Below are 144,179 nucleotides of genomic sequence, written 5' to 3'. Positions count from 1 at the left end.
TGAATAGAAATCTGTTCCGGGAACAGAAGGTTACAAGCTTGAATTAACTCTTATGTATATATAGTATAAGTATTTTAGAAGTATTAAGATTATCTGTCTGTGTGAGATGTTGACCGGGTGGTAAGTGTACGGTCACATCCCACTGTGAAATCATTCTGTTTCCATCACTGCCAACATGTAAACTTTATGTTGCACGGTCTAGTCCCACAAATTACTTCCTAGTTAACACATGGGTAGACAATTTGGCAGGATGTGAGAATTGACAGTTAAAATGTGAAACAGAATGTTATGCCCGGCTGGCAACAGGGATGAAAAGCTGTAATAATCTGTGAAGTTAGCTTACAGACAGTGTACATCAGAACTCCTGTGAAGGGGGGCTATGGTGAGGGAGAAAACACAGCAGTGTCAGGAAGTTAATTCATGGCAAGGGAAAAAGTGTTTCAGCGTCTGCAAACAGAAAGGGCTTGTGTTAAACGTTCAGAAATGAACTGGTTAAGTTTTGTTGCCCTAATGATCTGTGTGTGTTTAAATAGTGACGATTTATAGCCCTGGAATTAGAGATTACCGCACTAAAAGATGGACAGTTAATGCATAAGTGTATTGATAATTGAAGTTAGAGAAATGAAATGAGCAGCATTTCTTATTACAAGATGGAGGATTTGGGTGTGGTAGGGAACAAAGAACAGGAAAAGGTTGCCATGTGGCATCCCTTCCCCCACCACATCTGCTGTAAATTCCAAAATGTCACTTGTAGTTCCACAAGAACTTTTCCTGTTTTCTCTGAAATGTGCTCTCAGAGAGAACTCCCTCCCATCTCACCCCCCCCCCCTTCCTCCTGTGCTCAGGAATTCAACTAACCTACATATGGGGGTTGGGGGGGAGGGGGGCTGGTAATTGGTAAATGCATCAGCAGAATGTGAAGATACTAACCTGTGTTATCTATAAGATCTTCCAGACAGGGCTCCAGTATTGGATTAGATCTTTCCAAATTGTATGTTCCAATGGTTTAAAATGTGCCTGCAGTGATGATGCTAATTGGAAGTGTCCACTCCTATCAATCTAAGGTTGCACCCATTCTAAGTCCTTATTCAGATATGAGTAAAAGTTTGAGGAACATTTGGGACAGCTGAACATCCTTTGATGTATTGCTTTACTTCGCCTGTTTGAACACTCCTGAAATAAGAGACGCAAGGCAAAGGAAATGGGGGAAGGGTTAGTTATATAGAATAAGTGGCGATGTGTGTAACACTAAACCAAAAACCACATGGCATATAAGATGATTTGAATTTTAACAAAATGACTGTATAATTATAACATGTATATTGTTTTACAGTGACAGACCATCAGCAATTCTGGGTGTGGTGTGGCTATCTGTTTCCAGGAAAGCTGTGTTTGTCTGTGCTGCAAATTTTGGAATGTAACAAAGAGATTGTGTAATTGGGTGAAAGATACATGATTCAGTGTAATGTGAATGGGTGTGGCTCTGAGTTGTATATGGAATTGTAAAAGTACGAAGACTGAGATGTACATAGCAGAGCTGTGAATGCAATTCATATTTTATGTGTAAGGGCGTGGTTATGAGTTGTTAATGGAAAAAGAGTACATGAAAAAAAATGTATATGAATGCGTATGGAGTACGGTATTTGTTTTTAAATATGCGCATTGAGAAGTTTATTTTATTTTTCTTGGAAGTTTTTGGTTTTTATTGGTACCAACAGCATTGATCAAGCTGTACATTTTTATTTCAATGAAAAGTTTTTATGGGCCCTTTGTGTGTTCATGTCTGTATTGTCAAATCTGTTTGTTTCAATGTTTGCAGTTACATGTTACATGTTAAGTGTTGTGCTTAACATCAGAGCTCTGTTCTTCTGGACAGCTAGGATACTAATGGCAGACAGAGGACGGACCAAAGCGTCCGACTAAAAGGGGTGGACTTAGGTGACTCAGAGTGGGAGGAAGGAAATGTGAGCCTTCTATGTGAATTAATGGGGTTTTAAAAAAAAAAATTAAAAACTGACTCACTACTACTCGAGACCATGGACAGGGAATACATCACAGATCATGTCTTCAGCATTATACTAGATTGCCCAGTCAGCCTATTAAGGAGAGATTTGTTCATTAAGCTTGACTTGCAGGTATCAGCAAAGACTCAGGGCATAAGAGTACACTCAGATCTCATTCCAGTCTCTACACCAGTGCCACTGATTCTTGCAAACATACAGGACCACCCAGAGCTTAATAACATTAACCCTGCATTATGGTCCTCAAATGAATATGACACAGGATTCATAGATTGCACACATTACAAAGCTACTGTGAAACCAGGTGTCATCTCAGTGTTCCAGAAACAATACCCGCTGTAAAAAGAGAAACTTGATGGACTTAGGCCAATGATAGAAGAATTCCTACAAAAGGGAATCCTGGCAGAGGTGATTTCACCCTACAGCACGCCCGTGAATCCAGTGACAAAGGCAGATGGTACTACCCGCTTTGTACAGGATTTAAGGGCCATCAACAACATCATTGTGCCTATAGCCCCTGTTGTACCTGATGTCACTTAATTATTATCTGCCATTCCAGCAGACGCTGTTTGGTTCAGTGTAATAGATCTGAAAAATGCATTATTTTCTATCCAAGTTGATAAGATAACCAGACTACTTTTTGCTTTTTCCTTTGACAGACGTCAACTGACCTGGTGCAGAAATGCCCCAGGGATATGCTGATTCACCTGTAGTGTACAGCATAGTCCTCCAAGCGATGTTAGAACCATGGTACACCCCCCCAAGGTTCTGTGCTGCTGCAATATGTTGATGATTTATTACTGTGTAGCATGTCAGCGGAGGCCAGCATTCAGGATGGTTTACAATGGTTGTCAGGATGTGGTCACAAAGTGACACTTAAGAAAATGCAATGGTGTAAAATGCAGGTTGAATACTTGGGCTTTGTCCTCAGAAAAGGTGAACGGAGAATCAGCGCAGAAAGAGTCCAGTCTATTGTGGGTTTGGTCGCCCCGCACACCAAGAAAGAAATGTTATCTTTCCTTGGTATGATAAATTACTGTAGACAATGGATTCCTGATTGCTCCCACTATTGACAATGTTTTGAGGCAAGCCACTCTGGATGGAAATCCAGATTTGATTAAATGGTCTTCTGAAATGTACAATGCATTTGATTATCTGAAATGTTCACTCATGTCGAGTCCAGGGCTGGGCCTCCCTGACTATAATATGCCCTTCCACATGTTTGCACGCCAAAATTGTAAAACCATGGCGGGTGTACTGACACAAGAAAATGGAGGCAAGTTGCATCCTTGTGTGTTTTTCTCAAAGGTAATGCCCACCCCTGTCCAGGGGATGTCGGCATGTCTGTGTTCTCTTGCAGCCTGTGCTATGATGGTAAGAGTTGACAAATTCTTTCACAATGTGACATTACACCATTTTGCACATCACTCATGATGTTGTAGGCCTACTCAAGGACATCCGCACTCAACACAGCAGGCAGCTGAGCTCATTGCACTCACTAGGACATGTATTCTACATACTGATAGACCTGTCACCATCTATACTGATAGTAGGTACACACATGGGGTAGTGTGGGACCATGGTATGATCTGGCAGAGGAGAGGATTCACGGCAGCAGATGGTAAGGATCATGTCTCACAGGGCAATGCGCTGGCAGTTAAGGTGGCGAAATGAGTGGCCAAATGCAACCTCACAGGTTTGTATAACCATTGGGAGATGCCATGTTTGGCACCTCCAACCCCTGAGATGTTGCAAATGCTTACTGATCTTCAGTGGTATGCCACTGAACAGGAACAGCAAGACTGGTGTTATCCAGTATTGCAGAACAATCCTGAGATAGGATTAGTCTGCAAAGAGGGGAAGTTATGTATTCCCCAACACAGTGCTTCCATCTTAATAGCACATTTACACAGAGTAGGACATAAACAGCATTGAGATACTCATGGGTAGGCCTTTCCCCACACCATGGGCAAGACGCCCCCTGGTAGTGCAGGAAGGGGACTTGGACCTGATCAGAGAGGAGTAATAATCTGATCAAGGTCCTCAGTAAAACTGAAAAAAAAATAAGTTGCTTGTAAGTCTCCTTCTCTTTCACAGGACTCAACCCGTCCATTCCGGATAGGCGACCAGGTGATGATCAAGATCTTAAAGAAGGGAAAGGAACCAGGAAGCTTCACCTACGGACAACCCACCGAGGTAGTCGCGATCACCAGAACAGCAGTCCTCACTGAACAGTCGCCCACGTGGATCCAAGTCACAAGGATTAAGTTGGTGAAGAAAAGAGAGGTACTAACGGGGGCAGATAGCCCTGACCTCCAACGAGGCCCAGAGGTACTAACGGAGGCAGACAGCCTTGACCTCGAAGAAGATACAGAAGGGGTACTAACGGAGGCAGACAGCCTTGACCCCCAACGAGATGACGCAGTCGGGAAATTCCTCGAGATGGCTGAGATGCAGTGCCTTAATAATTGCAGTTTTGTGTCTCCTACTTACTGTCCCATGGCTGTGGAACAGACAGATATACCTGAAAACAGAATGCAGAGGGGAAGACAGTCTATGGAAGACAAAGGAGAACTTATGGCTGTACCTGGCCAAAACTCTGAACTTAACTGACTTTTGTCTCCGAACCACTTTATCGGCATCTAACATTTTGGAGACATGTCTGGTAGCAGTCCCCACCCCAGTAGATGTATGGACGGAGCTACTACATTCCCAATGGAATGACACAGATTTGGAGGATCATGATGTTAAATATGGATATGTAAATCCTTATCATGCTTGTTATGACTGTCCTACATATGAGACTCTGCAAAGTAATATGATAAAAATAATTACAGGTCTTGTCACAGCAGCAGGAATATGTTATAACTTCACCTGTGATGAGACACTATTGCCTCCCTGCATACAAGCAAAAATGCAGAATACGACTAAGCCAAATATTTGTGATAGAGATTTAGGTAGTTGTAAAAAGATAATATCAGGAAAGAATATGCAATGTAATATTACAAAAACAGTACCATCCCTAGACAAATATGTACCTCTACTAACAGGTTGGGTATTGGCCTGTGGGAATACTAGTTACACATACATACCGGCCAATATTACAGAGGGGCCCTGTACAATAGCTAGGTTGACATTAGCAATGATACCACTATTCCCAGCAATGCAGACACGACACACAAGAGACACTTCCCTACAGTTACCAGAAAATTGTGATTATAATGTGAATCTCCTCTCTAGATCAGAATATATGAGTTTAGGGGTATCTTTGATAGGAGTACCAGGTTTGGCCATATATAACCACAGGACAATATCAAAACTTGCCTGTTATATGGTAAAACAGATAAATGTCACTGGTGCAGTTCTGCAAGATATGCTGCTGGATATACAATCGTATGAAAAGGCTATCTTGCAGAATAGGGCAACTATTGACTATTTATTGCTCCAACATGGTGTAGGATGCTCAGCGTTCGCAGGGATGTGTTGTTTCAATCTATCAGATCACTCCCGAGGAATAAAAGATAAAATAGGCCAATTAGAAGAGATGATAAAACATATAAAACAGGATGTTGACCAAGGTTGGGGGGACTGGCTTTTTGGCTGAATGCCTGACTTTGGTCAAATAAGATATGTTTTAGGAGTGGTACTCACCGTGGTCGCTGCAATAGTGTGTCTCTGCTGTTGTCTACAGTGTGTGCCCTCCCTTCTAGCCATATGTGAAAAGGTGGCCGAAAGAGGGGTACACTCGACATTCCTCTATACACCGGTAGAGGTAGAAGAGGTAAACACAACCTCAACAAAGCCTGAGGATTATACTCCTGAAGGGTATATGGAATACCTAAAGGCTTACAAGCAAACAAAGGAAGAGCAGAGAAAGAACCATATAGTATAAGGTATATATATAAGGTTCTTAGAGGGGATTGAAGGGATATATGAGACATTTTGTCTTATTCAGCCACGTGTATTACATTTGGCCAGTACACTACAAAATCTCCCTTCTCCTTCCCCCTTTGGAATGTGAGAAACTTCCTGTGCGGTTTCAGATACCCATACATTCCTTAGTCCTACCATATAAGGTCATCTGGCTCAAGTGTATGCTGGCCTATGTGTCTATAGCTGATTGGTCAAATGCTGTTACTATGAGTCATCTATTATGTTAATGCAGAGCTCATGTGTGATCGATACCATAGGTCGAATACTAATGCTAACATATGATTGGATGTCAAGGAAGCTCAACCCCCTCTATTATAACTGTTTGCCAACTGTGGAATAAACCAGAATGGATTAGAACTACACACGTCTTCAGTGTTATCTTGTTCATTCTCCCGGTACCGGAATAGACTTAATTCAAGCTGATCACCAAAATCATGTGTCAGGGACACCGTTAGGCAAGAGAGTATATTGCCCAACAAACACCTCCAATCTCATCTCATTGATTGGACTCCAGTTGGCTGACACCTCACTCAAATTAGCTCTTGGAGATGTCATTAGTCTAGGGGTTCACATACTTTTTCCACCTGCACTGTGAATGTTTACATGGTGTGTTCAATAAAAACATGGTAACATTTAATTCTTTGTGTGTTATTAGTTTAGGCAGACTGTGATTGTCTATTGTTGTGACTTAGATGAAGATCAGATCACATTTTATGACCAATTTGTGCAGAAATCCATATAATTCCAAAGGGTTCACATACTTTTTCTTGCAACTGTATTTATCCTGTGACCGCCTAATGTACCTTCAGCCACAGAATCCTACAAAGTTGTTTGCTGTCAGGTGAATGCCTATTGGCTAATTATTGGGGCCTGTACTAGCCGACAGTTAAATTTTTATCCTGTGACCGCCTTATGCCCCTCCAGCCACAGAATCCTACAAAGTTGTGTGCTGTCAGGTGAATGCCTATTGGCTCATTTTTGGGGCCTGTACTGGCTGACAGTTACATTTTTATCCTGTGGCCGCCTAATGCCCCTACAGCCACAGAATCCTACAAAGTTCTTTGCTGTCAGGGGAATGCCTATTGGCTCATTTTTGAGGCCTGTACTGCCAAGTAATAAGAACAATACTTAGTGCACCAATCACTAATATATCATGAAACGTTATAAAATGTGAAGTTGTGTGTACCGTGAAAAAAAAAATCGCAACTTTAGCGATTTTCGCAATGGCGCTTTTTTTAAACACTCAATCTGCATATACAGCGATTGTTAGAACATGCATGTGAAATGTAATCAAATACTGTACACTGCTTTAATGTCAAATTACTTACAGTGAGAAATTCTTCCACAACGTTGCGAAAAATTGTTGCCAACCATCTATTCTGATCGCATCCAACTTCGGTCTGGTGAAAATCAGTTGCTGTAGTAGGCCTCGCCTATTTTGTGCATGCACATACTCGAAAATTACATTGCCGATATTATGCATTGAAAAAAATAATGAATGGAGATTGCAAATTCGAATAATACATCTGGTATGTCACTGTCCATGTTGTGGGACTATTTGTGCACTTCTAGTAATTATTTGGTTGCTGCAAATATGACCTGAAGGTTTTTCAGGTTCGCCTGACATTCAAGTCTATGGGGCCCGCTGCGAACACACGGTTCGCGAACATTTAAGCACGAATGCGCATTCGCTAACCATCCCGGCCAATGTTCGTCCATCACTAATGTCTAGTACTAGGTTAATATAGATAGTAATACACAAGAGGGTCTATATACCTTTAATGTAACATCATCTAGTTTGTACAAAGAGGAGGAGGAAGGACGATACGTATTCGGATAAACATCAGATACAAAGATCAAAGTGACGATTGAGGCCCAATAGAGACATGGTCTTGAGTTAATTTATCTAGTAGGCCTCACACCTTTTCAGGATCAATTTACGATTGCCGCCCCTTTGTGAAGTTGGAACCTGCTCAAGGATTTTGAATTTGAGTTAAGGTGTTGACTCCTATATCCCTTAATTCAATCTCACGCTCGCCAAAAGAGGCTCTAAAGAGAGCACAAACACAAGTGAAGACAGGGGGCACCCTTCCCCAGTTCCATTCTTTATAGATAATGGGGAAGAAACATAACCATTCACATTGACGGCTGCTAACGGATTAGTGTATAAAGCCATGATTTTAGTAATACATTCCTTTGGAAAACCAAATTTAATCTGTGTGGCCTCAAGAAATCTCCAACTAAGCCGGTCAAAGGCCTTTTCTGGAGACCAGGGACAATTGCTTATTCTTTCATTAACTTTGTTGTATAATATTCAAAATTTTCATAACATTGTCCCTGGCCTCCATGCCAGATACAAAATCAACTTGCTCAGGATAAATATTTACCAAAACCTCCCTCAACCGCATTGGCGTATATTTTAAAATCATTGTTTAACAATTATATAGGCCTGCAGTTCGCACATATTCTTATCCTCCTTGGGAATAACAGCAATTATGGCCTTCAATTATTCCATCGTGTAAGCTTCTGAACTACCCATATTATTAAATAATTTTGTCATATGTAGAGTTAGTATTTCCAGGAACTTTTTGTAATATTGAACAAAAAACACATCCGGGCCTGGACTCTTCCCAACCGGCATTGAGTTGATCTCCATTTTGATTGCTTCCTGTGTGAATGGTAATTTTAGTCTCTCTATTTGCTTCTTTGTGAGGGATGGTATGGTCACTGTCTAAATACTCTCTTATTTTTCTATCTAATGCCTCATTATCCCCCGTATTTATGTTTATATTATATAGTTTTAGATAAAATCTGGAAAATCTTTTAGCTAGTTCTTCGACCTTATACAAATCATTGTTCAGGTCAGGTTGTAAATATTAATTTTATGTCTTTGTTTTTTGGACTATTCTTGTTTGCCTCCATGTAGTTCCTGTATATACAGTGGAGATAAAAAGTCTACACACCCCTGTTAAAATGTCAGGTTTCTGTGATGTAAAAAAAATGAGACAAAGATAAATCATTTCAGAACTTTTTCCACCTTTAATGTGACCAATAAACTGTACCACTCAATTGAAAAACAAACTGAAATCTTTTAGGTGGGGGGAAGAAAAAAAATATAATAATAATGTGGTTGCATATAACTGGGGATGTAGCTGTGTTCAGAATTAAGCAATCACATTAAAAATCATGTTAAATAGGAGTCAGCATATACCTGCCATCATTTAATGTGCTTCTGATTAACCCCAAATAAAGCTAGCCATGGTCCACAGAGAGCTTCCAAAGCATCAGAGGGATCTCATTGTTAAAAGGTATCAGTCAGGAGAAGGGTACAAAAGAATTTCCAAGGCATTAGATATACCATGGAACACAGTGAAGACAGTTGTCATCAAGTGAAGAAAACATGGCACAACAGTGACATCACCAAGTACTGGACGTCCCTCCAAAATTCATGAAAAGACGAGAAGAAAACTGGTCTGGGAGGCTACCAAGAGGTCTACAGCAACATTAAAGGAGATGCAGGAGTATCTGGCAAGTACTGGCTGTGTGGTACATGTGACAACAATTTCCCGTATTCTTTATATGTCTGGGCTATGGGGTAGAGTGGCAAGACGAAAGAATTTTCTTACAAAGAAAAACATCCAAGCCAGGCTACATTTTGCAAAAACACATCTGAAGTCTCCCAAAAGCATGTGGGAAAAGGTGTTATGGTCTGATGAAACCAAGGTTGAACTTTTTGGCCATAATTTCAAAAGATATTTTTGGCGCAAAAACAACACTGCACATCACCAAAAGAACACCATACCCACAGTGAAGCATGGTGGTGGTAGCATAATGCTTTGGGGCTGTTTTTCTTCAGCTGGAACTGGGGCTTAGTTAAGCTAGAGGGAATAATGAACAGTTCCAAATACCAGTCAATATTGGCACAAAACCTTCAGGCTTCTGCTAGAAAGCTGAACATGAAGAGGAACTTCATCTTTCAGCATGACAACGACCCAAAGCATACATCCAAATCAACAAAGGAATGGCTTCACCAGAAGAAGATTAAGGCCTCTTTCACACGGGTGTCGCGTGTGAGGGGCGGACAAGATCCTGCTGCGTTGCAGGAAAATGCAAGATTTTTAATGCGTATTGCACGCGCGTGAGAAAAATCTGCATGTTTGGTACCCAGGTGTTGTGTAGATTTTATTATTTTCTGTTATAAGGGAAAATTATAGCATTCTTAATACAGAAATGTAAAATGTCCATTGAGGGGTTAAAAATAATAAACAAATTTAACTCACCCCATCCACTTGATCGCGTAGCGGATCCCCTCTTCTTTCTACTTTCTTCAGGACCTGGCTAAAGGACCTTTGATGACTTCACTTGCACTCATCACATGGTCCATGGCCATGGTGATGGACCATGTGATGAGCACAGTGACGTCACCACAGGTCCTTTTCATCAAAAAAGAAAGAAGACATGCCAGGCTGAGTGTTCAAGTGGATTAAGGTGAGTTTATTAATAGTTTTTTATTTTTTAACCCCTCCATCACTATTTTACTAAGCATTCTGTATTAAGAATGCTATTATTTTCCCTTATAACCATAGTATAAGGGAAAATAATAAAGATCAGGTCCCCATCCCGGTCGTCTCCTAGCCACCATGAGTGAAAATCGCACCGCATCCGCACTTGCTTGCGGATGCTTGCGATTTTCACGCAGCCCCATTCACTTCTATGGGGCCTGCGTTGCGTGAAAAATGCACAATATAGAGCTGGCTGCGATTCTCATGCAACGCACCAGTGATGCGTGAAAATCACCGCTCATGTACACAGCCCCATTGAAGTGAATGGGTCCGGATTCAGTGTGGGTGCAATGCGTTCACCTCACACATTGCACCTGCACGGAATTCTCGCCTGTGTGAAAGGGGCCTAAAGTTTTGGAATGGCCCAGCCAGAGCCCAGACCTGAATCTGATTGAAAATCTGTGGGGTGATCTGAAGAGGGCTGTGCACAGGAGATGCCCTCACAATCTGACAGATTTGGAGTGTTTTTCCAAAGAAGAGTGGGCAAATCGTGCCAAGTCAAAATGTAACATCATGCTGGTGGACTCATACCCAAAAAGTACTTGAGTGCTATAATAAAATCAAAAGGTGCTTCAACAAAGTATAAGTTTAAGGCCTCATGCACACGACCGTTGTGTGCATCCGTGTCCGTTCAGTAATTTTTCACAGTTTAGCGGAGGTCCCATTCATTTCTATGGAGGTGTGAAAAAAAACTGATCGTCCTCCGTTTTTTTCTCCGCGACCGTGATCCGTGATTCCAGTCCGTCAAAAAAATATAACCTGTCCTATTCTTGTCAGTGAAAAACGGAGGACGGACCCATTCAAGTCAATGGGTCCATCCAAAAAAATGGATGCACAACTGGTATGTCATCCGTGTCCGCGTCCGTGTCCGTTTTTTTCTACAAGACCTTGGTGCAATAAAATTACACTTTTCATTAACCTTCCTTTTTTTCCCCCTGTCAGACAAAAAAAAAGGAAGACACATCGGACATGGACCACTGAAGCCAAATCACTGACAGTGAAAAAACACTGTCGTGTGCATGAGGCCTAAGGGTGTGCACACTTATGCAGCCATATAATTTAATTTTTATATTTTTTCTTCCCTCTACCTAAAAGATTTCAGTTTGTTTTTCAATTGAGTTGTACAGTTTATAGGTCACATTAAAGGTGGAAAAAGTTCTGAAATGATTAATCTATGTCTCATTTTTAACATCACAGAAACCTGACATTTTAACAGGGGTGTGTAGACTTTTATATCCAATATAGGGGTGTGTAGACTTTTATATCCAATATATATATACAGGGAGTGCAGAATTATTAGGCAAGTTGTATTTTTGAGGATTAATTTTATTATTGAACAACAACCATGTTCTCAATGAACCCCAAAAACTCATTAATATCAAAGCTGAATATTTTTGGAAGTAGTTTTTAGTTTGTTTTTAGTTTTAGCTATTTTAGGCTACTTTCACACTAGCGTTCTGCTGTCCGCTCGTGAGCTCCGTTTGAAGGGGCTCACGAGCGGAGCAGAACGCTTCCGTCCAGCCCTGATGCAGTCTGAATGGATGCGGATCCGCTCAGACTGCATCAGTCTGGCGGCGTTCAGCCTCCGCTCCGCTCGCCTCCGCACGGCCAGGCGGACAGCTGAACGCTGCTTGCAGCGTTCGGGTGTCCGCCTGGCCGTGCGGAGGCGTGCGGATCCGTCCAGACTTACAATGTAAGTCAATGGGAACGGATCCGCTTGAAGATGACACCATATGGCTCAATCTTCAAGCGGATCCGTCCCCCATTGACTTTACATTGAAAGTCTGAACGGATCCGCTCAGGCTACTTTCGCACTTAGAAATTTTTCTAAGTTATTAATGCAGACGGATCCGTACTGAACGGAGCCTCCGTCTTCATTAATATGATTGGATCCGTTCAGAACGGATCCGATCAAGCGCTAGTGTGAAAGTAGCCTTAGGGGGATATCTGTGTATGCAGGTGACTATTACTGTGCATAATTATTAGGCAACTTAACAAAAAACAAATATATACCCATTTCAATTATTTATTTTTACCAGTGAAACCAATATAACATCTCAACATTCACAAATATACATTTCTGACATTCAAAAACAAAACAAAAACAAATCAGTGACCAATATAGCCACCTTTCTTTGCAAGGACACTCAAAAGCCTGCCATCCATGGATTCTGTCAGTGTTTTGATCTGTTCACCATCAACATTGCGTGCAGCAGCAACCACAGCCTCCCAGACACTGTTCAGAGAGGTGTACTGTTTTCCCTCCTTGTAAATCTCACATTTGATGATGGACCACAGGTTCTCAATGGGGTTCAGATCAGGTGAACAAGGAGGCCATGTCATTAGATTTTCTTCTTTTATACCCTTTCTTGCCAGCCACGCTGTGGAGTACTTGGACGCGTGTGATGGAGCATTGTCCTGCATGAAAATCATGTTTTTCTTGAAGGATGCAGACTTCTTCCTGTACCACCTGCTTGAAGAAGGTGACTTCCAGAAACTGGCAGTAGGACTGGGAGTTGAGCTTGACTCCATCCTCAACCCGAAAAGGCCCCACAAGCTCATCTTTGATGATACCAGCCCAAACCAGTACTCCACCTCCACCTTGCTGGCGTCTGAGTCGGACTGGAGCTCTCTGCCCTTTACCAATCCAGCCACGGGCCCATCCATCTGGCCCATCAAGACTCACTCTCATTTCATCAGTCCATAAAACCTTAGAAAAATCAGTCTTGAGATATTTCTTGGCCCAGTCTTGACGTTTCAGCTTGTGTGTCTTGTTCAGTGGTGGTCGTCTTTCAGCCTTTCTTACCTTGGCCATGTCTCTGAGTATTGCACACCTTGTGCTTTTGGGCACTCCAGTGATGTTGCAGCTCTGAAATATGGCCAAACTGGTGGCAAGTGGCATCTTGGCAGCTGCACGCTTGACTTTTCTCAGTTCATGGGCAGTTATTTTGCGCCTTGGTTTTTCCACACGCTTCTTGCGACCCTGTTGACTATTTTGAATGAAACGCTTGATTGTTCGATGATCACGCTTCAGAAGCTTTGCAATTTTAAGAGTGCTGCATCCCTCTGCCAGATATCTCACTATTTTTGACTTTTCTGAGCCTGTCAAGTCCTTCTTTTGACCCATTTTGCCAAAGGAAAGGAAGTTGCCTAATAATTATGCACACCTAATATAGGGTGTTGATGTCATTAGACCACACCCCTTCTCATTACAGAGATGCACATCACCTAATATGCTTAATTGGTAGTAGGCTTTTGAGCCTATACAGCTTGGAGTAAGACAACATGCATAAAGAGGATGATGTGGTCAAAATACTCATTTGCCTAATAATTCTGCACGCAGTGTATATATATATATATATATATATATACAGTGGATATAAAAAGTCTACACACCCCTGTTAAAATGTCATGTTTCTGTGATGCAAAAAAAAATATAAGACAAAGATAAATCATTTCAGAACTTTTTCCACCCCACAGATTTTCAATCGGATTCATGTCTGGGCTCTGGCTAAGCCATTCCAAAACTTTAATCTTCTTCTGGTGAAGCCATTCTTTTGTTGATTTGGATGTATGCTTTGGATCGTTGTCATGCTGAAAGATGAAGTTCCTCTTTCATGTTCAGCTTTCTAGCAGAAGCCTGAAAGTTTTGTGCCAATATTAACTGGTATTTGGAACTGTTCATAATTTTCTCTAGCTTAACTAAGGCCCCAGTTCCAGCTGAAGAAAAACAGCCTCAAAGCATGATGCTTCCACCACCATGCTTCACTGTGTGTACGGTGTTCTTTTGGTGATGTGCAGTGTTTTTGCACCAAACATATCTTTTGAAATTATGGCCAAAAAGTTCAACCTTGGTTTCATCAGACCATAACACCTATTCCCACATGCTTTTGGGAGACTTCAGATGTGTTTTTGCAAAATGTAGCCTGGCTTGGATGTTTTTCTTTGTAAGAAAAGGCTTTCGTCTTGCCACTCTACCCCATGGCCCAGACATATGAAGAATACGTAAAAGAAGGTCTCGTCTGCACTGGATTCGTGCGGCGAGCCGATGGACATAAGGCGCAAACGGGGCTGGTGCAAGGATTTTTGCCAACACAAGCGAAGCTACATTTTGCCTCCCCCCCCCCGGCCGGACGGCCCTGGCCCCATCCATGATCACATCATTACCCCCCTGCCCGGATGGCCCTGGCCCCATCCATGATCCCATCATTACCCCCTATTGTGTCACATTTTACCCCCCCATCCCCATGGCACTCATTCCCCCCCTTCCCCGTCGACCCTTCCTTGCGGCCTGGCCCCATTCCCATGTCACATACAGTGACATACTCAGAGTACAGACATTTATATTGTCCCCCCGGCCCTCCCTCCAGGCTCCATCATGTCAGTGTCACGGTCACACAAACTAGCGCCAGAGCAGAGGCGCTCAGGATTAGCATGGCATCACCCCCCATAAAAAAATGTAAACACATCATTGATGCTGTGCTAATCCTGAACACCTCTGCTCTGGCGCTAGTCAGTGTGTGCTCTTTGCGCTCATGGCCCTGGGCGCTCATCTCATCATTTTGAATGAATTTTAAATCAAATGATCATATTAATTATTATAAAATAACATTCAAAAATTCAATTGGGACCTACCCTAACAAGTCCTGACCTGTCCTGACCAAGTCTGCCGAGTGCCGCCTCCTGCGCTGCTGCTGCTGGCTGCCGCCTGCCAGAGTGCCAGTGTGCGTCTGAGTCAGACGGTCTGACTCTGCTGAATATATTATGACTGACTGAATAAATCATCTGATCTAATCTGATAATTCTGATTAAATTTCTTGGCGGGCGCGGGCCGCGGCTGCCTGTGTCTACTCATGTGGGTGGTATCTGTTGCCCTGACTACGACGAGCGCCGCGACCGCTGGCCGGCACACGCAGGGCGGACGGCAGGTTCAAGTTGGTGCAAAAAAAAAAAAAAGCATTCATTCATTCTTCCGCCCTGCGCAGGGCGCGCCCTAAGGCAACCGTTTGGTCTGCCTTATGGTAGCGCCGGCCCTGGGCGCAAATCACAACCTGAGCTTGGATACGAGATTTTTTATTTTGAATAGACGATGCGTTTCGGGGTACTCAGGACTTATCAAGTCTGAAAAAACATATAGTTGTTACAGTTGTCTGAGCAATGTAAATAATCAAAAGTTCATAGTAGTTGGAGGACAATAGCTAAAACAAATGTGTATACATATGTGCGTACATACACATATGCACACATACACGCATTTATATTTGTATATATAAAAAAATTGTTTGGATGCATGGGTAGATCAATGAATGAAAACAAAAAACATAAAATATATCCATAAATAATTGGTTGGTTCAATGTTTTGGCTAGATAGGTGATTAGACAAATGATTAAATAGAGGATAAAAGTAAAAAGTAGATAAAAAATGGCTGAAAGATGTAGATAAAATTGATTATAGATCTAAAAAGGGAAAAAACTAAAAAACCCTGTATGAAGAATACGGGAGATTGTTGTCACATGTACCACACAGCCAGATATTCCTGCAGCTCCTTTAATGTTGCTGTAGGCCTCTTGATAGCCTCCCAGACCAGTTTTCTTCTCGTCTTTTCATGAATTTTGGAGGGACATCCAGTACTTGGTAATGTCACTGTTGTGCCATATTTTCTCCACTTGATGATGACTGTCTTCACTGTGTTCCATGGTATATCTAATGCCTTGGAAATTATTTTGTACCCTTCTCCTGACTGATACCTTTTAACAATGAGATCCCTCTGATGTTTTGGAAGCTCTCTGCAGACCATGGCTTTTGCTGTGGGATGTGACAGAAAATTTCAGAAAAGACCAACTAAAGCAGCTGAACTTTATTTGGGGTTAATCAAAAGCACTTTAAATGATGGCAGGTGTATGCTGACTCCTATTTAAAGGGGTTGTCCAGGTTCAGAGCTGAACCCGGACACATCCCCATTTTCACCCAGGCAGCCCCCCTGACCTGAGCATCGGAGCAGTTCATGCTCCGATGCTCTCCTTTGCCCTACTCTAAATCTCCATGGGGCTGCCAGGAAGCCCAGTGACATCACCGGCATGGATGGGCGGGCTGTAGCACTGCCCTAGCCAGTAAAACGGCCAGTAAAGCCTACCCATCAGAGATGGTGACATCACCGAACACACTGCCGGGCGGAAGCCTCCACCCGGCAGTGTGTTATGATAATTTAAAGAGCTTGGAGCAAGGGAGCGCATCGGAGCAGGAGATGCTCCGATTCTAGCCTCAGGGGTGCTGCCTGGGTGAAAATAAGGGTATGTCCGGGAGTGCAGTTTCTAGGTAAAATTTCTCTCAGGGCGAGTGTCCAAAAAACTCCCCCCCTCCCTCAAAACTGCTCAATGAAATAAGTGTCTCCCCATTGTAAAAAATGTGCAACCACATTGCACGGACGGTCACAGTGACGCACCCAGTGACCCACAGACTCAGGCTCTCACTCACAGCAGGCTTCTTTCTCAGCACTGCTCCGGGCGGGCGGTAACAGGCAGGCAGTGCGGGTGGCGGTGCTCATCTCACTCACTGAGGCGGCGGCGCGTGACGTACAGTGAGTGAGCACCGCCGCCCGCAGAGCCTGCCTGTGGGGGGACATTATTTTTAATAAGGATCACTATGGACATTATTTAGAATGGAGGCTGCTGTGGGTGTCATTATAACTGTATAATGTCTGATAGGCCTAGTCCTGAGTTATATTACCCTGCCCTGTATAATAATGTACCCTGATACCCCTTAGTTATATTACCCCAGCGGGGTAATATAACTAAGGGGTATCAGGGATGGGTACATTATTATACAGGGCATGGGCAGGGTAATATAACTCAGCTCAGGACTAGGCCTATCAGACATTATAGTTATAATGAGTAATGACACCCACAGCAGCCTCCATTCTAAATAATGTCCATAGTGATCCTTATTAAACTTAATGTCCCCCACAGTGACAGCGGCCCCCATTTTCATGTCTCCCACAGACCATCACTCTCCTCACAGCAGGCTTCTTTTCAGCATCAGCACTGCTCAGGGGCTCAGGGCGGGCAGTAACAGGCAGGCAGTGCTGCGCTCACTCACTCACTGTATGTCACGCACCTGCGCCGCCTAGTGGGAGGAGCAGGCGCGTGACGTCAGTAAGTGCCGCCCGCACGTACCGGAGCTGAGTGACTGGACTCAGTACGTACGGGCACTGTCTGAAGAGTGAGAGGACTCGGCACTCGGGCGCAGGTCGCAGGGCAGGCGAGATCTCAGAGGGAGGGAGCCAGGGCGCACGGCAGAGAAATGACAAGAGGGCGCCCCTGCCGGCGCCCCCCTTCTGACAGCGCCCTGAAATGGCCCTGTGTCCGGGTTCAGCTCTGATCCCTTTAAAGGGTTTCTATCACTTGGTATGACATAATTAGCTCTCAGACACTAGCGATCCGCTAGTGTCTGCTCTGGCCAACCATCCTAATATAACTGTTTATTGGGCAGCCGTTTTGCTAAAAAAATAACTTTTATAAATATGCTAATGAGCCTCTAGGTGCTATGTGGGCGTCATTAGCACCTAGAGGCTCCGTCTACTTCATACACAGCCACCGCCCAGCGCGTCCCTCCAGCCCGCCCCCCATCTCCTGCTGAATGCGATCCTCCGTGTGACGCAACGGACGAATTCTCGCGCATGCGCCGTGCGCGGCTGTATTCGGCGCATGCGCAGTGAATGTCTGACCGCTTCCCTGCTCAGACATCTCCACTGCGCCTGTTCCTTGGAGCACTATGACGTCATCGGCGCAGGCGCAGTGGAGATGTCTGAGCAGGGAAGCGGTCAGACATTCACTGCGCATGCGCCGAATACAGCCGCGCACGGCGCATGCGCGAGGGACGCGCTGGGCGGTGGCTGTGTATGAAGGTAGACGGAGCCTCTAGTTGCTAATGACGCCCACATAGCACCTAGAGGCTCATTAGCATATTTATAAAAGTTATTTTTTTAGCAAAACGGCTGCCCAATAAACAGTTATATTAGGATGGTTGGCCAGAGCAGACACTAGCGGATCGCTAGTGTCTGAGAGCTAATTATGTCATACCAAGTGATAGAAACCCTTTAACAAGATTTTGAATGTGATTGCTTCATTCTGAACACAGCTACATCCCCAGTTATAAGAGGGTGTGCACTCTTATGCAACCACATTATTTTAGTTTTTTTTTTGTTTTATTCCCTCCACCTAAAAGATTTCAGTTTGTTTTTCAATTGAGTGGTGCAGTTTAGAGGTCACATTAAAGGTGAAAAAAGTTCTGAAATGATTTATCTTTGTCTCATTTTTTTTACAGCACAGAAACCTAACATTTTAACAGGGGTGTGTACTGTAGACTTTTTTATCCACTGTACATACATACATACACACATACGTCCTTTTTTTATATATATTGTGACGGTATGCGAGGCGAGGTGGTGGATGATAGGAATGTTTCACCTCGCATGCGCTCTGTTGTGAGGGACTGAACCGGAATCCGGCTTGGGTTTTTCCAGCCTCTAAGGCAGGCTTGGTTCCGGTCCAGAGATTGTGGTCCACTGGAGTTCACCTCCAGGTGGACTTTAAATAAACAGGAAGAGAGCACAACAGGTCTCTCATGTGCTGAGTCTCAGGATTGTAACCTGTGTGGCTGAAGGGAGAGCTATGTTTGGATGCAAGAGAAACAAAAGGTTTGCTTTACCATTTGTGTTGGCGGTGTCGGAGAGCAGCCCCACACCGTATAGTCAGGACATAACTGTATAGCTTAGCGCCAGACGGCAAGGATTTACTTTCTGTTTTGTTTGTTTTCTGCTGTGCAAACCTTTTGGGCTAAATAAACCTGGCAACCAGCCCGACTTTCAAAGAAACTGCCTGCATACAGTCTGTCTGTTTTCAGAAAAGGTGATCCCCACCAGCTAATCTCCCACAATATATATATATATATATATATATATATATATATATATATATATATATATCTCAAACGAATGATGAGGCAGCACTTCCAGTATAGCGTGAACGGGTGAGGACCCCAAATTTTATTAAAGCGACGTTTCGGCCTGCTCAATGAGGCCTTTCTCAAGCTACATAACAGTGCAAATAACAGGGTATATATACCCACAATCCAATACAAATCAATTAAAAACTGTGGTTAGGCGTGTCTCTAATCCGGTCACATGATCATTAACCATATCTTCACATGACATATGTGTATAATAAACATTCTCATATTGAGAGCATACAAAAGTGTACAAAAGTGATCATAATAGTATCAAAATAGTATATAGAAATTTACATTTCTGTGCCTCCATTACACTTAAGTGGGAATTACACATAGGAAACTCTGTGCATAAAGTGTCAAGTACATAAAGGGTTAAAAACATCACTTATTGGTACGGCTGTACCTTATCAAAAGTTTAAAAACAGCAGGACGGAGCTCACCACACTTAGACCCTTTAAAACCGGCAGACATTTGCGTCCCCTCGTCGACGATGCGCATGCGCCGAGTCAGACGTCACTGGCCACGCCCCCGACACTGCCGTGCTCCCACGTGACTGCTCCATGGACCGCAGCGTCATCCACTGGAGCGCACCGTAAGGGAGACAGCTGTGAGGGGAGGGAGGCCAGAACATGTGACTCAGCGTCAGGCGCGCCGCACACGGGGGTGTGTACAGGTAACCATAGTGATATAAACAATAAGGCGAAGTGCGGACATACGTTCTGACACCAGAAAGCATAACCGTGCACACAAAACAAATAACTGCGTGCCATTAGGTGCATAAGACTAGCCCAATGGGAAGGCACTGATACTATAATAGCAAGCACAAAGCGATTACTTAATCGACAGTGGCTATCACAAATACACCTTATGTGTATGTGATTACGTCTCCCATCTATCTACACCCATGGCACAGATGTGTGTGTAACGCCACCCGCTCACTATTGTGTGGCTGGTGAAGTGACACAAGTCATCCATAAAGTTAATACAATTTTCATGCATCTATAAACACAGTGTGCAACATGCCATCCATCCGGGTCGTCAGTCGCAGTCCTGCAAGTCTCCACATAAGGTCACTCTTATGCTCAAGTGTTTCAAGGTCAATAGGTGGCCCCATTCCAGTATATAGACAAAGGCTCATCAAGTTTATCCACAGTCATCTGGAATAAAGAAATACGCATCATTATACATTAATTGTCTTCTCAAAAACCATTAGCACTGTTAGGTGTCTCATACACCAGACAGAATGTATGGATCCCGGAATTATAAAGAGGGATCCGCATGGGATTATAATCATCCCATTAGCTTGGGTATAGTTGTGGCGGGAAATTTTCCCGCCTAAAAGTGTGTATAGGTGAGCTAAATATAGTAGTTGCTGAGGGGTTTGGGGCAGAGGTAAATTATTGGGTCATTAAATGACCTATGGGGTAGTGTTGCTGGGCAGGGTAGCCTGGGATGCCCAGCAACAGTTAGTTCATTGGTGGGACAGTTTCAGGGCCCCCCTTGGTTAGGGCTATATAGTAGCGGTAGCAGGCAGTGTTAGGCTGTCATCTCATCAGCGTCTGGAGGAGGTGCTGCCTGTCTGCGTACCTGGTGATGGAGGATTTCGTTGCTGAGCTGCGGAGGCGTGCGGGAGATGGAGAGACGGCGTCCTGGCTGGAATCCTGCTTAGCTGACTGGTCTTCATCTGCGGCTGTTCCGGCGGTGGTGTGCGATCCTGGCGATGTTCCCGGTACGGCGGTGTCGTAGCAGCTGACCTATCTGGAGATCTCCCTGTGGTGCTTGCGCTGCGCTCTTCAAGAAGAGAGAAGAGGCAGCGCACCCGTTTCTCTCCTTCACCCGGTAGGTCTGTTCCGGAGCAGAGAAGATCAGTGAGGAGAAGTGCTGCTGTAGAAGAAACCGGAAAGTGGCCGCTTGGGGATGACATCACAGGCGGAGGTCCGTCCTGAATCTGCGTCCCCAGGAAACTTTGGAGCAGCGTTTTGGTTCCGCTTCTGCCCTGCAGCATTTTGTTTCCCAGGAAGGTCCTGCTGTGAGAAGATTACCGCTTGAGCCCCCTGGAAATACTTCGCGGCAACTTGGACGCAGACGACGCAGAATTGAGCACAGCCTGTGCAGCACCAGTCTCTGCCGCTCCGCTCCGGCGTTTGAGCAGCGGGGACGGTGTGTGCTTAGAAAGCGTGACGCAGCAGAGACAAGAGGCATCCGCATCTTCTTCTGGTGTCCGGAGTGCTGCTCCAGCGGGTGGTGAGTTCCCCAGGGAACTGGGCACCGTTATTGCGTCTTGTCTTCTGTACTTTCTTCTTTACAGGGTTTGCTCCTCTTCCCCCCCCTGCTCCTGAACCGCTGGTACGGCAGGCGATTTTTCTGATCTTGGCGTTTTAGGGTCGGGCGGGACGGGAGGGGATTATGATAGTGATGACTCTCTCCTCTTCCAGCGGTGGCTAAACGTGGAGGAGTGTCAGAGTCATGTTATAAAGAAATGTTGCCATGTGATATTTCACCTTTGGGCTTTCATCTCTCCATGTCGGTCAAAGAGAAGATATGGAGAAATGAATTTGTGGATATTTTGCTCGTTGTTAACCTGCTTCAAAAGATTTTGTCGCTAAATTAGATGGAAGGGAGGATAAGTCTGAAGAGGATAGGAGACGCCCGATCCCTCGTACATTTAATAATTGGTTGCAGGCATACTGTATCTTTTGCAGCGTGATGGGTGAGAAATTTCTGCAAAATGTTTCAGGCCTTTTTCAACATTTAGATAATGTTTTGGAGGCGTATAAGAATTTTGGAGGGATAGGCCTGGTTTGTGTATGACGAAAATTTCAGACAGAGGCTGTCCGTATATCCTAGCATGCGGTGGGGCACAAGGATGTTGGGCTGTGGCTTAATTTATTGTTGCCACAACGTTCATCTTATTCTGCCCCCAAAACAAGCAGTCAGCCTCTGCAGTACCGCAGTCTCAATTGTTAAAAAAGGGCACCTGCTTTGCTTTCAATGAAGCGCAGTGTAGGGTGCCGGCATCATGTAAATATCGCCATGAATGTGCCTTTTGTGGGGGCAGCCACCCGATGGTTCGCTGTTATAAAAGAGCTAACATGCCTACCATGCCATCCACAAAAGAGTTTATTGCAAAGAGCATGGACGCCAGTAAATCTGGTGACCATGCGTCCCTTGGTTAGAACGTTACCCAAATTGCAAGATGGCGGAGCTGCTACTTGACGGTTTTGCTTTGGGTTTTCAGTTGCCATCGTTTTCTGGTGTAGGTTGTGAATGGGTGAATAATTTGTCTTCAGTTGACAATTTCCTGTGGTTGTGGGGGATAAAATTGGCAAAGGAGCTGGAGTTAGGCAGGATCGCTGGTCCTTTTTCCTCTCCGCCTTTTGCCAATTTTCGTCTTTCCCATTAGGAGTTGTCCCAAAGAAAGAACCCAATGCTTTTCGATTGATTCATCATTTGTCATTTCCTTATGGTACATCCTTAAATGATGAGATTGATAAAGCATTGTGTTTCGGTCAAGTATGCCACATTTGATTCAGCAATAGACCTGATACGTAGTTTTGGTAAAGGTGCTTTGATGGGAAAGGCGGACGTTCAGTCCGCCTTTCGCCTGTTACCTGTACATCCTTCTTGTTTTAACTCACTTGGTTTCATTTCAGGGTTTATTTTATTTTGATAAATGTATTCCAATGGGTTGTTCTTTGTCTTGTTTCTATTTTGAAGTTTTTTCCTCGTTTATTGAATGGGTAGTAGCAGTTAGGTGTATGCGGGGTGCGGTGACGCACTATTTGGATGATTTCCTGTTCATTGGTCCAGCGGAGTCTTCAGCATGCTTAGAAAAGTTTGGATCCTTTTTTGCAGTTTGTTCTGAGTTTGGTGTTCCGTTAGCCGAGGATAAGACAGTGTACCCTACTAATTGTTTGGAATATTTGGGGGATTGTCTTGATTCTGTGAAAGGCGAATTTTGTCTTCCGTCACAAAAAGTGTCAAAAATCTGTTTGGCATTATCTTCATTGCTTAGTAAGCGTACAGCTAAGGTGAAGGAGATTCAGTCGGTTTTGGGTTATGTTAGCTTTTGCAGTAGGATTATGCCGATGGGCCGGGTTGTTTTGTCGGCAATTGTCTGCAAAGATTTCTGGGGTGAGGAAACCGGGTTTTCATGTTAGTTTATCTAGGGAGGTTAAAGAAGATTTTATGATTGGTTGGAATTCTTTCAGCTATATAATGGCAGGGCGTATTGGCAGGAGATTTTGTTTTAGCTTCTTCTATGGATTTGTTTACGGATGCTGCTGGTTCTTGCGGTTTTGGTGCATATTGGAACGGACATTGGTGTGCAGAAAAATGGCATCCTGCTTGGATTTTGAATGGGGTGACTAAGAATATTGTTTTGTTAGAGCTGTTTCCTGTTGTGGTTTCGCTAGTTTTATGGGGGAGTTGTTTTTCAATAAAATAATTATTTTGCATACTGACAATAAGGGTGTTTTATTTGCAGTTAATTGTTTATCATAAAATGTCGTTAGTAGTTAAATTTGTTACGTCATCTGGTTCTTCTGTGTTTAAGATTAAATATTTGGTTGAAAGCTCGCCATATCCTGGAATAGATAATTCAATTGCTGATTCGCTTTCCCGTTTCAGTTTCAGACATTCCGACAGTTGGCAGGAGGGGCCGATCTGAAAGGGGAATCGTGCCCTGCGTACCTGTGGAATCTGATTTGGTCCTAGGTAAGTCTTACTTACAGTCTTCTGTGGCTCGGCGACCTGGTCGGATTATAGCCGTTCGTGGTTTAGGTGGTGCAGTTTTACAGCTGATAGAGGTTGGTCTTCTCATAGTAGTGGCCGAGGTTGCTGCTTTTAGCATTTTGTGTGGCATTGTTTAGGCAGGGTCTGGCTTACTCTACCGTTTTAAGGGTTTTGTCAGGTGTTTCCTTTTTTCTTCGGATTTTAGGTTCTCCTTCTTTGTTAGATTATTTCTTGATTAAGCAGATGTTAAAAGGTTACAAACGTGGTATTGTTCTCCTGACAATAGATGTCCTATTTCTCCCACGCTGTTAGGATCGTTATGTCATGCTACTTCTTTAGTTTGTTTTGATAGTTTTGAGGAGTTGCTATTTTCCACCGCGTTTTGTTTGTATGTTTTTTGGTGCTTTTAGAATTAGTGAGTTGTTTCAAGAAATAGTGAGGCAGGTTTGGGTTTGGCCTTGAACATGTCCATGTTCATGTTAATTATGTTTTTGTTCTTTCTTCCGACGTCAAAAGATGGATCAGTCAGGTAAGGGTACATGGATCCGTGTGAACAGAGTTGGGTCTGGTGGTATTTGTCCGGTGAGTATGATTTCTCAGTATGGTTCGTAGACCAAGGGGGTGGTAATGCTTTCTTTGTGCATGCAAACGCTTCTCCTTTAACGCATATCAATTTAGGTCCGTGCAAAAAAAAATGTTTAAAGGAATTGGGTTTAGATGGTGTCCGGATTAACGGTCGCATTCTTTCCGGATAGGAGCCGCCACTGCGGCGGCTCTGGTCGGGTTTGAGTGCGTCAGTGATTAAACGGATGGAAGATGGTCGTCTAATTGTTTAAAATGTATGTTCGTCCTGATATTTCTGTGATCTGATGATCTTTATATTATAGTTTTTCGCAGGTCTCACGTATGGATTGTTGGCCATTCTTTCGTATATTGGGCCCATCGCAGAGCTGAAAAAAGATCGTACGGTGATAACCTGTCTTGGTCCACAGATACGGTTCGAATATACTGGAATGGAGTCAGGGGTCTTCGTTGGGAAGGTTTGATGGATGTACTGTTGGAAATGTGTGATTTATACCCTGATCCTGATGTAATAATTTTTCATGCGGGGGCCAATGATGTGGGCAAATTTGGTACCATTGAGTTGGCCTTTTGTATGAAACGTACTATGGTAAGGGCTAGGCGATTGTTCCCTGATGCCCGTTTAGTTTTTTTCGGAGATGATTCCACGTTTATTGGTTATCCTGTTCAATTTTAAATATTTGGATAAGATTAGGATACGTTTGAATAGAATTATGGCTCGTTTTATGCCATTAATCTGGGGGTTTTCTTTTTCGACACGTGGACCTTTGAAGGTGTTTGCCCGGCCTTTATTTTTCAGACAAGATTCATTTGTCAGAGATCGGTTTGGACATTTTCAATTTGGACATGCAAGCTATAATTGAGATAGTTATGGGTGGGGTGGGGCCATGCCGCCTGGTTAGCCGGCATGGTCGGTGGTGTAAAGTCGCTCACTGAATTGGTGAGCGGACGAGTTAAGTCTGAAGTTTAGGCCGAGCTTATGGCTGGTCTAATTATTTGTTTATGAAGTTATTGGTTTATATTGATACAGTTGAATTTTGGATTAAGTTAATCTTTAATAAAGCCGGCCGTGGCCTAATTTATTCCACCAAAAATATTTGTGTCCACGTGTTTTATTTTTATTTATAAGAGTTGGAGATGTGTAAGTAATATTATGTACATACATATGATTTATAATCCCATGTATGGATCCGGAATTATAAAGAGGGATCCGCATGGGATTATAATTATCCCATTAGCTTGGGTATAGTTGTGGCGGGAAATTTTCCCGCCTAAAAGTGTGTATAGGTGAGCTAAATATAGTAGTTGCTGAGGGGTTTGGGGCAGAGGTAATTATTGGGTCATTAATGACCTATGGGGTAGTGTTGCTGGGCAGGGTAGCCTGGGATGCCCAGCAACAGTTAGTTCATTGGTGGGACAGTTTCAGGGCCCCCCTTGGTTAGGGCTATATAGTAGCGGTAGCAGGCAGTGTTAGGCTGTCATCTCATCAGCGTCTGGAGGAGGTGCTGCCCCCGCCCGCCCTTCCCTGTTGAAGGTTTGTTTTGTTTGTCACGGCTGCTTTATTAGAAGGAGGGTGTAAAGTCGCTCACTGAATTGGTGCGCGGGACGAGTTAAGTCTGAAGTTTAGGCCGAGCTTATGGCTGGTCTAATTATTTGTTTATGAGTTATTGGTTTATATTGATACAGTTGAATTTTGGATTAAGTTAATCTTTAATAAAGCCGGCCGTGGCCTAATTTATCACCAAAAATATTTGTGTCCACGTGTTTTATTTTTATTTATAAGAGTTGGAGATGTGTAAGTAATATTATGTACATACATATGATTTATAATCCCATGGTCAAAGACCCCCACGCCGGCGAACGCTGCACAAATCTATCATCCACATAGTTCCCATCTACATTCCGCATTGAGGCCATCAGGCTTCAATGTCTGTAGCCTGTGTATCCACATGATCTCACGCTGTTTAAGTAATCTCTCCCTGTTACCTCCCCGTTTAAGTGGGGGGATGTGATCTATTACCCTAAACTTGAGATCTTTCTCTCCGTGCCCCGCCTCAACAAAGTGCTTAGGCACCGGTAGATCTCTCCTTTTCTGACGAATCAAATACCTGTGATAGTTCATTCTAGTCTTGACCTCACACATGGTCTCCCCTACATACCAAAGATTGCAGGGGCAAGACAGAAGATAGATCACGAATGAACTATCACAGGTTAAATGATGTCGTATTTCAAATTGCATCTTCTGTGTCGGGTGTATGAATTTATCCCCTTTTAACATGTAACTGCAATTAACGCAACCTAAACATGGGTAGCATCCGTATTTCCTGCGGCCAATGTAGGTCTGGACTGGGGCCTTACCTCCAGCCACTTCAGCCTTAACTAACTTATCCCTCAGACTGGGAGCTCGCCTATAGGACATCAGGGGAGGTACGGCAAATTCTTTGACCTTTTTGAAGTTGCTATGTAAAATTGGCCAGTGTTTTTTAATGGCGTCTGCTACTTGGTAGCTGGTTTCAGTAAATGTGGAAATGAATGGCACCCTAGTCTGTTTGTTGGTGTCCCTAGTGGTCCTAGACTCCAGCTCATTCAATTGTCTATGAACCAATCTTCTAGGGTAACCCCTATTAACAAACTTGTCAGCCATCTGCGACAGTCTCATATCACATAACTTAGGGTCTTTGACTATTCGTTGCACACGGAGGAACTGACTCCGTGGCAAGATCTTGACCATGGACAGTGGATCCATCTTTATTGGTGGGTGTTTTTAAACTTTTGATAAGGTACAGCTGTACCAATAAGTGATGTTTTTAACCCTTTATGTACTTGACACTTTATGCACAGAGTTTCCTATGTGTAATCACTTATTGAATGGATAGATATATCCCACTTAAGTGTAATGGAGGCACAGAAATATAAATTTCTATATACTATTTTTAATACTATTATGATCACTTTTGTACACTTTTGTATGCTCTCAATATGAGAATGTTTATTATACACATATGTCATGTGAAGATATGGTTAATGATCATGTGACCGGATTAGAGACACGCCTAACCACAGTTTTTAATTGATTTGTATTGGATTGTGGGTATATATACCCTGTTATTTGCACTGTTATGTAGCTTGAGAAAGGCCTCATTGAGCAGGCCGAAACGTCGCTTTAATAAAATTTGGGGTCCTCACCCGTTCACGCTATACTGGAAGTGCTGCCTCATCATTCGTTTGATATATTTCGTGGAGGAAGAGCCGACCTCTGTGGGGATTTTGCACCCGGTACATCATATCTGACTGTGCTGCTGCATTATTTGTGTTTTTATATATATATATATATATATATATATATATATATATATATAGAGAGAGAGAGAGAGAGAGAGAGATATATAATCTAACTAACTAACTATCTAATGTAATGACACAGGAAAGCAGAGAGCACAGCAATAACACTGCTGTCTCAGATCTGCAAAATACTGCATACAATAGCTGCTGGGGAGTTTCTGATATACTAAAGGGGTAGGCAACTTTCCTATTGGTTGCTAGGGATGTTGCTAAGCTCAGACAAAGACATTGCAGCCTTCTCATTGGCCCACAAGCAAGAAGCAGGGAGGGATCATGGGTTCAGATGAAAAAAAATCTAGAATATTTGATAATTACAAATATATATCACTATATTCAAAATATTCGCAAATTCTCGAAGTGCCGATATTCGGGATTAAAATTCGCGATTTGAATACTTGCGCCCATCAATAGTGGCCATGGGACTTAGAGACACCGGCGCTGAGATGACTCTGGTACGGCCTGAATTGGTGGCACCCCACGATTTATTTCCTGCGAGATCTCCGGGATAGGGGAGTAGAATCAGTGCTGTCCGTCGCCAAGGTCTATTTGGACTGGGGTGCCGGTCGAGGAGTAAGGGAGGTGGGCGTATCCTCAAATATCCCTGCCAGTGTTTTGCAGGGGACGGACCTGGTACGGCTTGTGTCTAAGTACTTGGCCGCTGACACCTCAAGGTCCGATCACCCAGAATGTGATGCCATGTCCATCCCTGTTAGTACTGATAATGTACAGAATATGCCTGTTGATGGTGATAAGGGGGTGGAGGATGTAATGTGTTCCTCTTCCCTCAGTGGTGAGGGGGTCACACACCAGCTGTGCTGAGGCCCCAGGGTGTGGCCAGCAAGCATCCTGGAACCTGTTGTCCTCAGGTGTGGTTACTGAGGGGACAAGCAGGGGGCAGACAGCTGCGGAGAAGGAAAATGCAAATGAGGTCAGGGCTGTCCTAGGAGAAGTAGGGCTGTCCCAGGAGAAGTAGGGCTCCCAGGTAAAGCCCCAGTGCAGGGTTTCTCACAATCGGGATGTCAGAGGGCCAGGTTAGTCCGTCTGGACTGGCGACTTGGTTGGAAGCCGAAGGGAAGCAGGCACTACCAGCTGTGGCAGCGGCCATAGCTGCTGTAATGCGCAGTGGGAGTGCTGGGGGCCCCTCAGGGAACTTATGTCTGTCTCTCTCCCGACCAAGTGGCTGCCAAGTCAGACGGAAGCCAGGAGACAGGTCCCGGGGACCTGACAGAGGACATAGCAGTCTCGTCCATTCTGGCCACGTCTGAACAGGGGTTCCAGGCGGCGTTAGTGGCTGAAGCCAGCCTGGACGCTCTCAAGAAGCAGGTGGCACAGCCTCCCTCTGGCTCAGACCTCAAGCACGTGGTCTGGGACAAAGAATGGCTGGACTGGGTCACAGTCTGGGTAACGGCCAAAGGGTGAGAAAGGCACTCATAGGGTAAGTAAATCGAGGTACAACAGCTTCTTTCAGAGAGCTGGTGGATGCGATAGACTCACCTGTTATGGTTGCACCGAAGTTAAGTGCAACTGTATTGCAGGTGAGCTGTGAAGTATAAAAGGTGCAGGTCAGTGCTGCCAGATGCGTCAAGAAGCCCCTTTGGACGAAGGCAAAGTCGCCACTCGGGTATATATTGGAAAACGTATCTTAACTTGTCACACTGGAGTGATCAAGTTGGTAGACGATCATAAGGCGCATTACCACGACCCGGTATAGGATGCAATAAAGTTTATTTTGAGACAACGCATTTCGGGGTCTCGACGGCCCCTTTATCAAGTCTACATGGAACATAGATAATAGGAAAAGTACAGTAAAAAATAATAATAATAATAATAAATAAAAATCAGTACCAATGAGATCTACTCACCTAACCGAGTATTTGAATATTTTATCATCTATGTTTTATATATTTTTTATAATTAACCTATTTATTTATGAATGTATACAGAGAGATTTCTTACAGCCTTCTTTTTATATATTTTTATATACATTTATTTATATATTCATATAATTATTGATGCACCCGTCAACCCAATGGAGTGTGTTTTCCCCTGTTTTATCGATATCTATATGTTTTATCAATATCTATATATTCATCCATGCAAATATATAACTATATACTAAATTCCATATACGACTCTTAAACGTACATATACATGTACACATCTGTCTATACCAAATTCCATATACAACTTTGAAACGTACATATATATGTTTTTATTTATTATTATTATTTTTTACTGTACTTTTCCTATTATCTATGTTCCATGTAGACTTGATAAAGGGGCCGTCGAGACCCCGAAACGCGTTGTCTCAAAATAAACTTTATTGCATCCTGTACCGGGTCGTGGTAATGCGCTTATGATCATCTACCAGCTTGATCACTCCACAGTGACAAGCTAAGATACGTTTTCCAATATATACCCGTGTGGCGACTTGGCCATCGTCCAAAGGGGCTTCTTGACGCATCTGGCAGCACTGACCTGCCTTTTTTATACTTCACAGCTCACCTGCAATACGGTTGCACTTAACTTCGGTGCAACCATAACAGGTGAGTCTATCGCATCCACCAGCTCTCTGAAAGAAGCTGTTGTACCTCGATTTACTTACCCTATGATCGCCTTTCTCACCCTTTGGCCGTTACCTTACTGTATTGTCCCGAGTTATTCGGGTTAAGAGTGCTTAACTCACTCTGAGATACAGCGGCTCTAGGTCCCTCCAAGAAAATTACCTACAAAGAAACATGGATTATTGTGAACATCGACTACACGAGCGGAAGAAACTAACCAACGTATGGTCAACAACTACGGCTGATCCCCAAAAAGAACCAACAATAGACCCATCCTGCAAACAGACGATCGACTCCAAAGAACTGGCAGAATTGTTCTACAAACTGGAGTCCAGTTTGAAGGAAGAGATACAGCACCATCTGGACTGGATTCTTCTGGAAACCTACCAAAAAGAATCCCTCATCCCGCGCGGATTGAGGTTTAGACTGAATAGCCCTTTTTTGAATGATATAGACTTTACAAAAGACTGGAATAAATACCTATTTATGGTAAGAGGCCTTATTACACGCCTCATAAGCAAACGAGAATCTTTATGCCAAGATCTCAAACACCAAATCAAGACACACTCCGACCAGTTGTACAAACACAAAGAACATACGGACTACACCAAATATGACAGACAAATCACAATCAGGTTGTCACAATACGAACGTGAAACAATTGAAAAGAAAACATCAAAGCTTAACAGAGATAGAACTGATTTTAGGACTAAAAACATTCAATTTTGGCTGAGCAAAAACAAGGATAGAAACACTGGTAGAAATGACTTGAGAAATAAGAATGTTACTAATGGAAACCCTACTTTCTCCAGGCCCCCCACTACTAAACGCACCCTGAATGGGATGGAACCATATAGTCAAGCTAGACCCAATATGGGACCTCCCTTTACGCAACACCCTAAACCACAAATTGTACGTCCGAAAAATCATCAATACACTAGGTCCAAATCTCAATGTCCTACTTTCTCAACCCACCCCCATGGTCAAACAGACACTAATACAACCACATATTTCATCTTCTAAAATAGCTACTGATCCAACTCTGTCTAGACCAATAACCGATCCAGCTTCAACCCACACTCCGTCCAGCCCATCCAATAAGGCTGCCACAACAACACATTCACACTCATTTTCCATCCACCCGGAATCCAACACAGGTACCCCCATATTTTTCACCCCTCCATCCATACCACCCCGCAATCGCCAATTATCCCCTTAAACCTACCCCAAGGCTGCCCCCTTAAATTTCCCCCCACTTCCTTCTCCTCAGCCCTAACCACCTGTCATGAAGACACATCCACGTTTGATGACTCTCTGCTCACCATCCACAACATATGTAGCCCCGAGGATCTGCATGAACCCCTAGACCAGACCTACCCAACTTCTGTGTCTTTTTTACCGCTTCCGGGGACCCTGACCCCATACGCAATTTATGCCATAAAACAACCATCAGGGACCACCTCAATTATAACAGACTTCTTCAAACCAAAAGCAGAGCTACCCCAAAAAGACAAAAAAAGAAAAAATGCAGAAGAAGCCGGAGAGGAGGAACTAAAAATGGAAACAGGAATAGTAATAGAACAGACCACAAAAAGACCCCCTCAAGACCAACAGAGCCCCAAAAGGAACAAAACCTCACAAGAATGAAGATTTTCGACCTCTCTAATTCCAACTTGACCACTGCACAAATGTCGCTACTCGAAAGAGGGCTTTCCTTCTGTCCGGTCGAGAAGTTCAGTGAGTTCCAACTCTTTATTGACCTGAATAGTTTCATTAGAAGTATTACACTATAAAGGCATTTCGCCATTAAAGAGAAACAAGTCATCAAAAATAAAGAGAACGACGATCTAGGAACCCCAGACCCCATCGCTACAACACATACAGATCTAAAACCGAAATCTTCTTTTAACCCAACGTATCACAAAGAAAATCATATAGATACTTTTTTCTCTCTAGTCTCTGACGAGGTCAGGAATATTAACAGCAAGGTGAGGATCAAACCCAATCTCAGTCTAGAGGAGAAAAAAGCTTTAAAAGAACTTAGCAATGACAAACAACTGGTCATCAGAAGTGCGGACAAAGGAGGTGGAATAGTGATACAAAAAAGAGAAGACTATGTCTCGGAAGCATATAGGATCCTGGGAGACCGTATATACTACGAACCCCTCCCCCATAATCCCCTTAAAGAAGATGCAAAGGAATTGGAAATATTATTAAAACAAGCAGAAGACGACCATGTCCTTAACCAAAAGGAGAAAGAATTTATAACCATCGACTTTCCCACTATGGCGATCTTCTACCACCTCCCCAAAGTACATAAGGACATAAATAACCCTCCCGGAAGACCTATAATTTCAGGTATCAATTCATTAACCAGTAACCTCTCGCACTACGTAGACCTGTTTTTACAAAAACATGTCACCAACCTCTGTTCCTACCTAAGGGATTCCTCCCAACTCATTTCACTGCTCAAAGACACCAACTGGGACACCACTTACCGCTGGCTGACATTGGACGTTGCCTCCCTCTACTCAAACATCCCGCACGAGGCAGGCATTAATACATCCAACTATTATCTGGACACTGATGACCAATTGTCCCCCAAACATAAGATTTTCATAAGCGAAGCAATTAGGTTTATCCTGACACACAATGTGTTCATGTTTGAAGATAACATCTACAAACAGTGGAAAGAAATGGCAATGGGGACGCGTTTCACGCCAAGCTTCGCAAATTTGTATATGGGTCGCTTCGAGGAGGAATTCATCTATAACCAACACAAATGGAGAAACAAGATTGTGTTCTATAAACTCTACATCGACGACTTGATCATTATCTGGAAGGGAAATGATGAGGAAGCCGAGGCCTTCGTGTCATACCTGAACTCCAACGAGTGGAACCTTAATTTCACAGTTAACAGCTCAATAACCTCAATCGAATATTTGGACCTCCTTTTATACACTGATGATAAAACTATCCTTACCAAAACATTTTTTTAAATGGTGGATGGAAACAACTATTTAGACTTCAGAAGCGCACACTATAGTAATTGGAAAAAGAACATACCCTTCAGCCAATTCAAACGAATACGCCGGAACTGCTCAACCACAGCTGATTTCCCAACACAAAGCGAAATATTAAGATCTAGATTCCAAAATAAAAAATACCCAAACGGGATTATAAATGGGGCATATGAACGTGCAAAGAACCTCACACAAAACGAATGCCTCGAGACCAAAACAAAAGCAAAAGGAATAGAGGAATCGAAGAAGTACAGACCTTCGTTCATCACCACCTATAATTCAAATCATGCCAAACTTAGGAACATTCTAACAAAACATTGGCATATTCTGAAAAACGACCCATACCTCAGACATAATATTCCGCAAAAAACACGGATTACGTTCAGGAGAGCGAGGACCTTGAAGAATGCACTGGTCCCAACAAGCTGAAACAGAAAGAGCCCCCTATAAAAATCAATGTACATTCCGATACTGTAGGCAGTTACAAATGCAATCACACTTTGTGTAAGTGCTGTAATGGTATAACCCATCGTAGAAAAGAGTTTAGGAGCAACTTCACAAAAGAAGAGTTTCACATCAAAAGTTTTGTTAACTGCTCCTCATCATATATAATCTACCTCCTGGAATGTGAGTGTGGACTACAATATGTAGGTCGCACGATACAAACACTCAGAGAACGCTTAAACAAACATAGGTCAAACATCGTGAAGGGCTTCATGAAGCATAGCATGTCCCGACATTTTCTCAACGTCCACAATAAAGACCCTACAAAGCTGACGATTACTCCAATTGAACAGATTGATGCAAACTGCTCAGCGAGATATAAGACTCTCCAGAGGAGAGAAATGTTTTGGATCTTCAAATTGTATACATTAGAACCACATGGACTCAATGAAATCCTGGAAAGCAAATGTTTCTGATTCTGGGTCCCCCTTCCCCCCCCCGTAGTTTTTTTTATTTTTTTATTATTTATATTGTTTTTATCCCCCCCCCCTCTTCCTCCACTAACTCTTTGCTCCTTATATATACGCAAATGTGCATTCATTCTTTCGGCTGCAAACCTACAAACTCGGAACTCAATCCCAAAGTAACTCCATCGCATGTCCTGATAATAACTAATCATACATATTTATCTCATCATTACACCTGAGTAGTACTATCACCAAGGACATCAACATAGTTCACCATTTAATTATAGCACATTGCTTATATCACTACCTCCCTCCAATCTCATTCATACTCCCCCCCCCTTTGTCTTCCCCTCCAGTCACATCAATCATCCCTCCAATATTTCATATATCAATACACACACCCACTCTACTAATATCCTCCCACCAGGTCCTGTCACCCTTAATACCCAGCATGTCCCATTAATACTGCCACCCCCCTTTGGTTAAAGATCCTACAATACATCATTTATCTTCCCCAGACCAATTGCTTCTATAGAACTGCTCTGGCTAACAAGTACATCAGCCGTGCCGCTCAAAGAAGCGGCCGGCACTCCTGCATTTGCATAACCACGCCCCTTCATTTGCATAGCCATGCCCGGACCTCCTGATATCAATTCCCTCACAGCACGCGCAGACCTCTCTGCCTGCGCGCCCTTTCTACACGTGCCGCACATAGGACTGTAGTGGTGAACCGCTACACTCACTCAAAGTGTAACAAGAAAAAAATTAAGGTAACCAACCTAAAATAGATACATTTGTGTATACTTATTTGATAACCCATCTCCTTTTCTTTTATGTATATAAGGCATGAACATATAAAGGGAGAATAGAAAGATTAATATACATATATACAGTACAGACCAAAAGTTTGGACACACCTTCTGATTCAAAGAGTTTTCTTTATTTTCATGACTATGAAGGCATCAAAACTATGAATTAACACATGTGGAATTATATACATAACAAACAAGTGTGAAACAACTGAAAATATGTCATATTCTAGGTTCTTCAAAGTAGCCACCTTTTGCTTTGATTACTGCTTTGCACACTCTTGGCATTCTCTTGATGAGCTTCAAGAGGTAGTCCCCTGAAATGGTCTTCCAACAGTCTTAAAGGAGTTCCCAGAGATGCTTAGCACTTGTTGGCCCTTTTGCCTTCACTCTGCGGTCCAGCTCACCCCAAACCATCTCGATTGGGTTCAGGTCCGGTGACTGTGGAGGCCAGGTCATCTGGCGCAGCACCCCATCACTCTCCTTCATGGTCAAATAGCCCTTACTTTCAAAGTTTTCCCAATTTTTTGGCTGACTGACTGACCTTCATTTCTTAAAGTAATGATGGCCACTCGTTTTTCTTTACTTAGCTGCTTTTTTCTTGCCATAATACAAATTCTAACAATCTATTCAGTAGGACTATCAGCTGTGTATCCACCTGACTTCTCCTCAACACCACTGAGGGTCCCAACTCCATTTATAAGGCAAGAAATCCCACTTATTAAACCTGACAGGGCACACCTGTGAAGTGAAAACCATTTCAGGGGACTACCTCTTGAAGCTCATCAAGAGAATGCCAAGAGTGTGCAAAGCAGTAATCAAAGCAAAAGGTGGCTACTTTGAAGAACCTAGAATATGACATATTTTCAGTTGTTTCACACTTGTTTGTTATGTATATAATTCCACATGTGTTAATTCATAGTTTTGATGCCTTCAGTGTGAATCTACAATTTTCATAGTCATGAAAATAAAGAAAACTCTTTGAATCAGAAGGTGTGTCCAAACTTTTGGTCTGTACTGTATATATATATATATATATATATATATATACACACTCACCTAAAGAATTATTAGGAACACCATACTAATACGGTGTTGGACCCCCTTTTGCCTTCAGAACTGCCTTAATTCTACGTGGCATTGATTCAACAAGGTGCTGATAGCATTCTTTAGAAATGTTGGCCCATATTGATAGGATAGCATCTTGCAGTTGATGGAGATTTGAGGGATGCACATCCAGGGCACGAAGCTCCCGTTCCACCACATCCCAAAGATGCTCTATTGGGTTGAGATCTGGTGACTGTGGGGGCCATTTTAGTACAGTGAACTCATTGTCATGTTCAAGAAACCAATTTGAAATTATTCGAGCTTTGTGACATGGTGCATTATCCTGCTGGAAGTAGCCATCAGAGGATGGGTACATGGTGGTCATGAAGGGATGGACATGGTCAGAAACAATGCTCAGGTAGCCCGTGGCATTTAAATGATGCCCAATTGGCACTAAGGGGCCTAAAGTGTGCCCAGAAAACATCCCCTACACCATTACACCACCACCACCAGCCTGCACAGTGGTAACAAGGCATGATGATATATGTTCTCATTCTGTTTACGCCAAATTCGGACTCTACCATTTGAATGTCTCAACAGAAATTGAGACTCATCAGGCCAGGCAACATTTTTCCAGTCTTCAACAGTCCAATTTTGGTGAGCTCGTGCAAATTGTAGCCTCTTTTTCCTATTTGTAGTGGAGATGAGTGGTACCCGGCGGGGTCTTCTGCTGTTGTAGCCCATCCGCCTCAAGGTTGTGCGTGTTGTGGCTTCACAAATACTTTGCTGCATACCTCGGTTGTAACGAGTGGTTATTTCAGTCAACATTGCTCTTCTATCAGCTTGAATCAGTCGGCCCATTCTCCTCTGACCTCTAGCATCAACAAGGCATTTTTGCCCACAGGACTGCCGCATACTGGATGTTTTTCCCTTTTCACACCATTCTTTGTAAACCCTAGAAATGGTTGCGCATGAAAATCCCAGTAACTGAGCAGATTGTGAAATACTAAGACCGGCCCGTCTGGCACCAACAACCATGCCACGCTCAAAATTGCTTAAATCACCTTTCTTTCCCATTCTGACATTCAATTTGGAGTTCAGGAGATTGTCTTGATCAGGACCACACCCCTAAATGCATTGGAGCAACTGCCATGTGATTGGTTGACTAGATAATTGCATTAATGAAAAATAAAACAGGTGTTCCTAATAATTCTTTAGGTGAGTATATATATAGGATTGAGAAGAGAAAGATACGGGAGGAATGGAGGGAAAAGAAGAGGGGAAGAGAGAGAAAGTGAGGGAGGAGGAGAAAGGGAGATAAAGAAGGAGAAAGCAAGGAGAGAGAGGAGGGAAAGGAGAGAAAAGAAGAAAAATAGGGTCAGAGGGTCATAATGTATATATATTTACTGGTTGGTCCATTTTAGCCAAAGTCTTAAATGAACCCCCCCTCCCACCCCCCCTTCTTTTGTTTCACATGACCCCACAGGTACGGACATGCACCTTTTTTAGAAGAAACCAGGAAGTACACACCTAGCTGCACAAAAAACTAGGGTGACACAGGTATTTTTTAATACGCAAATATTTCCTGCCAAATATGTGCCAACATATGACAGTCTTACCAATAATATACGTCAACTAATTATATATATACGGTATTTTCACATGTACTAATGAATCAGTACCAATGAGATATCTACTCACCTAACCGAGTATTTGAATATTTTATCATCTATGTTTTATATATTTTTTATAATTAACCTATTTATTTATTTATGAATGTATACAGAGAGATTTCTTACAGCCTTCTTTTTATATATTTTTAGACAAAGGCCAGAGTAGCCCAGCATTTCTACTGGCCAAAGAAGTGGGCCGATGCGATGGTACGACCAGAGCGCTTGTGAGATGACCTACCAGGTGGGTCAAAAGTTATGGGTACTGGTTCCCGTACCTCAGGACAAGCTTCAGGTGGCCTGGAAAGGCCCGTACCTTGTGGACCAGGTCACCCTGGACCATGCCTGGGGAAGGCGGAAGGCCTTCCACATGAACATGATGAAGGCACATCATGAGAGGGAGGCATGTGCCCTCCCTGTATGCAACCTTCCAGAAGAGGGTGAGGAGGAGACCCTCCTGGACATGCTCGCCCAGGTTAAGGCGGGTGGGTCCATCGAGGATGTGGAGATGGGCCAACAGCTCTTGAAGGGCCAACGGTCCCAGCTGTGGGCCACCCTTCACCCCTTCCGGGAGTTGTTCAGTAACAAGCCCAGAAGGACAGAGTTGGCTGTCCATTACGTGGACACCGGGAATCCAGCGTTCAGCATATCGGATTTCCTTTGAGGTGCAGCAGCACATGCGCCAGGAGATTGACGAGATGCTGAAGCTGGGGGTCATCCAGGCATCCAACAGTGCTTGAGCCTCGCCTGTGGTCCTCGTCCCAAAGAAGGACCGGACCACCCGGTTCTGCGTGGACTACATGGGACTCAACGATGCCACGCATCCATGACATGCTCAATCAGTTGGCCGGAGCCAAGTACCTGACCATCATGGATCTGAGCCGGGGGTACTGGCAGATTCCCCTGACCCATGAGGCGCGGGAAAGCTCTGCCTTTATCACCCGCTGATTGTACGAGTCCACTGTGATGCCGTTTGGCATGAAGAATGCCCCTGCCACCTTTCAGCGGATGGTCAACACGCTGCTTAAGGGATTTGAAGGGTACGCGGCCGCGTACCTGGATGACATTGTCATCTTCAGTCCCACATGGGAGGATCAACTACAGCACCTGATCTGCCAGGCAGGCTTGACCGTAAAGCCAGAAAAGTGCCAGCTGGGCATGAGCAAGGTACACTACCTGGGGCACCGGGTAGGCGGGGGGCCATAAAGCCAGAGCCTGGGAAAGTGGATTCCATCGCATCCTGGCCCATCCCCAGGACCAAGAAACAGGTGATGTCCTTCCTGGGCACCGCAGGTTACTATAGGGGGTTCGTCCCCCACCATAGTAGCCTGGCTAAGCCCTTAACGGACCTCAACAAGAAGAAGGTGCCCACCGCAGTCGATTAGACAAACGACTGCAAGACAGCCTTCCGGCCGCTGAAGGCCGCCCTCTCGGGCTATCCTGTACCACAGGCAGCCGACGTCATGCGGCCGTTTATAGTACAGACCAACGCCAGTTTTTTCGGCCTCGGTGCCGTGCTCAGCCAGGTCGACATGACAGGCCAGGAACACCCCGTTTTGTACCTGAGTCGGAAGCTCCTGCCGAAGGAGGTGGCCTACTCCATGATGGAGAAGGAGTGCCTGGCAATTGTCTGGGCACTGCAACGGTTGCAGCCATACTTATACTTCACCGTGGAGACGGACCACAACCCCCTCAGCTGGTTGAACACAGTGTCAGGGATTAATGGGAGGTTGCTACCATCTGCAATGCGCATGCTGATATATGAACAGCCTATACACTCACCTACTGTGCTCTCTCCTTCCCTTATCGATGGTAAGCTCCTGTGGGCAGTGTCCTTTACACCTCTGTACCATTCTGTTAAAAGTTTCTTATTTATAGTATTTTATATTTGTGTAACCCCGGCTGGATGTACAGCACCATGGAATTAATGGCGCTTTAAAATAAATAATAATAATAGTGTTGATGAACCTTCAGTTGCGTCCAGTAATGGGTCTAGCGCTATATTAAAATCTCCTCCCAATACTAGCACTCCCTCTACCATTGAAACAATCTAGGTGAAAACATGTCTTCTAAATTTGGACTGGTCTACATTTGGTGCGTATAAATTAGCAAAAGTGTAAATGCTCTTTGATCTTTCCTTTAATGTATGTCTCTATTACACACAATAGAGACCCCCTTAAGCCGTTTGATTGATGTGTTTGCATTATATCACTGTGCGTATTTCACAGATTTGATCAATGGAGTAAACGTTTTCTTTAAGTGTGTCTCTTGAAGTGCTATGTCTATTTTGTTTTCTTTAAAAAAGTGTATTACCTTCATTCTTTTTCTTGGGACATTAAGCCCATTTACATTATATGAAATAACGTTTAAGTCATCCACGGTACAAAAGTATGGTCCTGTGCTTAGGTCTTATTTTCTTAGTTTCAGTCATCTGACCGAGTAATTGAATAACAAAGGTGTAGTAGTAAAGAATATAACAAAACTAAAACTTGTGCCGCACATTCTCAACTGAAATGAGAAAGTCTAACGGCAGTAAATCTCAGGACAGCTGACTCCAAGGGGATGAACCTTAAATCCCCTCTAGGGTCTGTTAACTTAACAGCCTTTTGGGGGACTATTCCAGGGGGGCGGAGATGTGTGGAAGGACCAAGTAAATATATTGTACAATAATGAGAAGTTAATGATAAAAATAATATGAACATATCACCCAGCACCTATTGAGGTGCTAAACATATTACCTGCGAGCAAAGTATGTGTTTTCCTTCATCTGCAGAGATAAGTCTGACAGAAACTTGCCAATAAAAATAGCACTCAATAAACTGCTGTCTACCTACAACATACAGTCCTGAAACTAGGGACTCCTCAAAACCTTCTCATTGTTCTCACTCTTCTCGAGTAGGCCTTCTGCCTTTTTGAGTAGTACTCGGAAATCTAGAGTCCTGCATCTTCTGCCTTGTGTTGTTGGTGGGCGTTTTCTGCATCCACTGGGTCTGTTTGGGTAATCCTGGTAGAGGAAGATTCCCGTCTGCTTGTTGAGTCCAATTCCTGATCTTCAGATCTTATAGGTTAAGTCTCTTCAGTACCTCTGGGATATCCTTTGGAGTCTTTATTGTGAAAGTTTTATTTTGAAATGAAAACAGCAATCCAAAGGGGTACAAGTACCTATATTTAATGTTTCTCTCTCGTAATTCCTTATTTAGAGGTTGCAGGTTATTACACAGGTTCAAAGTAAACTTGAGATATCTTGTTACACTGTTATCTCTGACCCCTCGTGTTCTATCTTTTTGGCCAGTCTGGCTTTGCAAAGTATTTCCTGTTTAGTTTTGTAGCTAAGCAAGTATCAAAGAATGTCTCTTGGCTGGCCCCTTTCAACTGATATAGGCCTATATACCCAATGGGCATGCTGTAAGCTGACATCATTTTGATGAGGTTGCCCAAGAAGTTCATAAAAAAATTGGAAGAAGATGATCAGTATATCCTGATCCACTAAAGACTCCGGTATACCTTTTATCCGAAGTTATTCCTCCTCGGCCTATTTTCTAGATCGTCAGTATGGCGTCTTAAACGATACAGCTCTCTTTTTTGATGAACAAACATGTTTTCAAGTTATTCTGCGCGCTGGACAATTTACATATTAGACTCTTCAAGGGTGTTGATGCGATTCTTCTTTCATAGAGGTTGTAAAGTCTTTAAAAAGACCTTCAATACAGGCCCCTGTAGAAAGTGTTTTCAGGTGCTCCTTTATTTCTGCAAAATCTTGAGGCTGCTCATCATTGTCACTTTCTAACCCGGATTGTTGAGCTTGTGCCATCTTGGCAGTTGTGTTGGAGCACTCTGAGTCCTTAGATTGCTTTATCTGTTCGGAAGCCTTTTTTAGTGTTTTAAAAGACTTGCTGGACTCCTCCAGAACTTGTTTAGGTTCTTCCATACTTTAATATATCTTTAGGTGCTGGGTAATACTATTAAGGGGTTGACTCACATTGGTGATTGATTCTTTTTTCACTGTATCTAAATACCATTCATTGTCTCATGTATATGCAGCAATGATATTCTTTATCCTTGTACTTAATGCGATAGTATGTAATTTCATAATTAGAAGCCAAAAAGCTAGTCAGGAGTTCTGCTGCGTTTAATACCAATACCAATTATCAGCAAAAAGTTCTTTATTTCATATACAGACAGCTCCAATAAAGGTAATTGTGTCACTGCTTTGCTTATCTGGTACTATAGGTAGTAGTGAATGTTTTGTAAAGGTCTAATGTATGACCTTGCAAGTCAATGCTGAGTGACTGCTAACTTAGGCCACGGCTTGCAGAGGCCCACTAGGCCTCAAGATTCAGCTCCCCTATAGGTAAGTAAAATGCTTGCTAAAGTGTTCTTCAGTGTTATGCCTTTTTCCGTCTGCAGGTGCCGTCAGAGGCTTTTTAGGACAGGTTTTCTGTGGAGCTCCGCCAGGCTTCACCCACAAATTTAGTCCCTGGCTTCCGGAAAAGCGATAAGCCACAACTTCCGGGTGGTAAAAATAGTGTCCGCTTGTTTTGCTCACTCTACTGAAACCGGCTCACTTGTCAGATAGACTCTATGACCGGTTAAACTAAGCTGAAAATTTGCCTAGAGCTACAAAACGGTGCGTCCTCAACAGTAGCGCTGTATTTTTTTAAGAGGGGTAAATAATTGAGAGAGAATATCTCAGAACTATTTATAGAAATCTCAACCCCCAGAAAAGTAAAGGAATGTTTTGCCTGTTTGAATAGACAGTTCCTCATTAAATCCTCCCAATGTTTTGTGTCAAAATGTATACTGTAAATCTCAAACTTACAGTACTAACATTAAAGGGAACCTGTCACCTGGATTTTGGGTATAGAGCTGAGGACAAGGGTTGTTAGATGGCTGCTAGCACTTCCACAATACCCAGTCCCCATAGCTCTGTGTGCTTTTATTGTGTATAAAAACCGATTTGATACATATGCAAATTAACCTGAGATGAGTCAGAGCTTGAAAACATGACTCTTCTCTGGTCACACAAGTAAGATATGACTCTTTTATGTTAATTTGCATATGTATCAAATCGGGTTTTTTACACAATAAAAGCACACAGAGCTATGGGGACTGGGTATTGCGGATGTGCTAGTGGCCATCTAGCAACCTATGTTCTCAGCTCTATACCAAAAATCCCGGTGACAGGTTCCCTTTAAAGAGGACCTTTCATCAGTTTTGACATAAGCTAATTATGGTATTACCTTGTAGGGTGACCCCCACTGATGCCATGGGTGTATATTTTTTTTTCAAACCCCTCCCCCCCGTTCGTCTGCTGTGGCCCCCCGATGATTCGGCGCGCTGTATTATAAGGAGCATTAAACTCGCCATGGGGAGGAGACGCAGTCTTCTGCTGTGGTTGTCTCCTTCTCCTTGGCTTTGAGCGCGATCCAATCAGAGCAGACCGCTCACAGCCAGGGAGAAGGGGCGAGATTTAAAAATAACTGATTGTGAAACCATCTGAGTCCACAATTTTATTAACCTCTTATGACGAGAAGGGGGCAATTAATTGTGTGATCTGTACATCAGAGAGTCATCATAAGCCTACTTTATCAAGATAGTTTTCGATATGGTAATTTAGAGAAGTCTGATTTAGGCTATGGGGGTTCAGGTTATCAAGCTTCTCATAGAAGCTATGAGAAGTTAGCAATGTCTCTAGGTTTCGAGACTTCTTTGATGTTTTCTACTCTGATTTTTTATACAAATGACTTGATTCTGGCGCCTCTTATTAAGCTCACTAGAGATTTACCACACTTATTGGCTTCAAGGCATAGTTTGTATCTAGGGATGAGCCAACCCGGACTGTACTCTTCAGGTTCGTACCGAACATTATGGTGTCCGGGCAGCCGAACACGGACATTGGCGCCAAAGTCTGTGTTCATTGTTCGTATTTTAAATAAAGCTTGTTGAAAGGCTGCCAATAAACAAGCGTTTAAGCTGTGGGCACTTAGAAGCCATCACAGTCATGCCTAGTATTGGCATGGCTGTGATTGGCCGGCACAGCACGTGACCGTGCATGCATAAATGCCGGATCATATGTTGTGCTGCCATTCTGCTTTGACTAGTGTAGGGACGAGACGCTGTTGCACTGAGGGACAGTGTTAGGGTTTTATTGTTTGTGATAACTCTGTGGGTGACCTATAGGCATTTCTATGGGTGCAGTACAACACCATTGCACCAGTGACACAGAAATACAGTACGCAATCCGGCTGCCCAGTCTGTTGGTGACCTGTAGGCATTTTCGATTGGTGCAATACAACTCCTTTGCACCAGTGACACAGAAATAGAATACTTAATGGGCCTGTTAAGTCTGTGGGTGACCTGTTGGCATTGTTGGTCAGTGCAATACTACTCCTTTGCACCAGTGACACAGAAATACAATACTTAAAGGGGTTTTCTCATCATGGACAATGGGGGCATATCGCTAAGATATTGTAACTGTCACGTACACACACACACACAGAGGTGAGGGAAGTGACCACTGCGTGCCACCCTTACCCCTGGCCCTGCCTACTTGCCTCGCGAGTCCTAATGACAGGGGACAACTGGACGGCAATCCCTAACTTCAAATAAGTGCAGGGATGACAGACAGACAAACAACAGGACGTGAACGGACCAGAAAAGCTACAAAGTACAAATGGAGCAAGCAGAGATTTGTCAGGAGAAGCCGGGGTCAGGGGCGGACTGACCGGTCAGGCACTTCTGGCATGGCAGAATAATATTATTTATTATCAGCAGCGCAGTGGAAGAGTCTCTCCCTCCCCCTGTGCTGCTGCTGCCACGGCCAATAAGAAGAGGGACAGGGGGAGGGGCTGTGGCCAATGAAGATAACTGAGCTGTTAATACAAATACAGGAGGCAGGTGCCGGAATCAAATAGCGGCACCCGACCTCTATGACAGGGAGCTGCGATCAGCGGCAGTTAACCCCTCCGGTGCAGCTCCCTGTCATAGAGGTCGGGTGCCGGCTATTTGATTCCGGCACCCGCCTCCTGTATTTGTATTAACAGCTCAGTTATCTTCATTGGTGGCACCCCCCCCAGTATAATAAACATTGAGTGCGGCGCCCCCCCCAGTATAATAAACATTGAGTGCGGCGCCCCCCCCCAGTATAATAAACATTGAGTGCGGCGCCCCCCCCCCAGTATAATAAACATTGAGTGCGCCCCCCCCAGTATAATAAACATTGAGTGCGGCGCCCCCCCCCCCAGTATAATAAACATTGAGTGCGCCCCCCCAGTATAATTAACATTGGTGGCGCAGTGGGAAGTGCCAATGAGGGTTAAAATAAATAAATAAAAATTAACTCACCTCCTCCAATTGATCGCGTAGCTGCCGGTCTCCTGTTTTCTTCAGGACCTGTGGTGACGTCACTGAGCTCCATCACATGGCCCATTACCATGGTGATGGATCATGTGATGAGCACAGTGATGTCACCACAGGTCCTGCGTCCTGAAGAAAGTACAGAAGACCGGCTGCTACGCGATCAATTGGTGGAGGTGAGTTAATTTTTATTTATTTTTTTAACCCTCATTGGCACTGCCCACCAATGTTTATATATTTATTATACTAGGGAGGGGGGGGGGGCGCACTGCCCACCAATGTTTATATATTTATTATACTAGGGAAGGGGGGGGGGCGCACTGCCCACCAATGTTTATATATTTATTATACTAGGGAGGGGGGGGGTGCACTGCCCACCAATGTTTATATGTTTATTATACTGGGGTGTTGGGGGGGGTGCACTGCGCCACCAATGTTTATATGTTTATTATACTAGGGAGGGGGGGCGCACTGCGCCACCAATGTTTATTATACTGGGGTGTTGGGGGGGCGCACTGCGCCACCAATGTTTATATGTTTATTATACTAGGGAGGGGGGGCGCACTGCGCCACCAATGTGTATTATGTTGGGGGGGGCCCCCCCATGCGCCACCAATGTTTATTATACTGGGGTGTTGGGGGGGGGAGCACTGCGCCACCAATGTTTATATGTTTATTATACTAGGGAGGGGGGCGCACTGCGCCACCAATGTGTATTATGTTGGGGGGGGGCCCCCCATGCGCCACCAATGTTTATTATACTGGGGTGTTGGGGGGGGCGCACTGCGCCACCAATGTTTATATGTTTATTATACTAGGGAGGGGGGGCGCACTGCGCCACCAATGTTTATTATATTGACCTTCTACTACGCATACTGCATTAAAGAATGCTATTATTTTCCCTTATAACCATGTTGTTATAAGGGAAAGTAATACAGTGAATAGACTTTCATCCTAGCAACCATGCGTGAAAATCGCACGGTTCAACCGGAAGGGTGGATCCGGCATTCAGGCAAATCTTCAGTTTTTTTCGCCAGAGATGAAACCGTAGCATGCTGCGGTTTTATCTTTTGCCTGATCAGTCAAAAAGACTGACCTGAAGACATCTTTTCCGGTATTGAGCCCCTGTGACGGAACTCTATGCCGGAAATGAAAAACGCTAATGTGAAAGTACCCTAAAATATTAAGTTTAAATCCCCCCTTTCCCAATTTTACATATAAAATATATAAACAATAAATAAACATATTACATAGCGCTGCGTCCGAAAAGTCCAAACTATTAAATTATTAAAAAATATCTCCTATGCGGTGAGCATTCGCCATTTTTAGTCACCTTGTCACCCCAAAAAATAGGATAGGACTGTTCTATTATGGGCCGAACGTTTCATAAAATGCGAAATGCACACGGCTTTTTTTGGTGTTTTTTTTTTGCACGGTATTGAGTATCGCAATACTTTTTTATGGTGACGAAAGCGAATCAAAACTTTGGTATCGAAACAACCCTACGCCAATCTGATCGGCGTAGCGTTGTCACGATACCAAAATTTTGATTCAGTTTTGATTTGGCGACTAAAAATGTAATTTGGCTCCTAAATTTTTCAGTTCAGGAGCCAATGGCTACTAGGTATTTTTTTTAGTCTGGAGCACTGTGCCCAGCACCCCGATTCCGAATGTTATGCTGGCCTGGTAATGGCAGCGGGGCCCGGTGCAGTCACTGTATTCTATTACACCGGGCCCCGCTCACTGTAATACTAATATTCATATGTGAACAACTTGAAATCCTCTGCGATCCTCTCCCTCTCTGTACTCACAAACTCAGTAGCAGGCCGGGCGGCAGCGCAACTCACTGATGTCACGCGCCTGCTCCTCCCACTTTATGAATGAAGCAGGAGGAGCAGGCGCGTGACGTCAGTGAGTTGCGCTGCCGCCCGGCCTGCTACTGAGTTTGTGAGTACAGAGAGGGAGAGGATCGCAGAGAATTTCAAGTTGCTCACATATGAATATTAGTATTACAGTGAGCGGGGCCCGGTGTAATAGACTACAGTGACTGCACCGGGCCCCGCTGCCATTACAGCACCAGAAGCGGGCCCCCAGACCCTGTATTGGGGATCATTCACTCACAGGGACACTGTTATGGGGGGATCTGTGGATGACACATACAGTCGTGGCCAAAAGTTTTGAGAATGACACAAATATTAGTTTTCACAAAGTTTGCTGCTAAACTGCTTTTAGATCTTTGTTTCAGTTGTTTCTGTGATGTAGTGAAATATAATTACACGCACTTCATACGTTTCAAAGGCTTTTATCGACAATTACATAACATTTATGCAAAGAGTCAGTATTTGCAGTGTCGGCCCTTCTTTTTCAGGACCTCTGCAATTCGACTGGGCATGCTCTCAATCAACTTCTGGGCCAATTCCTGACTGATAGCAACCCATTCTTTCATAATCACTTCTTGGAGTTTGTCAGAATTAGTGGGTTTTTGTTTGTCCACCCGCCTCTTGAGGATTGACCACAAGTTCTCAATGGAATTAAGATCTGGGGAGTTTCCAGGCCATGGACCCAAAATGTCAACGTTTTGGTCCCCGAGCCACTTAGTTATCACTTTTGCCTTATGGCACGGTGCTCCATCGTGCTGGAAAATGCATTGTTCTTCACCAAACTGTTGTTGGATTGTTGGAAGAAGTTGCTGTTGGAGGGTGTTTTGGTACCATTCTTTATTCATGGCTGTGTTTTTGGGCAAAATTGTGAGTGAGCCCACTCCCTTGGATGAGAAGCAACCCCACACATGAATGGTCTCAGGATGCATTACTGTTAGCATGACACACTGTTAGCTTTTCTTCTCCTGACAAGCCTTTTCCTGATGCCCCAAACAATCGGAAAGAGGCTTTATCGGAGAATATGACTTTTCCCCAGTCCTCAGCAGTCCATTCACCATATTTTCTGCAGAAGATCAATCTGTCCCTGATGTTTTTTTTGGAGAGAAGTGGCTTCTTTGCTGCCCTTCTTGACACCAGGCCATCTTCCAAAAGTCTTCGCCTCAGTGTGCGTGCAGATGGGCTCACACCTGTCTGCTGCCATTCCTGAGCAAGCTCTGCACTGGTGGCACTCCGATCCCACAGCTGAATCCTCTTTAGGAGACGATCCTGGCGCGTGTTGGACTTTCTAGGACGCCCTGAAGCCTTCTTAACAAGAATTGAACCTCTTTCCTTGAAGTTCTTGATGATCCTATAAATTGTTGATTGAGGTGCAATCTTAGTATCCACAATATCCTTGCCTGTGAAGCCATTTTTATGCAACGCAATGATGGCTGCATGCGTTTCTTTGCAGGTCACCATGGTTAACAATGGAAGAACAATGATTTCAAGCATCACCCTCCTTTTAACAGGTCAAGTCTGCCATTTTAACCCAATCAGCCTGACATAATGATCTCCAGCCTTGTGCTCGTCAACATTCTCACCTGAGTTAACAAGACGATTACTGAAATGATCTCAGCAGGTCCTTTAATGACAGCAATGAAATGCAGTGGAAAGTTTTTTTTGGGATTAAGTTAATTTTCATGGCAAAGAAGGACTATGCAATTCATCTGATCACTCTTCATAACATTCTGGAGTATATGCAAATTACTATTATAAAAACTTAAGCAGCAACTTTTCCAATTTCCAATATTTATGTAATTCTCAAAACTTTTGGCCACGACTGTATATAGCATAAGGTGCTATATATGTGTCACCCACAGATCCCCCCCACAACAGTGCCACCCACAGAGCCCCCACAACAGTGCCACCCACAGAGCCCCCACAACAGTGCCACCCACAGAGCCCCCACAACAGTGCCACCCACAGAGCCCCCACAACAGTGCCACCCACAGAGCCCCCATAACAGTGCCATCCACAGAGCCCCCATAACAGTGCCATCCACAGAGCCCCCATAACACCTTTTGGTTCAAAAAAAATTTTTATTTGGCTATTCCCCACCCCTCTTGTAATTGTTCCGCTACTTGTGGGCTGCGTGGGAATGAGTTCAGTCACTTCGGTGCGCAATCCCGTCCTGCAGTGCGTGATCCCGCAAGACCTGCCGCTGTAGGTCACGGGTCTCGTGGGATCACGCGCCGCAGGATGGGATTGCGCACCGAAGTGACTGACATTGAATCAATGCTTTCCTATGGGGAAAAATCTGACCCTGGAGGTCATCGTGCAGAGTGTGAAGACGTCCAGCGTCAGATACCGGACCAAAGGTCTGTTTTACTCCAGGAAGCCCTCAGGTGGCTGCCACTAGAGGCTGATTTATTGCTGGAACGTAAACAATGCCGTTTCTCTAGAACATTGCAGCTCGATTTGCAAAAGGGACACTGTACCCGGACCACATCAATGAGCTGAAGTGGTCTGGGTGCCTTTTGTGTCGCTTTAACTTTGAAATCTTATTAAAGATTGTGTAGGGTGTGGCTGGAGGCGGGGCATGGAGGCGGGACAAGGGTGGGGCTTGCAGCAGAACATGGGTGGGGCCTGTAAGGGGGCCCTTGATTTATTTTGCCCGGGGGCCCTGAGGGTTCTCAGTCCGCCCCTGGCCGGGGTCATAAATACCAGGAGACGTGAAGTACCAAAGGAGTCAGCAGAGGATCGTAAGGAGGAGGCCGGGGTCAGAATACCAGGAGAGCAGCAAAGTACACAAGGAGCAGGCAGAGGATCGTCAGGAATTCAGCAGGAGGTAAGTACGCCAGGAAAGACCAAATCACAGGTGGAACCTAAATTAACAGGCAACCTGTGGCCAGCAGGCTGCCTGTATTTATAGTGGGGAGTGAGGGTCATGTGACGTGGCCAGCGTCACATGACCGACAGACCAACCAGTCGAGCACCGAGTGATCAGCTCGGCACTCAAGGCAGACTTAGGAGCAGGGAGCCACCCAGCTAGTAAAACACAGATAATCACGAGGTAAAACACAGATCCAAGTTCCCGAAGCTAAGCAGCAGGTCTGCGGCTAATGGGGGACAGAGTGTACCTTCAGAACCCCGTTACAGATATGCCCCCATTGTCTTATAGGTGCGGGTCCCACCGCTAGGCTATTGAGAACGGAGCCCCACAAGGTGGTGGCTGGAGGACTCCGGTCCGGCCACCACCTAGCCGGCTTCCCGCAGGGACTCACACCTATATCAAGAACGGAGCTCTACAAGTGAAGGAGGGCACTCTGCGCATGCGTGGCCCCCGCTCCCATTTATTTCTATGGGCCGATGGAAATAGCCGAGCCAGCGCTCAGCTATTTTCGCCAGCCCCATAGACAGTGAATGGAGCGCAGCTGTGCATGCACAGAGCACCCTCCTTCACTTGTGGGACTCCGTTCTTCATATAGGTGCGGGTCCCCATGATGAGACAACCCCTTTAAGTATTGTATTTCTGCTCATCGCCTTATATGAGATGTACCCACAAGTTGGAACTCCACCTTGCACAGGCTGGATAGGCGATAGTGGAGTTTCAGCTGCAACACACACGGGTGAGTCACTCTGCAGAACAGCATCACTTCACCACCACCGAGTGGGCCTCCATGCTGGACTTGTGTGCCATGCTATGCTGTTTTGAGTACTCCACCAACATGGTCAGCAGTTATGACACCGTCCTCAGCGGTACTATTTCCCTTCTATGTCACCTTGAAAAAAACGCTTCAGGCAATGATGTATAAGGGTGTGGCACAGTAAGAAGAGGAAGAGGAACAGGGATTATTCATACGGTTATCAGGCCTGTTGTCCACAGGTGGCTTGAAGGGTGGGTTCCTGCACCAACAGCGGCCAGGTACACATCCGTCCAGGCAGGGCACAGTTTTGGAAGATGATCATGAGGAGGAGAAGGAAAAGAAGGAGGATCCACGTTCACAGCAGGGTGCATACATGCTGCAGTGCCTGTGCAACGAAATCAGAGTTGTTACCACTGCTGATTACTGGGTGGCTACCATCAGGACAACGTGCCATCCTTTCTTCCATCACTGGAGCCCGATCGGAACATGCACCAGTACAAGCGCACGATGGTAGACACACAACTGATGGCTTTCTCACCTGACAGCGAGGGCTCAGTGGAATTACGAGTCGGAGAAGGAAATCACCAACACAGCTAGGGCATTGCCAGCACATCAGAGGGGAAGGTTAGCATGGTCGAAATGTGTAAAAGCTTTGTCAGCATGCCACAACATCCAACACCATCATCTGATACGGACCGTCTTAGCAGAAGCCAGCGTTTTAACAACATGGTGGAACAGTATGTGTGCAAACGTCTGCACATACAGACTGAAAGAACTACCCCATTTAACTTCTGGGTCTCCAAATTGTGCACATGTCTTGAGCTTGCCCTTTACGCCTTGGAGGTGCTGGCCTGCCCTGTGGCAAGTGTATTGTCCGAACGTGTGTTTATTACGGCAGGGTGTGTGATCAGGGACAGGCACATCTGAAACACCCCAGAATGGTGTTACCACTCCTGCACCCTGCTACTGTCTTTAATGGGCTAACACAGTGTCATCTTATGTATTTTTGTCCAGATCCTCCACAATGTGCATTCCTAATCTTGCAATTGTTCATATGTAATGTGCCTGGTTCACCAGCAGGTGGCAGCAAACACGGCAGAGCTATAGTTAGATAGAATGGAACTCACCATTCCATTCTCCCCCCCCCCCCCCCCTTTGGTCAGAAGTGGGCCAGTCCTGCTTGCTAGCAGAAGGAGGTGGGGAAGTTCTGGTTTGTGCTGATTGAGACTCCATGTTGGAGCTGCCAGGATTCTAACCTATTCCTTGGCTGAAGATAAGTCCGACTAAAATTGAAGTGCCGCATAAAGAAGAAGCCAAGTTATCAAGTCAGCTTGTCAGTACAGCAGAGAGAGAGAAGGATATAGCAGAGTTATGGTTGCCTGCCAGTTTAATGCTAAAGCCTGCTGGAACCAAGACAAAGCCTGTAAACTGTTTAAAGAAACGTTTATGCAAAGTAAAGCTGCCATTCAACTTCATCTCAAGGTCTGGACTCAAATTATTCTTTCCAATCCCTCAATTATTCCCCCTATTATTTGCTTCGGAGCCAAAACCTGGGGTCCGGCAGTATTCAGGTAGGAGCACCGTCACACATAAAGAGACATTTAGACCGCACTATATCACTCGGCATTCCTACTACACCTGGGACGCCATATAGAGGCCCTGGGGTGAGGCTCCCGTTGCACATCCGCCTGTCCACAGCCAATGTGGATAATCTCACATTCATAAAAATGAACCAGGCATGGATCCCACAGGACTTGGGGAGAGTAGAGAGGTAAAACGGCCTCACCCAGCCATTGTTATACTCCAGTGGAGTTTTTGCATTCTCTTTGCCATTTCCCAATGTTTTGGGTCTTCCACAAATAAAATTAAAAAAATAAATATAAGAAAAAAAAATGTTGGCTACCTCTTCCGCCTACACTGCCACATCTGCCTACACCTCCACCACTCGGACCTCCACCTCCTGGCTCTCATATTGGCAGAGTAGAGAAGTATACCGGCCGCACCCAGCCATTGTTATACTCCAGCGCAGTTTGTGCATTCTCTTTGCCATTTCCTAATATTTTGGGGCCTCCACAAACAAAAAAAACAAAAAAAAATGTTTTAAGAAAAACTATTTTTGGCTTTCTCCTCCGCCTACACCGCTATGTCCGCTTCCTCCTCCACTTGGACCTCCACCTCCTGGCTCAAGATTAATATTTCTTATATTGGCAGAATTAACAGACCATAAAAACAAAAAATAAAACAAAACACAAAAAACAGTGCTGACTTCCTCCTCTGCCTCTTCCACCTACACCACCATGTCTATAGTCTCCTCAACTTCCTACTCCACTTGGACCTCCACCTCCTGGTTCAAGATTGTTATTTTTTATGTTTATGTATTTTATGTTATTTTAAGTCATTTCCCTGTCCACATTTGTTTGCCGGGCAATTGCACTGCTCTTAAACCCATTTTGGATACTTTTGCAGCCCTCTAGCCCTTTGTATGAGTTTTTTTACAGCCATTTTTCAGCCCCAAAGGTTGAGTCCCCATTGACTTCAATAGGGTTCGATGTCAAGCTCGGAACTGGAACTGAATTTTGAAACAAAGTTCGTCTGAACCCGTTGAACCCGAACATCCACAGCTTATTCAAGAGATTCTTCAAAGTAGTCTTTAGAATCAATAGGTCTCCTTCCACTTTACGGCAGAGGGAAGCCTTATGTGGACGCTCTAAAGCTAATTTTTAACCAAAGTCATCATAGTGACTACATATCAGAAAAAGCTGAATAGCTTTTTCTTGTTGAACAACAGATCAACCAAAAGCTAAAGTGAGCGACCAACATGCACTCACCAACACAAATTAGCAGAAAGGGTCATACGCCCCTCTGGACTGTCCTCATATTGAGGATAGAATGAAATAAATAATAAAAGGTAATAACGTATTGAAACACATAAGGAAAAACTTTACCCATGGTAACCGATGTAATGAATAATTCTCAAAAAACACATTACATTAGAGGTTTGTCCTCTGACAGTGACCTTGTAATGATAACTCAAGGAAAGGATATGTGAAGACAATCTCCAGGAGGGTTCCTGGTGACCTTCCTTGGAGTCTTCGAAGGAAAGACATCTTGGACTTTTAGTTTCTTGGACTTCGGAGTACCCACTGATTCCCATTTCTCCAATGCAGGAAGAGAAGGAGTGGGACCTGCTACTTCATCTTGAGTCCTATCGGAGATTTCAATGTGTGCCAAATCAAGTCTGGAGAGAGCAGTAGGTAAATCCTCTGGTTTTCTTATAATGAGTGTCATGTCGTAATGGGTGATCAACGTCCTAAAAGGAAAAAGCCATCAATATTTTATGTTTCTCTCCCACAGTTCCCAGGTAAGGGTCATCAAATGCTGCCTTAAGTCCAAGGTATATTTAGACACATCCTGATAAATGGACACTTCTTTTCCTTTGTATTCGATTTTATTTGCCATTCTGGCTTTCTTAATCTCCTCCTTGAGCCTAAAACTTAATATATAACACAAAACATCTCTGGGGGATTCATTATTACTGTTTCTAGGCCAGAAGACCCTATGGGCTCTTTAAATGCCAAGTTCAGGAGAATCTTCAAGTTCTAGTAGCCCAGAGAAAATCTGGGTGAGGACACTTGTGATTTCCGCATCTTCCACTTGTTCTGACGGACCCTGAATTCTAAGTTTGTTAGTAGAGATGAGTGAAGTTCTTGAAAATTAAATTTGGCTGCTTCCCCAATTTTCCCGCCAAAACTTAGCTTAGCTTCGTCACTAAGCACATTTCTTTGTAAATAGTGGGTGCAATGACAAGGAATGGCGATTGCGCAGCTCCCCATCATTGTACCCCTCAGATGCCGCGTTCATTGCTGATCTTGGAATCTGACATTAATATTAAGGTCTATATTTAAAAAAATTAATTAAATCATACTTACCTCATCCGTTTGATCACGAAGAGCCCGCTGCCATCTTGATTGAAGATCCAGTGCGAAATCTCGCATGGCACGTGATGAAGTTATGAGGTTGGCTGGCGTGGTGATGTCATACGTCATCACGCACAAGATTATGCATGGGATCTTCAATCAAGATGGCAGCAGCGGGCTCTTTATGCTCAAACGGGTAAGGTGAGTATGATTTTTTTTAACCTATTTCAGGGGAAATAGATTCATTACCACGAAGCACAAGGAAAATTTGGCTTCGCGGTAAATAGAATTTTTCCTGAAATTCGGATGAAAGTCCACTTCAGACACTTCGATTCACTAAACACTAATTGTTATGCCTCAACTTGTTCTCTATGTCGTCGACGTGAAGGTGCATGAGGTACGCATCTTTCCTCTGAGCTGAAAGATGTTTTTAGAGGGATGCAAGTTTTGTGCTGCATGCCCTGCTAAAAGATCGGAGAGAACTAGGGAGATGAGTGAGGACTATGGGATAATGTTTTTTGTTGTAGTGCTAACCAAAGGAGAGCGCAGATGATGAGGCTTTGCAGAAACTGGAGGTACAGGTCAGAGAGATATACATTATACATTCAATATATACATTTTACTACTGGCTTCCACGTGTTGGAACAGTATATTTTATTACACTATTCCATATCTTTTTTTTTAACTCATATTTTGGCGTGTACTTTGGGACCTTTCATGAAACACTAAACATAAAGTGATATGTGAACTGTCCCTTATACAGGTGCACATACAGTACAGACCAAAAGTTTGGACACACCTTCTCATTCAAAGAGTTTTCTTTATTTTCATGACTATGAAGGCATCAAAACTATGAATTAACACATGTGGAATTATATACATAACAAACAAGTGTGAAACAACTGAAAATATGTCATATTCTAGGTTCTTCAAGGGTAGCCACCTTTTGCTTTGATTACTGCTTTGCACACTCTTGGCATTCTCTTGATGAGCTTCAAGAGGTAGTCCCCTGAAATGGTCTTCCAACAGTCTTGAAGGAGTTCCCAGAGATGCTTAGCACTTGTTGGCCCTTTTGCCTTCACTCTGCGGTCCAGCTCACCCCAAACCATCTCGATTGGGTTCAGGTCCGGTGACTGTGGAGGCCAGGTCATCTGGCGCAGCACCCCATCACTCTCCTTCATGGTCAAATAGCCCTTTCTTTCAAAGTTTTCCCAATTTTTCGGCTGACTGACTGACCTTCATTTCTTAAAGTAATGATGGCCACTCGTTTTTCTTTACATAGCTGCTTTTTTCTTGCCATAATACAAATTCTAACAGTCTATTCAGTAGGACTATCAGCTGTGTATCCACCTGACTTCTCCTCAACGCAACTGATGGTCCCAACCCCATTTATACGGCAAGAAATCCCACTTATTAAACCTGACAGGGCACACCTGTGAAGTGAAAACCATTTCAGGGGACTACCTCTTGAAGCTCATCAAGAGAATGCCAAGAGTGTGAAAAGCAGTAATCAAAGCAAAAGGTGGCTACTTTGAAGAACCTAGAATATGACATATTTTCAGTTGTTTCACACTTGTTTTTTATGTATATAATTCCACATGCGTTAATTCATAGTTTTGATGCCTTCAGTGTGAATCTACAATTTTCATAGTCATGAAAATAAAGAAAACTCTTTGAATCAGAAGGTGTGTCCAAACTTTTGGTCTGTACTGTATGTATATGTACAGTACTGTATATGTACAGTATTGATCACAAGGCAATGGGTATGAGTGCCAGCTGGGCTTAAATAGCAAGTATAGCAAGTCTGGTTGTCCTGTAAAAGATAATGATGACTTATCCTCAGGATAGGTCAGCATTATCACATCAGTGGGGGTCCACCCCCGCCGATCAGCTTTTTCAGGGAGCCGCCAGAAAGAGCATATCTCACTCTGGCAGACACATTTCCATACAGTACATGATCAGCCTATTAATTTCAATAGGAACTGTCTATTGCTTTATTTTCCCTGGTGTGGCAGTAAACTTGTACTTACTGTCAATAACAAAGCAGATGTGGATCCACTGTGTGGCCCCTCCCACCGGGAGCAGTGGAGTGGTGGTGGGCACAGATCACCATCATAACACTGTCAGATTCGTCAATAGTTACAGATGATTAATGGGAGTCTGAGTAACAGATTACCCTTTGATTCCTTTTTGAGTTACTTGTCTAACAAAAAGAGATTGTGGAACAAAGTGGACGTCTCTTTTAAGTAACTAGCTTTGGAATGTGTTTACTCGTACACTGCAGATATGTGGATTCCACTGTGGGACTGCAACAGAGCAGTATAGGCTGGAGCACACATTGCTGCAGGCAGGAGTAGCAATGCTCTATGCAGAACTCCTGCGCTACATGCGCAGGTTCGCTCCGCTATGCAAGGCTTTAACAGTGGAATGAACTCAGGCAGGAGCTCTGTATTGCACATCTTCTACCTATGCCCACTCCCCTAAAGCCTGGCATAGCTCATTTATGCCAGACTTTAGCAGAGCGGAGCTGTCACAGACAGGAGCAGCAGCTTCTCCCTGTACAGAGCTCCTGCAGCCTCAGTGGAACATATAATAGCAGTTTACTGATTCCAAAGCACAATAGACACCCTGAACGTCAGGTGTCTACTACGTATGGATAACCTGAAAAAAATAAAGTTTAATAGAAAAATATTTTTCTGCAATTTAGAGTAGTTTTAAATAAAAGTTACTCAGTTTAGTTACACTTTAAAAACCCATAAAAATACTGGTTCTCTGTGAAACATACTGTATTGGAGAGGCTGTGCGATGGTTACATATACTGTATATTGACACATGCATATGTCAACTAGTTCAGTCACCTAGGACTAGGCATTTAAACTTTGTCAATGCTCGCAACCATATAGTCTTGAGTTTTTAATGATGCTGAAAAAGATTTTTTTGGATTGGCAGTAAAGCTTTTGCTGAATTAGCTTTGCAAAATAAAACAGGAAGTGGTAATTCCTATACCAATAATTTGGTCATTTTCTGAGATTAATAAAGCAGTTGACAAAAAGCAAAATTTTGGACATCTTATATGGGTTGATGATAACTCTTACAAATGTAATTTTCATTTAGGCAATTATTGCAAGACAATTGCACAATAAAATTTTAAGATTGAAGATTACCTTCTCTACAGTTTACATCATGGACCTTTCTAACAGGTCAGAGAATAATTTTGTGTGGAATTGCTTCTTTAAGGTATGCTATTCTTAAAATACAAATAATAATTGTAACATCCATTAGGATTTTCACAGCACTTTTGATAAGTTTGTTAAAGTTACCAGATCAGCCGTGCCACAAATCCTATTAGCTGCCATCCCACTTACTGAGGAGTCAATAAGCCAGTACATCTCATTCCAGCCAGGCTGCCAAACAAACCTTGTTAAAAAAAAAATCCAGCATTATGCCCATCAATCACTTCTCACCATAAGGTAATCAATATCCCATGAGGCAGAGAGACTTTCAAAGTACTTCATAGATGGGATTTAATTTATAATATACATACAATTTAATGGTATAAGGATAGCAGACGGTAGGTAACCATACAGTCTTTCCTGGGCTTCATTTCAAAGGGTAATACAAAATATCAAATTAAGTCCTATTCAACACCTGCGAGAGAATAATGTGAATTATAAAGTTAGAAAAAAATATATAACAGCTGGAAAATGAGGGAACAACCGCTAGACTTGGACTCCAAGTGCAAATGTATAGATCATCATCTTTCACCGTCTGTTGTGGAGTGAAGGAAGATCTTGTAAAACAATACCAGCTATTTGTTGATCTTTTGAAATGTGTGGATCTTCAACAGCAAGGCTCCAACATTTTAGGGTACCTTCATTATTAAAGATTCAATTGTACATCTCTGCTATGTAACATAAAATTTAAAAAGCATTTTAAAATTTAGAAAAACATTTGCAACAATTTTAACACTTTATCATTGTGATGTTTCAGTAGAGGATACAGTAGACAGAGTACACTTTTATTACCAACAAAGTAATTAGTAGCCCTTTGAAGACTGATAGTATGATGCAGCCATGCTTAAAGGGGTTGTACACGTTTAGGGGGAGGGGGTGGGGTTGGCAAGCCTGCCTCCTGGGCGTCCTGTGAGGGAAAGTATATTTACCTGTTTTCATGGGTCTCTGGTAGGGATGAGCGGCCCGCTGGATGTCCGGGTTCGGCCGAACTTCGTTTCAACAACAAACAACAAAACGACATTGACGTCAATGGGGACCCGAACTTTGGGGCACTAAAATGGCTCTAAAAAAGTCATAGAAAGGGCTAGAGGGCTGCAAAAGGCTCCAAAGTGGGCATATGAGCAGTGCAATTGCCCTGCAAACAAATGTGGACAGGGAAATGACTTAAAATAACATGAAATACATAAACATAAAAAATAACAATCTTGAACCAGAAGGCGGAGGTCCAAGTGGAGTAGGAAGTTGAGGAGGCTGTGGACGTGGCGGTGTAGGAAGAAGAGGTGGAGGAGGTGGAGGAAGAAGCCAACACTTTATTATTTTTTTTAAATGTGTCTGTCAATTCTGTGTGTGAACTTTAGCCAATTTTGGGTGTGTGGCTGGTATATTTCACTACTTTGCCAATATACTGTAAGACATAATAATCTTGAGCCAGGAGGTAGAGGTCCGAGTGGAGGAGGAGGCGGATGTGGAGGTGTAGGAGGAAGCCAACACTGTTTGTGTTCGTTTTTTTTCATGTGTTTGTCAATTCTGTGTCAGGTTGCTAAGGGCCACGGCGTGACAGTTTGGTGGTTGTATGTCTATATATTAAAATAAGTTTTCACCTACTACAGTAAGACGGGTGCCAAAGGGGTATTCAAAATTTTAAAAAAAGATTGTCAGAGTGTCACAGACACACTCCACAGAAGAATTTCCTCTCCTACAACAGTTAGACGGATGAAGGGGGTGTTCATTTTGTAAAAAAAATCATGACTTTCACAGACACACTGCGCAGAAAAATATCCTCACATTAGTTGGATGGATTTAAAATGGGTGGTCTTATAACAATTCCTTTTTTTTTTTTTTTTTTTTTTTTTTTGGGGGGGGGGGGGGTTGGTAACTGTCAACTACCAAACATTGGGAGATGGCAAAGAAAACACCCAAACTGAGCTGGAGTGCAACAATGGCTAGGTGCACCCAATATACTTCTCTACTCTGCCAATGTAAGACAATCATCTTAAGCCTGGAGGCGGAGGTCCCAAATGGAGGAGGAGGTGGATGTGACAGTGCAGGCGGAAGAGGTGGATGTGGCAGTCCAGGCGGAGGAGGACATCACCTCATTTTTTTTGGTTTGTGGAGGCCCAAAAACATTGGGAAACAGCAAACAGAACACACAAACTTCACTGGAGTACAACAATGACTAGGTGCGCCCGGTATACTTCTCTACTCTACCAATGTAAGACATAATATGTGTTGGTGCAGATGGAGGAGGTGTATGTGGCGGTGCAGGCGGAAGAGGCAGAGGAGGTCACCAACTTTTTTTTTATATTTTTACTTTTTTTGGGGGGGAAATAGCAAAGAGAACTCACAAACTGCACTGGAGTACAACAATGGATGGGTGCGACTGGTATACCTCTCTACTCTGGCCAAGGTACGGACAAGTCCTGTGGGATCCATGCCTGGTTCATTTTATTGAACGTGAGCTTGTCCACGTTGGCTGTGGATAGGCGGATGAGCCAGTCCGTGATCACCCCCCGCCGTGCTAAACACACGTTCGGACAATGCACTTGCCGCTGGGCATGCCAGCACCTCCAAGGCGTGATTGACAATCTCAGGACATGTGCCCAATTTGGAGACCCAGAAGTTAAATGGGCAGACCCATCAGTCAGTACATGCAGACATGTGGACATGTAGTGTTCCACCATGTTGCTGAAACACTGCCTCCTGCTAAGACGGTCCGTATCAGATGGTGGTGCTGTATATTGTGGCATGCAGACAAAGCTTCTCCACACTTCGGCCATGTTAACCCTCCCTTCTGAGGTGCTGACTGTGCCCCTGCTGCGTTGGCGACTTCCTCCTCCGTCTCCGCCTCGTGCTACTGCTGAGCCCCCGCTGTCAGGTGGGAACACCATCAGTAGCACCTCTACCAGTATTCGCTTGTACTCACGCATATAAGGAGGTAAGGACAGGGATCCAGTAGGGTGGCCACCCAGTAATCAGCACCGGTTAGAATGTGGGCAACTCGGTGGTCATTGCGCAGGCACTGCAACATGTAGTCGTTCATGTGTGCCAGACTGTCCAGAGGCAACAACAAGCTGTCCTCGGTGGGAGGTGTATCGTCTGTATCCCGCCAGCCACGCTGTAGTTATGCCTGTGAGCTGATTTGGGTGCCACCCTGCTGTGAATGGGGAACCTCCTCCTCCTCATCTTCCAAAACTGTGCTCTGGCTGGACAGTTGGGTACCTGGCCGCTGTTGGTGCAGGAACCCACCCTCTGAGCCACCTGTGGACGACTGGCCTGATAACCGTGGGAATGATTCCTGTTCCTCCTCCTCTTCCTCCTGTGCCACATCCTCATCCATCAGTGCCTGAAGGGTTTTTTCAAGAAACATAGATGTGAGATAGTAAGGCTGATGACGGTGTCATTACCGCTGGTCATGTTGGTGGAGTACTCGAAGCAGAGCAACACAGAGGCTCACTCGTTGGTGGTGAAAATTTTCTGTTCCGCAGAGCGACTCACCTCTGCATGCTGCAGCTGAAATTCCACTATCGCCTGCTGCTGCTCCCACAGTCTCTCCAGAATGTGCAAGGTGGAGGTCAACCTTGTGGGTAGGCCGCATATGAGGCGGTGAGCTGGAAGGCCGAAGTTACGCTGCAGCGCAGACAGGTGAGCAGCAGCAGGGTGAGAATGCCAAAAGCACGCACAGACAGCCCTCACTTTCTGCAGCAGCTTTGACATATCGGCGTAATTCTTAAGGAACCTCTGCACCATCAAGTTCAGCACATGTGCCAGGGATGTGCGTCAAAACGGCTATCCACAGAGCTGCTACGAGATTTTGCATGTTGTTGCACACCACCAGGCCGGGCTTGAGGATCTGCGGCACCAACCACTCATCGGTCTGTTCTTTCATGCAAGCCCACAGTTCCTGTGTGGTGTGGGGTCTTTCCCCCAAACATACGGTATGAGTTTCAGAACAGCCTGCTGTCTTGCAGGGCAGGTTGGGAACCACGTACTGTGGGACATCTACCATCATTACATTTTTAAAACTGACCTAATGGCAGTATTTCAAAGGCCAGCAATTTTGAAATGCTGGCATTCAGGGGCAGGGCTCGTGGGTGGGTAGGGGGGTGCATCCTCTTTGTTTCTAGTGTTTGTGGGATGGACAGCTGAATGCTTCCACATCCTCTGTTTGTGGGGTGGCTGATGCCCCTGTCGCACCAGAGGGGGAGGAAGAGGCCGAGACCGCAGAAGAAGAGGGAGCAGGAGGATCCTCTGATGTTTTGTGGTTCTTGAGGTGTCTACTCCACTGCAGCTCGTGCTTTGGGGTTAGATGCCGGATCATGCAGGTGGTGCTCAGTTGGAGACCATTTATGCCTCGCTTTAGGCTCTGACTGCACAGCATACAAACCATCCATGTCCTGTTGCCAGCACACTGCCTGAAGAACTGCCACGCTAGGGAACTCCATTGCTCCGGCTATGTCTTGGTGCGTTGGGCAGTAGCAGGCGTACTGGCTGGGGGATCACCGCTCTACTTTTGCACCCTGCTCCCTCTTTTCCTCCGAACTGCACAAGTCGCTGGCATGACCTGGATGCCATGTGAGATCTAGGACCTCATCATTCTCCCCATCATCATCTTCCACCCACTCCTCACCCCTGCCCTCCTGGTCAGTCTGCACACTGCAGAAAGCCCCAGCAGTTGACACCTGTGTTTTGTCATCGTCATCAGAGTCATCAAAAACCATATGCGACTGCTGCATGACTCGGGGCTCAGACTGCTTGACTGATGTACAAGGGGTTGAGGTGGAAGATGGATGCCCATGGGCCACCGATGCCAACTCTGCATTTTCAGCAGTGGAGAGGGTGGAAGACAATGTTTAGGAACTGGAGGCACTTTCAGCAATGCAATCTTCTAACGTTTGTACTTTTTCTGGCCTCACCATTCTTAGAGCAGTATTCAAGCCTATAAAATGTTGCAGAAAGTCCTATCGCCTGCATGCTCCATAGAAAGGTGTTTCATTTGGATGCGTAGCTGGCACAGATCAACAACGTTCCCTCCCTGCAGCAGGAGCTCCATCACTACCAACACCATGACCACATGCCCTAGTTGATGCTCTGCTCATTTTGTTACAGTCACCCACAAAATTGCCTGACAGATGAACAATTGTATATCCGTGTCATGGATGCAAATAAGGTGTTTAGCCCCAAAAGATTGGTAGGTCACACAACCCAATTAACTGTCTGAATAGCTATTATATATCCCTGTGACGGTGGCAAGTACAGTGTTTTTTCAACCCAAAAAAATAGGTAGGTCACACCGACCCAATTAACCAGCTGAATAACTATTATATATCCCTGCGACGGTAGCACGTACAGTGTTTTTTCAACCAAAAAAAAAGGTAGGTCACACAGCCCCAATTAACTGGCTGAATAACTATTATACATCCCTGTGACAGTGGCAAGTACAGTGTTTTTTTAACCAAAAAAGGTAGGTCACACAGACCCAATTAACCGGCTGAATAACTATTATATATCCCTGTGACGGTGGCACGTACAGTGTTTTTTCAACCCAAAAAAAAAGGTAGGTCCCACCAACCTAATTAACTGGCTGAAAAACTATCATATATCCCTGTGATGGTGTCAAGTGCAGTGTGTTTTCAACCAAAAAAAAAGGTATGTCACACCGGCCCAATTAACCCGGCTGAAAAACTATCATATATCCCTGTGACGGTGGCAAGTGCAGTGTGTTTTCAACCAAAAAAATAATAGGAATGTCATACCGACCCAATTAACCGGCTGAATAACTATTATGTATCTCTGTGACGGTGGCAAGTAGTGTTTTATCAACCAAAAAAATAGGTAGGTCACACCGACCCAATTAACCGGCTGAATAACTATTATATTTGCCGGTCAATGGTGCAAAGGAGTAGGATTGCACCGGAAATAAATGTCAACAGGTCACCCTCAGACTGAACAGCACGATTAAGTATGGTATTTCTTTCTCACGGGTGCGAAGGAGCTGTATTGCACTCATCAATATTGCCTACAGGTCACCAGCACACTTTTTAAAAATAGTAAAAGCCTAACACTCTCCCTGCCTGCAGCAGCGTCCTGTCCCTACACTAGTCTGAGCAGAATGGCGGTGCACCATGTGATCCAGCATTTATGCATGCATGGTCACATGGTGTGCCGGCCAATTACAACCATGCCAATAATAGGCATGGCTGTGATGGCTTCCAAGTGCCCACAGCTTAATCACTTGTTGATTGGTTGCGCTGCAGCCTTTCAGCAAGCCTTAATTAAAGTACGAACAATGAACCCAGCCCCGGACTTTGGCGCCAAAATACGGACTCGGGTTCGGTAAACGGACACCAAAATGTCCAGTACAGTTGCGAACGTGGTGGTCCAGGTTCACTCATCCCTAGTTTCTGGATGTAAACTTCCAGTCTGATGCAGCCTTCTGCAAGCCCATACCTTGTGGCGGAGCAGAGAAGCAAGGAGGCAGCCAAAATAATTATTTAGTACTCTATAAATTCTTTAGTTTAGCATGAGCTGTGGTCCTCTCTATGGAAGACCACTGCTCATGCTGCCAGGCCTGCCTTTTTGTTCAATATTATCTGAACTGTCTTACTTGTATGGTACTTTTCCTTTAACCCTTCATATAATCACTGTGTTGATAGCTGAGGTGAGCTTAAAAGAAGTCTATTAACCTTACCATGGCAAGAAGGAACCTTCCAACATCCCATGGCAAGGAGGACATTTTGGGGCCAAGACAGGCTCCAGTTGAAGTATTTATTTGACATATACTCTCTGACAAAAAAATATAATATGACCAGGAAATCGCATTCAAATCATCAGGCAATCGGTCAGTGTCAGAATTCAAATCAGAGGTCCAAGATCCAAATATCTAGAGCAGATAGTATCCCTAGTGTGGTAATCCTGAGACAAACCAATCACAGGCAACTGTGCCCAGCAGTTGCCTGTATTAAATAGGCAACACTACTGGTCATGTGATGCGGTTGCCATCATGTGACTCTTTAAAATAACTATGCTGGATATGCTAGCATGATACTGATTGGCCGGCTCTAGTAAGTGGATGCTGGTGGCACTTCCAGTGAATGAGCTCATCGGACAGCCCCGCTATAACAGTACCTCTTTCTCTATGAGGGGCCTCTTGACCCTTAACCCAGGAAGCTGGTTTCTTAGACTGCGTAGCATGAAACTTTTTGATCAAACTATCTCCATGAAAATCTTTTCTTTGGGCCATATCCTTCCACTGCATGAGGTATTAACACAATAGAATGTCGAACTCTTTTAGAGTCTGGGATTCATGAAACCTCATACTTCAACTGTCCCAGCGCCTTGATTGGGGAAGGAGGAGTTTGTGGCTGCATGATAGGTGAAACATAATTGTTAAGCAAGGATGTTTTAAACACATTGTGAATTTTAAATGAAACCGGCAGCTTTAAATGGTATGATACAGGATTAATGATTTCAGTGACTTCTTAACTTCATAAGGACCAATAAAGCGTTAAACAAACATTGCAGATGGCACTCTGAGACAGAGATTTTTTTTCTGTGGATACCATACCTTATCTCCCACAACAGAATTTGACCCCTGAGAACGTTACCTGTATGCATTTCTTTTTTGTATTTCCCGGGAGTTTCTCAGGGTTACTTCAACTTGACCCTTGTGCACAGTTCTTTAGCTACCATATTAATCTCCAGCTTGTCTGATGATAAAGAAGAAAAGACCCCCACGTGGGTGGAAACCATAGCTGCAGAATAAAGGAAAAGTGTCAGTGGAAGAATTCACATGATTGATAGCAAACTCCGCAAGCGCAGTATGAGAAAGCCAATCAGACTGGTTGTGTAAAATATAATATATTAAATATTGTTCTAAAGATTGATTCAATCCTTCAGGTTGACCATTGGTCTTAGGGTGGAATGCTGACAAAAAGACAAAGAAATACCTAATTGAAGACAAAAGGCCCTCCAGAATCTAGAAGCAAACTGAATACCCCTATCAGATACAGTATTCTCTGGAAGGCCATGTGGGGGAACAACGTGATCAATAAAAAGCTATGTCAATTTCTTGGCAGTAGGTAACTTATACAATGGCATAAGTGAGACATTTTACTGAATCTCTCAACAATTACCCATATCACAGTTACTCCGAGAAACATGCAGGTCTGTAATAAATCCCATCATCAGAAGAAACCATGCTCTCATGGCAATGGGTAATCACCCATGGGTAATATGGGTTGTAACTCGCCAACAGGACAAGGCCAGGGAACCTTAGAACTGGCACAAATTTCACAAGCAGAGACATTGGTTGCAATACGTTTGGACATTGTAGACCACCAATAATGTCTAGAGATTACTCTCTTGGTCCCCACAATGCCAGGGTGTCCATGTAAAACCAAATCATGACTCCCAGAAGCTGAAGATGGAAAATGACTCTGGACAAAGAAATTACTTACTTGACAATTCCCAGGGGCTTGGTTTAGATTCACCTTGATCTCTGAAGCCAAGTCGAAGGAAATGAAAGATACCACAAATACTGGAGTCTGGAGGATGAACAGCACAAAAACTTCTGGACAGTGCATCTGCTTTTACATTCTTAGATCCCGGCATAAAAGTGATAAAATTAAAGCAGGTAAAAAAATAATGCTCACCTGTCTGCGATTCAAAGGGATAGTCAGTTTGCAATGTATTAGCATCATATGACAGGAAATATCAAATACTATTACTAATGGTGATATTTTATCTGTAATGCCCCATTTTCCTGCTATCCATCATGGTCATAGTAACATATACTGTATAGTAACATGGTTTGTAAGGCTGAAAAAAATAAATAATTGTCTATCCAGTTCAGCCTGTTGATCCAGAGAAAGACAAAAAAAATAAAAACTAGATAGAGATAGAGGCCAATTTTCCCCATTTTTGGAGGAAAAAAAATCTTTCCTGACTCCAATCAGGCAGTCAAAATACTCCCTGGATCAATAGTCTCTCCAGAAATCTAATAACTATAATCTGTGATATTATTACACTCCAGAAATACATCCAGGCCCCTCTTGAACTCTTAGTGAATTCACCATCACCACCTCCTCAGATAGAGAGTTCCATAGACTCACTGCTCTTACAGTAAAGAATCCTCTTCTGTGTTCGAGTAGAATCCTTCTTTCCTCTAGATGCAGAGAATGTCAGGGGTGTTGCTAGGGTCTCAAAAGATCCAGGGCCCAAGCTCCAAGGCATATTGATCAATTCTCTAAGTCGACCAACTGACCCCAACCCCCTACCACCGCAAACACTAGCACGGAAGACATTTTACTGTACTTGCTATACAGCTATACCTCTCACATCCAGTGCCTCCCAAGTGACGTCTCCTCTCATGTAGATCTTCTTTGTCATCATCTTCTCCATTCGGTCTGGACAACTTCTCTCAGCCGCCTCGTTTCTGCAGAGTGTTACACACGGACATCTTAGGTTCCTCACTTTTCTGAACCCCTAAATACTATTCTAAAGAAAAATGAGTGCCATACAGATAATCTTCCCCATAGTGATAGTGCTCCTCATAGTCCCACCAATAGTAATTACCTTCTAGAATGCCCTCATTAGTAATACTGCTCTCTACAGTGCCCCCCAACAGTGATAGTGCTCCCCAAGAGTGCCTCCATTAGTTGAAGAGCCCTCCATTATTAATAATGCCCTTACAGAGCCCCCCAGTAGAAATATGGCCCCCTATTGTCCCCCCAGTGGTAATAGAGCTATCTACAGAACCCTCAGTAGTAATAAGGCCCCCACAGTGCTCTTAGTAGAAATAATGCGGATCTATAAGTCCCTCCTATAGAGCCCCCAGTAGTAATAAGAATGCCTAATGTCCCCTGGATTTAAAATCCCCCCACAGTGCCCCCATATTTATATCGCACCCTACTGTTATAATGCTCACCCTGAAGTGCCCCAATATTTATATCGCCCCCTACTGTTATAATGCCCCTACAGTGCCCCCAGTATTCATATCGCCCCCTATTGTTATAATGCTCACTCTGACGTGCCCCAGTATTTATATTGCCCCCTACTGTTATAATGCCCCTACAGGGCCCCCAGTATTTATATCACCCCCTACTGTTATAATGCTCACCCTGATGTTCCCCAGTATTTATATTGCCCCCTACTGTTATAATGCCCCTAAATTGCCCCCAGTATTTATACTTCCCCCTACTGAAGTGCCCCAATATTTTTAATGCCCCCTGCAGTGCTCCCCGTAGTTATATTCCTCCGTTTAGTGTCCTCAGAAATTATAATTCCTCAGCCCCTCCACCATACAGTCCCATGTAAATAACATTATTTCCCTCCCTCCGTCATAGAGTCCCATGTAAATACCATCACACAACCTCTCCAGCGCCCTCCAATATACAGTCCCATGTAAATAACATTCCTCTCTACCTACAGCCCCCTCCAAAATACAATTCCATGTAAATAACATCACACAATCTCTCCTGCCCTCTCCAATATACAGTCCCACGTAAATAGCATCACCCTCTACCAAGCCGCCTTCAACATACAGTCATATGTAAAGAACATCACCCCCTCCCCAGCTGCCTTCAACATACAGCCCCGTGTAAATAACATTGCCCCTTAACATTCAGTCCTGTGTAAATAATATCACTCTCTTCCACAGCCGCCTTCAACATATAGTCCTATGTAAATAACATCACCCTGCCCTAGCAACCTCCAACATGCATTCCCATGTAAATAACATCACCCCCTCAATTTTCAGTTCCATGTAAATAACGTACCTCCCTTCAGCCCTAACATACAGTCCCAGTTAAATAACTACAACTCCCAGCATTGCTCTGCCTCTCCCTTCACTTACCTCTCCTCATGTAACAGACCTCAGCACAGCTTCTTCCCAGGACTTCTCTTCACTGCTGAGCCATCCTCTCCTGCACTGGTGACATGATGGTGACATCATCGCAGGTCCTTTTTAACTACTGCATTTAGAACTGATCACATGACCTGTGATGTCACCACAGGTCCTATAGCTCTTGCAGGGCATTAGATTCAATTGTATTGCCATCCTGAGGACGGCAATTCAGTTGTATCTATCTGGCAGGCAGGACATTCGGGGCCTGGGACAAAACATCAGGGGCCTAGGCCCGAATGTTTTAACCTAGCAATGCCCCTGGTCACAGTCACAATCCTGGGTATAAATAGATGATGGGAGAGATCTCTGTACTGCCCCCTGATATATTTATACATGATTATTTGATATCCCTGAAAGAGTAATATTATCCTTCTCTCTATGCACCGTGATTTCATCCTTTGTCCCCGAAGACAGACGTCTGGAGAACATGTCAGTGACACAAGCAGTATGATGTCAGTAACAGTTCTATTTATTGATTGGTCATACAGGCCTTATATACTTCCATGCATACATACGAGAATAGCTGCAGCTCTCATTACAATAATAGTAGTCCCTTATAGAGACAGGCAACTCTCATTATAATAATGCTGACTAGAAACTTTTCCTTATACAGAGAGGAGGTAAATGTATATATAGTCACCCTTCAATATGATGTCACCCAACCTCCTGTCCTTCATACAGATTACATAGCTAATTATATTTAACCCTTCAATCCCCTCTTAAGTCATGAATATGACTTATCTTTTCTCTCTCATAGAGAGGTAAGTAGCATATGATTGTCCAGGGTCTGTGGGTTTTGGACACATTACACAAAACATCTGTATGAGGGAAGGAGTACATTGGATGCAACAACATATGACAATCAAGGAAGCAATTATAATTGCAATACTGATAAATGATGTTCTTAACCAACTCAAATCCGGCAGCCAGCTCAATAACCAGTCCCACCAAGAGGATGACTCAACATCTTTCCTGATATTTTTAGCAATTTCATGTAACCCTTGAATATGGGACTGGATTGATCTGGAATGATCAGATAAATTAAAGTAACACATTCCTTTAAAATCTTGACATCCTATATTATGTTTCAGTAACAGATAATCTACAGTGAAATCTAGTTTCTAGCACTGCTCCTCTTACGCCTTGTATATCTAAAAGCATGTCTGATAAACCGATGCAATAGAATTTATAGTACGAGTATTATATATAGCCAGTCCAGGCACTCCTAATATAGAGGTTCCCAAACTTGTATATTCTGTACGGCTGAGAAGGGGTAAAGTAGAGTCACAGTCTTCTGATAAAGTCTTGGTAACTGATCTGTAAGCTCTCCTGATAGGGGGTTGACTGGGAAGAGCCAAAGTCAGCCTGGATAACGCACAGGGACCTCCAATAACATTAGCAGGAATGTAATTGTAGGTGTTGTTACCATAAGACAAAAACCATCCCTTAGGGAGCATTATATTATAAATAAAACTATGAGTCACAATGGTCTTATTACAAGTCATGGAATTATCCAGGGAGCTAGCAAGCCTACTATTCTTTTTACAAGTGTCGTCAATATACTCATATACACTATTCCTAGGTAATCCACTTTTTATGTCTCTATTATCACAATATAAAGTCATATCCTGGAAAAAGTAAAACAAGTTTCTGCTGCAGTCATGTTAATAGTAGCTATTCTAATATTATCCCTGCTATTTCCTAATTTCTGACACTCCCCACAGAAGTCATACAAGGGAATAAAAGATTGTGTATTGTTAGCCATCGACCAGACTTCAAGGAGGGATTCATCGGGTGTAGGCACAGCAATAACATATGTTTGTATAAGATCCCGTGGGCTCTGTAAGTCTTTAAGGCACAATGAACTAACATTTAGGGAAGTTGCCATCCTGACTATACTATTCTGTTCAGAATAAAAGGGGACGGGAGCCAAGGGATCCTGCTCCTGGTCTCTTTTATATACTGACCGATTATTTGGTGCACCGCAGAAGAAACTCATCTCCTCTAGGTGATAAATACATGTAATAAGCCAGACTGGCAAGAAAACACAAAGATGAATAATTATCAGAAGATTAACAAATCTCCCAGAATATTGTGGGGTCATCATCTTCAGCCTGTGGCAAGGCACTTTTCAGGGAAACTTCTTCTGAGTTCCCCTCTTTGTTCAGGGATTTCACACCTGCTTCACCCTCTTTATCTTTGTCTGTCACCGGAGAAGAAGCCTAAGGGACCCTTTTCACTCTGCTAGCGTGAATCCAGATTGGAGCCTCTTCTGTGAGAATCTCTGTTCTGGTGACTGCTACCACTCGGGTGGGTGGTCCAAACGGGAACTCAGTCTGTGTTCGTCCTTTTTCCAGGCGCTGGACTGTCACCACGTCTCCTGGTTGGAAAGGATGCGTAGGTTCCTGTGGAGAGAAAGGAGAGGCACGAGCAATATCTTGTTCAATTTGATCTAAGATTTATACAAGTTTCCTCACATATTCTGCGTGTACTACTTCTAGATCCCCTTTTTCTATCACAGGGGCCTTTGGACCCCAAGGGTTGGGGAAGGGTCTTCCCATTAGGACCTCAAATGGTGAGTAACCAGTATTCTTATTAGGCTGCATCCTAATTTCTGCTACATATAATACACCGTAAAACATAAGATTGTACCTTTGATCTAAGACCTAGTATAAAAAATCTCTCTGAATGAGGTCAGTGGTTGCCTGTGCTCCCCTATGGCCAAGACTATGATACTGTGCAATTAAAATCGGGGCGCTTGCAACTGGGATACATGGCTTCCCCTCTTTGCAGAGAAGACCCGTATTAGGGTCTTGTACTGCACCTACCGACTGCCATTCTATTTTGTCACTACTGGTAGCCAAATCCTGGAGGCTGAGCAATAGAATGTCAGTAAGGGTAATGACTGGAACTAGGGAGGGCATGTGAACTGTGGCTGCCGTTCTAATAGCAGCCTCCTTTGCTGACTGATCAGCTAGGGCATTCCCTTTAGCTATGTGCGTTTGGAGTCCAGTATGTGCCTTACAATGGATAATAGCAACTTTGCTCGGTAATTGGATGGAGGCCAGGAGATCATGTACTAGGGTGGAATGTGAAATTTGTCTCCCATCTGCAGCCATGACGCCTCTCCTCTGCCAGATTACCCCATGATTGTGTACAACCCCAAAGGCATACTTGGAATCGGTGTATACATTTACATCTTCCCCCTCAAAAAGACAACAAGCTCTAGTGAGGGCAATCAGTTCAGCAGCTTGGGCCGAACGTGGCTGCTGAGTATATAATATGACGTTGAGGATTAGATAGCAACAAAACTTCATATCCACTCAGTCTTTGTGCTGACATATGTTGCGTATGTATGTTCTTCAATAGGACCTGAACATTGTGTGAGGTATGCAGAGTGGTGGGATGACCTAGGGTGATAGACGTGTCCATCTCAGCGACCATAGCACAGGCTGCCAAACTCCGGAGACACGCAGGCATGCCCTAAACCTGTACGAGAACCACTTTTGAGAAAAAAGCAACAGGGCGGTATTTACCTCCATGATCCTGCGCCAGGACTCCTGCCATGGTTTTACAATTGTCCCTGGCAAATAAGTGAAACATCACGCCATAGTCGGGTAGGCCCAAACCAGGACTTGAAACTATTGTACATTTCAAATGACTAAAAGCTTGTAACATGTCATCAGACCATTTAATGAAGTCAGGCATATCAGTATCAGTGGCTTGTCTCAGAATATTATCATAGTAGGAACAATCAGCAATCCATTGGCGGCAGTAACCAATCATGCTAAGAAAGGTCAACATGTCTTTCTTGGTTTGTGGGCGGGGCAGACCCAGTACGGAGGTAATTCTGGCATGGCTGATTTTCCTCTCACCTTTACGGAGAACAAAGCCCAAATACTCAACTCTTTCCATACACCATTGTAATTTCTTCCTAGAAACTTTGTAACCATTTTCACATAACCACAGTAGTAAACTAACACAGTCTGCCTGGCAAGCCTCCCGAGTAGAACTACATATGAGGAGATCATCCACATATTGTAGAAGGACAGAACCATGAAGGGCAGTCCAAGGGCGCAGTGTAATGTGGAGGACAATGGAGTAGACTACTGGAGAGTGTACATAACCCTGAGGCATTCTATACCATGTAATGTAAAAGCAAAAAGTGGCCGTGTCTCCTTGTCAACTGGGACAGAAAAAAATGCATTCATCAAATCAATAACAGAGAAAAACTCTGTATGGGCAGAAATAGCTGATAGCAGAGATGGGACGTTTGGAACCACAGGGGCTATGGGTAAAATAACAATCTTATAAATAACATCTACTTCAATAGGTTCCTTTAACAAGGTGACCCCTACAGTCATAAAAGTGAACTGTTCCTCAAGGTCACTGTCCATATCATGATGTGTATGTTCAGGTTTGGGGAAAAAAAAAATTGTGATCTAGGGCGCATGGGAGATATGACTTCTCTAGTGTTAGAAATGTGTGAAATGTATTCTACATGTTCTCGTATCTCCAGGACAACAACTGGTCAATCCCAAACTGTCAGAAACTGCATTTTTAGCTCAGGAGCCATCCCCCCCTCCCTTTACCGCCGTCACTCGAAGCCTTGTGTATGTAATGGACATGAGGAGAAGGAGGGGGGCAGGGTGCTGTGGGCAGCGTCTGAACTATCACCCAACAGATGCTTTGAAGAAGAAGTGTGCACTGTGAAAGGACTCTAGAGTGTCAGCTCTTCTCCTCCTATCTTCTTCCCTTTTGAGCCAATTTAATAATACCTGAGCCTCAAAGTACTTTTTAATCTAAGTCAACTTTTAGAAGGGACATATATATCTGTGGGATATTTCCTAAATAGGGAGGAGGGGGCTTCTGGAGTGAACTCCTTGTCAATTCTTTTTATAACTCATGTTTCTTTTTATATATATATATCCCTCCTGGTTCTCTGCCTTCTGCTTGTGAACCTTTTTATTTGGTCAATCATACCAGTATGGTGCATAAGTAAGGCAATTTACCCTTCTTGACTGCATGTACTGCATGTCCCACTGGGGGTCTAGACCATAATATGGGTAAGCTTCAGTGTCACCCAAACATAACCTTTCTCACCATTTCCATATGGAAGGTGTCATTAGCCCCTTCCAGAGGGAACAAATTTATACTCTTTATTGCCTCTGTCCATCCTGGCATATTATCTACCCAGGGAGGAACTAAAGAATAATCAGTCCCACAGACTCGGGCTACTTAATCCCTACATGTTTCTCCCGCATTCGGAAGGGAGAGACCTTTCCTTGCTTTGCACCCATGTCATATAACTTAATTGAGATGGAGGCAGAGCAAAATTTTCCCCAGAACTGGCTGTACAGAACCGTGAAGGACTTATGTCTATGCACAACCTCCTGCTCAACTGTCTGTTAGTATAATCCCTTAAAATAGTTACTTGCGTTCACTAGTTGCTGGGTGAGAAGGTCATCCAGGACACACACAATAAAGCTAGTACATTTTTCACAGTATCAATTGCTGCTTACCTTCAGCATAAAAAGTACTTAATGCTTTATAACATCATAACATAACAGAAAGTATAAGAAAGCGAAAGAAAAGAAGCCACAGACAGGGGGTGACAAGAGAAATCAAGGTGCAGACACTATATGAATTCTTCCCAAAAAAATTCCACTAGTAAATCCTTCCCCTCAAAGGATATATCTAATAAATACTTCCCCAAAGATTTTATCTGTGTGACCTGGCCAGGAGTCTATTTACAGTCTATCTTCCCTAAAGACAGACACCATTCTTTTTCATTCTATCTTCCCTAAAGATAGCTACCACATCTTTCAGAGTGTCTAAAGCGGATTCAAAATAGAAGCAACAGAAAATTGTACGGAAAGTATCGGAATGTCCCCAGTCGTTAGACAGGAATGTTCCGTTACTTACCAAATTCCTGTATTTTCTAATACACGGACGATCCCCCAACTGAAAGAGTAATATTATCCTTCTCTCTATGCACCGTGATTTCATCCTTTGTCCCCGAAGACAGACGTCTGGAGAACATGTCAGTGACACAAGCAGTATGATGTCAGTAACAGTTCTATTTATTGATTGGTCATACAGGCCTTATATACTTCCATGCATACATACGAGAATAGCTGCAGCTCTCATTACAATAATAGTAGTCCCTTATAGAGACAGGCAACTCTCATAATAATGCTGACTAGAAACTTTTCCTTATACAGAGAGGAGGTAAATGCATATATAGTCACCCTTCAATATGATGTCACCCAACCTCCTGTCCTTCATACAGATTACATAGCTAATTATATTTAACCCTTCAATCCCCTCAGTCATATTTTTTCTAAACAGAATAGCCCTAATTTTGATCATCTTTCTGGGTACTGTAGTCCACCCATTTCAGTAATATGTTTTTTAATAGGTTTTTATTGAAGTTTTTCAAAGGAAATTAAACAAAACAAATTATAACAGAAAACATAATGTCCCTGATTGACAATTAGCATTCTGTAGAGTAATACATTGTGTAATGGAATATATTAAAGTAACGTAATAAAGTCCTAATACCTGTATATCAGATTAGAGCATAGGTCACAGGTTACAATATATAGTCCGGAAGAGCAGTGGCAAATTGACTGCATAACTAGGGTAGCCAGTTGTGAGCACCCATCCTGGATCGTAAAGTGGGGGCAAAGACCATCTCACAGTGCATGTGAGAGTTAACCGATTGCATAACCTCAGCGGATGAGGGGTTCTGTGCCAGCTTGCGGCGGGCAATGGTGTTGCGAGCTGCACTTATATGGGCAACTACCCAATGTGACTTAGTAGGGATATTTGCTAATCCTATGCCCAGAATAGACAGTTCTCTGCTGTAACATAATAATATTAATAATAATATTATTAATATTAGTAATTTCAGTCCAGAAAGTACCCACAGATGGGCATGACCACCACATATGCATTGGGGTCCCAACTCCTAACATCCCCGCCAACATAAGGAGGAATAGTTAGGAACCATGTAAGCCAGTCTGTTAGGGGGCAGGTACCAACCTAGTTGGGTTTTTCTTTTCTGCTCTACATAATTAACACATTTGGAACACTTAAAGGAACAGTATAGGGCTGTCTGCCATTGAGCTATTGGGAGGGATTTCCCCAGTTCCTGCTCCCATTTCAATATGAATGACTGTTTGCACTCCACTTCAGGTGTTAATAGGCAAGAGTAAAAAGTAGATAACTTGGGTCATAGTACTGTGCGAGTTTCAAAACAAATGTTCAATGGTTTGCTCACATGTTCGAAAGGCAGGGGCGGCAAAGAATTCAGTAGATGGCGGACCTGAAGATATTGGTAAAATAATGTGTGTGAGAGTAGTGATGAGCATCAGGGGCAATATTCAAATTCGCAATATTTCTCAAATATTTGGTAGAATATTCGTCATATATTCGCAAATTATTTTCTTGATCGCAAAAAATTGGCAATGTAATATTCGTGTAATAGGCTCGAAATACAGGCATCGGTCACTATAGCTACATTTTTCAAGCTGCTAGAAGTTTCCTGAGACTGGAGAAAACGGTTGGCACGGCAGAACATTACAATAGCTTTATATGCAGATGGAGTTCTCCAATATATTCGCGATTGCGAAATCGGCACCAATGATGCAAATATTTTGGCGCAATACGTGTTGTGAACTTGTGACATCACAGAACTTTGTATGTATATAGCATAGATACATACATACATGCAGAACTATGCATGCAGCATATATGTATGGACAGCAGAACCTATCAGCTACACTATATCACTTTCTAACCTACACTGACTATCTCCCACTATCTGTGAAAATCAGGGGTTTGAGCAGCTCTCACCTGCCGAGGATTCCACTGATATAGCGCGGACCGGCTCCTTCACCCGAAGTAGGAGAAATATGAATATGAAGAAAAACCGTGATTTCTATCCGGTGCAATCCAGGTCTCATGCACTGGATAGGTTTCAGGAACTGGTTGAAAGGGATCTTGTCTCATTGAGCATCCTTGTAGCTTCACAACATAATGATCTTCATACTGACAATTTGTCTAGGAAAGAATCATTAGCACTGCGCAATCTCCAAAACAGAGATGATATTGTTGTGAAACAGGCTGATAAGGGGGGAGCTGTGGTCATTCTTGATAGTGAACTCTATAGATGCCAAATCAATCGGATGTTACACAAAGATAAGACCTATATGAGTTTACCAAGTGACCCGCTCCCCTCTTTTCAACCAGAATTGAAAACTCTGTTGTTGCATGGTTTCAGCTTAGGCATTCTTAGTCAAAAAGAACAGGACTATATTTTTGTTGCCTTTCCTGTCACCCCCATCCTACATGCCCTACCAAAAGTCCATAAATTAATCTTTCCACCCCCCTTGAGACCAATTGTCTCGGGTATAGGGTCCTACTCTGAACGCCTCTGCCAGTGGGTTGACTCGTTACTGCAGCCTCTGATCCCCAATATTCCTGGTTTTTTAAGGGATACCAAATCAGTTCTACAAGCAATACAGGAGCTTGAATGGTCCCAGAAATACTCTTGGGTCACTGCGGATGTAATTGCACTTTACCCTAGCATCCCCCACAATATGGTTCATACCTCCCTGGTTTGGTTTTTGGAAAACTTTGGAAATTTCTCTGTGGTGCTATCAGAGTATGTGGTGGCTGTGGTGGACTTCCTCCTGAGACGAAATTATTTCATGTTTGATGGAAAGTTTTTCCTGCAGACATCGGGGGTGTCGATGGGGGCCAAGTTCTCTCCCTCCATCGCTAATATTTTCATGGCATGGTGGGAGAGGAGCTTTCTCCTCATCGACACCAACCCTTTTTCGGATCATGTGAGGTGGTATGGCCGTTACATCGACGACCTGATCTTTATCTGGTCAGGCGATGTGGCGGCCATACCGCTGTTCACAGATTATCTGAATTCATGTGTAAATGGTATCCATTTTACCGTTCAACATAGTACCAACAACATCGAATTTTTAGATCTCAGACTCAGGGGGGACTCCGCCACAGCCTCCATATACACCAGCACACACAGGAAGCAAACAGCTGGTAATACACTACTGCATGCACAGTCATGTCATCCCACACACACCATCAGGAATATACCCAAGGGAGAACTAATTAGAGCTAGAAGAAACTGCAGCGACGAGTCAGCCTACAGAACAGAGGCAAAAAACATTACTAAAAGATTGACACATAGGGCTTATTCACAAAAAATGTTGGACAAATGCAACAGAGAGGTATCAAACATCGATAGGAATTCATTATTAACTACAAATGTGAAAAAGCACAATCAAAATATTAGAGAGACACTGAACCATGAAAGAAAAAATATCTTTGTAACACAATATAGCAAAGAATACACCCAAATTTGTAATATTGTAAAAAAACACTTTCCGGTCTTAGCATGCGACAAAGCATGGGCAGCAATGGCACAAAAAGGCGTAAAATGTGCAGCCAAAAAAGCACCCACCATAGCCAGCTCAGTAAGTCCCTCCCTTTTTAGAAATGATAAATTCCGTTCCATCCAGAGTACATGGTTATCCACAAAAGGGAACTACAAATGTGGTCATTCCATTTGTATTTGTTGCAAATACATGAAAATTAGCCAGAACTTTGAATCTACTGTTAATGGTCAGGTTTTTAAGATACATTCTTTTCTCAATTGTAATACCACCTTTGCTATTTACTGTATAACATGCACAAAATGCAAGTTGCAATATATAGGATGTACAACAAATGCCATAAAAACGCGTATTAGAAAACATATATCAGACATACCGCATCATGCGAACCGCAATGTATCTGCGGCAAGTCTCCATTTTGCCACAGTGCATGGTGGGGATGTCTCATATATGTCAGCACAAGGTATTGAAAAAGTTAAAAAACCTTTAAGAGGTGGTGACAGAAAACGCAAACTTCTGAACAGAGAATCTTATTGGATTTTCCAATTAGAAAGTCGCCAACCTCACGGTCTTAATAAAAAACTTGACCTTATCCTACAATATTGATCCTCAATTTATCGATCATATAGTATTCCTCCCTCTCTTATTTTCCTCACCCCGCTCCTTTACCACTATTTTTCTGAATATGTTACTGTTATTTTTCTGAATATGCGTTTTTATGAATCACATAAACTTATGGTATGTTCTTAATCAAGTGCTGATTTGTGGATGGGAGTGGTTGAACCTCAGCCTGATTACTTCAGGTGAGGAAGTCAGTCCCTCCCTCCTCTCTATAAAAACCTCTTGCAGTGTACCTGGAATTGTCATGAGTAAGGGCTAAGATTGTATTGTGCCCGAAACATGTAGACCTGCATTCTTGTACCTGGATTTTATTGAATATTGAATAAAGCTTCTGGATTACCACGAATACAAGCTGGACCAACCAATCCCTTTTTTTCTTCATCTCCCACTATCTGTATTATATATATAAGCTAACTAACTAACTATCTAATGTAATGACTTTGGAAAGCAGAGAGCACAGCAATACACTGCTGTCTCTCTCAGATCTGCAAAATACTGCATACAAGGGCTGCTGGGGAGGTTCTTATATAGTAAGGGATAGGCATCCTTCCTATTGGTTGCTAGGGATGTTGCTAAGCTCAGACAAAGACATTGCAGCCTTCTCATTGGCTCACAAGCAAGAAGGGAGGTTACTGTTGAAAAGAAAATATCTAGAATATTCTAAATTACGAATATATTACTATATTATAAATATTTGCAAATTCTCAAAGTGCCGATATTCGCGAATAATATTCGCTATTCAAATATTTGAGCCCAACACTATGTGAGAGTAGGTATTTATCATCCAATGTTGCAAAGTCCAGAAGGGAGGACTTATCATATAGGCACTAAATCATGTAAATGCCCTTTGACAACCAGCTCGAGAGGGATATAGTAGGAATATAACATTCTAGAGCATTTAATGGCGAACTCGAAAATCGGTATATGTACTGTAAGTGTGTCCCAGAGTCCACGAAGCAGGACCATATAAACATTGTGGCCTGCATGGTTAGTAATGGCTTTGAATGTTGGAAATGCTTTATAGCGTATGCGGCTAGTACTGCTTTTAACCTCTTAAGGACACAGGGCGTACAGGCACGCCCTGATGTCCTGGTACCTGTACGCCCTGTGTATTTCCGATTACCGCCGCGCGGCGGGCGGTGCTCGGAACAAGGTGGGGGCTGTAGGGGAGACCTGATGGTATGGAAGGCAGAGCAATGCCTTCCTTAGGCATCTGAACTGCCTTCCGGTGACGAGCCTGTGAGATCCAGCCCCCTGGATCTCACAGGCCGGAAGCTGTATGAGTAATACACACAGTATTACTCATACAGCCAATGCATTCCAATACAGAAGTATTGAAATGCATTGTATAAGGGATTAGACCCTCAAAAGTTGAAGTCCCAAAGTGGGACAAAAAATAAAGTTGAAAAAATAAAGTTTTCCCCCCCAAAAATTAAAAGTTTCAAGTAAAAATAAACAGAAACGTCATTTTCCCCAAGTAAGACATATTAGGTATCGCTGTATCGACCGGCTCTATAAACATATCACATGACCTAACCCCTCAGATGAACACCGTAAAAAAATTTTAAAAAAATGTGCTAAATAAACAATTTTTTTGTCGCCATTACATCACAAAAAGTAGAACAGTAAGCGATCAAAAAGGCGTATGCCCACCAAAATAGTACCAATCTAACCGTCACCTCATCCCGCAAAAAATGAGACCCCAAAAAATAAAAAAAACTATGGCTCAGAATATGGAGACACTAAAACATCATTTTTTTTTTATTTTAAAAAAGCTGTTATTGTGTAAAACTTAAGTAGATTTAAAAAAGTATGCATATTAGGTATCGCCGCTTCCGTATAGACCGGCTCCATAAAAATATCACATGACCTAACCCCTCAGGTGAACACCGTAAAAAAAAAACTGTGTAAAAAAAGCAATTTTTTGTCACCTTACATTACAAAAAGTGTAATAGCAAGCGATCAAAAAGTCATACGCACCCCAAAATAGTGCCAATCAAACCGTCATCTGATCCTGCAAAAATCATACCCTACCCAAGATAATCGCTCAAAAACTGAAAAAACTATGGCTCTCAGACTATGGAGACACTAAAACATGATTCTTTTTGTTCAAAAATGAAATCATTGTGTAAAACTTACATAAATAAAAAAAAAGTATACATATTAGGTATCGTCGCGTCTATATCGACCAGCTGTATAAAAATATCACATTACCTAACCCGTCAGGTGAACACCGTAAAAATAAAAAAAAATGTAAAAAAAGACTTTTTTTGTTATCTTACATCACAAAAAGTGTAATAGCAAGCGATCAAAAAGTCATACGCACTCCAAAATAGTGCCAATCAAACCGTCATCTGATCCCGCAAAAATCATACTTTACCCAAGATAATCGCTCAAAAACTGAAAAAACTATGGCTCTCAGACTATAGAGACACTAAAACATGATTTTTTTGGTTTCAAAAATGAAATCATTGTGTAAAACTTACATAAATAAAAAAAAAAGTATACATATTAGGTATCGCCTTGTCTATATCGACCGGCTCTATAACAATATCACATTACCTAACCCCTCAGGTGAACACCGTAAAAAATGTTTTTAAAAAGGGTAAAAAAAGCCTTTTTTTCTCATCTTACATCACAAAAAGTGTAATAGCAAGCAATCAAAAAGTTATATGCACCCCAAAATAGTGCCAATCAAACCATAATCTCATGCCACAAAAAATGAGACCCTACCTAAGATAATCGCCCAAAAACTGAAAAAACTATGGCTCTCAAGACTATGGAGACACTAAAACATGATTTTTTTGGTTTCAAAAATTAAATCATTGTGTAAAACTTAAATAAATAAAATAATTGTATACATATTAGGTATCGCCGCGCCCGTGACAACCTGCTCTATAAAAATACCACATGATCTAACCCCTAAGATGAATGTTGTAAATAACAAAAAAAAACGGTACCAAAACAGCTATTTCTTGTTACCTTGCCTCACAAAAAGTGTAATATAGAGCAACCAAAAATCATATGTACCCTAAACTAGTACCAACAAAACTTCCACCCTATCCCGTAGTTTCTAAAATGGGGTCACTTTTTTGGAGTTTCTACTCTAGGGGTGCATTAGGGGTGCTTCAAATGGGACATGGTGTCAAAAACCAGTCCAGCAAAATCTGCCTTCCAAACAGTATGGAATTCCTTTCCTTCAGTGGCCTGCTGTGTGCCCGTACAGCAGTTTACGACCACATATGGGGTGTTTCTGTAAACTACAGAATTAGGGCCATAAATATTGAGTTTTATTTGGCTGTTAACTCTTGCTTTGTAACTGGAAAAAAAATATTAAAGGGGTATTCTCATCTCGCTTATTCATCCTTCCCTGCAGTCACTCTGCTGTTCACTTCCTGGTTTTCTGCAGATAAGGCTGGGCGGGCTTAGGCAGCTAGAGTGAAGGCCGGCCACACCTCCTTATGACATCACACTGAGAGCTGAGTCTTGCGTGCTCGTTCATGTGAAGAGAATGACTCATCAGTCTGGCAGCCTGCAGTGTCTGAGGCCCCTCGTCCCTGCTGGGGAATCATCAGAGAGCCATGTGAAGTGAGCTCAGTGTACAGTAACATGTTCTGTCCTGCAGTCTAAGGGTCCATTCACACGTCCGTAATTTGGGTCCGCATTCGTTCCGCAATTTGCAGACCCATTTACTTTCAATGGGGCTGGAATGGATTCGAATCCGCATTTCCGGGATCCGCATCAGTTTTTTTCGGGATCCGTTTTTTCGGGATCCGCTATTCCGTTCCTGAAAAAAATAGAACATGTCCTATTCTTGTCCGCAATTGCGGACCAGAAAAGGCATTTTCTATTAGTGTCCATTCACACGTCCGTAAGTGTTTTGCGGATCCGTAAATTGCAGATCCGCAAAACACGGACACCTGCAGTGTGCGATCCGCAATTTGCGGACCGCACATCACAGACACTATAATAGAAAATGCTTTTTCTGGTCCGCAATTGCGGACAAGAATAGGACATGTTCTATTTTTTCAGGAACGGAATTGCGGATCCCGAAAAAACAGATGCGGATCCCGGAAATGCGGATTCAAATCTATTCCAGCCCCATTGAAAGTGAATGGGTCTGCAAATTGCGGAATTGTCTTCCTCTCTACTACCAGCACTGAGTTTGAATCACTTCAAATACAGCTCTGCTACATCTGTCTTCCTCTCTACTACCAGCACTGAGTTTGAATCACTTCAAATACAGCTCTCCTATATGTCTTCTCTGAACCGCTTCTTATACAGCTCTGCTCCATCTGTCTTCCTCTATACCATCAGCACTGAGTTTAAATCTCTTCAAATACAGCTCTGCTACATCTGTCTTCTCTGATCCGCTTCTTATACAGCTCTGCAACATCTGTCTTCCTCTCTACCACCAGCACTGAGTTTAAATCACTTCAAATACAGCTCTGTTACATCTGTCTTCTCTGAACTACTTCTGGGGTGCTAAAATGTGTGGTATTGTGGGGGGGGGCTGCTGTGTGAGATTGTATAAAGGGGTGGTGTCTTGTGGAATTATACTGAAGGGGGGGGAGTTGTGTGTGGGATTGTATGCTGAGATTTAGGCCTCATGCACGCGGCCGTTGTTTTGGTCCACATCCGAGCTGCGGATGCGGACCCATGCACTTCAATGATGCCGCAAAAGATGAGGACAGCAGTCCACTTTGTGGACAAGAATAGGCATTTATATTGCAAATGCCCGTTCCGTTCCGCAAATTGGGAAAGGCAACACGGACGGCTTCCGATTTTTGCGGATCCGCGGTTTGCGGACCGCAAAAAACGGCACGGTCGTGTGCATGAGGCCTTAGGGTCCATTCACACGCCCGCAATTTTGTTCCGCGTTTTGCGGAACAAAATTGCGGACCCATTCATTTCTATGGGGCAGGATGTGCTGCCCGGACACGGAATTGCAGACCCGCAATTCCGTTCCCGAAAAAAAAAGATCATGTCCTATTCTTCTCTGCAATTGCGGACAAGAACAGGCATATTCTATTAGTGCCGGCAATGTGCGGCCCGCAAAATGCGGAACGCACGTTGCCACTGTGTGAATGGACCCTTATTTGCATATTAATAAAATGCTGGATTTCTGTGCATCCAATCTGTGTAGTTAGTTTACTATGGGTAAGGGTGCATTCACAGCAGCCCCCCCAGCATACAATCTCACACATCCACCCCCCCAGTATATAATCTCACACATCCACCCCCCAGTATATAATCTCACACAGCAGCCCTCCCCCAGTATATAATCTCACACATCCACCCCCCAGTATATAATCTCACACAAAAGCCCCCCCAGTATATAATCTCACACAGCAGCCCACCCCAGTATATAATCTCACACAGCAGCCCCCCCAGCATACAATCCCACACATCCACCCCCCCAGTATATAATCTCACACAGCAGCCCCCCCAGTATATAATCTCACACAGCAGCCCCCCAGTATACAATCTCACACAGCAGCCCTCCCCAAGTATATAATCTCACACAGCAGCCCCCCCAGTATATAATCTCACACAGCAGCCCCCCCAGCATACAATCCCACACATCCACCCCGCCCAGTATACAATCTCACACAGCAGCCCCCCAGTATATAATCTCACACAGCAGCCCACCCCAGTATATAATCTCACACAGCAGCCCCCCCAGTATATAATCTCACACAGCAGCCCCCCCAGCATACAATCCCACACATCCACCCCCCCAGTATACAATCTCACACAGCAGCCCCCCAGTATATAATCTCACACAGCAGCCCACCCCAGTATATAATATCACACAGCAGCCCCCCCAGTATATAATCTCACACAGCAGCCCCCCCAGTATATAATCTCACACAGCAGCCCCCCCCCAGTATATAATCTCACACAGCAGCCCCCCCAGCATACAATCCCACACATCCACCCCCCCAGTATATAATCTCACACAGCAGCCCCCCCAGTATACAATCTCGCACAGCAGCCCTCCCCCAGTATATAATCTCACATAGCAGCCCCCCCAGTTTATAATCTCACACAGCAGCCCCCCAGTCTATAATCTCACACAGCAGCCCCCCAGTATATAATCTCACACAGCAGCCCCTCAGTATATAATCTCACACAGCAGCCCCCCCAGTATATAATCTCACACAGCAGCCCCCCAGTATATAATCTCACACAGCAGCCCCCCAGTATATAATCTCACACAGCAGCCCCCCCCAGTATATAATCTCACACAGCAGCCCCCCCAGTATATAATCTCACACAGCAGCCCCCCCCAGTATATAATCTCACACAGCCCCCTCCCCCCAGCATACAGTCCCACACAGAATCACCCCACTACATACAATTCTCAGCCCCTCCCCAGTAGTTACATCCACCTCTTAGTGCTGCAGACCTTCCTACTGTGTAAACATTCGGCCGGTGCCTGTGATAACAGAGCGCTCCGGCTGCCGACCCACGTGACCTAGGTCCTTACAGAGTCTCTGAAGTCTGCCCTGCAAACAGAGCATGCGCGGCTCTGTACGAGGACGTGCTCGCTCATGAATGAATTGAGAGGCCGGCCACTGAATGGATATGGTTCATCTGCGCAGGCGCGGCCCATGGAATCGTCGGGCAGCTGTGGCCGTAACTATGGGAGACCATAGGACAACAGTGAGGTAGGAGAGAAAGAATTTGATCAAGAATAGTGGGAATTTGCTTATACAATATATTTACAAAAATGATCATTGGCACCCTATTAACATATTAAACTGTGATCTAGGTGATGAGAATACCCCTTTAAAATCGAAAATCTGCCAAAAAAGTGAAATTTTGAAATTGTATCTCTATTTAGAAACATAGAAACATAGAATGTGTCGGCAGATAAGAACCATTTGGCCCATCTAGTCTGCCCAATATATCTGGATCTTATGAATAGTCCCTGGCCCTATCTTATATGAAGGATAGCCTTATGCCTATCCCATGCATGCTTAAACCCCTTCACTGTATTTGCAGCTACCACTTCTGCAGGAAGGCTATTCCATGCATCCACTACTCTCTCAGTAAAGTAATACTTCCTTATATTACTTTTAAACCTTTGCCCCTCTAATTTAAAACTGTGTCATCTTGTGGTAGTTTTTCTTCTTTTAAATATGCTCTCCTCCTTTACCGATGCTCTCCTCCTTTACATTAATTCTTGTGGAACACCTAAAGGGTTAACAACGTTTGTAAAATCAGTTTTGAATACCTTGAGGGATGTAGTTTCTTAGATGGGGTCACCTTTATGGAGTTTCTACTCTAGGGGTGCATTAGGGGGGCTTCAAATGGGACATGGTGTAAAAAAAAAACAGTCCAGCAAAATCTGCCTTCCAAAAACCGTATGGCATTCCTTTCCTTCTGCGCCCTGTCGTGTGCCCATACAGCAGTTTATGGCCACATATGGGGTGTTTCTGTAAACTACAGAATCAGGGCCATAAATATTGAGTTTTGTTTGGCTGTTAACCCTTGCTTTGTAACTGGAAAAAAAATATTAAAATGGAAAATCTGCCAAAAAAGGGAAATTTTGAAATTGTATCTCTATATTCCATTAATTCTTGTGGAACACCTAAAGGGTTAACCACGTTTGTAAAATCAGTTTTGAATACCTTGAGGGGTGTAGTTTCTATAATGGGGTCATTTTTGGGTGGTTTCTATTATGTAAGCCTCACAAAGTGACTTCAGACCTGAACTGGTCCTTAAAAAGTTGGTTTTTGAAAATTTCTGAGAAATTTCAAGATTTACTTCTAAACTTCTAAGCCTTGTAACGTCCCCCAAAAATAAAATGTCATTCCCAAAATGATCCAAACATCAAGTAGACATATGGGTAATGTAAAGTAATAACTATTTTTGTAGGTATTACTATGTATTATAGAAGTAGAGAAATTGAAACTTGGAAGTTTGCTAATTTTTCCCAATTTTTGGCAAATTACAAGTTCGTAATTCAAACTTCAGTGTTTATTCACACGTGGTGCCAAAAAACAAAACTTCACTTTTGCAGTGTTGGTGTAACTTCACCACCAATGGCAAGTTAATATAACAAAAAGTCATCTTGGTGGCAGTTTTGCCTCGGAAAGTCCAAATACAGCCTTTAGGCAACCTGTTCCCCTGACACACGGGTCTCAGCTCTCCAGCCCAGCACCGGGCTCAGATCCAAGCACACAGACATCGCTTCTGAGCCCAGCTGCCTATTTAAGGACAGCCAGGTTCTGCCAAAACCCAGACCGCCACTTAAAATCTGGTCTGGTATTTGACCTCAACTGGCTGTAAATCAGCCCAGCAGCACATGCTGGGAGGAAAATACCTGTTTTCCCAGACCAAACCTCTCACTTTGTTCAACCCTGAGGGGTGAACACATGCCAGACAGTGTACCCAGGACAGGGCATCCGCATATCCCTGTAACCGACCTGAAAACGAAAATTTTTGTAGAGAGAGAAACCATCGGGTGACCCGGGCATTTCTCTCCTTGGCCTGGCTCATCCACTTGAGAGGGGAGTGGTCAGTCACCAGGCGGAATTTTCTCCCCAATAAATAATAGCAGAGAGACTCGAATGCCCACTTGATAGCCAGGCACTCTCTCTCCCCTATACTATACTGGGTCTCGGCTGGGCTGCACTTATGGCTTCTCCCCGTTGACTTCCTGAGGCAGTACAGCACCAAGGCCTACTTCGGAGGCATCGGTCTATACTATAAACTCCCTTTTGAAGTCAGGCGTCACCAAAACCAGGGACCTTCATAGGGCCGACTTCAAAGCAGAGAAAGCCTCTTCCGCGCAATCATCCCAGCGAACCATCAATGACTTGTGTCCCTTCAAGAGCCCCGTCAATGGTGTGGCCACTGTAGCAAAGTGGGGGACAAACCTCATGTAATAGCCCACCATTCCCAGGAATTACTTTACTTGCCTAGTGGTAACAGGTCGGGGCCAATTTCGTATTGCCTCTATTTTGTCCACTTGGGGTTTGATGACTCCGCGCCCAATGACATACCCCAGGTACTTAGTCTCCTCTAACCCTATCGCACATTTTTTTGGGTTAGCAGTTAGTCCCGCATTCCAAAGGGAGTCCACTACAGCCTGCACTTTGGGTAGGTGATAGTGATGATCGAGCACCAAAGTATTCGGGTGTTCGGCCCGAACACATTGCTATATTCGTGTGCTCGACCGAGCACCCTAGTATAATGGATGTCAATGGGAGACAACCAGGCACCCCCTGCTCTGAAGAGGGGAGGGTGCCTGGTCCATTGGAAAAGGTCTGAAAGTGACAGAATAACCACCGAAATGGATCGGGAACGGCATGGGGACAATGTCTGGATGCATCTTGGACTCCCAGATCGCTGCTGGGAACCATGTTGTCCGAGTTGTACGCCACTTTTGCAGACTGACAAAAATACGCACAAACCCCCCCCCCCCCAAAAAAAATGTATTTTACAGGAAAAATTGTTAGGAAACATTCTTTCCTGTATATTAAATTGTATATAAAGTGCAAGTGCTGCAAAAAATTACAAGCAAGAGGCACTCCGAAACAGCCTGAATATCACATAAAGGAGGGCCTCATTCACATTGTGGTAGAATAGTTCAGTTAGTGGAATTCCTACATTCATAAAGCCTATGCACTAAGTGAAAGGGCTGCCAAAAATTACAAGGAACCGGCACTCCAAAACACCCTTTGTTACAAATAAAGGAGGGCATCAAACACACCCTTGAAATATTATGATTGACGGCCTGCTGGTGACCCTCAAAAACATTTGGAGCAAGGTCCTGCTGATCTGACCATCTAAAACCTTAGGGGCGAGGGCCTGCTGCCGCATTGGTGACTCTAGATAACCTCTGGGCGATTGCACGTTCCCGTGACAGCGACGATCCATTTGGATGTCTGCCCTCTAAACTTTTGATGTTCTCTTCTGCGCCTACCATGTTGATCACGGGTAATGATGCCGGAGAGGGAGCCTGACAAACGGCTACCACATCCAAGGGGGGTCAATGGCTAAAATCTGATTGGATGTTGTTGCCTTGCCCCCAGAGAGGGTGGGTCAAGTTATTAAAGCACAAGCATGCAAGGAAGGCAGCAGGCGTGCGGCAATTACCCACTCGGGGATGTAGTGATGATAAATAACAATACAGCACTCCTAAGCAGCCCTGTTATTGGAATAAGTACACTTTTCGTTAACGAGGATCTATTGAAGGCCAAGTCTGGTGCCAGCCAGCAGCCAACCTGCTCCCGGCCTTCACAACGTTCACCCAGTGTGCCATCATGGTGAGGATTGTGTTGACCAGACTTTTGGCTACTGAGACTGGACTTGTAGGTAAGGGCCTGCTGCCGCTTTGTTGACTCTAGATAACTTCTAGGCGATCGCACGTCCCTGTGACAGCGATGATCCATTTGGATGTCTGGGTGGGTATTTGCAATTGCGTTCAAATGACTGTGTTATGGACATTTGGATGTTGTGCTGAGACGGGGAAGTGGATGTTGTTGCTGATGGTTCATGCGAAGGACCAGGTGCAAGGCGAGGGGCATCCGGGCCTGCGCCTTCAACAGGGGATTGGCCAGCAGTGTGTAACACAGGGGATGAGGAGACAGTGGTGTGAACCGCAGACCCAGATTGTGGACCCAGGCGTTCGGCCCACTTATTAGGGTGCTTGGATGCCATGTGGCAGATCATGGCGGTGGTGGTGAAGTTGCTAGTGTTCACTCCCCGGCTCATTTTGGTACGGCACAGGTTTCAAACTACCACTCTTTTGTCGTCTGCACTTTCCTAAAAAAAGCGCCATACTGCGGAACACCGACCCCTTTGCAAGGTAGATTTACACATGGGGGTGCTCGGTTTAACGGTTGCGGGCCTGTTTGGTGTGGGCCAACTTCTCCCTTTTGCAACCCCACTGCCTCTTCCAGCCTGTTGCTGTGCTGCAGATTGCTCCCCCTCTGTACTGCTGTCCTCACTCGGCTTTTCACCTTGCCATGTTGGGTCAGTGACCTCCTCTTCCATTTCCTCACTCTGCTCATCCTCCTGACTTGACCTAACCACAACCTCAGGGATTGACAACTGTGTCCCATAATCATCCACCTCCATCTTCTTGAGACTGTGAAGGCTCAAGAGGTTGGGAATCAGGGCACAATATCTCAGGTCCCTCTTCAAGCATGCTGGGCGCGAGGGCCAAATGTAATAGTGGCGCTGGAAAGAGCTCCTCAGCATATCCGAGTGTGGGATCACTCGTTTGGCAAGCCTCTCCATGGTGGCAGGAAGGATGATCAGAGTGAGGATTCGGTTGACCAGACTATTGGCTACAGAGACTGGACTTGGTGGAAGAGAGGGTGGTGCTCAACCGACTGGAAGCATTATCTTCAGCAATCCAACCGACCAACTGTTCGCACTGGTCCGACTCTGACAGTGTTGTCCTGCGCCGCCCAGCTAAGTTGGACATTAACCTCTTAAGGACACATGACGTACCGGTACGTCATGAATGGTTCCGATCACTGCCGCTCGGCCGGCGGTGATCGGAACCCGGTGCCTGCTCAAATCATTGAGCAGGCACCTGGGGCAAATGCGTCGGGGGGGTCCTGTGAACCCCCCCCATGTCGGCGATCGCAGAAAACCGCAGGTCAATTCAGACCTACGGTTTTCTGCGTTTCCGGGATATTCGGGTCTCTGAAGACCCGATAACCCGGAACAGGATGGTGATGGTGGTGTGATTTCACTCCTCCAATCACCATCCAGCGATCCTGAGTGGTGATGGTGACATCACCACTCAGGATCGCTTTCTGATTGGTCTGTGGGCGGTCCGGCGGCAGATTCAAAAGAGGCAGGCGCTCATCTCCTCCTCCTTTTGTGTCCCGGAGCCGGAGGAGAGAGGAGCTGCCTGCACGTGCGTCTGCCATCGCTGCCAGCACCCCCAGGACCCGATCTCTGGCCCCAGGACCCGATCTGTGCCCCAGCACCCCCCATCAGGTACATAGGGACAGCACAGGGAAAGTTTGGTTTAGGCAGGAAAAAAAAAGGGAAAGTTAGTTTCTGAACTTTGATTGCATCACCCTAAGTTAGGGTGTCTGGGGTCCACAGCACAGCTGTGTGACCCTAGACCCCCCAGGGGTGCTGCCACTTCCCCCACCTTTTTTGGGGTGCATTTTTTGTAAAATCAGTTTTGAATACCTTGAGGGGTGTAGTTTCTATAATGGGGTCATTTTTGGGTGGTTTCTATTATGTAAGCCTCACAAAGTGACTTCAGACCTGAACTGGTCCTTAAAAAGTTGGTTTTTGAAAATTTCAGAGAAATTTCAAGATTTACTTCTAAACTTCTAAGCCTTGTAACGTCCCCCAAAAATAAAATGTCATTCCCAAAATGATCCAAACATCAAGTAGACATATGGGTAATGTAAAGTAATAACTATTTTTGTAGGTATTACTATGTATTATAGAAGTAGAGAAATTGAAACTTGGAAGTTTGCTAATTTTTCCCAATTTTTGGCAAATTACAAGTTCGTAATTCAAACTTCAGTGTTTATTCACACGTGGTGCCAAAAAACAAAACTTCACTTTTGCAGTGTTGGTGTAACTTCACCACCAATGGTAAGTTAATATAACAAAAAGTCATCTTGTTGTCAGTTTTGCCTCGGAAAGTCCAAATACAGCCTTTAGGCAACCTGTTCCCCTGACACACGGGTCTCAGCTCTCCAGCCCAGCACCGGGCTCAGATCCAAGCACACAGACATCGCTTCTGAGCCCAGCTGCCTATTTAAGGACAGCCAGGTTCTGCCAAAACCCAGACCGCCACTTAAAATCTGGTCTGGTATTTGACCTCAACTGGCTGTAAATCAGCCCAGCAGCACATGCTGGGAGGAAAATACCTGTTTTCCCAGACCAAACCTCTCACTTTGTTCAACCCTGAGGGGTGAACACATGCCAGACAGTGTACCCAGGACAGGGCATCCGCATATCCCTGTAACCGACCTGAAAACGAAAATTTTTGTAGAGAGAGAAACCATCGGGTGACCCGGGCATTTCTGTCCTTGGCCTGGCTCATCCACTTGAGAGGGGAGTGGTCAGTCACCAGGCGGAATTTTCTCCCCAATAAATAATAGCAGAGAGACTCGAATGCCCACTTGATAGCCAGGCACTCTCTCTCCCCTATACTATACTGGGTCTCGGCTGGGCTGCACTTATGGCTTCTCCCCGTTGACTTCCTGAGGCAGTACAGCACCAAGGCCTACTTCGGAGGCCTCGGTCTATACTATAAACTCCCTTTTGAAGTCGGGCGTCACCAAAACCAGGGACCTTCATAGGGCCGACTTCAAAGCAGAGAAAGCCTCTTCCGCGCAATCATCCCAGCGAACCATCAATGACTTGTGTCCCTTCAAGAGCCCCGTCAATGGTGTGGCCACTGTAGCAAAGTGGGGGACAAACCTCATGTAATAGCCCACCATTCCCAGGAATTACTTTACTTGCCTAGTGGTAACAGGTCGGGGCCAATTTCGTATTGCCTCTATTTTGTCCACTTGGGGTTTGATGACTCCGCGCCCAATGACATACCCCAGGTACTTAGTCTCCTCTAACCCTATCGCACATTTTTTTGGGTTAGCAGTTAGTCCCGCATTCCAAAGGGAGTCCACTACAGCCTGCACTTTGGGTAGGTGATAGTGATGATCGAGCACCAAAGTATTCGGGTGTTCGGCCCGAACACATTGCTATATTCGTGTGCTCGACCGAGCACCCTAGTATAATGGATGTCAATGGGAGACAACCAGGCACCCCCTGCTCTGAAGAGGGGAGGGTGCCTGGTCCATTGGAAAAGGTCTGAAAGTGACAGAATAACCACCGAAATGGATCGGGAACGGCATGGGGACAATGTCTGGATGCATCTTGGACTCCCAGATCGCTGCTGGGAACCATGTTGTCCGAGTTGTACGCCACTTTTACAGACTGACAAAAATACGCACAAAACCCCCCCCCCCCCCCCCCCCAAAAAAAATGTATTTTACAGGAAAAATTGTTAGGAAACATTCTTTCCTGTATATTAAATTGTATATAAAGTGCAAGTGCTGCAAAAAATTACAAGCAAGAGGCACTCCGAAACAGCCTGAATATCACATAAAGGAGGGCCTCATTCACATTGTGGTAGAATAGTTCAGTTAGTGGAATTCCTACATTCATAAAGCCTATGCACTAAGTGAAAGGGCTGCCAAAAATTACAAGGAACCGGCACTCCAAAACACCCTTTGTTACAAATAAAGGAGGGCATCAAACACACCCTTGAAAAATTATGATTGACGGCCTGCTGGTGACCCTCAAAAACATTTGGAGCAAGGTCCTGCTGATCTGACCATCTAAAACCTTAGGGGCGAGGGCCTGCTGCCGCATTGGTGACTCTAGATAACCTCTGGGCGATTGCACGTTCCCGTGACAGCGACGATCCATTTGGATGTCTGCCCTCTAAACTTTTGATGTTCTCTTCTGCGCCTACCATGTTGATCACGGGTAATGATGCCGGAGAGGGAGCCTGACAAACGGCTACCACATCCAAGGGGGGGTCAATGGCTAAAATCTGATTGGATGTTGTTGCCTTGCCCCCAGAGAGGGTGGGTCAAGTTATTAAAGCACAAGCATGCAAGGAAGGCAGCAGGCGTGCGGCAATTACCCACTCGGGGATGTAGTGATGATAAATAACAATACAGCACTCCTAAGCAGCCCTGTTATTGGAATAAGTACACTTTTCGTTAACGAGGATCTATTGAAGGCCAAGTCTGGTGCCAGCCAGCAGCCAACCTGCTCCCGGCCTTCACAACGTTCACCCAGTGTGCCATCATGGTGAGGATTGTGTTGACCAGACTTTTGGCTACTGAGACTGGACTTGTAGGTAAGGGCCTGCTGCCGCTTTGTTGACTCTAGATAACTTCTAGGCGATCGCACGTCCCTGTGACAGCGATGATCCATTTGGATGTCTGGGTGGGTATTTGCAATTGCGTTCAAATGACTGTGTTATGGACATTTGGATGTTGTGCTGAGACGGGGAAGTGGATGTTGTTGCTGATGGTTCATGCGAAGGACCAGGTGCAAGGTGAGGGGCATCCGGGCCTGCGCCTTCAACAGGGGATTGGCCAGCAGTGTGTAACACAGGGGATGAGGAGACAGTGGTGTGAACCGCAGACCCAGATTGTGGACCCAGGCGTTCGGCCCACTTATTAGGGTGCTTGGATGCCATGTGGCAGATCATGGCGGTGGTGGTGAAGTTGCTAGTGTTCACTCCCCGGCTCATTTTGGTACGGCACAGGTTTCAAACTACCACTCTTTTGTCGTCTGCACTTTCCTAAAAAAAGCGCCATACTGCGGAACACCGACCCCTTTGCAAGGTAGATTTACACATGGGGGTGCTCGGTTTAACGGTTGCGGGCCTGTTTGGTGTGGGCCAACTTCTCCCTTTTGCAACCCCACTGCCTCTTCCAGCCTGTTGCTGTGCTGCAGATTGCTCCCCCTCTGTACTGCTGTCCTCACTCGGCTTTTCACCTTGCCATGTTGGGTCAGTGACCTCCTCTTCCATTTCCTCACTCTGCTCATCCTCCTGACTTGACCTAACCACAACCTCAGGGATTGACAACTGTGTCCCATAATCATCCACCTCCATCTTCTTGAGACTGTGAAGGCTCAAGAGGTTGGGAATCAGGGCACAATATCTCAGGTCCCTCTTCAAGCATGCTGGGCGCGAGGGCCAAATGTAATAGTGGCGCTGGAAAGAGCTCCTCAGCATATCCGAGTGTGGGATCACTCGTTTGGCAAGCCTCTCCATGGTGGCAGGAAGGATGATCAGAGTGAGGATTCGGTTGACCAGACTATTGGCTACAGAGACTGGACTTGGTGGAAGAGAGGGTGGTGCTCAACCGACTGGAAGCATTATCTTCAGCAATCCAACCGACCAACTGTTCGCACTGGTCCGACTCTGACAGTGTTGTCCTGCGCCGCCCAGCTAAGTTGGACATTAACCTCTTAAGGACACATGACGTACCGGTACGTCATGAATGGTTCCGATCACTGCCGCTCGGCCGGCGGTGATCGGAACCCGGTGCCTGCTCAAATCATTGAGCAGGCACCTGGGGCAAATGCGTCGGGGGGGTCCTGTGACCCCCCCCCCATGTCGGCGATCGCAGAAAACCTCAGGTCAATTCAGACCTACGGTTTTCTGCGTTTCCGGGATATTCGGGTCTCTGAAGACCCGATAACCCGGAACAGGATGGTGATGGTGGTGTGATTTCACTCCTCCAATCACCATCCAGCGATCCTGAGTGGTGATGGTGACATCACCACTCAGGATCGCTTTCTGATTGGTCTGTGGGCGGTCCGGGGGCAGATTCAAAAGAGGCAGGCTCTCATCTCCTCCTCCTTTTGTGTTCCGGAGCCGGAGGAGAGAGGAGCTGCCTGCACGTGCGTCTGCCATCGCTGCCAGCACCCCCAGGACCCGATCTCTGGCCCCAGGACCCGATCTGTGCCCCAGCACCCCCCATCAGGTACATAGGGACAGCACAGGGAAAGTTTGGTTTAGGCAGGAAAAAAAAAGGGAAAGTTAGTTTCTGAACTTTGATTGCATCACCCTAAGTTAGGGTGTCTGGGGTCCACAGCACAGCTGTGTGACCCTAGACCCCCCAGGGGTGCTGCCACTTCCCCCACCTTTTTTGGGGTGCATTTTTTTCTTTTATTTATTTTTTATTTTTTGGTGTACGCTGACTGTGGCCGGCACTTAGTGTCCGGCCACTGTTAGCGCATCGCACACCTCACCGCCGATCAACTTCGGACGGTTGATCAGCGGTTTTGAATTTTTTTTTCACATTTTTTGCCCTTTTTTTAGTTAGTTGTTTTTTTTTTTTCTGTTAGTTTTAGGGTGAGTTCGTGAACACCCGTGCCCCCACACACACGCACACAAAATAAAGAGTTACACACACGCACATATACACGCAGACACACACTCCCCTACGGCCCGCCGGATGTTCTCGGCCGAGGAGGCATACGCCCAGCTTGCCTCCGACTCCGAGAGTCCCAGTGAGGACGAGGATGACCCCACTTTCCTGTTGTCATCCGCGTCCTCCTCATCATCTAGCGATGATGATGAGCCCCCAAGGCAGGGGAGACGCCGCCAGGCGGAGAAAGGGGACCGCCATGTTAGGGACCCTGTGGCCCAGCCTAGTACGAGCAGCTCTGGGGCTCGTACTGGTTTCCCGGCCCACCAGTTAAATCCACCGGAGCACCCTGCCGGTGAACTTGTCTGGTGTAGCCCAGAGCGATACGAGCCCGTGATTCCTGATTTTGTAGGCCAATCAGGAATCCAGATTTCCACAGTGGGCTACACTGAATATGACTTTTTTCGTCATTTTTTCAGTGACCCACTGGTAAATCTGATGGTGGAGCAGACGAATCTGTACACCCAACAGTTCGTCGCTCAACACCCGGGCTCCTTTTTGGCCAGGCCCGGTGGCTGGACGCCGGTCAGTGCAGCCGAAATGAGGACATTTTGGGGCCTCGTGCTGCATATGGGCCTGGTCAAGAAACCCAGTGTCAAGCTGTACTGGAGTGTGGACATCCTATACCAGACCCCACTTTACAGTACAGCCATGACACGCTCCCGGTTTGAGGCCATCCGGAAATGTCTGCATTATTCCGATAATGCAGCATGTCCACCCCGAGGTGATCCTGCCCATGACCGTCTGTATAAGATACGGCCGGTCATCGATCACTTTGGGGCCAAATTCATGGAGGCCTATGTACCTGGAAGGGAGGTCGCAGTTGATGAGTCTCTCATTGCGTTCAAGGGGAGACTCATTTTCCGCCAGTATGTGCCCTCCAAGCGGGCGAGGTATGGCGTAAAGCTATACAAAATTTGTGAGAGTACCTCAGGGTACACTTACAAATTTTGTATATACGAGGGGCGAGATTCCCGGATTCAACCACCAGAATGTCCCCCCACTCTGGGTGTTACCGGGAAACTTGTGTGGGACCTTATGTACCCACTGCTGGATAAGGGTTACCACCTGTACGTGGATAACTTTTATACCAGTATCCCCTTGTTCCAGTCCCTTGCCGCCAGATCCACGTTCGCTTGTGGGACCGTGCGGAAAAATCAACGCGGCCTCCCTGCCCTCCCCCTCCAGGTACCTATCCCCAGGGGTGAGACCCGTGCCCTTACCACTGGAAACCTGTTGCTGGTCAGGTATAAGGACAAGAGGGATGTCCTTATGCTGTCCACAATTCATGGTAACGGCATCACCCCTGTCCCTGTGCGAGGTACCGCGGCAACGGTCCTCAAGCCTGATTGTATCGTCGCCTACAATCGGTATATGGGAGGAGTTGATCTCTCGGATCAAGTCCTCAAGCCAAATAACGCCATGCGCAAAACCCGGACATGGTACAAAAAAGTTGCGGTCTACTTGGTGCAGGTTGCCATGTACAACTCTTTTGTACTATCCCGAAGCGCTGGCAGCACAGGGACATTCCTCCAGTTCTATGAGGCAGTCCTCATGGCCCTGATCTTTTCGGACCGGGAAAGAGCAGGTCGGAGTACCTCGGGAACTGTAGGTGCCCGGATCGTCCCTGGCCAACACTTTCCAGGTGTGGTCCCCCATACTGGAAAGAAGGGACGAACCCAAAAAAGGTGCAGAGTGTGTCACAGGAGGGGGATACGGAAGGACACCACTACTCAATGTGACACGTGCCCCGATCATCCGGGCCTCTGCATTATTGGTTGCTTCAGGGAGTATCACACTTCCATGGAGTACTAAATTTATATCCCAATTTAGCACTGACATCGGAAAAAAAAACTGGTTCTCAGACTTGAGACACCCAAAAAAACGAAAATAATTTATTAAAAGTAGACATATTAGGTATCGCCGCGTTCGTAAGAATCTCCTCGATAAAAACACCCCATGATCCAACCCCCCAGATTAACACGGTCCAAAAAAAAAAAGCGCAAAAAACGATTATTTTTTGTCACCAAACATAACCAAAAATTTAATAGCAAGCGATAAAAAAGTCATATAGCCCCCAAAATAGTGCCAATAAAACCGTCCGCTCGTCCCGCAAAGAATGAGCCCCCACATAAGATAATCGGATAAAAAATAAATAAAAAAATGACACCTAGACTTTAGAGATCCAAAAATTTTATTTTTGTATCAAAAAGGATAATATAGTCAAAAACCTAAATAATTGTAAAAAAAAAGTAGACTTATTAGGTATCGCCGCGTCCGTAAGAATCTCCTCTATAAAAATATCCCATGACCTAACCCCCCAGATTAACACGGTTAAAAAAAATAAAAAAAACGGTGCCAAAAACGCAATTTTTGGCACTTTTCCATTTCAATCCGTTTTTTCCGGTAACAAAACAAGGGTTAACAACCAAACAAAAGTTAATATTTATTACCCTGATACTGCAGTTTACAGAAATGCCACATTTGTGGTCGTAAACTGCTGTATCAGTAAAAGGGAGGCCGCAAAAGGAAAGGACCGACATGGTTTCTGGAAGGCCGATTTTGATGGCCTTTTTTATTGACACTATGTCCCTTTTGAAGCCCCCCTGATGCCCCCCTAGAGTAAAAACTCCCTAAAAGTGACCCTATCTAAGAAACTACACCCCTCAAGGTATTCAAAACTGATTATACAAACTTTATTAACCCTTTTGGTGTTCCTCAACAGTTAATGGCAAATGGAGATGAAATTTCAGAATTTCAATTTTTGGTAACCTTGCCTCACAAAAATGTAATATAGAGCAACCAAAAATCATATGTACCCTAAAAATAGTCCCCCAAAAAATGCCACCTTATCCCCTAGTTTCCAAAATGGGGTCACTTTTAGGGAGTTTCGACTCCAGGGGTGCATCAGGGGGGTTGAAACAGGACACGGTGTAAATAACCGGTCTATAAAAATCAGCCCTCCAAAAACCAAACGGCGCACCTTTCACTCTACGCCCCGCTGTGTGGCCGTACAGTAGTTTACAGCCACATATTGGGTGTTTCTGTAAACGGCAGAGTCAGGGCAATAAAGATACAGTCTTGTTTGGCTGTTAACCCTTGCTTTGTTAGTGGAAAAAATGGGTTAAAATGGAAAATTTGGCAAAAAAATGAAATTTTTAAATTTCATCCCAATTTGCCAATAACTCTTGTGCAACACCTAAAGGGTTAACGACGTAAGTAAAATCTGTTTTGAATACCTTGAGGGGTGTACTTTCTTAGATGGGGTCACTTTTAGGGAGTTTCTACTCCAGGGGGGCATCAGGGGGGTTGAAACAGGACATGGTGTAAATAAACCGGTCCATAAAAATCAGCCCTCCAAAAACCAAACGGCGCACCTTTCACTCTACGCCCCGCTGTGTGGCCGTACAGTAGTTTACGGCCACATATTGGGTGTTTCTGTAAACGGCAGAGTCAGGGAAATAAAGATACAGTCTTGTTTGGCTGTTAACCCTTGCTTTGTTAGTGGAAAAAATGGGTTAAAATGGAAAATTTGGCAAAAAAATGAAATTTTAAAATTTCATCCCCATTTGCCAATAACTCTTGTGCAACACCTAAAGGGTTAACGACGTATGTAAAATCAGTTTTGAATACCTTGAGGGGTGTACTTTCTTAGATTGGGTCACTTTTAGGGAGTTTCTACTCCAGGGGGGCATCAGGGGGGTTGAAACAGGACACGGTGTAAATAAACCGGTCCATAAAAATCAGCCCTCCAAAAACCAAACGGCGCACATTTCACTCTACGCCACGCTGTGTGGCCGTACAGTAGTTTACGGCCACATATTGGGTGTTTCTGTAAACGGCAGAGTCAGGGCAATAAAGATACAGTCTTGTTTGGCTGTTAACCCTTGCTTTGTTAGTGGAAAAAATGGGTTAAAATGGAAAATTTGGCAAAAAAATGAAATTTTTAAATTTCATCCCAATTTGCCAATAACTCTTGTGCAACACCTAAAGGGTTAACGACGTAAGTAAAATCAGTTTTGAATACCTTGAGGGGTGTACTTTCTTAGATGGGGTCACTTTTAGGGAGTTTCTACTCCAGGGGGGCATCAGGGGGGTTGAAACAGGACATGGTGTAAATAAACCGGTCCATAAAAATCAGCCCTCCAAAAACCAAACGGCGCACCTTTCACTCTACGCCCCGCTGTGTGGCCGTACAGTAGTTTACGGCCACATATTGGGTGTTTCTGTAAACGGCAGAGTCAGGGAAATAAAGATACAGTCTTGTTTGGCTGTTAACCCTTGCTTTGTTAGTGGAAAAAATGGGTTAAAATGGAAAATTTGGCAAAAAAATGAAATTTTAAAATTTCATCCCCATTTGCCAATAACTCTTGTGCAACACCTAAAGGGTTAACGACGTATGTAAAATCAGTTTTGAATACCTTGAGGGGTGTACTTTCTTAGATTGGGTCACTTTTAGGGAGTTTCTACTCCAGGGGGGCATCAGGGGGGTTGAAACAGGACACGGTGTAAATAAACCGGTCCATAAAAATCAGCCCTCCAAAAACCAAACGGCGCACCTTTCACTCTACGCCCCGCTGTGTGGCCGTACAGTAGTTTACGGCCACATATTGGGTGTTTCTGTAAACGGCAGAGTCAGGGCAATAAAGATACAGTCTTGTTTGGCTGTTAATCCTTGCTTTGTTAGTGGAAAAAATGGGTTAAAATGGAAAATTTGGAAAAAAATGAAATTTTCTAATTTCATCCCCATTTGCCAATAACTCTTGTGCAACACCTAAAGGGTTAACGACGTATGTAAAATCAGTTTTGAATACCTTGAGGGGTGTACTTTCTTAGATGGGGTCACTTTTAGGGAGTTTCTACTCCAGGGGGGCATCAGGGGGGTTGAAACAGGACACGGTGTAAATAAACCGGTCCATAAAAATCAGCCTTCCAAAAACCAAATGGCGCACCTTTCACTCTACGCCCTGCTGTGTGGCCGTACAGTAGTTTACGGCCACATATTGGGTGTTTCTGTAAACGGCAGAGTCAGGGCAATAAAGATACAGTCTTGTTTGGCTGTTAACCCTTACTTTGTTAGTGGAAAAAATGGGTTAAAATGGAAAATTTGACAAAAAAATGAAATTCTCAAATTTCATCCCCATTTGCCAATAACTCTTGTGCAACACCTAAAGGGTTAACAACGTATGTAAAATCAGTTTTGAATACCTTGAGGGGTGTAGTTTCTTAGATGGGGTCATTTTTGGGTGGTTTCTATTATGTAAGCCTCGCAAAGTGACTTGAGACCTGAACTGGTCCCTAAAAATTGAGTTTTTGTAAATTTCTGAAAAATTTCAAGATTTGCTTCTAAACTTCTAAGCCTTATAACATCCCCAAAAAATAAAATATCATTCCCAAAACAATTCAAACATGAAGTAGACATATGGGGAATGTAAAGTCATCACAATTTTTGGGGGTATTACTATGTATTACAGAAGTAGAGAAACTGAAACTTTGAAATTTGCAAATTTTTCCAAATTTTTGTTAAATTAGGTATTTTTTGGTGCAAAAAAAATAATTTTTTGGACTTCATTTTACCAGTGTCATGAAGTACAATATGTGACGAAAAAACAATCTCAGAACGGCCTGGATAAGTCAAAGCGTTTTAAAGTTATCAGCACTTAAAGTGACTCTGGTCAGATTTGCAAAAAATGGCCTGGTCCTAAGGTGTAAAAAGGCTGTGTCCTTAAGGGATTAAGCTGGGTACGGTGGATGTTTTTTTTTTTTCTGGTGCACTGGCAGCAGGCACAGTTTCATTGCACCCAGGGCCACGGCCTCTGCATGCACCATCAGCATCACGCCCACTTCACCATCCCTTAGTGCTCGCCTTCTTCATATTAATGGTTTTGTCACTAGATGTGGCGCAGATTGTTTTTGGATGCAGGACAGTATATATCACAGAAACCCACAGAATATGGAATTGGAATTGGAATTTGCAATACAGACACTGTTTCCTCATGTAGTACAGTATTGGTTACAGCACACCACAGAATATGGACACTATATTAGGCCCAGTTTATTGGAATCTGCAATACAGACACTTTTTTTCTGATGTAGTACAGTATTGGTTACAGAACACCATAGATTATCGACACTATATTAGGCCCAGATTATTGGTATTTGCAATACAGACATTGTTTCCTGATGTAGTACAGTATTGTTTACAGCACACCACAGAATATGGACACTATATTAGGCCCAGATTATTGGAATCTGCAATACAGACACTGTTTTCTGATGTAGTACAGTATTGTTTACAGCATACCACAGAATATGGACACTATATTAGGCCCACATTATTGGAATTTGCAATACTGTCACGGCCTTTGGTGTGCGCCATGACATAGTTGCCACGCAAGCTGTTGCCTGCGGCAACGTGTTGCTTTTTATGCTTGTGTGTGCATTTCCCCTTTAAGTTGTTTCCTTCTCCTGTCTAGTGGTCGTGGGGTCAATGTCTTTCTTGGTGTGGAACTGGGTGTGGTCTCTAGGCTCTATTTATCCTTGTGTTTTGAGCCTGAGATCATGTTTTGTCTCCAGCTTTGGTGTGTGTGTTGGAGTGTTGATGTTCCTGGATTCCATCTGTCCAGTCTTAGGGCCATCCTAGTTAAACATCAATGTCACCCCCTTGTTTCTATGTTCTATCCCGTACCCTTATCTGTTGTTTTGTTTGGTGTTGGTTTATGATATGAGTGTGTGGTGATGTCTTGTTTGGTGTACTATGTCTGGAATGTTTGGTGTTATGCCTGGCATGGTTGCTAGACATCTCCTTGTCTGTCTATGCCTCCGGAAGGGGGCCCCATTGGTTTACCGGTGGGGTGGACCTAAAGTTTAGGAGCAGCCTTGCCTGGAGCCAACTTGCATCCAGTGTTCTCAGGAGGTTCCAGGTTGCTCGTTTTTCGTTGTTCCATCTTTGCTGCGGCAGGTAAGTGTTTATTGTTCTGGTGTGTTGGTGTTTTAGTTAAACACAACCACGTAGAGAAGGTCAGACTATTGGTATAAATTATGAGCTAAACCCTTTAATCCAATAACAATTCACAAGTAGTGGGTAGCTTGAAGTAAAACTTAACGTTTAATGTTTGCAAATAAAATAATAGGCCCAAAAAGTTTCAAAAAAGTCGCATTGAATACAACTAAAAGCTGCATAAGTGTGTTAAATTGCAGTATAGCTATAGGTGAGGAAGGGACCCAGTAAAGGGATAGCAAATATAGATAGAGTGAGTGGAAAAACAGACAGAAGGACACAATGCTGGGTCTCAAGCCGTAGGTGTCCCTACGTCTGTCTCTGTCCCACTCTAACTTGCAAGCCCTAGAGTTACCCTTCCTGTTTTTAGACTGCCCAGCTTCGTCTAGCAGGTGTGAACAGGTCCGATCACTCCTGATATCACTGGTGGTTCAAAGACAACTAACAAGAATAGTGAGGCGAGGCTATATAGTATTCCTGCCTGGATATACGGCTGGATGGTATAACACTAATGTCGCCCAATGATCAAGGGACCTGGTTGTATCCCTTATGATGGTAATTAAAGAAATCCCGACGCGTTTCCTTGGTTACTACCAATTCCTCAGGGGACTAAAATATGCTGTACACATGTGACCTTAAAATAGCCGGTCAAAAAATGATACAAGTGTCTCCAATTGACACACATAAGTTGCCATCCAGGGTGAAATGATAAAGTCAGCCTGGATCCACTTTCCTTATGACCACAAGATATCTGGTTACAAATATAGCATGTCAAAAAAAGCAGAGTACAATTAAAGTCCGAGCCAGTAAAATCTACTCAGCCAGAATGTACCTTTGTTCAATGCATTACAAATAAATTGGTGTACTCCCCAACATTGAAACAGATACTCTGGTGAGATTATGCCAAAGAATGATTCCTACTATTCAAGGAGGCGTGCCCCAAGCGCTTAGCAGTGACACATCAGAGTCACCAATAGTTTAGACTTATCTGTTCCACGTTGGATGATCATGGTGTACAGAAATCGTGCGGATGTCCTCACCGGCGTCATGCGTATGGCAACTGCAGTGTGAGTGTGTCGGCGGTTCATTTAAAACTCCGCCCATCCTCCGCCCACACACTCCTTCCTTCCGTCATGTGACCGGGTCACATGTTAAAACATGTGATACTTTCGTGGTCACGTGATTCAGCGGTTCCAGGAAGTGCACAGGAACGAGATCCACTGTGAGTGCCTAGCAACCGCTGTATCAAGGTGACGTGCAGAGTGGGCGGGATGATCGCATTGCATTGGGTCCAGATATTGGGCACACTGGAAAGTCCAATGCTGCGTTTCTATAATATACCTATTTATGGGACTTGCAAAATCAACAAATCCCACAGGGGTATAGCAGAGCTTACTTGGCCAAAAATACAATTCAAAGGTTAGAAACAATTACAAAGTGCGGCACCCTGGTTTGCAAAAGCAGGCCCAGGAACCCGAATAAACAGGTAAACCTCAGATATAAACATGACAATCCCTCGCGTCCATAAAAGGGGGACACAAGAAAATGATTGTCCCAAGGGTTCTAATCAGAGGAAAAATGGTGTCTCAAGGGTCAATGTAGCAGCTAAAGGAAAGCTGCTCATTGAGTCCCCTGGGGGATACAGTGTTAAGTTGGAAGATCCACCAGGTTTCTCTCTGGAGGACCCTCCTATCCCAGTCTCCTCCTCGTGCTGGTCGTGGGACTACCTCAATCCCCATAAATTTCAGATTTGAGTAATCACCATTGTGTACACTGTTGATGTGTTTCGCCAAAGGTGTATCTCTCCTATTCCTTATATCGCCGAGATGTTCCCCCACCCGTCGTCTCAGTTCACGGGTGGTTTTGCCTATATACTCCAGGCCGCAGTCACAACTTGCTTTGTAAACTACCCCCTTAGTACGGCAGTTAACAAATTGTCTAATTTGGTGGTTCTTCCCTGTGACATTACTATTGAAGGAACATCCCTGGGTAATATATGGACAAGCCACACATCCACTACAATGATAGCATCCCCTAGGGCGCCGCAGCCACATTTCATTTCTTTCTTGCTTGTCACTGAAGTGGCTGTGGACCAAACGGTCCTTAAGACTGAGGCCCCTACGGTACAATATGTTACTTGAACTCTTTCAGGAATTACTTCCTTTATATCTGGATCAAGTTGAAGAATTTCCCAGTGCTTTTTCAGCACTGCCTTGACTTCTTCTGCCGCCCCATCGAAGGTTCCTATGAGGCGTATTAGGCCGCTGTCTGCAGTCTTGGGTTTAGGATACAGTAAATCATCACGATTGCCGTCAGATGCTCTTTTGTAGGCTGACCTAAGAACTGAGTCAGGGTATTCCCTCTCCCGAAATCTGCATCGCAAGTCATCAGCTTGTGATTTAAAATCCTCCCTGTATTATACGATCCTGTGTTTTCTGCAAGCCCAGGTGACCCCTGAAAACGTGCTGGTGGGCTAAATCTAATACGAGTTTGCGTTAAGCCTTGGGGACCACCAACTGTTCAATATGCTCACCCCGTAGTTGGTTTACCCGATACAGCATACCCTGATGAACCACAAAACGGGGAAACACCAACTCAGCCCCAGGTTGTTGTGGTTCACCATCTACTATTAACCCATTCTCCCAGGCTTGGGATAGGGTTGGGTCCCGGTGTTTTGCGGTACCAAAATTATCCCCGGAGACATTGAGGCCTGCCAATTTAGGACCCGGTGGCAAGTCCTCCATGTCTCCCACCATCACACTCAGCAGGGTTGTCTCCTCCTCTTTCACCGAAGTGGCGGCACCCCTACTTCTGGCCCTTCGGCCTCATGTTCCCAGGGTTGTGGTCTCCCCCTGAGCAAGGCCACTCTGCTGGGGTTACCCCTGTCTCATCGGTAATTCTCGTAGCAGGCCACAGTGACGGGGAGCCCGGAAAGTATCTCCCTATTATGAGTCCATCTACCGGCCACCGTGGTTAGAGACACCAGCGCGGTTGGGTAGTCTTTTACATCTCTGTGGATGCACATCACCCTTACTTTCCGGCCAGTATACTCAGTGGACCGCACCAGGGTAGCCCTTACTAGGGTCACCCGACCTGAGTCCAGCAGAGCCTCCGTCGGAGTTTCTCTCACTTCCACCTGGCACAAGTGATCTAGAGACTCTGGGGTACCTGTTGCACACAGCCTCCTGGCATATAGTGACTGAAAGTAGTCATAGTTAGTATCCATGGGCTCAACCCGATGGGGGCAGTTAGCTCTTACATGGCCAGGCTCCTGACACTGCCAGCAGACTATCAGAGTCAGGTCCACCGTGGGTACATCCCGGGCGGGTTTTATCGGCTTAAATCTCTGGGCCTGGGGTGGAGATTTCCCTGGTTTGCCAACCCCCCTCCAGACTGCACCCTCCTTTAGAATCCTGGTAGCTTCATAACGTTCCACCAGGTCGACCATCTCAAGGGCATTGCCAGGAGACACCTGACCGATCCAGTGCTGGAGAGGGTATGGCAAAGCCCTCCAGAACATATCGGCTAACAGACGATCCAGCATAGCAGTGGGACTCAGCACGTCAGGCTGTAGCCATTTTTGCAAGAGGTGAAGTAAGCTATAATACTGGGGTGTTGCAGGCTCAGCCGGATTGAACCCCCACTGATGCACCCGCTGGGCCCGGACCAACACATTCACCCCCAGTCTTGCCAGAATCTCACCCTTGACTTTATGGCAGTCGGCAGCTTTTATGGCACGGAAAGTCGATATACAGCCCACTGGTCTCGGGGTAGCTTTTCCCTTGTGGCCACCTTCTCGTACATCACCAGGTAGGTTTCAACGTCATCTGCGGGTGTCATCTTGGGGATCGCCGCACGGACCACTTTCCGGGCATCGTGGACGCTCTGGTTTGCTCCTGCTGTCTGCAAAGCCATCACGTGTTGTAGCAGCTGGTTGGTCTCTTGCTGCTGCTTGTTAGCCTCCTGTTGTTGCAGGTTTGTCTCTCGCTGCTGCAGATTAGCCTCCAGGAGGGCCTTCACAACAGCCTCCATTTTGTTGTGCGCAAAAATGCAAACCAAAAAATATTTCCATGTTCACGCCAGCCTCACTGCTTTTGCCCGCATCCTCCACCAATTGTGGGGATTCGCTCCAGTAGTTAGGATAAGCGGGCACAGTACAGAGGCAAAATACAAGTTCGTAATTCAAACTTCAGTGTTTATTCACACATGGTGCAAAAAACCAAAACGTCACTTTTGCAGTTTTGGTGTTACTTCACACCCAATGGCAAGTTAATATAATAGAACAACGACAACCAAACAACCTGGAACCTCTGCGAACACCGGATGCAAGCTGGCTCCAGGCAAGGCTGCTCCTAAGCTTTAGGTTCACCCCTCCGGCAAACCAATTGGGCCCCATTCCGGAGGCATAGACAGACAAGGGGATGTCTAGCAACCGTGCCAGGCATAACACCAAACATGCCAGGCATAACACCAAACAAGACATCACCACACACCCATAACATAAATCCACACCAAACACAGGTAAGGGTAGGGGATAGAACATAGAAACAAGGGGGTGACATAGATGTTCAACTAGGATGGCCCTAAGACTATACAGATGAAATCCAGGAACATCCACATAGTGATGTCCCAAACATAAAATTTTTCGTTCGCGAACAGCGTACGTGAATTTCCGCAAATGTCTTCAATAGACTTCAATAGGCAGGCAAATTTTAAAACCCACAGGGACTCTTTCGGGCCACAATAGTGAATGAAAAGTTGTTTCAAGGGGACTAACACCTGGACTGTGGCATGCCGGAGGGGGATCCATGGCAAAACTCCCATGGAAAATTACGTAGTTAACGCAGAGTCGGGTTTTAATCCATAAAGGGCATAAATCACCTAACATTCCTAAATTGTTTGGAATAACGTGCTTTAAAACATCAGGTATGATGTTGTATCGATCAGGTAGTGTAAGGGTTACGCACGCTTCACAGTGACAGACCAAACTCCCCGTTTAACGCACCGCAAACAACTGCAAACAGTCCATTTGCACAACCGCAAACTCCCCATTTGCACAAGGTTGGATACCAAGCTAGCCATGTCCCGTTCCTTGTCCTCACTGATGTCATTGAAGGTCTCTTCCTCCACCCAGCCACGTACAACACCAAGGGTCCCCGAAAGGTGACAACAAGCCCCCTGGGACGCTTGCTGTGGTTGGTCTTCCACCTCCTCAAAGTCACCTTCCTCCTCTGACTCCTCTTCTTCAGACTCCTCTCTCTGCGTTGCCTCTCTCTGCGTTATTATAAGGTGTGTTAAGTAGTACTATTCCTATCAGTTTAATCCCTGTTACGCCCCCTATCAGGGGACGTGTATGGAATATATTTTAGGAACCGGGAGATGGAAAAAGATGCTTGGTCGGTCCTCTTACTTCCAATTTGGGGAACTGCGCGTGCGCCGTCTAATGTACTGTGCCACCAGATATGAGTGGTGTGTTAAGTAGTAGTATTCCTATCATTTTAATCCCTGTTACGTCCCCTAATATTATTATTATTATAATTAGGTGTGTTAAGTAGTACTATTCCTATCAGTTTAATCCCTGTTACGTCCACTAGTATTATTATTATTATTATTATTATTATTATAAGGTGTGTTAAGTAGTACTATTCCTATCAGTTTAATCCCTGTTGCGTCCTCTATCAGGGGACGTGTATGGAATAGATTTTAGGAACCGGGAGATGGAAAAAGATGCTTGGTCGGTCCCCCTACTTCCAATTTTGGGCACCTATAAATAAATATTGGAAATTGGAAAAGTTGCTGCTTAAGTTTTTATAATAGCAATTTGCATATACTCCAGAATGTTATGAAGAGTGATCAGATGAATTGCATAGTCCTTCTTTACCATGAAAATTAACTTAATCCCCAAAAAAACTTTCCACTGCATTTCATTGCTGTCATTAAAGGACCTGCTGAGATCATTTCAGTAATAGTCTTGTTAATTCAGGTGAGAATGTTGACGAGCACAAGGCTGGAGATCATTATGTCAGGCTGATTGGGTTAAAATGGCAGACTTGACATGTTAAAAGGAGGGTGATGCTTGAAATCATTGTTCTTCCATTGTTAACCATGGTGACCTGCAAAGAAACGCGTGCAGCCATCATTGCCTTGCATAAAAATGGCTTCACAGGCAAGGATATTGTGGCTACTAAGATTGCACCTCAATCAACAATTTATAGGATCATCAAAAACTTCAAGGAAAGAGGTTCAATTCTTGTTAAGAAGGCTTCAGGGCGTCCAAGAAAGTCCAGCAAGCGCCAGGATCGTCTCCTAAAGAGGATTCAGCTGCGGGATCGGAGTGCCACCAGTGCAGAGCTTGCTCAGGAATGGCAGCAGGCAGGTGTGAGCGCATCTGCACGCACAGTGAGGCGAAGGCTTTTGGAAGATGGCCTGGTGTCAAGAAGGCCAGCAAAGAAGCCACTTTTCTCCAAAAAAACATCAGGGACAGATTGATCTTCTGCAGAAAGTATGGTGAATGGACTGCTGAGGACTGGGGCAAAGTCATATTCTCTGATGAAGCCTCTTTCCGATTGTTTGGGGCATCTGGAAAAATGCTTGTCCGGAGAAGAAAAGGTGAGCGCTACCATCAGTCCTGTGTCATGCCAACAGTAAAGCATCCTGAGACCATTCATGTGGGGGGTTGCTTCTCATCCAAGGGAGTGGGCTCACTCACAATTTTGCCCAAAAACACAGCCATGAATAAAGAATGGTACCAAAACACCCTCCAACAGCAACTTCTTCCAACAATCCAACAACAGTTTGGTGAAGAACAATGCATTTTCCAGCACGATGGAGCACCGTGCCATAAGGCACAAGTGATAACTAATTGGCTCGGGGACCAAAACGTTGACATTTTGGGTCCATGGCCTGGAAACTCCCCAGATCTTAATCCCATTGAGAACTTGTGGTCAATCCTCAAGAGGCGGGTTGTCAAACAAAAACCCACTAATTCTGACAAACTCCAAGAAGTGATTATGAAAAATGGGTTGCTGTCAGGAATTGGCCCAGAAGTTGATTGAAAGCATCCCCATTCGAATTGCAGAGGTCCTGAAAAAGAAGGGCCAACACTGCAAATACTGACTCTTTGCATAAATGTCATGTAATGGTCGATAAAAGCTTTTGAAACGTATGAAGTGCGTGTAATTATATTTCACTACATCACTGAAACAAAGATCTAAAAGCAGTTTAGCAGCAAACTTTGTGTCATTCTCAAAACTTTTGGCAATGACTACTGTGCCACCAGATAGGAATAGTACTACTTAACACACCACTCCTATCAGTTGAATCTCTGTTACGTCCCCTATCAGGGGACGTGTATGGAATAGATTTTAGACAACCGCAAAGAGTTGTCAATAGTTGACACACTCATGACATAAATTTTATTCCTCTATACGTCAATCTTGGTGTAGTGATGACTGTGCTCGTGCGCACGTTTAACCCCTTAGCGCAGAACGCCGTGCATGTACGGCGGGGAAAACTGTGCCAGAACGCAGAACGCCGTACATGCACGGCGTTCATTTAAAAGCTCCCCTGCCGAGATCGCGCACCTGATGCGCATATTACCGTGCTGTATCGGGGACCAAACATCTCCCCCTTGACTGCCAGGGACCGATCAGCAGTGGTCCCGGCCGCAGATCACCGCCGCAGATCCCGTTCGTTCAAAAGAGCGATCTCACGCGTGTGCGCATGCGCGCACACATCTCCTCCTCTTCTGGCACCCGGCTGTCGCTGAAATGAGAGGATCGGAGACGAGAAATAGCTGTCTGAACATAATTCATTGTGATTGGTCCACAGTCAGGACCAATCACAATGAGTTATGTACAGGACGCTATCTCTCACCTTCGATCCTGTCATTTCAGTCAGAGAAGTTGGAGGCAGTGCAGTTAGACCTGTGATAAAAACACACACACCAAAAGTGCCCCTCATCTGTCCCCTGTGATCCTCATCACCCCTCATTTGTCTCCTGTTCCCTTCATCACCCCACTTATTAGTCCCCTGTGACCCTGTGCCTGTGTGCTGTCTGCCAATAGTGACAGTACATCAGCACCCCAGTCCCTGTCATCCATACCTGTTTTTGGCAAATCATTAGGGTTAGTTAGGGAGTTATTAGGGTTAGAGCTCTTGTTTTAGGGTAAGTTAGACGTTTATTGAAATAAAAAAAATAAAAAATAAAAAAAAATAATAATAATAATAAAAAAAATAATAAAAAAATAATAAAAAAATATTGGGGACGTCCGTACTTGTCCCCGATTATAAATACTCTGTTTCAAACCCCCCCATACCTCCGAACCTCTATCTTCTACCAGTGATATAAAGCTCCACAATTTTATTTTTCCATTTTTTTCTGAATATATATATATATATATATATAAATTTTACAAAATGTCTCAACGGGTGTACAGCGCTGAGGAGGCTTATGAAATACTTGCCTCAGAGTCTGACGCTGACAGTGGAGAAGAAGAATCTTTTCTTGTGTATAGCTCTTCATCTGATTCCTCAGTTGACGAACCCTCTCACAGATGCAGTAGAGTTAGCAGCGCATCAGCTTCTACAAATGACCCCAGCTGGACTTCTGCTACTAACTTTGTACCTCAGTTGCTGGACTTTACGGCCACTACAGGCATTCATGTGAACACTGCAGGTTTCACGGAAGCTGATTTTTTCCACCTTTTTTTTTCTGATGAATTGATAGACATGATAGTGGAGCAAACTAATATTTATGCCAATCAATTTTTAGCCGCCCACCCGAACTCATACTATGCAAGACCCCTTCAGTGGACTCCCACGACCCCTTTGGAGATGAAAAAAATTTGGGGTCTAATACTTAATATGGGGATAATTAAAAAACCATCACTACGGTCATATTGGAGTAATGACCTTCTACATCACACACCACTATACCGCACCATTATGTCCAGGACCCGATTCGAAAGTCTCCTGAAATTTCTACATTATAACAATAATGCCGATTCTCCACCCCCTAATGATCCTGGATACGATCGTTTATACAAAATTCGGCCCATTATAGATCATTATAATGTCAAGTTTGCCCAAGTCTACACCCCCCAAAAGCATCTGTCCATTGATGAATCCCTTGTGCACTTCAAGGGCAGACTGCATTTTCGCCAATACCTGCCCAACAAACGGGCCAGATATGGCATCAAACTCTACAAACTATGTGAAAGCCAAAGTGGCTATACACATAAATTTAGAGTTTACGAGGGAAAAGATTCAAAAATTGAACCCCCAGAGTGCCCACCTCTCCTTGGAATAGCAGGAAAAATAGTATGGGACTTGATTCACCCCCTGCTAGGTCAAGGGTACAACTTGTACCTTGACAACTTCTACACAAGTGTCCCACTACTGAAATGCCTGTTTTCCAGAGACACTGTTGCATGCGGTACTATCAGACGAAACCAAAAACATCTGCCTAAAAATTTTATAGATCAAAGGTTAAGAGTGAGGGAAAGCAGGGCAGTTTGCAATGATAACATGATGCTTGTTAAGTACAAAGACAAGCGTGACGTCTTTGTACTTACTACCATACATGCCGACAGATCAACCCCTGTTCCAGTACGTGGATCCACAGAATCAGTCCCCAAACCTGTGTGCATCCAGGACTATAATAAGTTTATGGGAGGGGTGGATCTGTCAGACCAGGTACTGCAACCATACAGTGCCCTCCGCAAAACTCGGGCATGGTATAAAAAATTGGCATTGCACCTGACGCAAATTGCCCTCTATAATGCTTTTGTAATTTACAGAAGTGCAGGAAACAGAGGAAAATTCCTGCACTTTCAAGAAAAAGTAATAAAGAACTTTTTATTTGGGGAACAGGAAAGGGAAGGGAGCAGGGCCACAGGAAGTGAGAGCAGAATAATACGAGGACAGCATTTCCCTGGGGTAGTTCCCCCCACAGAGACACGGAGAAGGCCACAAAAAAGGTGTCGGGTATGCTCCAGAAATGGAATCAGGAAAGACACAATTCATCATTGTGAGACGTGCCCCTCAAAGCCAGGTCTTTGCATAAAAGATTGCTTTAGAATCTACCACACCTCTGTTGACTTTTAACTAAACCCCCTTTGATCATTTTATAAAACACCCCCTTGAAACTGTATGCTGGTAAAAATTCTAATTTCCCGTTTCTCCACATTTCAATTGGCATTCTAATAAAACCCATAACAAAGCTAAAAATTCTCATTACACCCCTAGATGAATACCTTGACGGGTGTTGTTTTATTCTACCATACAGCAGTTTACAGCCACGTATGGGGTGTTTCTGTAAACGGCAGAGTCAGGGCAATAAAGATACAGTCTTGTTTGGCTGTTAACCCTTGCTTTGTTAGTGGAAAAAATGGGTTAAAATTGAAAATTAGGCAAAAAAAAGAAATTCTCAAATTTCATCTCCATTTGCCAATAACTCTTGTGCAACACCTAAAGGGTTAAAGACGTATGTAAAATCAGTTTTGAATACCTTGAGGGGTGTAGTTTCTTAGATGGGGTCACTTTTATGGAGTTTCTACTCCAGGGGTGCATCAGGGGGGCTTCAAATGGGACATGGTGTCAAAAAAACAGTCCAGCAAAATTAGCCCTCCAAAAACCAAACGGCGCACCTTTCACTCTACGCCCTGCCGTGTGCCCGTACAGTAGTTTACGGCCACATATGGGGTGTTTCTGTGAACAGCAGAGTCAGGGCAATAAAGATACAGTCTTGTTTGGCTGTTAACCCTTGCTTTGTTAGTGGAAAAAATGGGTTAAAATTGAAAATTAGGCAAAAAAAAGAAATTCTCAAATTTCATCTCCATTTGCCAATAACTCTTGTGCAAAACCTAAAGGGTTAAAGACGTATGTAAAATCAGTTTTGAATACCTTGAGGGGTGTAGTTTCTTAGATGGGGTCACTTTTATGGAGTTTCTACTCCAGGGGTGCATCAGGGGGGCTTCAAATGGGACATGGTGTCAAAAAAACAGTCCAGCAAAATTAGCCCTCCAAAAACCAAACGGCGCACCTTTCACTCTACACCCTGCCGTGTGCCCGTACAGTAGTTTACGGCCACATATGGGGTGTTTCTGTGAACAGCAGAGTCAGGGCAATAAAGATACAGTCTTGTTTGGCTGTTAACCCTTGCTTTGTTAGTGGAAAAAATGGGTTAAAATTGAAAATTAGGCAAAAAAAAGAAATTCTCAAATTTCATCTCCATTTGCCAATAACTCTTGTGCAAAACCTAAAGGGTTAAAGACGTATGTAAAATCAGTTTTGAATACCTTGAGGGGTGTAGTTTCTTAGATGGGGTCACTTTTATGGAGTTTCTACTCCAGGGGTGCATCAGGGGGGCTTCAAATGGGACATGGTGTCAAAAAAACAGTCCAGCAAAATTAGCCCTCCAAAAACCAAACGGCGCACCTTTCACTCTACACCCTGCCGTGTGCCCGTACAGTAGTTTACGGCCACATATGGGGTGTTTCTGTGAACAGCAGAGTCAGGGCAATAAAGATACAGTCTTGTTTGGCTGTTAACCCTTGCTTTGTTAGTGGAAAAAATGGGTTAAAATTGAAAATTAGGCAAAAAAATGAAATTCTCAAATTTCATCTCCATTTGCCAATAACTCTTGTGCAACACCTAAAGGGTTAAAGACGTATGTAAAATCAGTTTTGAATACCTTGAGGGGTGTAGTTTCTTAGATGGGGTCACTTTTAGGGAGTTTCTACTCTAGGGGTGCATCAGGGGGCTTCAAATGGGACATGGTGTAAATAAACCAGTCCATAAAAATAAGCCTTCCAAAAACCAAACGGCGCACCTTTCACTCTACGCCCCGCTGTGTGGCCGTACAGTAGTTTACGGCCACATATTGGGTGTTTCTGTAAACGGCAGAGTCAGGGCAATAAAGATACAGTCTCGTTTGGCTGTTAACCCTTGCTTTGTTAGTGGAAAAAATGGGTTAAAATGAAAAATTAGACAAAAAAATGAAATTCTCAAATTTCCTCCCCATTTGCCAATAACTCTTGTGTAACACCTAAAGGGTTAACAATGTATGCAAAATCAGTTTTGAATATCTTGAGGGGTGTAGTTTCTTAGATGGGGTCATTTTTGGGTGGTTTCTATTATGTAAGCCTCGCAAAGTGACTTCAAACCTGAACTGGTCCCTAAAAATTGAGTTTTTGTAAATTTCGGAAAAATTTCAAGATTTGCTTCTAAACTTCTAAGCCTTATAACATCCCCAAAAAATAAAATATCATTCCCAAAACAATTCAAGCATGAAGTAGACATATGGGGAATGTAAAGTCATCACAATTTTTTGGGGTATTACTATGTATTACAGAAGTAGAGAAACTGAAACTTTGAAATTTGCAAATTTTTCCAAATTTTTGGTAAATTAGGTATTTTTTTGTGCAAAAAAAAAATTTTTTTTACTTCATTTTACCAGTGTCATGAAGTACAATATGTGACGAAAAAACAATCTCAGAACGGCCTGGATAAGTCAAAGCGTTTTAAAGTTATTAGCACTTAAAGTGACAATGGTCAGATTTCCAAAAAATGGCCTGGTCCTTAAGGTGAAAATGAGCCCGGTCCTTAAGGGGTTAAGAGATTGCAGGCGATGGATTTTTTTCAAAGCCTATGGTCGTACTGAGGTAGCTCAGTGACAGTTAAGTGACCCAGAAAACAATGATTCTGCAGTGTGGGACCATTGTTGGCCTAGTAGGCTTTAATGATCACCTTAGATGATCACAAAGAAAATTAATGTTTTTTCTATGCAAAATTATCCAGCCGATCGCTTTTGGTCTGTTCACAATGAAGCAATGACCTTATCATCTGGGGTGTGCCAACATTGCCATTGCCAACACACTCATAGAGGTGGTCGCAAGCCCCTTCACCACAACAAGGTAACGATCACGAAGGGGAATTGACACATGTATGTGCCTTTTTTTTTGTTTGGTTTTTGCAGCCACAGTGCAGCACCAGAGGCCAGAAAAATCAGGCATGTACACATGCCTGAAAAATTAGGTATTGTTACAGCCGATGCCAGAAAAGTTGATGTTTCCCAGGCAGAAAGTGCCCTAAAACATTGCGGCTTGAACCCTAGTTGGTGGCGGATAAGTCACGCAAATCATCCGGCATTCAGAGATAAAATACAGCAGCGTGTGGACCATTTTTAGCCCAAGGCAGCTCATCTCATCAGGCCTTTTTTAGTCTAATGTATCGTCCACTGTCAGTCCCTTCGGGATCCATGCCTCATTCATCTTAATAAAGGTGAGGTAATCTAGACTTTTTTGACCTAGGCGACTTCTCTTCTCAGTGACAATACCTCCTGCTGCACTGAAGGTCCTTTCTGACAGGACACTTGAAGCGGGGCAGGCCAGAAGTTCTATCGCAAATTGGGGTAGCTCAGGCCACAGGTCAAGCCTGCCCACCTAGTAGTCAAGGGGTTTCTCGCTCCTCAGAGTGTCGATATCTGCAGTTAAGGCGAGGTAGTCTGCTACCTGTCGGTCAAGTCGTTCTCTGAGGGTGGACCCCGAAGGGCTGTGGCGATGCATTGGACTTAAAAATCTCTGCATGTCCTCCATCAACAACACGTCTGTAAAGCGTCCTGTTCTTGCCGGCGTGGTCGTGGTAGGAGGAGGATTACTTTCACCTCTTCCCCTGTTAGATTCCCGTTGTGCTGTGACATCACCCTTATACACTGTGTAAAGCATACTTTTTTATTTATTTTGGAACTGCTGTATCCTTTCCGACTTCCGGTAATTCGGTAACATTTCAGGCACTTTCCGCTTATACCGGGGGTCTAGTAGCATGGCCACCGAGTACAGGTCGTTCTCCTTCAGCCTTTTTATGCGAGGGTCCCTCAACAGGCACGACAGCATGAAAGACCCCATTTGCACAAGGTTGGATGCCGAGCTACTCATGTCCCGTTCCTCGTCCTCAGTGATCTCACTGAAGGTATGTTCTTCCCCCCAGCCACGTACAACACCACGGGTACCAGATAGGTGACAACGAGCACCCTGGGATGCCTGCTGTGGTTGGTCTTCCTCCTCCTCCTCAAAGCCACATTCCTCCTCTGACTCTTCTTCCTCACACTCCTCTTCCAGCGTTGCCGCAGGTCCAGCAAGCGATGCTGATAATGCTGTTTCTGGTGGTGATGGTGACCACAACTCTTCCTCTTCACGCTTATCTACGGCCTGATCCAGCACTCTTCGCAGGGCACGCTCCAGGAAGAAAACAAATGGTATGATGTCGCTGATGGTGCCTTCGGTGTGACTGACTAGGTTTGTCACCTCCTCAAAAGGATGCATGAGCCTACAGGCATTGCGCATGAGCGTCCAGTAACGTGGCAAAAAGATTCCCAGCTCCGCAGAGGCTGTCCTAGCACCGGCGGCTTTTTCTTGTTGGAGCAGGCGGTCGAACATTAGGAGTGTTGAATTCCAACTTGAGGATGTCCTGTAAGCCTGGGTACTTAAGCACAAAGCGCTGTACGATCAGATTACACACATGTGCCATGCACGGCACATGTGTCAACTTGCCCAAATTCAATGCCGCCAACAAATTGCTTCCGTTGTCACACACCACTTTGCCGATCTCCAGTTGGTGCGGAGTCAGCCACTGATCCACCTGTGTGTTCAGGGTGGACAGGAGTGCTGATCCGGTTTGACTCTCTGCTTTCAGGCAAGTCAACCCCAAGACGGTGTGACACTGTCATATTCGGGATGTGGAATAGCCCCTGGGGAGCTGAGGGGGTGCCGTTGATGTGGAGCAAGATGCAGCAGCAGAAGAGGACTTAGCCGAGGAGGTTATGGAAGAGGATGGAGTAGGAGGAGTAGAGGAGGTGGCAGCAGGCCTGCTTGCAAGTCGTGGCGGTGTCACCAACTCCTCTGTAGAGCCACGCATTCCATGCTTGGCAGCCGTCAGCAGGTTTACCCAATGCGCAGTAAAGGTGATATACCTGCCCTGACCGTGCTGTGCAGACCAGGTATCAGTGGTCAAATGGACCCTTGCCCCAACACTGTGTACCAGACATTCCATTACCGTATTTTTTGCCCCATAAGACGCACTTTTTCTCCCCCCAAAATGGAGGGGGGAAATGCCCCTGCGTCTTATGGGGCGAATGCTGACAGTTTTACATCGCAGGCTGCGATGTACGAGCGAGCGGGGGAGGGACTGGGAGGAGCTGGGGGCCGGCAATAGCGGCGGGGTGGTGCAGTCACTGCACTATAGCCCCGCCGCTCAAGTGCTGCAATATTCAAATATGTCTTATTCAATTAAAAGTGTCTTATTCAATTAAAAGTGATTACACATGCCCCCTCACTCCTAATAGTACCGTACATCCTAACAGCTTCAGTAGAATGCCGGCAGGCAGGCCAGGCGGGCGGCAGTGTAACTCCGTGATGTCACGTGCCTGCGCCGCCTACTTTATGAATGAAGCAGGCGGCGCAGGCAAGTGACGTCAGTGCGTGACGCGCCGGCCGCCCGACCTGCCTGCCTGCCTGCATTGTACAGAAGCTTTTAGTACCGTACATCCTATTAGGAGTGAGGGGGCATGTGTAATCACTTTTAATTGAATAAGACACTTTTATATTTGTATACTGGAGCGGCGGGCGGGGAGGGGGGGTTCTGTGGATGGCACAGTTAAGGGGTGGGGGGTCTGTGGATGGCACTGTTATGGGCTGGGGGGGGTCTGTGGATGGCACATATATAACAGTGCCACCCACAGATTCCCCCCCTCAACAGTGCCACCCACAGATCCCCCCTCTAACAGTGCCACCCACAGATCCCCCCTCTAACAGTGCCATCCACAGATCCCCGTGTAACAGTGCAAGCCACAGATCCCCGTGTAAGAGTGCAAGCCACAGATCCCCCCGTAACAGTGTCCGTCACAGATCCCCCCATAACAGTGTCCGTCATCCACAGATCCCCCCATAACAGTGTCCGTCATTCACAGATCCCCCCATAACAGTGTCCGTCATTCACAGATCCCCCATAACAGTGTCCGTCATCCACAGATCCCCCCATAACAGTGTCCGTCATCCACAGATCCCCCCATAACAGTGTCCGTCATCCACAGATCCCCCCATAACAGTGTCCGTCATCCACAGATCCCCCCATAACAGTGTCCATCATCCACAGATCCCCCATAACCGTGTCCTTCACAGATCCCCAGTAATAGTGCCATCCACAGACCACCATTAGTTCCAAACCCACAAAAAGCACACCTTTTGGTTAAATATTTTTTTTCTTATTTTCCTCCCCAAAAACCTAGGTGCGTCCTATAGGGCGAAAAATACGGTATTTCCTTTTGCACAATCAAGTACAGGTTGGGGATTGCTTTTTGTGCAAAGAAATTTTGGCCGGGTACCTTCCACTGCGGTGTCCCAATAGCTACAAATTTTTTGAAGGCCTCAGACTCCACCAGCTTGTATGGTAAAAGCTGGTGGGCTAAGAGTTCAAACAAGCCAGCTGTCAGACGCCGGGCAAGGGGGTGACTTTGTGACATTGGCTTCTTACGCTCAAACATGTCCTTGACAGACACCTGACTGTGGGCAGATGAGCAGGAACTGCTCAAGGCGAGAGACGGAGTGGCGGATGGTTGAGAGGGGGCAAGGAGGACAGCAGTGGTTGACGTGGCTGAAGATGCTGGACCAGGAGGAGGATGGCGGCTTTGAAATTGTGTGCTGCTTGTACTCATGTGTTGATCCCATAGGCGTTTGTGATGTGCTATCATGTGCCTTCGCAAAGCAGTTGTACCTAGGTGGGTGTTGGACTTCCCACGACTCAGTTTCTTTTGGCACAGGTTGCAAATGGCATTGCTGTTGTTAGAGGCAGACACACAAAAAAAAATGCCACACTGCTGAGCTCTGCAATGACGGCATTCTGGTGGTGGCAACAGCATGCGTTGATTGGCGTGCTGTCTGGCTGACCCCGGGTGCCGATGCATGCTGTCTGACTGTGCCACTAGCTCCTTGCGACGACCTCCCCCTGCTTCCAACTCGTCTCCTCCTCCTCTCTATCTCCCCATCAGAACTTTCCACCTGTTCTTCTCTTCGAGCGGGCACCCACGTGACATCCACGGACACATCGTCATCATCAACCGCTTCACTTGTATCTGACAACTCAGCAAAGGAAGCAGCAGCGGGTACAACATCATCATCATCACACCGTACGTCCATGTGTGTAATGCTGCCTGACTGAGACATATCCCTGTTATCTACATCCTCTGGCAATAATGGTTGCGCATCACTCATTTCTTCCAACTGATGTGTAAATAACTCCTCTGACAGATCAAGTGAAGCGGCTGTGGTGCTAGTGTTGGTGGTGGCGGCAGGCGGGCAAATGGTAACTTGAGAGGTGCCCGAAGCTGAGCTGGAGGAGGATGGTGCGTCAAGGATTGGGTGTCCTGTGTTAGCCAGTCAACTATGTCCTCAGAACTTTTCGAGTTCAGGGTATGTGGCCTCTGAACACTGGGCATTATTCTAGGGCCAATGGGAATCACAGCACCACGACCACGACGGCCCCTGTGGGGTGGCCTGCCTCTGCCTGTCATTTTTTTTCGATTAGTTTAGTTGTACTATTTGTGCAAGCTACTGTGACACCAGATATGAGTTGCGCTGGTGACACTATGCACTTGCAGCAGGGCCTTAAGCACACAAACATGTGCAGGGCAACTGACTGCTATTTATTCACAGTCAAAATTGTTGTTTTTCTTTAAATGTAATCGAATATGACACCAAATATGAGTTGCGCTGGTGACACTATGCACTTGCAGCTGGGCCTTAAACACACAAACACGTGCAGGGCAAATGACTGCTATTTATTCACAGTGAAAATTGTTATTTTTCTTTAAATGTAATCGAATGTGACACCAAATATGAGTTGCGCTGGTGACACTATGCACTTGCAGCTGGGCCTTAAACACACAAACACATGCAGGGCAACTGACTGCTATTATATTACAGTCAAAAAAGTTTTTTGTTTTTTTTTTAAATGCAAGCTACTGTGACACCAGATATGAGTGGTGGCACTGGGCAAGTGGGCACAGTATGCGCTGTGAGCCTGACACACACGCTGGCAGGCAACTGCAATTAGATTACACAGGGGAAAAAAAATCAGACTGATGTTCTAGCCCTAAAAAGGGCTTTTTGGGGTGCTGTCCTTACAGCAGAGATCAGATGAGTCTTTCAGGACTGTAGTGGACACTGAATACACTAGACTAGCTATTGATTTCCCTATTAAATCAGCAGCAGCTACACTGTCCCTCCTCTCACTAAGAATGCAGCTTCCGAATGAATCTAAAATGGATGCTGTCCAGGAGGTGGGAGGGTCTGGGAGGGAGGGTCTGCTGCTGATTGGCTGGAATGTGTCTGCTGACTGTGAGGTAGAGGGTCAAAGTTTACACAATGATGACGAATAGGGGGCGGACCGAACATCGCAATTGTTCGCCCGCCGCGGCGAACGCGAACAAGCTATGTTTGCCGGGAACTATTCGCCGGCGAATAGTTCGGGACATCTCTACATCCACACTCCAACACACACACCAAGGCTGGAGACAAAACTAGAACTCAGGCTCAAAACAAAAGGATAAATAGAGCCTAGAGACCACACCCAGTTCCACACCAAGGAAGACAAATCTTAACCCCAAACACACCAGGATGGGAAGGGACACACAACTTAAAGGGGAAGTGTCAAAACATGCAAAACAACATGTTGCCACCAGCAACAAGCATGCACGGCAAAAGTGTCATGGTCCACTACACCAGACCATGACACAGCCGTGACACTCCCTCCCCTCAAAGCCCTCCCCAAAAAATAACGGGGAATAAAAAAAAGTGCAGATTCTGTGTCAGCACATCCCTCAAAACTGCCGCCAGCATGCCAGGACCAACAACTAGGCCCCTGGCAGCCAGCCAACAAGCAGTAAGGAGAAACCATACTGAACACAGCATCCATCTCAGACACAGTTCCCACTCTGGGCCGCTATCAGCAAGCATTCCCAACCATCACACTGCCAGTACACCAAAGGAATGCTGCCAGCAACCAGCCCAAGAGCAAGGAACTACTGAGAACGGAACGAGGGGACACATCAACACAAGCAACGGTTCAACAACAATGGCAACACCACTTACCCAGAACCGCGCCGTTAACAGTAACTCCCCTTTCACCCTCCCTCCGGAGGATAAGCATGTGCTCCAGAAAATGGCAGGCGACACATGCTGAGCCCTCTTTCGAAGGCATCCAGAGGCTGAGGAGCCTTAGTTGAACATACTGTCACGATGGGGAGTGGGGGAAACTCCCCACCGTATTAAGAGAGCTAATACTAAGCCTGGACACAGGGAAAAGGCGCAGGTCACCTCCTACAGTTGCCCTAATCCTAACCCTGATCTCCTGACCGTATGAGTGCCCTCTAAAGGTGGGAAGGCTCATACACTGGAACCTGGATACTGCTGACCCTAACGGTTCCTTGCACAGGGGTCAGGAATAGGAGACAACCGGCTCCTCAAAGACACAGACGAACCGGAGTCTCCAGTGGCCTAGTAACAGAAGGAAAAAGATAGATAGAGCTGCAACTGAATGGCAGGTAAGCACCAGGTAAAACAACAAACACTTACCTGCCACAGCACAGATGGAACAACAACAACCAAACAACCTGGTACCTCCTGCGAACACCAGATGCAAGCTGGCTTCAGGCAAGGCTGCTCCTAGGATGGCCCTAAGACTGGACAGATGGAATCCAGGAACATCCACACTCCAACACACACACCAAGGCTGGAGACAAAACTAGAACTCAGGCTCAAAACACAAGGATAAATAGAGCCTAGAGAGCACACCCAGTTCCACACAAAGGAAGACATATCTTAACCCCGAACACACCAGGATGGGAAGGGACACACAACTTAAAGGGGAAGTGTCAAAACATACAAAACAACATGTTGCCACCAGCAACAAGCATGCACGGCAAAAGTGTCATGGTCCACTACAGCAGACCATGGCACAGCCATGACATCAGCTGCCTATTTAAGGACAGCCTGGTGTTGCCAAAACCCGGACGACCACTTAAAATCCGGTCCGGTATTTGACCTCACCTGGCTGTAAATCAGCTGAGCAGCACATGCTGGGAGGAAAATACCTGTTTTCCCAGACCAAACCTCTCACTGTGTCACAATTGATGTGAATTAAATGCCACAGAAGATCTAATGCAAATAAAGGTCTCTTCTTGGCGGCTGGTGAAGGAAAGATGTGTGGGAAGCGATTGTGCACACATCTCTGGAGGTCTGATTCCAATAAATGAGATTGCTAAATCAGGGCAACATTGCATTTAGTAACATAGTAACATAGTATATAAGGCCGAAAAAAGACATTTGTCCATCCAATTCGGCCTGTTATCCTGCAAGTTGATCCAGAGGAAGGCAAAAAAAAACTGTGAGGTACAAGCCAATTTTCCCCACTTAAGGGGGGAAAAATTCCTTCCCGACTCCAATAAGGCAATCAGAATAACTCCCTGGATCAACGACCCCTCTCTAGTAGCTATAGCCTGTAATATTATTACGCTCCAGAAATACATCCAGGCCCCTCTTGAATTCCTTTATTGTACTCACCATCACCACCTCCTCAAGGCAGAGAGTTCCATAGTCTCACTGTTCATAGTCTCACTCTTACCGTAAAGAATCCTTTTCTATGTTTGTGTACAAACCTTCTTTCCTCCAGACGCAGAGGATGTCCCCTCGTCACAGTCACAGTCACAGTCCTGGGGATAAATAGATGATGGGAGAGATCTCTGTACTGCCCCCTGATATATTTATACATAGTAATTAGATCTCCCCTCAGTCGTCTTTTTTCTAAAGTGAATAACCCTAATGTTGATAATCTTTCAGGGTACTTGAGTATATCAGGTGTCACTGCCTGAAGAACGGTTTAAAAAAAACAAATAATATGCTTTATTAGTACTCTTGATTAAAAATGGGTGACTACCTCTTTTTCTCCTCTCTCTCTTTCAAACAGAGACAGGCATGTAATAGGAATATAAGAGCAGCGGAATGAAGCATATATTATCCGCTGGTTAACACTCGGATCCCCACGCACCTTGAATGGAGGATGTGCAATTGTGCAGGTATATGCACCCTCTATATTACAGAACTGTCTGGTGCAAAGTGGGAATCTGAGTGCTCAACCCGCTAGTTAACAGATAAGGTGTCGGCAACCTTTTATGCACTTTACTCACTCGTTGCCGCTCTTCACTGTCATTGTGCATTCATTACATTCTCTCAGCATGCGCCGAGGGTAGGTATAAATTACGGGCCACTGTGCATGCGCCGAGGGTAGGGAAAAATTACAGGCCACTGCGCATGCATCGAGGGTAGGGAAGAATTACGAGCCACTGCGCAAGCGTGACTCTCAGTGGCCCGTAATTTTTTCCTACCCTCGGCACGCATGCACAGTGGCCCGTAATTTGTACCTACCCTTGGCGCGTTCACAGCAACTCTAAGTGTGAAATTTGCCTATCCCGTCGTTGTGCGCCTGCACCGACACACCTCCTTTGCAGCCACTCTGGTGGCGAGCAGCGAGACACACCTCCTTCCAAACCTTCCAATGCGGCTACGTCACAACAGGAAGTGACGAGGGTAGCAAAATTTCACGGGTAGCAAAAAATAACGGAACTCAGGAGCCCACTCTTTAAATAAGGATGCGCCCTGTCACGGAGATAGCCCGCTCCATTATCCGGGTCTGGTTAAAGGCATTCCCTGCAGCGCAAGTGAAAAAGGGGGACCATTAGGCAGATTTTTACAGTGATCAGCAGGGGATACTATATTAGCGCAAATGGAGGTAAGGTCAGCCGGGTATTTCTTAGAGATACACCACATTTTCATGTTGGTATTAAGGAGGATTGACACACATCGTCCGGCACTCTGCCCTCGTGTCCTGCCTATGTGTCTTAACATCGAGGTACTCCCTGATCCTCCAATAATGAGCCTAGAAAGACTGTACTGATGACAGCCTAATCGAGGTTCTCCCCGATTCTCTGATAATGAGCCTAGAAAAACTGTACTGATGACAGCCTTATTTGAAGGGGAGCCATATGGGGACATACAGAGTATGTCACTGCTACCTAGGACATGGGGACATATAGAGGAAGATGGCGACTGGGACAAAGTCACATCGTCTATCTCCTGATACCACATCCAAGGGGAGATGGCGGCTGGGATAGAGTCACATCGTCCGCCATTCACATGATCGAGATTAAACCTATCATGACAACACCCCATCATCTGTTCCCAACGCCAGTGACAAAATTTAAGTTGTACTAATATATATCCCCTACATAAGGGCATCAGTGAGCAAAACATAGGGAGGCAAGAGTGACATAGCGATTAGTCTCCAGGACAAGAGGACATATAAGGAGATATGGCGGTTAATCTATATAACCACACCGCCTATCATTTAGATGTTTCCCTATTCTGCATCCTAACTCACATATTGTCTTGCCAACATATTGTATGCCACACTTACATGTCATCAGATAAATGACCGCCGTGGTTCTGCATGTGATAAATGTCATACATTGTTGAAGTGACAGTGCTAGTAAAAGTCCTGCCTGTGATTGAGTTGCATGCAATACAGCCGCTGCATTTATAGGTACCTTTCAGATTAGAAGTCAAACAGGTTAGCATACGTGTGGGCGTAAGATAACTGTGAACCAATCTATCTTTGTGGTTTCCCCCTCTACGATATGTGATTTATGGATGATTGTCCACTAGATCACCCACATCTGGTTCTGTACGCAGAATACCCCAATGGCGGTTAAGTATGTGTCCCCCTACCGTACGGTGTCAAAGGGTAAAAGGGGATCAGCCTGGCCAAAAGGAGTAATAAGGGAGCAGGTCGCCTCCTACAGCGTCCCTAATCCTCTCCCTGACTTCTCACTGTATGAGTGGACCCCGATGGTAGGGCGGCTCATACTCTGGATTCCTAGAGACCCTGAGTTGTCCTGGTAATCCCTCACCAAGGAGCCGGGAAGAGACGACCTGTTCATCCCAGTCATGGAGGAACAGGAGTCTTTATCTGAGTCAGAGACAGGGGAAGAAAAAAGAGGGTTAGTCACTGGGCCTTCAGAACAATGGTCCAGGGATAACTTCGTAGGGCGCCAAAGGTAGGGCAAAAATACGTGTGGTTCATTTGTATCTGAATTTTGGGAAACAAATATATATATATATATATATATATATGGAAAGACGATAGTGGAACAAAGAAGGGCAGGCTGCCAATGGTCTCGTCCCACCCTGATGCCCTCAAGGTGGGTGATTAGGAAGAAGACAGTGGGGTTGCGTGGAGACGCTAAAAAGGACCACAGAGAGGCGCCAAGATCCCTAGTATCTAGGGTTGTGATGGTATATAACCAAAAAGATAGAAGCTTATGTTATTTGGTATACATAAGTGGGGTGGCAATGCTTACACACTCACCAGTTATTATTGTTCTTAGGGTCAATTCATATATGGTAGGCAAATAGTAAAAGCAATATTAGGCAAATATAAAATCAAGATATAAAATCAAATCAAAATTTTATTGACTCACTTCACCCAGGAGGGTAGTGTGGGATAAAGCACATGACACCCACATCACACCTCCTGCGCCTGGATCGCCAGTAGAGTCTCAGGGATGAACAATGATCACTCAGGAGTTCTTGTTCATTCTTTATGTTCTTTTATTCCAAAGCCAGGGTGGGGGAGTGAGCAGCTCGACGCGTTTCGGGGACTCTTAATGGGTCCCCTTCATCTGGAGCATATACAATCATAATACAATACAGTGGGGTTTAAATAGCAGATAAAACACAGAAAAGACCGCCCAAAACGGCTTAAAATTCCGTCACTTCCGGTACTGCATGGGTTCCAAGGTGGAACGCACCGGAAGTGACGTCCTATTTGTCTCTAGGATATCAGTTTTACTAACGGTAAATAAACATAAGAAAACATAAAGGTGCAAGGACATGGTGAGTTCCGAATACCTGTAGGGACGGTGGGGGGTGTGATGACAAGTCCTCACAGTTCCCGGCTGTTTCAGAAGGATCGTGTTCTCTCTCTATTGCGCTCACGGTGGAACGCATCCTGTACTTCCGGTGCGTTCCACCGTGGAGCGCACCCGGACCGGAAGTGCGTCTCAAGACGGGAGTATCTATTTTACTAGCCGAAGGAAGCAAAGAAAAAGAAAAATGGGGGAGGGTGGTACCTTGATGATAGGCTTACACGAAGCCTAGGGATGCGGATGTTATGAGAAAATACAGATTTATTCCAAGGGTATCGTTAGAGTGGAGGGGTAAAGATGGAGTCACATGACAGGCTCCCTAGTCACATGATCGAGGGTTACATTTCTATAGTTTAAAGCTATTAGCGGAATCAGATATGTGTTTCTGTACATTATTCTAGTCATATTAAAATCTAATGAAGTGACTAGTGATAGTGAGATTGGTAAAAACGGGGGAATGTTGTAAAAAGTTGATAAAAGAGAATAATGTTGACAATACTGCTATTTGACAGTATTGATCAAAGTAATATATAATATATATTGATAATAATTAGTAAACGAGAAAATAATAATAATACATAATAAATTAGAATAGTATTGATAATCAGTTAATAGCATCGAGTGAAGTAAAATTATGAATAATAAATATATAGATAATAAAAATAAAAAAAATAGATAATAAAAAAAAAAATATATATATATATATATATATATATATATATATATAATTAAAAAAATCTATAAAAAAAAAAAAAAAATATATATATATATATATATATATATATATAGTGGTAAAATTGTCCCCAGGAGGGCAGATACAAGATGTGGCAACGGTACTTAGTAATTGGAATATTCGAAACTTTCATTTAAGCCGAAACTTTCATTTAAGCCGAAAGGGGATAGAGTATTTAGTGTGAATATCCAGTACATCTCCTTCCGGCATAGCTGTTGATATGATGAGGTGATGGTTTCTAAAGGAGTAACTGTGAGACCGGTTATGGAACCCTCATGTCGTTCAGAGAAATGGCGTGATACGCTGTGTGTCGGGACTTTACGTTTAATATTAGACCTGTGTTCACACATTCTTTCTCTAAGGGTTTGGGTAGTCCTACCGACATATTTTAAACCGCAGGGACATCTAAGGAGATATATGACATTTCTTGTCCCGCAGTTTAGGTCTTGTTTTATTGTCCAACGGCCCAAGGGACCTCCTGTTTCAATGGCCCTAGTATCATGTGTGATCATCGCACAGCATTTGCATTTTTTGATGCCACATTTAAAACGCCCTTTTCTTATTAGCTGTGGGAAGATGGTTTTCGTGGGGGCTTGGAGTTTGGGACAGGAAGGGGCGATGATGTTTTTGATAGTTTGTGCCCTTCTAAATGTTATGGACGGTAATTGGGGTAGTATATTTTTGAGGATGGGGTCTTTTAGCAGGATGTTCCAGTGCTTCATCACTATCTTTCTAATATTCTGGTGGTCTCTATTATACCTGGTAATGAGATTGTATTGGTAACCTTTTGGGTCAATAGTTTTTGGGGGTGGTGGTTTCAATGCTTCTCTTTGGTCTATTTTTAGAACCCTCTGAGTGGATGCTTTAATTAAACTTTTCGGGTAGCCCTTTTCCAAGAAGTGATCCTTCAGAATTCCAAGTTGTGTTTTGAGGGTCTTTTCATTGGAGCAGTCTCTCCGGATTCTTTTCATTTGCCCGTACGGTATGTTTCTCTTCCATTTCGTGTAGTGGCAGCTGGAGTATTCTAGGTAGCTGTTGGAGTCCACTTTTTTAAAATGGGTACTAGTGGTAATCTTGTTGGTGATGGTTTCGATATGTAAATCTAAAAACGTTGATTTCTTGGAGTCAAATTCATGTGTAAATTGAAGACCCCAGTCATTCTGATTTAGCGTTGATATGAAAGATGTGAGTTCTTAGATACTACCACCCCAGATGAAGATAATATCATCAATATATCGACGGTAGAGGTGTATATCCTTATGGTATTGGAGACCTAGAGACTCTTCAGAAAGGCCTACGAACAGATTAGCATATGAGGGTGCGAATTTTGTACCCATAGCGGTACCCCTTGTTTGGATGTAAAAGGTATCATTAAAGGTGAAGAAATTATGTTCTAAGATAAATTGTATTGAGTTTAAAATGAAATCTTTCTGAGGGGGGGGGGGGGCATCTCATGATCCAGCTCGAGGAAATGTTTAGTTGCGCGTAATCCTAAGTCATGTCGGATATTACTGTAGAGGGATGCTACGTCAAGCGTGACCCAAATGTAATGATCCTTCCAAACTATATTATTGAGGGTGTTTATGAGGTCTGCGGAATCTCTTAGATAGGAGAGGAGTTTTTGTGCATATTTTTGTAGGAAAGTGTCGACATACGCTGAAAGGTTAGATGTAAGGGAGTTTATGCCAGAGATGATTGGTCTACCGGGTGGGTTGGTGAGGGTTTTAAGTATTTTGGGCAGAAAGTAAAAACGAGCGGTGGTGGGGTGATTAGGGGTGAGGAATATTTTTTCTTTTTTGTTTAAAATGTTTTGATTGAAACCAGAATCTACAAGTTCAAGCAGTGTTTTCTTGAAAATGTCCGTTGGGTCATCTACAAGGACTTTATAGTAGGTTTGATCAGACAAAATTATTTTTGATTCCTGTATATAATAGTTAAGGTCCATGATTACGACCCCCCCTCCCTTATCAGCGTTTTTTATTACAATATCCTTGTTTTTCTTAAGTTCTGTCAATGCTCTTTTTTCTCGGGTATTGAGATTATTTGGAATAATGGAGGTTCGGGGTTCTTTTGGGGTTTTTAGGTCATTTAAAACTATATTGAGAAAGCTCTCTAAATGAGGGCCTCTACTGTGTAATGGATAGAAGGAAGATTTATTTTTTAGGCCTGATGGGATGAAGGTGTTTATTGGATCTTTGTTTTGGGCAGATAGTGACGAGTCTTCTAGTGGGGGGGGGGGGCTGGATAAATGCAATGCTGTTATTGGTGACAACTATTGGTGATGGGTTTTCTTTTTCTCCTGAAATAATCTCTTTGATGGCAAAGTGTTTTTTAAGTGTTAGTTTTTGGATTAATGTCGACGAATAACACTGATTAATGTCGACGAATAACACTGATTAATGTCGACGAATAATTCGAAGGGGTCAGAGTTATTTGTGGGACAAAAGGAAAGTCCTTTACTGAGCACACTAAGTTCATCTGGTTTGAGTTCATATTTTGATAGGTTAAATATTCCTCTGGTTACTTTTATTGTATCGGTAAGTGGGTTGTTGGGGAGGTCTTCTGGTGTGGTAGGAGCTGAGGTGTTTGGTCTGTTGTCGTGCTTATAAGTGGAGTAAGCGGTTTGAGTTTTCTCTTTTTTGGGGTGTTTGCTTCTTCCCCCTCTGCATCCCCTGAGTCGTTTTTTACTCTTTTGCGGGATGGCGGAATGGGACTGAAATAAATGAGTAATCTTGAGGTTTTGGGGATTGGGCGTGAAGGGTAAAGGGCTTGTTGGAGTGAAGAAAGGACTCAGGACTTGTAGGCTGGAGATTATCTGTCTGGCGGGAGGGGTCTGATTGTGGTCATTCAATGAAGGTGAAATTCTCCCTAAAAAAGGACTTTCGGAGAGATTGGAGGGTATGGCTAAAAAGAATTCGGATTGGGTGGTGGAAACTGAATGTGTTGAAATGTCGTTTATGGAGAGTTTGGATCCCGTAGGGATGGAGGATGAATGGGATTTGTTCGGGGAGGTGGGGGATTGTGTTGGACTGGGACTGGAGCATATAGGTAAGGTTTGGTTCTTTGGTGAGGTGGGGCTCTTGTTTTGCAGGATAATGGAATGGGAGGAAGAGGAGTATTTTCTCATAACATCCGCATCCCTAGGCTTCGTGTAAGCCTATGATCAAGGTACCCCCCTTTTTCTTTTTCTTTGCTTCCTTCGGCTAGTAAAATAGATACTCCCGTCTTGAGACGCACTTCCGGTCCGGGTGCGCTCCACGGTGGAACGCACCGGAAGTACAGGATGCGTTCCACCGTGAGCGCAATAGAGAGAGGGACACGATCCTTCTGAAACAGCCGGGACTTGTTATCACACCCTCCACCGGCCCTACAAGTATTCGGAACTCACCATGTCCTTGCACCTTTATGTTTTCTTATGTTTATTTACCGTTAGTAAAACTGATATCCTAGAGACAAATAGGACATCACTTCCAGTGCGTTCCACCTTGGAACCCATGCAGTACCGGAAGTGACGGAATTTTAAGCCGTTTTTGGCGGTATTTTCTGTGTTTTATCTGCTATTTAACCACCTCCGGACCGCCTAACGCAGGATCGCGTTCCGGAGGTGGCAGCCCTGCGCAGAGTCACGCATATATGCGTCATCTCGCGATGGGCGAGATTTCCTGTGAACGCGCGCACACAGGCGCGCGCGCTCACAGGAACGGAAGGTAAGAGAGTTGATCTCCAGCCTGCCAGCGGCGATCGTTCGCTGGCAGGCTGGAGATGTGTTTTTTTTAACCCCTAACAGGTATATTAGACGCTGTTTTGATAACAGCGTCTAATATACCTGCTACCTGGTCCTCTGGTGGTCCCATTTGTTTGGATCGACCACCAGAGGACACAGGTAGCTCAGTAAAGTCCCACCAAGCACCACTACACTACACTACACCCCCCCCCCCGTCACTTATTAACCCCTTATTAGCCCCTGATCACCCCTGATCACCCCATATAGACTCCCTGATCACCCCCCTGTCATTGATTACCCCCCTGTCATTGATCACCCCCCTGTAAAGCACCATTCAGATGTCCGCATGATTTTTACGGATCCACTGATAGATGGATCGGATCCGCAAAATGCATCCGGACGTCTGAATGAAGCCTTACAGGGGCGTGATCAATGACTGTGGTTATCACCCCATATAGACTCCCTGATCACCCCCCCTGTCATTGATTACACCCCTGTCATTGATCAACCCCCTGTAAAGCTCCATTCAGACGTCCGCATGATTTTTACGGATCCACTGATAGATGGATCGGATCCGCAAAACGCATCCGGACGTCTGAATGAAGCCTTACAGGGGCATGATCAATGACTGTGGTGATCACCCCATATAGACTCCCTGATCACCCCCCTGTAAAGCTCCATTCAGATGTCCGCATGATTTTTACGGATGCACTGATAGATGGATCCGATCCGCAAAACGCATCCGGACGTCTGAATGAAGCCTTACAGGGGCATGATCAATGACTGTGGTGATCACCCCATATAGACTCCCTGATCACCCCCCTGTAAAGCTCCATTCAGATGTCCGCATGATTTTTACGGATGCACTGATAGATGGATCCGATCCGCAAAACGCATCCGGACGTCTGAATGAAGCCTTACAGGGGCATGATCAATGACTGTGGTGATCACCCCATATAGACTCCCTGATCACCCCCCTGTAAAGCTCCATTCAGATGTCCGCATGATTTTTACGGATGCACTGATAGATGGATCCGATCCGCAAAACGCATCCGGACGTCTGAATGAAGCCTTACAGGGGCATGATCAATGACTGTGGTGATCACCCCATATAGACTCCCTGATCACCCCCCTGTAAAGCTCCATTCAGATGTCCGCATGATTTTTACGGATGCACTGATAGATGGATCCGATCCGCAAAACGCATCCGGACGTCTGAATGAAGCCTTACAGGGGCATGATCAATGACTGTGGTGATCACCCCATATAGACTCCCTGATCACCCCCCTGTCATTGATTACCCCCCTGTAAAGCTCCATTCAGATGTCCGCATGATTTTTACGGATGCACTGATAGATGGATCGGATCCGCAAAACGCATCCGGACGTCTGAATGAAGCCTTACAGGGGCGTGATCAATGACTGTGGTGATCACCCCATATAGACTCCCTGATCACCCCCCTGTCATTGATTACCCCCCTGTCATTGATTACCCCATTGTAAAGCTCTATTCAGACGTCCGCATGATTTTTACGGATCCACTGATAGATGGATCGGATCCGCAAAACGCATCCGGACGTCTGAATGAAGCCTTACAGGGGCGTGATCAATGACTGTGGTGATCACCCCATATAGACTCCCTGATCACCCCCCTGTCATTGATCAACCCCCTGTCATTGATCACCCCTCCTGTCATTGATCACCCCCCTGTCATGATCACCCCCCTGTCATTGATCACCCCCCTGTAAGGCTCCATTCAGACATTTTTTTGGCCCAAGTTAGCGGAATTTTTTTTTTTTTTTCTTACAAAGTCTCATATTCCACTAACTTGTGTCAAAAAATAAAATCTCACATGAACTCACCATACCCCTCACGGAAACCAAATGCGTAAAAATTTTTAGACATTTATATTCCAGACTTCTTCTAACGCTTTAGGGCCCCTAGAATGCCAGGGCAGTATAAATACCCCACATGTGACCCCATTTCGGAAAGAAGACACCCCCAGGTATTCCGTGAGGGGCATATTGAGTCCATGAAAGATTGAAATTTTTGTCCCAAGTTAGCGGAACGGGAGACTTTGTGAGAAAAAAATTAAAAATATCAATTTCCGCTAACTTGTGCCAAAAAAAAAAAATTTCTATGAACTCGCCATGCCCCTCATTGAATACCTTGGGGTGTCTTCTTTCCAAAATGGGGTCACATGTGGGGTATTTATACTGCCCTGGCATTCTAGGGGCCCCAAAGCGTGAGAAGAAGTCTGGTATCCAAATATCTAAAAATGCCCTCCTAAAAGGAATTTGGGCACCTTTGCGCATCTAGGCTGCAAAAAAGTGTCACACATCTGGTATCGCCGTACTCAGGAGAAGTTGGGGAATGTGTTTTGGGGTGTCATTTTACATATACCCATGCTGGGTGAGATAAATATCTTGGTCAAATGCCAACTTTGTATAAAAAAATGGGAAAAGTTGTCTTTTGCCAAGATATTTATCTCACCCAGCATGGGTATATGTAAAAAGACACCCCAAAACACATTCCCCACCTTCTCCTGAGTACGGAGATACCAGATGTGTGACACTTTTTTGCAGCCTAGGTGGGCAAAGGGGCCCATATTCCAAAGAGCACCTTTCGGATTTCACAGGTCATTTTTTACAGAATTTGATTTCAAACTCCTTACCACACATTTGGGCCCCTAGAATGCCAGGGCAGTATAACTACCCCACAAGTGACCCCATTTTAGAAAGAAGAGACCCCAAGGTATTCGCTGATGGGCATAGTGAGTTCATAGAACTTTTTATTTTTTGTCACAAGTTAGTGGAATATGAGACTTTGTAAGAAAAAAAAAAAAAAATCATCATTTTCCGCTAACTTGTGACAAAAAATAAAAAGTTCTATGAACTCACTATGCCCATCAGCGAATACCTTAGGGTGTGTACTTTCCGAAATGGGGTCATTTGTGGGGTGTTTGTACTGTCTGGGCATTGTAGAACCTCAGGAAACATGACAGGTGCTCAGAAAGTCAGAGCTGCTTCAAAAAGCGGAAATTCACATTTTTGTACCATAGTTTGTAAACGCTATAACTTTTACCCAAACCATTTTTTTTTTACCCAAACATTTTTTTTTTATCAAAGACATGTAGAACAATAAATTTAGAGCAAAATTTATATATGGATGTAGTTTTTTTTTGCAAAATTTGACAACTGAAAGTGAAAAATGTCATTTTTTTGCAAAAAAAATCGTTAAATTTCGATTAATAACAAAAAAAGTAAAAATGTCAGCAGCAAAGAAATACAACCAAATGAAAGCTCTATTAGTGAGAAGAAAAGGAGGTAAAATTCATTTGGGTGGTAAGTTGCATGACCGAGCAATAAATGGTGAAAGTAGTGTAGGTCAGAAGTGTAAAAAGTGGCCTGGTCTTTCAGGGTGTTTAAGCACTGGGGGCTGAAGTGGTTAAACCCCACTGTATTGTATTATGATTGTATATGCTCCTGATGAAGGGGACCCATTTAGAGGCCCCTAAACGCGTCGAGCTGCTCACTCCCCCACCCTGGTTTTGGAATAAAAGAACATAAAGAATGAACAAGAACTCCTGAGTGATCATTGTTCATCCCTGAGACTCTACTGGCGATCCAGGCGCAGGAGGTGTGATGTGGGTGTCATGTGCTTTATCCCACACTACCCTCCTGGGTGAAGTGAGTCACTAAAATTTTATTTGATTTTATATCTTGATTTTATATTTGCCTAATATTGCTTTTACTATTTGCCTACCATATATGAATTGACCCTAAGAACAATAATAACTGGTGAGTGTGTAAGCATTGCCACCCCACTTATTCGTGAGACAACGCGTTTCGGGGTACTAGACTCCCCTTTATCAAGTCTGAGCTCATCCGGCTCAGACTTGATAAAGGGGAATCTAGTATCCCGAAAAGCGTTGTCTCACGAATAAATGGAATACTGCTGAAACCGAAATATTGCCTATGACCTGTTGTTTTGTGCACCCTCTGTGGTCCATACGCTCTACCTAAGGTCTAGCGTACTTTTCTTCAACACTAGACAGAGGAAGGATGCCACTTAAAGGGGAAGTGCACACACAAGCATACCAAACCACACGTTACCACCAGCAACAGCATGCGTGGCAACCATGTCACGGCAATCACCCAGAAGGCCGAGACACTGCCACCGCATGCTCTCACAGCAACACGTTGCCGCGGGCAACCGCAAGTGTGGCAACAGTGTCACAGGGCAAACCAAAGGCCGTGACAGTATTTTCTTAACTACTTCATGCCCCGTATCAAAAGTTCCTATGATCCTCATGACTTTGTCCTCTTTGGATGTCCCTTTTGGACTAAGGAGGGTTTCATAGTCACAACATCGGGCATGATGGCAGGCCTTTTTAAGTGTCTCATCAGGGAAGCCACGGGTTCTAAACCTGTTCCTCAAGTTATCCTCAAGTATATCAGACAAAAGCTGAGAGCACCTGAATGGTGAATTCAAGCCTCTCACATTATTAGAGTAGACCTTCAACCCCATGGTAGGAGAGTAGGTAAAATGCTATACAAAGGCGCCTGTGAGCATACAGGACATATTGACATACAGGTAGTTACATGCTCAGGATAAGTTGCTAGGACCTGAGCCTCAAGGACAAGTACAAAAAAGAAAAAAAAGAGTCCAAAACAGCAGAAAACACAAGAAACAGTCCCAGTGGGTATAACTGGTGCGGCTAAAAGCCAACATAGGAGAAACAAGTTACAAAAAGTGATGTCTATTCCAAGGGGTCTGCTTAGAAGAAAGAACATCTCCTCCATGGAAGAGAGCAGACGGTGTGAAGAGATATTACAGGTAGTAGTCACTTACGTGTCCCGTCCCTCAGGCACCCTACAGGAACAAAGCCGTGATCCAGTGTTCTTTTCAGGTGACTTCCCATTTGGGGGAAATCCTGTCTGGTTTGGAGGGAACATCTTTGAGCGGTTGTGGCAGATTGAAAAGAAGCCCCCAGCTGTGAAGTCTGGGGGCTTCTTTACAATCTGTGGGGTGAGTCAGACATGTTGGTTACCATTAGAGATGAGCGAATTTCTCAAAAATTCGATTCACCCGGTTTGCCGAATCTTCCGAAAAGATTTGATTCAGTAATCCATTAGTATTGCTGAAGCAAAAAAAAAAAAAACTGGAGTAGATCCAAAACAGAGATGACACATGAATGGAATATTTGCATGTCTTCTGTGTTTTGTACCCACTCCTGCTTTTGGCTACCAAATCATAAGCCAATTCTGATGGAACCATACAGACCTTACCTAGACAGGATAAATTTTTCATCTCATGTTTCCTTCCTTCTGACAGATTAGAAGAAGGGTCAAATAAATGATGATGTCGACAAGGCCAAACAGGGACACTAGTGGCCCAGTCATAGAGTGGGGAAGGTGGTAACAGCATGATAAGTCCACAGAGTGGCCCAATGACATAGTAGTGAGGTGGAAGCAGCACGAGGAGACCACAAAGTGGCCCAGTGACATTGTGATGAGGTGGCAGTAGCATGAGGAGACCACAAAGTAGTGATTTGGCAGCAGCATGAGGAGACCACAGAGTGGTGATTTGGCAGCATCATGAGGAGACCACAGAGTGGTGATGTGGCAGCCGCATGAGGAGGCCACAGAGTAGCACAATGGCAGAGTGTGAAGGTGGCAGCAGCAGCATGAGGAGGCCACAGACTGGCAAGGTGACATAGTGTGGAGGTGGCAGCAGCAGCAGCATGAGTAGGCCACAGAGTGACACAATGACAGAGTGTGGAGGTGGCAGAAGCAGCATGAGGAGATCACAGAGTGGCCCAGAGACAGAGTTGTGAGTTGGCAGCAGCATGAGGAGACCACATTGTGGAACATTGACCTAGTGTAGAGGTGGCAGTAGCAGCATGAGGAGACTACAGAGTGGCCCAGAGACATAGAGTGGTGATGTGGCAGCAGCATAAGAAGACCACAGAGTGGTAATGTGGCAGCAGCATGAGGATACCACTGAGCGGTGATGTGGCACAATGGCAGAGTGTGGAGGTGGCAGCAGCAGCATGAGGAGACAACAGAGTGGCCCAGAGACAGTTGTGAGTTGGCAGCAGCATGAGGAGACCATATAGTGGTGATGTGGCAGCAGCATGAGGAGACCACAGAGTGGTGATGTGGCAGCAGCATGAGGAGACCACAGAGTTGTGATTTAGCAGCAGCATGAGGAGACCACAGAGAGGCACAATGACAGAGTGTTGAGGTGGCAGCAGCAGCATGAAGAGGCCACAGAGTGGCACAACAACAGAGTGTGGAGGTGGCAGTTGTGAGTTGGCAGCAGCATGAGGAGGCCACAGAGTGGCACAACAACAGAGTGTGGAGGTGGCAGCAGCAGCATGAGGAGACCACAGAGTGACCCTGAGACAGAGTTGTGAGTTGGCAGCAGCATGAGGAGATTACAGAGTGGCAAGGTGACATTATTTATATGTCATGAATTATTGTATGATATGTTTTTCTTTTTACATATTTATATACAGTACAGACCAAAAGTTTGGACACACCTTCTCATTCAAAGAGTTTTCTTTATTTTCATGACTATGAAGGCATCAAAACTATGAATTAACACATGTGGAATTATATACATAACAAACAAGTGTGAAACAACTGAAAATATGTCATATTCTAGGTTCTTCAAAGTAGCCACCTTTTGCTTTGATTACTGCTTTGCACACTCTTGGCATTCTCTTGATGAGCTTCAAGAGGTAGTCCCCTGAAATGGTCTTCCAACAGTCTTGAAGGAGTTCCCAGAGATGCTTAGCACTTGTTGGCCCTTTTGCCTTCACTCTGCGGTCCAGCTCACCCCAAACCATCTCGATTGGGTTCAGGTCCGGTGACTGTGGAGGCCAGGTCATCTGGCGCAGCACCCCATCACTCTCCTTCATGGTCAAATAGCCCTTACTTTCAAAGTTTTCACAATTTTTCGGCTGACTGACTGACCTTCATTTCTTAAAGTAATGATGGCCACTCGTTTTTCTTTACTTAGCTGCTTTTTTCTTGCCATAATACAAATTCTAACAGTCTATTCAGTAGGACTATCAGCTGTGCATCCACCTGACTTCTCCTCAACGCAACTGATGGTCCCAACCCCATTTATAAGGCAAGAAATCCCACTTATTAAACCTGACAGGGCACACCTGTGAAGTGAAAACCATTTCAGGGGTCTACCTCTTGAAGCTCATCAAGAGAAAGCCAAGAGTGTGCAAAGCAGTAATCAAAGCAAAAGGTGGCTACTTTGAAGAACCTAGAATATGACATATTTTCAGTTGTTTCACACTTGTTTGTTATGTATATAATTCCACATGTGTTAATTCATAGTTTTGATGCCTTCAGTGTGAATCTACAATTTTCATAGTCATGAAAAAGAAGAAAACTCTTTGAATGAAAAGGTGTGTCCAAACATTTGGTCTGTACTGTATACAGGGTGGGCCATTTATATGGATACACCTTAATAAAATGGGAATGGTTGGTGATATTAACTTCCTGTTTGTGGCACATTAGTATATGTGAGGGGGGAAACTTTTCAAGATGGGTGGTGACCATGGCGGCCATTTTGAAGTCGGCCATTTTGAATCCAACTTTTGTTTTTTCAATAGAAAGAGGGTCATGTGACACATCAAACTTATTGGGAATTTCACAAGAAAAACAATGGTGTGCTTGGTTTTAACGGAACTTTATTCTTTCATGAGTTATTTACAAGTTTCTGACCACTTACAAAATGTGTTAAATGTGCTGCCGATTGTGTTGGATTGTCAATGCAACCCTCTTCTTCCACTCTTCACACACTGATAGCAACACCGCAGGAGAAATGCTAGCACAGGCTTCCAGTATCCGTAGTTTCAGGTGCTGCACATCTCGTATCTTCACAGCATAGACGATTGCCTTCAGATGATACGAGATGTGCAGCACCTGAAACTACGGATACTGGAAGCCTGTGCTAGCATTTCTCCTGCGGTGTTGCTATCAGTGTGTGAAGAGTGGGAGAAAAGGGTTGCATTGACAATCCAACACAATGGGCAGCACATTTAACACATTTTGTAAGTGCTTTTGTAAGCGCTTGGATTAAAGCTTCTGCCCCTGCCCTGCTGCTGTCATGGACAGCATACAGTGCAGTAATGCCGGCAAGGGACCAATCAGAGTGGCCCCTTGCCGACAATCGATCCGATTGGTTAGTCTGTGCAGAAAAAAATGCCGGTTTCATGCTCTGATCTGCGCTCTGCAGATCAGAGCATGAAATCAGGTAGGGTCCTCATAATACACCCCCCTCCCCCGATCTGTGCCCCCGATCTGTGGCTGTGCCCCGCCTTGTGTCCGCCTGCAGCTCATCTCCTAGAGGCAGCTGCCCTGATGCGGTCCGCCCCCTCCCCGCCCCATGCATTCAGTCTCACCCGCCCCTCCTGCCCCAGCCTCCCTCAATATTGGCGGCCGTACCCCCCGATCCCCACCCCCCCCTCTCCAGCGCTGCCCCCGATCCCCCTGCTGTGTGTGATGGCGGAGCCTCCATTACTGAGCCGCCGCCATCAGCAGAGAGTGTCAGCTCTATGCTGACACTCTCCTGTAACCCCATAGATGCCGCGGTTGCGGCATCCATGGGGTTAATAGAGGGAGGGAGCTCCCTCTCTCAACCATCGGGGCTGCAGCGCTGTGATTGCAGCACCCGTTGGTTGCCACGTCAAAGGCGTCCAGTGCTGCCACCTACAGGACATCTGGAAGTATTATACTTTGGAATGCAAGAGCATTGCAAAGTATAGTACAACTATCAGCCCCACTGGGTCTTCAAGATCCAAGAGGGAACTGATAAAAAAAAGTTAAAATAATAAAAGTTAAAATAAATAAATAAATAAAAATGTAAATTAAAAATAGAAATTGCCTTTTCCTATAAAAAAAATGAAAAAATAAAATAAAATACACATATTAGGTGTCACCGCGTCCGTAACTACCGTCTCTATAAATATATCACATGATAGACCCCGTCCGATAAACACCATAAAAATAAAATAAAAAAAACAGTGCCAAAAAAGCTATTTTTGTCACCTTACATCACAAAAAGTGCAACAGCAAGCGATCAAAAAGGCTTATAACCCCCAAAATAGTACCAATCAAACCGTCACCTCGTCCCGCAAAAAATGATACCCTATTAAGACAATCGCCGAAAATTTTTAAAAAAGCTAAGGCTCTCAGACTATAGAGACACTAAAACATCATTTTTTTGGTTTCAGAAATGCTATTATTGTGTAAAACTTAAATAAATAAGAAAAAGTATACATATTAGGTATTGCCACGTCCGTAACGATCTTCTCTATAAAACTATCACATTACCTAACTCCTCAGATAAACGTTGTAAAAATAAATAAATGAAAACTGTTCCAAAACAGCCAATTTTTGGGTCACCTTGCCCCATAAAGTGTAATAATGAATGATCAAAAAACGAGCCCCTGCACAAGACAATCGGCAAAAAAATAAAAAACATATGGCGTTCAGAAAACCAATCCAGCACAATCTGCCTTCCAAAAACCGTATGGCATTCCTTTCCTTCTGCGCCCTGCCATGTGCCCGTACAGCAGTTTACGACCACATGTTTGGTGTTTCTGTAAACCGCGGAATCAGGGTAATAAATATTGAGTTTTGTTTGGCTGTTAACTAGAGTTGAGCGAACACCTGGATGTTCGGGTTCGAGAAGTTCGGACGAACTTCCCGGAAATGTTCGGGTTCGGGATCCGAACCCGATCCGAACTTCGTCCCGAACCCGAACCCCATTGAAGTCAATGGGGACCCGAACTTTTCGGCACTAAAAAGGCTGTAAAACAGCCCAGGAAAGAGCTAGAGGGCTGCAAAAGGCAGCAACATGTAGGTAAATCCCCTGCAAACAAATGTGGATAGGGAAATAAATTAAAATAAAAATAAAATATATAAAAATAAACCAATATCAATTGGAGAGAGGTCCCATAGCAGAGAATCTGGCTTCACGTCAGCAGAGAATCAGTCTTCATGTCATAGCAGAGAATCAGGCTTCACGTCACCCACCACTGGAACAGGCCACTGTCACACATTTAGGCCCAGGCACCCAGGCAGAGGAGAGAGGTCCCGTAACAGAGAATCTGGCCTTATGTCAGCGCAGAATCTGTCTTCATGTCATAGCAGAGAATCAGGCTTCACGTCACCCACCACTGGAACAGGCCACTGTCACACATTTAGGCCCAGGCACCCAGGCAGAGGAGAGAGATCCCGTAACAGAGAATCTGGCTTCATGTCAGCACAGAATCTGTCTTCATGTCATAGCAGAGAATCAGGCTTCACGTCACCCACCACTGGAACAGGCCACTGTCACATATTTAGGCCCAGGCACCCAGGCAGAGGAGAGAGGTCCCATAACAGAGATTCAGGCTTCATGTCAGCGCAGAATCTGTCTTCATATCATAGCAGAGAATCAGGCTTCACGTCACCCACCACTGGAACAGGCCACTGTCACACATTTAGGCCCCGGCACCCAGGCAGAGGAGAGAGGTCCCATAACAGAGAATCTGGCCTGATGTCAGCACAGAATCTGTCTTCATGTCATATCAGAGAATCAGGCTTCACGTCACCCACCACTGGAACAGGCCACTGTCACATATTTAGGCCCAGGCACCCAGACAGAGGAGAGAGGTCCCGTAACAGAGAATCTGGCTTCATGTCAGCACAGAATCAGTCTTCATGTCATAGCAGAGAATCAGGCTTCACGTCACCCACCACTGGAACAGGCCACTGTCACATATGTAGGCCCAGGCACCCAGGCAGAGGAGAGAGGTCCCGTAACAGAGAATCTGGCTTCATGTCAGCAGAGAATCAGTCTGCATGTCATAGCAGAGAATCAGGCTTCACGTCACCCACCACTGGAACAGGCCACTGTCAAATATTTAGGCCCAGGCACCCAGGCAGAGGAGAGAGGTCCCATAACAAAGATTCAGGCTTCATGTCAGCAGAAAATCAGTCTTCATGTCATAGCAGAGAATCAGGCTTCACGTCACCCACCACTGGAACAGGCCACTGTCACATATTTAGGCCCAGGCACCCAGGCAGAGGAGAGAGGTCCCGTAACAGAGAATCTGGCTTCATGTCAGCACAGAATCAGTCTTCATGTCATAGCAGAGAATCAGGCTTCACGTCACCCACCACTGGAACAGGCCACTGTCACATATTTAGGCCCAGGCACCCAGGCAGAGGAGAGAGGTCCCGTAACAGAGAATCTGGCTTCATGTCATCAGAGAATCAGTCTGCATGTCATAGCAGAGAATCAGGCTTCACGTCACCCACCACTGGAACAGTCCACTGTAACATATTTAGGCCCAGGCAGAGGAGAGAGGTCCCATAACAGAGATTCAGGCTTCATGTCAGCAGAAAATCAGTCTTCATGTCATAGCAGAGAATCAGGCTTCACGTCACCCACCACTGGAACAGGCCACTGTCACATATTTAGGCCCAGGCACCCAGGCAGAGGAGAGAGGTCCCATAACAGAGATTCAGGCTTCATGTCAGCAGAGAATCAGTCTTCATGTCATAGCAGAGAATCAGGCTTCACGTCACCCACCACTGGAACAGGCCACTGTCACATATTTAGGCCCCGGCACCCAGACAGAGGAGAGAGGTCCCGTAACAGAGAATTTGGCTTCATGTCAGCACAGAATCAGTCTTCAAGTCATAGCAGAGAATCAGGCTTCACGTCACCCACCACTGGAACAGGCCACTGTCACACATTTAGGCCCCGGCACCCAGAGGAGAGGTTCATTCAACTTTGGGTTGCCCCGCAATATAATGGTAAAATGAAAATAAAAATAGGATTTAATGAGAAAGTGCCCTGGAGTACAATAATATATTGTTAAGGGGAGGTAGTTAATGTCTAATCTGCACAAGGGATGGACAGGTCCTGTGGGATCCATGCCTGGTTCATTTTTATGAACGTCAGCTTGTCCACATTGGCTGTAGACAGGCGGCTGCGTTTGTCTGTAATGACGCCCCCTGCCGTGCTGAATACACGTTCAGACAAAACGCTGGCCGCCGGGCAGGCCAGCACCTCCAAGGCATAAAAGGCTAGCTCTGGCCACGTGGACAATTTGGAGACCCAGAAGTTGAATGGGGCCGAACCATCAGTCAGTACGTGGAGGGGTGTGCACAGGTACTGTTCCACCATGTTAGTGAAATGTTGCCTCCTGCTAACACGTTCCGTATCAGGTGGTGGTGCAGTTAGCTGTGGCGTGGTGACAAAACTTTTCCACATCTCTGCCATGCTAACCCTGCCCTCAGAGGAGCTGGCCGTGACACAGCTGCATTGGCGACCTCTTGCTCCTCCTCTGCCTTCGCCTTGGGCTTCCTCTGGTTCCCCTGTGACATTTGGGAATGCTCTCAGTAGCGCGTCTACCAACGTGCGCTTGTACTCGCGCATCTTCCTATCACGCTCCAGTGTAGGAAGTAAGGTGGGCACATTGTCTTTGTACCGGGGATCCAGCAGGGTGGCAACCCAGTAGTCCGCACAC

This window comes from Bufo bufo, chromosome 3 (assembly GCF_905171765.1).
Source record: "Bufo bufo chromosome 3, aBufBuf1.1, whole genome shotgun sequence".
Lineage (NCBI taxonomy): Eukaryota > Metazoa > Chordata > Amphibia > Anura > Bufonidae > Bufo > Bufo bufo.
The sequence above is the reverse complement of the archived record's forward strand: the minus strand, read 5'-3'. Positions refer to the sequence as shown.